General features: G+C 47.9%; 1 protein-coding gene across 1 annotated transcript; it reads right to left on the bottom strand.

Moving 5' to 3' along the window:
- Nucleotides 1-391: 391 nt before the first annotated feature.
- Nucleotides 392-111,534, bottom strand: NPEPPS (aminopeptidase puromycin sensitive). The gene is made up of 23 exons (XM_075350076.1): nucleotides 111,282-111,534; nucleotides 96,632-96,716; nucleotides 66,055-66,132; nucleotides 50,940-51,061; nucleotides 48,327-48,434; nucleotides 39,550-39,750; nucleotides 39,310-39,406; nucleotides 39,192-39,225; nucleotides 37,779-37,893; nucleotides 37,051-37,215; nucleotides 35,270-35,374; nucleotides 24,805-24,865; nucleotides 24,568-24,677; nucleotides 24,400-24,463; nucleotides 23,978-24,117; nucleotides 23,573-23,707; nucleotides 23,234-23,453; nucleotides 17,784-17,926; nucleotides 17,650-17,706; nucleotides 2,907-3,014; nucleotides 2,613-2,768; nucleotides 2,466-2,513; nucleotides 392-1,587 (listed from the first exon to the last, which is right to left on the bottom strand). The coding sequence occupies exons 1-23, from the start codon at nucleotides 111,402-111,404 to the stop codon at nucleotides 1,435-1,437; spliced, it is 2,628 nt and encodes an 875-aa protein (XP_075206191.1). The 5' UTR covers nucleotides 111,405-111,534; the 3' UTR covers nucleotides 392-1,434.
- Between the last annotated feature and the right edge of the window lie 32,645 nt (nucleotides 111,535-144,179).

Raw genomic sequence — 144,179 nt, forward strand, 5'->3', positions numbered from 1 at the left:
TGTATAGCCAGAAGGGGAGGGGCCTTACACTTTTTAGTGTAATGCTTTGTGTGGCCTCCAGAGGCCGTACTATACACCCAATCGTCTGGGTCTCCCAATGGAGCGCCGAAGAAAAAAAAAGTTGTGGTGTACGGACAGCAAAAATGAAAACTCAGACTTTGCTGGGGAAGCAAAGTCATGCAGTTTTGAGCCCAAAACACACCCAAAAAACACGCAAAACGCCACGAAAACCGCACTGAGCTGCAGATTGGTGCAGGTTGCAGCAGACAGACCCCCACTGATTACTAAATTATCACCTCTGCTATACTTTGCTAATAACATTTTCTCCAGTGACATTATCTAATAATATTGGGAACATGAAAAATACATTATTAATATTACCAGAGAAAGTCACAACCACGCATTCATTACACACTCACATTTTGTCTTTATTAAACGCCAACTGTTTTTTTTTTTTATCTTTTGTTTTTTTTTCAATTTTTTATTACTGTTTTTCTTGTTTTAAAAGAACAGCACAAAGAGAACTCAGGTAAGCAAGTCTCAGAACCAAGGCCCATGGCCCTGCCACTATACCATTAGACTGTACAAACCCAGAACGCAAGTGTAACCTAGAAATTAATCAGGAATTTGGAAGGAGAGAAGGGAAGAAAACATCAAGAACATGAGAACAGTGCCTGCACCTTATTCTTTCCAGCACAGGTAAGAAACAAAGTCTACAGTATAGATATGCTTATCAGTACTAGATAGACCTTAAAATGCAGGTCTCTCCTGTACTGGCCCAGGCCAGAGTGGTGGGCAGAGGATTAGTGCGAGTGCACACAACCCTCAATTAAATACTCCTTCCAGAACAAGGGGTATAACGTCTGAACAAAACAGGCAGCCAACATGTACAATTTTCTGATGTGGGAGAATACAAGAGGTAATTAAAGGACCAAACATGAAGTTAAAAGCCTTGACCAGAAAATAAAGGGAAAAAGAATTCCATCTAAACCCAACCACCTTCCATTAAAGGCCTTGGCTAATGCACACTCCGTGATAACTCGTCAAGTTGCGGCCCCCTTACTTAAAGATAACCCTCTATACTGGTGTTTGGTACCTCTATCTCACAGGAGCCAATAGAAACATTCTCCAAGTCTACTTTCAGGCAGAGTTTGCACAGAAAGGTCATCTGGGAGATTCACAGTTAGCAGCTTGACGCTACTTCTATCATATATACAAATTTGACCGAGCAATTGAATAAAATCCCTAAGGAGTTGATTGGGGACTGAGCAGGGATCAGATGGGAGCTTTTCTTTTTTGCACCAGCTTCCCAGTGGGTGTATAGGGTGTTGAGGAATAAGGGAGGACGGGTACACAGCCTCCCATAGCAGGGGGCCTAGGGTTTAGCCTGTTGGGGCGGTGAGAGAGTAGGCGGATGGGAATCTCTGCGCACAATCACACTGTAGAGGAGGGTGACTTGCGCAGCAGTAGATACTGATGCATAGCATCTGCATCTCTCTTCAGCCAGGCAGCATTCAGTAGGATATTTTCACAGCACTGTTGCACTGTACGCTCAGCAGAAGGCGCAGGATGAGCATCGAAGAATGTCTGGTAAGGAAAGGGGGAGAAAAGCATTAGAGAAACATTAAAAACAAAAAGCGCTGTGGAATATGTTGGCACTATATAGATAAAACGATTACTAAAAAGGGGTACATATTTAGGGAGGCGCTGTGCCTCAGTGGTTAGTTAGGCTGTGTACACACATCAGCTTTTGGCCATCAGGCACAATCTGGCAGAAACATGAAAAAACGCATCCGGTGTCTGTTGACGCCGGATGCATTTTTCCCCCCATAGACTTCTATTAGCACCGGATTGCGCCGGATGGCCTTGCGTTCCATCAGGCTTTCGCCGGATCCAGTAAAATTTGCTTGTACGGCGGCCAGATGGAACGTTGAGGTGAACTGTTTTTTTTTTTTGCCGGACACAAAAACGATCGCGCCAGATCCGGCGTGTTTTATAATGGCAACCTATGGACACCGGATCTGGTGTCATCCGTCATATGCCGGAATATGGCGCCGGTTTGTTTTTATAAACTGAGCATGCTCAGTATCAAAATGGATCCGTTAAAAAACGGAAGAAACGGATGGAGAAAACTGATGCAACGGATCTGTTTTTTCGACGGATCTGTTGCATTAGTTTTTTGCCGGATTCTGCCTGATGCCAAAAAACTGAAGTGTGCACATAACACAAACCCATGGCTGCAAGGGTAAGGCTATCAAATCCCATCAAGGACAACATCTGCAAGGAATTTGTATACTTTCCCTGTGTTTGTGTGGGTTTCCTCGAGGTTCTCCGGTTTTCCTCCCACATTCCAAAGACATACAGAATTTACATTGTGAGAACAGTGATAATCTCTGTAATGCACTGCGAAATATGTTGGCACTATATAAGCAATGCATAATAAGTAAATTATACTAACTGCTTACCTTGATTTCAGCAGCCATTTTGTCACTAGCAAATCCATCCACAGAAAGCTGAAGGCCAAAAATAAAAACATTATGTTAGCTGCACAAGACATGATTACATGAGCATGAGAGAAACTTATGTCACAGAAAAAGAAAAAGCCTTCATACTTTAATGAGTCGCGAGATAAGGAAGCCACCTTGGTACCGGTTATACAGTTCCTCCCAATTTTCCTTCACAAAGGTCCATGCCGATTTCCTGCCTTGCTTGCTGGCTCCAGCGACCCCTCCAATTACAGACACTGTGTCCTGAGGACGTACCTCTTCCTAGAAAAGAGATGCTTAACAATCAGTAATGGTGCCACGCACGCCATTCAACCTCTCAATCTCATATACTGTGCAGAAACAATGGCTATGGAGAAGCAGTCACTGTGGGAACATATGGGTGAGAAACAACACACTTACTGAAAGTGAAAAGCTTAACACTTTGTGGATTAGCTCTGGGGAAGAAATGGCTCCAAGGACCCTCTCGATTCGGTTCTTTTCCTCCTGCATGTCAGCCTGTTTGTGGAGCTGGAAGTGGAAAAGTGGAAGATAGTTGTAACATGGGAGATGCCAAGCATGGTTATGTAATGGTGAGACTTTACTTGCATTGGTTTTTTTCTCTATTCATTTGAATGGGTAAAAAAAAACAAACCTTAAAAAATTGACATTCTGCAGATTTAAAATAATGCTTTGAAGGTTCACACCCGCAAGGAAAAATTTAAGGGAACCAGCCACCAGATTTGGAGACTATAACCTGCAGCCACCACCAGTGCACTCATATACAATATTCTAGGAGACTGTGTATAAAAGAGCCCAGGCCGCTCTCTAACGTAAAAAACACTTATACTCACCTAGGGGGCAGTCTGGTACAGGAGTCACTTCTCTCCGGTCCGGTGCCTCCTCTCTGCTGCGTTTGCCGTCCTCCTTCTACCCAGTGCACAGCTCAGTATGGATGACTTGTTTTACGACATCCACACAGGCCGACATTGGGGTCCTGCGCAGGCGCTCTTTGATCTGCCCTGCTCAGGGCAAATCAAAGTACTGTAATGCACAGGCGCGAGAAAAGGGTAAAGACCACCTGAGCATGCGCTTTACAACAGGGCATGGCAGATCAAAATGCGCCAGCGTAGGACCGCAATGCCAGCCTGTGTGGATAACGCAGGACACATCATCCATACTAGGATGGGTAGAAGCATGATGGCAATCGCAGCAGAGAGGCGGTGCTGGACTGGAGATCAACGACACCCATCGGACCGGACCGCCCCCTAGGAGAGTATAATAAAGGTGTTTCTTACGTTCTACAGACTGGCCTGGAGTATTCTAGAATGCTGTATATAAAGGGATCGCTGGAGGTGTCAGCAGCTAATAGTCGTCAAATCTGGTGACAGGTTCCCTTTCAGCAGAACGTGCATGGGATTTCAGAAATCTCATTCACTTTGCTTACACTAATATGCAGCGTTTATTACCTTTGAAAAACAGACAGAAAAATGAAATAAAAACAGTGTGAACAGCCCTCTAGGCAACAAAGTTACATGTGATAAGGTGGCCGCGCTGACAATAATTAGATGTGATATCGCAGTGTGACACTGCAATCTTTAAGGCTATGCAGAAAATTTGGTTGGTGCACATAGTCTATTTCTTCTAGTTTCTCTCATACATTATTCACAATGGGTCTGTTGTAGCAGTACTGAGCGTTGTGCATTATACAGGAAAGTCTTATGTATAAATGACCCTAACAGCATTTCCATTAACTGACCATGGGAATTTTATGGATTAGGATCAATTCTATAAAATGTGGCTTCCTGGGTGTGATACCGGGTGATGGCTGCTGAGGATACTATAAAGCTTCCACAATGATCTGTTAATCCATCATTGTTTCCATTTCCCTTAAAAGGCCATTTGCATCAACAAGATTTTATCCCAATATGTAGTAGGTGTAATAATAATAATAATAATAATAATAATAATAATAAATAAAATATTCACAATTACTTCCAATGTAGTAAAAATTAAAAATCTAGTATAGTTCTTCTGATTCACTGTCGCTTACCTCATGTGCAGGGCATTGCAGGACCTTAGGTATCTGTTGCTAGTGGTCATAACCATAGATACCTAAGGTCCTGCAATGCCCTGCACATGAGGTAAGTGACAGTGAATCAGGGGAACTATACTACATTTCTAATTGGAGGGATTTGCTATTACACCTATTACATATTGGGATAGAATTTTGGAGATTGAAGAAGGGAATTTTGTTTACTTACCGTAAATTCCTTTTCTTCTAGCTCCTATTGGGAGACCCAGCCAATTGGGTGTATAGCTACTGCCTCCGGAGGCCACACAAAGTATTACACTTTAAAAAGTGTAACCCCTCCCCTCTGCCTATACACCCTCTCGTGCATCACGGGCCGATCAGTTTTGGTGCCAAAGCAGGAAGGAGGAAAACTTATAAATTGGTCTAAGGTAAATTCAATCCGAAGGATGTTCGGAGAACTGAAACCATGAACCAAAAGAACAATTCAACATGAACAACATGTGTACACAAAAGAACAACAGCCCGAAGGGAACAGGGGCGGGAGCTGGGTCTCCCAATAGGAGCTAGAAGAAAAGGAATTTACGGTAAGTAAACAAAGAAGGGAATTTTGTTTACTTACCGTAAATTCCTTTTCTTCTAGCTCTAATTGGGAGACCCAGACAATTGGGTTGTATAGGCTATGCCTCCGGAGGCCGCACAAAGTATTACACTTAAAAGTGTTAAGCCCCTCCCCTTCTGCCTATACACCCCCCGTGCTCCCACGGGCTCCTCAGTTTTGGTGCAAAAGCAAGAAGGAGGAAAAAGAATTATAAACTGGTTTAAAGTAACTTCAATCCGAAGGAATATCGGAGAACTGAAACCATTCAACATGAACAACATGTGTACACAAAAAAACAGGGGCGGGTGCTGGGTCTCCCAATAGGAGCTAGAAGAAAAGGAATTTACGGTAAGTAAACAAAATTCCCTTCTTTGTCGCTCTATTGGGAGACCCAGACAATTGGGACGTCCAAAAGCAGTCCCTGGGTGGGTAAAATAATACCTCGTAAGAGAGCCGTAAAACGGCCTCTTCCTACAGGTGGGCAACCGCCGCCTGAAGGACTCGTCTACCTAGGCTGGCATCCGCCGAAGCATAGGTATGCACCTGATAGTGCTTCGTGAAAGTGTGCAGACTCGACCAGTTAGCCGCCTGACACACCTGCTGAGCCGTAGCCTGGTGCCTCAAAGCCCAGGACGCGCCCACGGCTCTGGTAGAATGGGCCTTCAGCCCTGAGGGAACCGGAAGCCCAGCCGAACGGTAAGCTTCGATAATTGGCTCCTTGATCCACCGAGCCAGGGTTGATTTGGAAGCCTGTGACCCTTTACGCTGGCCAGCGACAAGGACAAAGAGTGCATCCGAGCGGCGCAGGGGCGCCGTACGAGAAATGTAGATTCTGAGTGCTCTCACCAGATCTAACAAGTGCAAATCCTTTTCACATTGGTGAACTGGATGAGGACAAAAAGAAGGTAAGGAGATATCCTGATTGAGATGAAAGGGGGATACCACCTTAGGGAGAAATTCCGGAACCGGACGTAGAACCACCTTGTCCTGGTGAAACACCAGGAAAGGGGTTTTGCATGAAAGCGCTGCTAGCTCAGACACTCTCCGAAGTGAAGTGACTGCTACTAGAAAAACCACCTTCTGCGAAAGGCGTGAGAGAGGAATATCCCTCATTGGCTCGAATGGTGGTTTCTGAAGAACCATCAGCACCCTGTTCAGATCCCAGGGTTCTAACGGCCGCTTGTAAGGAGGGACGATGTGACAAACCCCCTGCAGGAACGTGCGTACCTGTGGAAGTCTGGCTAGGCGCTTCTGGAAAAACACAGAGAGCGCTGAGACTTGTCCCTTAAGAGAGCCAAGCGACAAACCCTTTTCCAGTCCAGATTGAAGGAAGGACAGAAAAGTGGGCAAGGCAAAAGGCCAGGGAGAAATACCCTGAGCAGAACACCACGACAGGAAAATTTTCCACGTCCTGTGGTAGATTTTAGCGGACGTTGGTTTCCTAGCTTGTCTCATAGTGGCAATGACGTCTTGAGATAACCCTGAAGACGCTAGGATCCAGGACTCAATGGCCACACAGTCAGGTTGAGGGCCGCAGAATTCAGATGGAAAAACGGCCCTTGAGATAGCAAGTCTGGTCGGTCTGGTAGTGCCCACGGTTGGCCGACCGTGAGATGCCACAGATCCGGGTACCACGACCGCCTCGGCCAGTCTGGAGCGACGAGGATGACGCGGCGGCAGTCGGCCCTGATCTTGCGTAACACTCTGGGCAACAGTGCCAGCGGAGGAAACACATAAGGGAGCTGAAACTGCGACCAATCCTGAACTAAGGCGTCTGCCGCCAGAGCTCTGGGATCTTGAGACCGTGCCATGAACGCCGGTACCTTGTTGTTGTGCCGGGACGCCATGAGGTCGACGTCCGGCACCCCCCAGCGGCAACAGATCTCCTGGAACACGTCCGGGTGAAGGGACCATTCCCCTGCGTCCATGCCCTGGCGACTGAGATAATCTGCTTCCCAGTTTTCCACGCCTGGGATGTGAACTGCGGATATGGTGGAGGCCGTGGCTTCCACCCACATCAAAATCCGCCGGACTTCCTGGAAGGCTTGCCGGCTGCGTGTGCCGCCTTGGTGGTTGATGTATGCCACCGCTGTGGAGTTGTCCGACTGAATTCGGGTCTGCTTGCCCTTCAACCACTGCTGGAACGCTTTCAGGGCAAGATACACTGCCCGTATTTCCAGAACATTGATCTGAAGCGAGGACTCTTGCTGGGTCCACGTACCCTGAGCCCTGTGGTAGAGAAAAACCGCTCCCCACCCTGACAGACTCGCGTCCGTCGTGACTACTTCCCAGGATGGGGGTAGGAAGGATTTCCCCTTCGATAATGAAGTGGGAAGGAGCCACCACCGAAGGGAAGCTTTGGTCGCCTGAGAGAGGGAGACGGTCCTGTCGAGGGACGTCGGCTTCCTGTCCCATTTGCGTAAGATAAGTACAAAAAACAAACAAAACCGCTCACCACTGCAGAGACAAGCCTGAATATATCCTCCTGTTAGTCCCCTTTGGTCCGGCACGGATTACGGCAGCAAGCCGAGAAGATAATAGAAGAAAGCAGTGGAAAAATCCAGCTGGACTCCAAAGGGATAAAGACACCGGCTTGTTCACACTGATGCATGGCAGATGTATACTACTACGCGTTTCGGCGGAACGCCTTCCTCAGGTATACATCTGCCATGCATCAGTGTGAACAAGCCGGTGTCTTTACTTGAGAAATGGATATATATTTTTAATCGAGTTGATATAAATAAAGAAGCATTTTTATTTATCCCTTTGGAGTCCAGCTGGATTTTTCCACTGCTTTCTTCTATTTGCGTAAGATGTCCCATTGAAGGGGACGCAGGTGAAACTGCGCGAAAGGGACTGCCTCCATTGCTGCCACCATCTTCCCCAGGAAGTGCATGAGGCGCCTCAAGCGGTGTGACTGGCCTTGAAGGAGAGATTGTACCCCTTTCTGTAGTGACTGCTGCTTGATCAGCGGAAGCTTCACTATCGCTGAGAGGGTATGAAACTCCATGCCAAGATATGTCAGCGATTGGGCCGGTGTCAGATTTGACTTTGGAAAATTGATGATCCACCCGAAACCCTGGAGAGTCTCCAGGGTAGCGTCGAGGCTGCGTTGGCATGCCTCTTGAGAGGGTGCCTTGATCAGCAGATCGTCCAAATACGGAATCACCGAGTGACCCTGCGAGTGTAGGAGCGCTACTACAGTAGCCATCACCTTGGTAAAAACCCGTGGGGCTGTTGACAGGCCGAACGGCAGTGCCACAAATTGCAGGTGTTCGTTTCCTATGGCGAAGCGCAAGAAGCGCTGGTGCTCTGGAGCAATCGGTACGTGGAGATAAGCATCTTTGATATCGATCGATGCAAGGAAATCTCCTTGGGACATTGAGGCGATGACGGAGCGGAGGGATTCCATCCTGAACCGTCGGGTTTTTACGTGTTTGTTGAGCAGTTTCAGGTCCAGGACCGGGCGGAAAGACCCGTCCTTCTTTGGGACCACAAACAAATTGGAGTAAAAACCGTGGCTCTGTTGCTGAAGAGGAACAGGGACCACCACTCCTTCCGCCTTCAGAGTGCCCAGCGCCTGCAGAAGAGCCTCGGCTCGCTCGGGAGGCGGGGATGACCTGAAGAATCGAGTCGGGGGACGAGAGGTGAACTCTATCTTGTAACCGTGAGACAGAATGTCTCTCACCCAGCGGTCTTTTATTTGTGGCAGCCAGGTGTCGCAAAAGCGGGAGAGCCTGCCACCGACCGAGGATGCTACTAGAGGAGGTCGAAAGTCATGAGGAAGCCGCTTTGTTAGCGGCGCCTCCGGTGGTCTTTTTAGGACGTGACTTAGAAGGAACAAAGGAACTCTGATGCATGGCGGTCTGAGACCCTTTGGACGAGGAGAATTGGGACCTGCCCGCGCCCCGAAAGGACCGAAACCTCGACTGCCCTCTCCTCTGTTGGGGTATGTTCTGTTTGGGCTGGGGTAAGGATGTATCCTTTCCCTTGGATTGTTTGATGATTTCATCCAGACGCTCGCCAAACAGCCTGTCGCCAGAAATTGGCAAACTGGTTAAGCGCTTTTTGGAAGCAGAATTTGCCTTCCATTCCCGTAGCCACAAGGCCCTGCGGAGTACCACCGAATTGGCGGCCGCAACCGCCGTACGGCTCGCAGAGTCCAGGACAGCATTAATAGCGTAAGACGCAATTGCCGAGGTCTGGGTGGTAATGGATGCCACTTGTGGCGCGGCCGCTTCAATTTGCGCCTGACCTGCTGAGATAGCTTGTAGCGCCCATACGGCTGCAAATGCTGGGGCAAAAGAAGCTCCGATAGCTTTATAGATGGATTTCAACCAGAGCTCCATCTGCCTGTCAGTGGCATCTTTGAGCGAGGCCCCATCTTCCACTGCAAGTATGGATCTAGCCGCCAGTCTGGAGATTGGAGGGTCCACTTTGGGACACTTAGTCCAACCTTTAACCACGTCAGGGGGAAAAGGATAACGTGTATCCTTAAGGCGCTTAGAAAAACGCTTATCTGGATAAGCATGGTGATTCTGGACTGCCTCTCTGAAATCAGAGTGGTCTAGAAACATACTCTGTGTACGCTTGGGGAACCTGAAACGGAATTTCTCCTGCTGAGACACTGACTCCTCCGCCGGAGGAGCTGAGGGAGAGATATCCAGCATTTGATTGATGGACGTAATAAGATCGTTCACTATGGCGTCCCCGTCTGGAGTATTAAGATTGAGAGCGCCCTCAGGATCAGAATCCTGATCATCTGTCTCCGCATCATCAACCAGAGATTCCCCCCGCTGAGACCCTAAACCATATGATGTCGAGGGAAATTCTAAGCGAGCCCGCTTATTCGGTCTGGGGCTGGGGTCTAAGTCATAACCCTCAGCCTGGGATGTATGAGATACCCCGGGAGGACAATGTTGTACCAACTGAGGGGGGTCAGGGAACAATGATTCAACAGAGTCCCTTTGCTGAGATACCGGCCTGGACTGCAAGGCTTCTAGTATCTTAGCCATAGTCTCAGAGAGTTTTGCAAACTCAGTCCCCGTCACCTGGACAGTGTCAACAGGTGGCTCCCCCTGGGCCCCTCTTAGCAGAGGCTCCGGCTAAAGAAGTGTCACCGGGGCCGAACATTGCACACAATGAGGGTCAGTGGAACCTGCCGGTAGCGGGGTCGTACATGCGGCGCAGGCAGCATAATAAGCCTGTGTTTTGGCACCCCTGCCTTTTGTGGGCGCCATGCTATTGTTTTCCCTGAGTAACACAATAGGGTATATAGTCAGAATGAACTGTGCTCATACAGTGTAGAGTATATACTATAACAAATAATGTAGCAATACACTACAGCACCATGGGGCTAGCACCACAGGTGCTGCTTACCAGCCGCCTAAAGCGGTTGTGAGGCCACCAGAGACCGTGTCTGGGTCTCCCAGGGTTTGTCCCTCTCTGCAGCGTCGGAGGAGCTGACAGGAATGGCTGCGGCGTCCTGACGAGAGGAGGGAGCCGTGGGCGTGGCCGAGAAAGTGCGGGAACTGGTGCTCACACTGTGCACAGTGAGGGGGGTGGAGTATGCAAATCATACTCCAGCCCTCAGTGCTGCTCGTTCCGTGCAGCGTCCCGCCCTTCCCCTGCCTGTCAGGGCTGGGGGCGGGAGAAGAGGAGACTAGGCCGCAAGAAAGCCTGGGGACTCGAGTATAAGCCTGCCGCCGTAAAAGCGCGGCCGGCGCCGAAGTCCCCGGCGAACTACAAGTCCCAGCCGCGCCGCAGTTTCCCAAGGCAGCGGCGGTTAGCGCGGTAGCCCCTACATGTAAACACACTCAGCGACGCTGAGTGTGTAATGGCACATATTAACCCGGTCAGCGCCGCTGTCCCCGGTGCACTAGCACACCCAGCAAAGCTGAGGTGTTGCCGTGCGCGGTCCCCACAGGGATACAGAGTACCTTCACGTAGCAGGGCCATGTCCCTGAACGATACCCGGCTCCTATCCAGCAGTCTCCACAGGAGTTGTGGATGAAGCACGGTCTCAGTGCCTGGAGACCGATAAGATCCCACTTCCACCAGAGCCCTGAGGGGGATGGGGAAGGAAAGCAGCATGTGGGCTCCAGCCTCCGTACCCGCAATGGATACCTCAACCTTAACAACACCGCCGACAAGAGTGGGGTGAGAAGGGAGCATGCTGGGGGCCCTATATGGGCCCACTTTTCTTCCATCCGACATGGTCAGCAGCTGCTGCTGACCAATCTGTGGAGCTGTGCTGTGCGTGTCTGACCTCCTTCGCACAAAGCAAAAAACTGAGGAGCCCGTGGGAGCACGGGGGGTGTATAGGCAGAAGGGGAGGGGCTTAACACTTTTGAGTGTAGTACTTTGTGCGGCCTCCGGAGGCATAGCCTATACAACCCAATTGTCTGGGTCTCCCAATAGAGCGACAAAGAAATTCCCTTCTTCTTTGTCGCTCCATTGGGAGACCCAGACAATTGGGACGTCCAAAAGCAGTCCCTGGGTGGGTAACAGAATACCTCGATAAAAAGAGCCGTAACACGGCCCCCTCTTACAGGTGGGCAACCGCCGCCTGAAGGACTCGCCTACCTAGGCTGGCATCTGCCGAAGCATAGGCATGCACCTGATAGTGTTTCGTGAAGGTGTGCAGACTCGACCAGGTAGCCGCCTGACACACCTGCTGAGCCGTAGCCTGGTGCCGCAATGCCCAGGATGCACCCACGGCTCTGGTAGAATGGGCTTTCAGCCCTGAAGGAATCGGAAGCCCAGAAGAACGATAGGCTTCAAAAATCGGTTCCTTGATCCACCGAGCCAAGGTAGACTTGGAAGCCTGCGACCCCTTACGCTGGCCAGCGACAAGGACAAAGAGCGCATCAGAGCGGCGCAGGGGCGCCGTGCGAGACACGTAGATCCGGAGTGCTCTCACTAGATCTAACAAATGCAAATCCTTTTCACATTGGTGAACTGGATGAGGGCAAAATGAAGGTAAGGAGATATCCTGATTGAGATGAAAAGTGGACACCACCTTAGGGAGAAAGTCCGGGACCGGACGCAGAACCACCTTATCCTGGTGAAATACCAGGAAAGGGCCTTTGCATGACAGCGCTGCAAGCTCTGACACTCTACGGAGTGAAGTAACCGCCACTAGAAATGCCACCTTCTGCGAAAGACGTGATAGAGAGACATCCCGCAGCGGCTCAAAAGGTGGTTTTTGAAGAGCCCGTAGAACCATGTTGAGATCCCAGGGTTCCAGCGGACGCTTGTAAGGTGGGACTATGTGGCAAACTCACTGCAGGAACGTGCGGACCTGCGGAAGCCTGGCTAGACGCTTTTGAAAAAACACGGAAAGCGCCGAGACTTGACCTTTGAGAGAGCCGAGGGACAAACCCTTGTCCAATCCCGATTGAAGGAAGGAAAGAAACCTGGGTAAGGCAAACGGCCAGGGGATAAACCCCCTCTCAGAGCACCAGGCTAAGAAGTTCCTCCAAGTTCTGTGATAGATCTTGACTGATGTTGGCTTCCTTGCCTGTCTCAGTGGCAATGACATCTTGAGACAACCCTGAGGACGCTAAGAGCCAGGACTCAATGGCCACACAGTCAGGTTGAGGGCCGCAGAATTCAGATGGAAAAATGGCCCTTGAGATAGCAAGTCTGGTCGGTCTGGGAGCGCCCACGGTTGCCCCACCGTGAGATGCCACAGATCCGGGTACCACGACCGCCTCGGCCAATCTGGAGCGACGAGGATGGCGCGGCGGCAGTCGGACCTGATCTTGCGCAACACTCTGGGCAGCATTGCCAGAGGAGGGAATACATAAGGCAGTTGAAACTGCGACCAATCCTGAACTAAGGCGTCTGCCGCCAGAGCTCTGTGGTCCTGAGACCGTGCCATGAATGCCGGGACCTTGTTGTTGTGCCGAGACGCCATGAGATCGACGTCCGGCGTTCCCCAGCGGCAACAGATCTCTTGAAACACGTCCGGGTGGAGAGACCATTCCCCCGCGTCCATGCCCTGGCGACTGAGGAAGTCTGCTTCCCAGTTTTCTACGCCCGGAAAGTGAACCGCGGAGATGGTGGAGGCTGTGGCCTCCGCCCACAGCAGAATCCGCCGGACTTCTTGGAAGGCTTGACGACTGCGCGTGCCGCCCTGGTGGTTGATGTACGCAACCGCCGTGGCGTTGTCCGACTGTATGCGGATCTGCCTGCCCTCGAGCCACCGATGGAACGCCTTGAGGGCTAGATACACCGCCCTTATCTCCAGAACATTGATCTGAAGGGAGGACTCTGTCGGAGTCCAGGTTCCCTGAGCCTTGTGGTGGAGAAAAACCGCTCCCCATCCTGACAGGCTCGCGTCCGTCGTGACCACAGCCCAGGATGGGGGCAGAAAGTATTTTCCTTTCGACAGAGAAGTGGGGAGAAGCCACCACTGAAGAGAGGTCTTGGCTTCCAGAGACAGAGAGACGTTCCTGTCCAAGGACGTCGGCCTCTTGTCCCATTTGCGGAGAATGTCCCATTGGAGTGGACGCAGATGAAATTGCGCAAATGGAACTGCCTCCATTGCTGCCACCATCTTCCCCAGGAAGTGCATGAGGCGCCTCAAGGGGTGCGACTGTGCCTGAAGAAGGGATTGTACCCCTGTCTGCAGCGACCGCTGTTTGTCCAGCGGCAGCTTGACCATCGCTGAGAGAGTATGAAACTCCATTCCGAGGTACGTCAGTGACTGGGTCGGAGACAATTTTGACTTTGGAAAATTGATGATCCACCCAAACCTCTGGAGAGTCTCCAGAGCAACGGTCAGACTGTGTTGACAAGCCACCCGTGAGGGTGCCTTGACTAGGAGATCGTCTAGGTAAGGGATCACCGAGTGGCCCTGAGAGCGTAGGATCGCTACGACGGATGCCATGACCTTGGTGAAGACCCGTGGGGCTGTCGCCAGGCCGAAAGGCAGTGCCACAACTGAAGGTGTTCGTCCCCGATGGCGAAACGCAGGAAGCGTTGATGCTCTTGAGCGATCGGCACATGGAGATAGGCATCTTTGATGTCGATTGATGCTAGGAAGTCTCCTTGGGACATCGAAGCGATGACAGATCGGAGGGATTCCATGCGAAACCTCCTGGTTGTCACATGTCTGTTGAACAATTTTAGGTCCAAAACGGGACGGAATGAGCCGTCCTTTTTGGCACCACGAACAGATTGGAGTAAAAACCGCGACCGCGTTCCTGAAGGGGAACGGGGATCACCACTCCTTCTGTTTTCAGAGTGTCCACCGCCTGAAAAAGCGCAACGGTCCGCTCGGGGGGCGGAGATGTTCTGAAAAAACGAGTCGGAGGACGAGAGCTGAACTCTATCCTGTAACCGTGAGACAGAATGTCCCTCACCCATCGGTCTTGGACATGTGGCCACCAGGCGTCGCAAAAGCGGGAGAGCCTGCCACCGACCGAGGATGCGGTTTGGGGCGGCCGAAAGTCATGAGGAGGCCGCCTTGGAGACGGTGCCTCCAGCGGTCTTTGGAGGACGTGACTTAGACCGCCATGCAGAAGAGTTCCTCTGGCTCTTCTGTGGTCTGTTGGACAAGGAGGGTTGGGATCTGGCTGAGGGCCGAAAGGACCGAAACCTCGCTTGAACTTTCCGTTGCTGAGGTCGGTTTGGCTTGTGGTAAGGACGAGTCCTTTCCCTTGGATTGCTTAATAATTTCATCCAACCGCTCGCCAAACAGTCGGTCGCCAGAAAAAGGCAAACCGGTCAAGAACTTTTTGGAAGCAGAGTCTGCCTTCCATTCGCGTAGCCACATGGCTCTGCGGACTGCCACAGAATTGGCGGATGCTACCCCTGTACGGCTAGCCGAGTCCAGGACAGCATTCATGGCGTAGGATGCAAATACTGACGCCTGAGAAGTCAAAGATGTTACTTGTGGCGCAGCGGTACGGGTGACCGCATTAATCTCAGACAGACAAGCTGAGATAGCCTGGAGTGCCCACACTGCTGCAAAGGCTCGGGCAAAAGACGCGCCTATGGCTTCATAGATGGATTTCAGTAGGAGCTCTATCTGCCTGTCCGTGGCATCCTTGAGCGATGCACCGTCAGCCACTGCTACTACGGATCTAGCCGCCAGTCTAGAGACTGGAGGATCCACCTTGGGACACTGAGCCCAACCCTTAACCACGTCAGCGGGGAAGGGGTAACGTGTGTCATTAAGGCGTTTAGTAAAGCGCTTGTCTGGGAAAGCCCTGTGCTTCTGGACAGCATCTCTGAAGTTAGAGTGATCGAAGAAAGCACGTACGTTTAGAAAACCTAAACTGGTGTTTCTCCTGTTGTGAAGCCGAATCCTCTGTAGGCGGAGTTGGGGGAGACAGATCTAGCACCTGGTTGATGGACGCTATAAGATCATTTACTATGGCGTCCCCTTCAGGTGTATCCAGATTGAGAGCAACGTCAGGATCAGAGTCCTGAGCTGCGACCTCCGCCTCCTCCTCTAGAGAATCCTCAAGCTGAGACCCCGAACTGCGTGAAGAAGTCGGGGAAGATGCTAAGCGAGCCCGCTTAGCTGGTCTGGGACTGCGGTCCGTGCCGGAGTCCTGCACGTAATAAACTAGAGGCCACACCAGGAACACGCTTAGTCGCAGACCGAGAGGGGCCTGGGGGTGATCCCGCAGTGCCCGGGGCCTGTATAAGGGCCGGTCTGGACTGCAAAACCTCTAGAAACTTAACAGACCATTTATCCATAGACTGAGTCATGGAATGAGAAAGCGACTCAGAGAGTTTGTCAGCTAAAACAGCAAACTCTGTCCCTGCCATCTAGACAGGGGGGGCCGGTGGTTCTACCTGGGCCGAGGGACCCCCTAGTGCCTCAGGCTCCGGCTGAGCGAGTGCCACAGGGGCCGAGCATTGCTCACAGTGAGGGTAGGTGGAACCTGCATGTAACAAAGCCGCACAAGAGGTACAGGTAGCAAAATAACCCTGTGCCTTGGCCCCCTTGCTCCCTGTGAACGACATGCTGTTGTCTCCCAGGAGCGTGATCACTGAGGGTATATAGCCACAAGTTAACAATACAGCTGAACCGGAAAAGTATACAAATATAATGCATCTATATACAGGTCAGCACCCCAGGGGGACCAGCACCGGTAACCGATGTGGCTTACCAACCGCTCCAGCGGTGTGTGGCCACCAGATTCCCTTTCTGCCTCGGGTCTCCCAGAGCTGCTGCCAGACGTCCTCCACCGGCAGGATGTGTTAAAACATGGCTGTCGGCGTTCACAGGGGAGGAGGGAGCCGTGGGCGGACTTACAAAAGTGCGGGAATCTGGTGCCCCATAGGGAATAGTGAGGGGGGAGGAGGACAGCTATGTGTGCTCCAGCCCTCACTGTCGGCGTCAGCCCGACCGTCCCGCCCTTGCCCCTGACTGGCAGGCCCGTGGGCGGGCGTTTAATGTACTAGGCCGCAAAAGCCGGGGACTAAAGTAGAAACCGCGGCCGACAAGCAGGCATGGCCGGCGCGGTAGTCCCGGACAAAAAACAAACACTGCAGGCGCTGCAGCGTCTGAGGCCCAGGTGCTCCATGCACCGTCCCAAAGGGGACACAGAGTACCTGTAGTTGCAGGGCCTTGTCCCTGACGATACTCAGTCTCCTGTCCGGCAGATACCACCAGGGGCTGCGGAGGGAGCCCGGTCCCAGTGTCTGGATGACTGGTTAGGATCCCACTTCACCCAGAGCCCCTAAGGGATGGGGAAGGAAAGCGGCATGTGGGCTCCAGCCTCTGTACCCGCAATGGGTACCTCAACCTGAACAACACCGCCGACTCAGTGGGGTGAGCAGGGAGCATGCCGGGGGCCCTGTTAAGGGCCCTCTTTTCTTCCATCCGAAATAGTCAGCAGCTGCTGCTGACTAAAATGTGGAGCATTGTGTGCATGTGTGCCTCCTTCAACACAAAGCTAAAAACTGATGGGCCCGTGATGCACGGGAGGGTGTATAGGCAGAGGGGAGGGGTTACACTTTTTAAAGTGTAATACTTTGTGTGGCCTCCGGAGGCAGTAGCTATACACCCAATTGGCTGGGTCTCCCAATGGAGCGACAAAGAAATAACCCTTTAGGCTTCCTGCTGAATGGCTTCTTGTAGCTTGGCACTTATTACACTACATTTATTTCTACTACTGCTCTTATTTTGTGTATGTTTGAGTGACTATTAGTAAATTAACCATCTTGTAAGAGAAAAAGCTCTCGAGTGCCACTTATTAAAGGTGACCACTCTATAAATCAACAAACCTGTGAACGGTATAAAAAAAGGTTGGCTCAGAGGTTGGTTAGCACTGGTCGTCTAGGGTTCACATCTGACCAAGGATAACTAAAGGCAGTCCCCGACTCTAGAACGCATTTAGTTTATAACCCAGGGACGGCCTGCATCAGTATGGATTAACTGTACATCAATAGATAGAAGGGACACTTCATTTCTTTCTATGTTCATATCATGTAAATAACTATATATGTATAGCAAGAAATGTGATCAACCAGAGTGTTAAGATTATAACATTATAGGCAACACTAACCTTCAGCATGGTATCCAGAGTTGTGGTGTTTCCATGCTTCAGGACAGTCACATAAACCTGAAAACATAGATCTGATTTAGGTAGCTGTTGGAGAAGAAAAAGTGAAGCAATAAAAAGAAGGAAGGATGACTGACCGGACTTCTAAGGTCAGCACTTAGCATGTTCTTTCCTTCTACGTGGTCCTTAAACCTACGACGTGCCTCCTCCAGGGTGGGTTTATGGCCAGCCTTTCCCAACTTCCCCAAAACTAGCCCCCTCAGCAGAGCATCCAAGTGTCCTATAAAGTAAAGGATAAACACCTAAATAAAGCAAATTGCTAAAGTAAAGTTAACAGTCTTTGTTTTATGAAAACAAACCATTTCATATTATACAAGGTTTCCTTTAAAGGGAATGCCTCACAATACACATCCCTCTAATATGGTTTGTCAAAAGTACACCAGCCTCATTAGGTCTAAAGTCTATATAATTATGCATTCAGTTTGTATTGTGAAATCAAGAGACCGACCAAGTTTATCAGCAAAGGGGCTTGTTTTAATGTAAAGTCCTTATATTTCATAACTTGCTCATGATCACATATAGAGCCATGCCAAGTAGATTTGTTTATATGGAAATAGTCAAGATCCTTTGACATCCACAAGTAACCAGCTTATGTTGCTTTATACTGTATAGCCTCCTGAATGTTTATATGATGGGATGTCCTTTCGGCGAGGTTGACATGAAGATCAGGAGAGCAGACTGCTGGTCATTACATGTCTCAGAGTAGTAACACCTCTTTCCATTTAAAATAAGCTCTGAAGGCAGAATCTCAGGGTGATGTATCCAGCCCAAAGATCTCAACAGCTCATTTACATAAGAAAAATGGGGATTTGTCTGTAATGACACATCTTACTAACCTTTCTATGAACTGCATGTCCATATAGATTGCTTAGGAGGGTTAGGCGGGCTTTGCACGTTGCGACATCGCAAGCCAATGCTGCGATGTCGCACGCGATAGTCCCCGCCCCCGTCGCAGGTACGATATCTTGTGATAGCTGGCGTAGCGAAAATTATGGCTATGCCAGCTTCACATGCACTCAGCTGCCCTGCGACCGTCGCTCTGGCCGGCGACCCGCCTCCTTCCTAAGGGGGCGGGTCGTGCGGCGTCATAGCGACGTCACATGGCAGGCGGCAAATAGCAGCGGAGGGGTGGAGATGAGCAGGATGTAAACATCCCGCCCACCTCCTTCCTTCCGCATAGCCGGCGGCGGCAGGTAAGCTGATGTTCCTCGCTCCTGCGGCGTTATACACAGCGATGTGTGCAGCCGCAGGAGCGAGGAACTACATCGTACCTGTCGCTGCAGCATAATTGTGAAAAAGTCGGAGCCTGCAACGATGATACGATAACGACGCTTTTGCGCTCGTTAATCGTATCATCTAGCATTTACACGCTACGATCTCGAAAGTGACGCCGGAAGTGCGTCACTTTCGATTTGACCCCACCGACATCGCATGTGCGATGTTGCAACGTGCAAAGCCGCCCTTAATCCTACTGATAGATTCCCTTTAACCCACTGCCCAATAGTGCTACCAATTCAATTTCAGTGAAAGGTGTAAAAATTAGATTATTTTTTTTGACCTGCAGTGAAGCCTGATTGGCCACTAGATGTCAGCACATGTTAAACCTGCATTTTTTTTTTTTTTTTTTTACATGGCCATACACACATTAGGCTCTTGTTCACATCTACATTGCGGCTTCCAACTTAAAGCAAAAATCACAACATATTGCGTGATGGATACAAATTAACGGCACTGACACTGAATTGAAGTCCGCAAGGTTTGAAAGTGGTGTCCATTGATTTACTCCTTGTGAAAACAAGTTCTGCTAACAGAGTCAACACATGTGAACTCAGTCTTTAAAGGGAACCTGTCACTAGTTTTTTGCCCTGTAAGCTGCGGCCACCACCAGTGTGCTCCTATATACAGCATTCTAACATGCTGTATATAAAAGCCCAGGCTGCTGTGTAGAATGTAAAAAACATTTTATAATACTTACCTAACAGTCGCTGCGGTAGATTTGAGTCAGATGGGTATCTCCGTTATCCGGTACCGGCACCTCCTCTTTCGGCCATCTTCGTCCTTCTTCTGAAGCCTGTGTACATGACGCATCCTATGTCATACACACTCGCCGGTCCTGCGCAGGACCTAAATGCCTGTGAGTGTGGATGACGTACAGCGCGTCATGAACCTCGGCTACAGTAGGACGACAAAGATGGCCGAAAGAGGCGGCACCGGAGACGCCCCCCCTGACTCGGATCCACCGCAGCAATAGTTAGGTAAGTATTAAAGTGCTTTTTACATTCTATGCAGCAGCCTGGGCTCTTATATACAACACTAGAAGGTGGCCCGATTTTCTACGCATCGGGTATTCTAGAATTTACGTATTGTGTAGTTAATGTATGATTTTTGTTAGATAGATATATATATATATATATATATATATATATATCTATATATATATATATATATATATATATAGATATATATATATATCTATCTCTCTCATATATATATATATATATATATATATATCTATATCTATATCTATATATCTATATATCTATATATCTATATATCTATATATCTCTATATCTCTATATCTCTATATCTCTATATCTCTATATCTCTATATCTCTATATCTCTATATCTCTATATCTCTATATCTCTATATCTCTATATCTCTATATCTCTATATCTCTATATCTCTATATCTCTATATCTCTATATCTCTATATCTATATATCTATATATCTATGTTGTGTGTAGTTACCAAGTGTTTGTGTAGGGGCTGTACATGTTGTGGGTGTTGTCTGGGTGTGGGGGGGTGAGAGCGGTGTTGTGTGTGTGTTGCGTTGTTTGTGGAGCGCTGTGTGTCTGTAGCGTTGTGTGTGTATGTGTTGCGCGGTTTGTGTGGGTGTGGTGTGTTTTGGGGGGAGGTATGTTTTGTGCAATGTGTGTGTTGCATGATATGTGCGTATATTTATGTATGCCGCGGTGTTTGTGTGTTGGGTGTTGTGTGTGTGCAGCGTTGTCTGTGTGTGTGGGTGTCTGTGTAGGGCGGTGTTTGTGGTTCCCAGTGTGTGTGTGGTGTGTTGTGTGTGTTGGGGGAGGTGTGCACCTCACATCGTGCTCCATCCGCCATGCTGCGCAACCCCCATCGTGCTCCATCCGCCATGCTGCGCACTCCCAAACGTGCTCCATCCGCCATGCTGCGCACTCCCAAACGTGCTCCATCCGCCATGCTGCGCACTCCCAAACGTGCTCCATCCGCCATGCTGCGCACTCCCAAACGTGCTCCATCCGCCATGCTGCGCACTCCCAAACGTGCTCCATCCGCCATGCTGCGCACTCCCAAACGTGCTCCATCCGCCATACTGCGCACTCCCAAACGTGGTCCATCCGCCATGCTGCGCACTCCCAAACGTGGTCCATCCGCCATGCTGCGCACTCCCAAACGTGGTCCATCCGCCATGCTGCGCACTCCTCATTGTGCTCCATCCCCCATGCTGCGCACCCCCCATCGTGCACCATCCCCCATGCTGCACCAGCATCAGCCTCTCTCCTCCCAGCATCAGCCTCTCTCCTCCCAGCATCAGCCTCTCTCCCCCCAGCATCAGCCTCCCCCAGCATCAGCCTCCCTCTCCCAGCCTTCTCCAGGATCAGCCTCTCTCCTCCCAGCCTCCGTCCTCCCAGCCTTCCCCAGCATCAGCTTTCCCCTCCCAGCCTCCCTCAGCATCAGTCTTCCCCAGCATCAGCCTCTCTCCTCCCAGCCTCAGCCTCTCTCCTTCCAGCCTCCCTCAGCATCAGCCTCCCCTTCCCTTCCCAGCCTTCCCCAGGATCAGCCTCTCTCTCCTCCCAGCCTCCTTCCTCCCAGCCTCCCCCTCCCAGCCTCCCTCAGCATCAGCCTTCCCCCTCCCAGTCTCCCCCAGCATCAGCCTCCCCAAGCATCAGCCTCCACCAGCATCAGCCTCCACCAGCATCAGCCTCCACCAGCATCAGCCTCTCTCCTTCCAGCCTCCCCCAGCATCAACCTCCCCAAGCATCAACCTCCCCAAGCATCAACCTCCCTCGTCCCAGCCTCCCCCAGCATCAGCCTCCCCCAGCATCAGCCTCTCTCCTCCCAGCATCAGCCTCTCCTCTCTGTCCCCAGCATCAGCCTCTCTCCTCCCAGCATCAGCCTCTCTCCTCCCAGCATCAGCCTCTCTCCTCCCAGCCTCCCCCAGCATCAGCCTCTCTCCTCCCAGCCTCCCCCAGCATCAGCTTCCCCCAGCATCAGCCTCTCTTCTTCCAGCCTCCCCCAGCATCAGCCTCTCTCCTTCCAGCCTCCCCCAGCATCAGCCTCCCTCTCCCAGCCTTCCCCAGGATCAGCCTCTCTCCTCCCAGCCTCCGTCCTCCCAGCCTTCCCCAGCATCAGCTTTCCCCTCCCAGCCTCCCACAGCATCAGCCTTCCCCAGCATCAGCCTCTCTCCTCCCAGCCTCCCGCAGCATCAGCCTCTCTCCTTCCAGCCTCCCTCAGCATCAGCCTCCCGTTCCCAGCCTTCCCCAGGATCAGCCTCTCTCCTCCCAGCCTCCTTCCTCCCAGCCTCCTTCAGCATCAGCCTTCCCCTCCCAGTCTCCCCCAGCATCAGCCTCCCCCTCCCAGCCTTCCCCAAGATCAGCCTCTCTGCTCCCAGCCCCCTCCAGCACGCCGTGCTCCTCTGCCGACACTCACACACCCGATCGCATACACTCACACACATCCGATCGCATACACTCACACACACCCGATCACATACACTCACACACACAGACACTGACGATATTGCACATACGCGCTGACAACATCCGGAGATACCACATGCTTCTGGCCATGTGATCCTCCGTCAGGTCCTGGAAGGTCACAACAGCACAGTATCGAGGCCGAGAAGCAAGCGATATCGCCGGATGCTGTGAGTGTGTGGATGCGATGTGATGTGTGTGTGAGGTGGTTACCAACGTATCCACACCACTCCCGTGCGAGCGGGGGACGGGGGGGGGGGGCGGGGCCAGAGCTAGCGTGCATTGCGTGAGGGGGGCGGGGCCGAATTGCCAATGCCTGCAGGGTGCCGGGGCGAGAGGCCAATCTGTGGGGGGGCGGAGCGGCTGGCCAATCAGTGTGGGGGGGCGGGGCCATGGCGAGCCCAGCGGCCAATCAGCTTTGTGTCACCGTAAGGACACAATTTTGGAGACAGACAGACAGACAGACAGACAGACAGACAGACAGACAGACAGACAGACAGACAGACAGACAGACAGACAGACAGACAGACAGACAGACAGACAGACAGACAGACAGACAGACAGACAGACAATTATATATATAGATGTTAGAATGCTGTATATAAGAGTCCACTGGTGGTGGCTGCAGCTTATAAAGCAAAAAACTGGTGACAGGTTCCCTTTAATATACTGTACATCTTCATCTTAATCTTCCATCACCTGGGATGTTCATGAATATTTATATCCAGCCATAAGAAAAGATAAGTAAACATTGGCATTGTTGGACAAAACACATTTACGATCTCCTACCCTCGCCAGGTTTGGGGTCCCAGCCTAAGCGCTGTCCAATCGGTGAGAAGACATCTCTGATGAATCCTTGAATCTCCTCGTGGAACTCTGTGTGAGATAAGAGTGTGGACAGGATCCCTAGATTACAGCTCAAGTCGCTCCATACAGTGTAATTAGGTTCATTCACAAAGGCCTCCATGACTTTAAGGACTTCAACCGTGCTGATGATGCCTGCTCGCGCCTGAAGGAGGGACACACATTAGTAATACTGGGAGAGTTCAAAGCTTTCACCATTTGTAGTAAAATAGATTGAGGGCAAATCTTGCATAAGCTGTATTTTTATTTCACTTTCATACTCACCAAGGAGAACAGGTCATTTTGCAGGCCGAGCCTGTCCACTGGCTGAAGGGAGAGATCTCTAATGCCAGGCAGTAAACTTTCCAGCATAGAAGGGCTGTACTGGGTGCGGTAGAAACCAACTGTCCCCGGATTTAGCTATGTTGGATGAGAGCAGAATTCAGCATGTAAAGGAGACTTGACAAATTCTGCAGGGACTCGAAACATTAGCCAGTTGGCATACATGAGCTACAACAATTCCAGGACACATTTACTTTCCTTTTCTGTTAGGTGGTCTATAAAGAGTGCATAAAGTGTGAAAGTCGTACCATCAGTGAGCAGTGGTCGGGCGACATCACTGGCAGCTTTCATGACCTGGAGCTTAGACATATATACACTGATCCAGTTACGCAGGACATTCAGGCTCACCTTAACCCACTGGTCTGAGGCCACACCTTCTAGAACAACAGTCGTCTCTGGCTTGTCCATAAGTAATCTCAATTTAGCGGAGGCTGGGGATTCACTGGTGCAGATGCTGATCGGTACCATCCAAAGGGGGCTCTCCTCACCTGAGCGAGGGCAATAGGAGGATGTTATATGGAGAGAGGGGCTGGAGGCTTACCAGCCAACCTATCATCGGGAGAATAAAGGAGATAAGAGAAATAGGAAGAAAGAAGAGTAGGATAGCTTTGTGCAGCTCCAGAAAAGCACAAGTGAGACTACAAAGACCACACTGTACAGGTAAGCAGCATTGTCTGAAAAATGGGATTGGGTGAGTCTGCTACCGTAGCCATGTTTTGGGTTGCTTAAGGGTTAAAAGGGGCAAGAAAATGCAGCTGGGCAAGTCTTACCATTATGTGGCCCACTGGCACAGAACTTCCTTTGTGACAGCGTTAATATCCGTGTGTCGTCTTTCTGAAAAATAGTACAAAATAATGGTGATGTAGTCTTACTTGCCCCATTACAATCATTACATTGTGTGACCATGAATGCCATGTAACAGAGCTTCATGAAGGTACCTGCTCGGACTCCACATAGATCAATGGGAAACCCATCTGCTTGGTCCATGTACTCATTACAGCAGCAATTGGCTTCCCACTGGCTTGCTCAAGAGACTCCCATAGGTCCTCTGCAGAAAAGAGCACTCATTTTACAGCTGTGCGAGGGGAGCTGAGTGGAAAAGGGAAGGTAGGTTTGGGTGGAGGCATTATTATAATGTTAGTAATGGTCAGCAACATGACAGGGCCATGGAATACCTGTGGCAGCATTCTTCTCCTGGAATTTGGTGAGGTATTGGTTCATGCCTTTACGGAAGTCCTATATGAGTAGAACAACAATGTGTGTCAATCGTAAAGTAAATGAAATAAGTGGTTGACTTCATATATTATAAGTCCCTATAGATCTGCAGTCAAAAGTTAATAGGCGATTGCAAATAGAACAAAGAAACCAATACATGCAATTGTTGAAAACGTAGCGACCGTGTAGTGCACAGATCATAAAACATGGTGACACTGATTTGAGGACAGGATGACAAACTAAGCTGGAAAGGGTTATCTGATGACCTCCAGTGATGTCCAGTGAAGACACTTCAGGTCTTAATAAATGGCTGACAATCATCTTTACAATTGGATTATTCATTGACATTGTCGTGCTACACTAGAACATCCATTAGTCATTTGTGGATTTCTTAAGCCCCCATCACATTTAGCGACTTACCAGCGATCCCGAAAACGATGCGACCTGATAAGGATCGCTGGTGAGATATCACAGAATCAGACCTTACCAACGACTCAGTAACGATACAGGACGCAGTAGCGACCTGTATAACGATCTCTGCTGTCATTGGGACCCTGTCACACAGTGTCAAACATAGCGATGCGTCCTGCCCAGCAAGACATCGCCTTTGAAGAAAATGGGCCAGGCCATTCAGCAACGACCGGCGACCTCACAGCAGGGGCCAGGTCGTTGCTGGATGTCACACACAGCGTCATCGCTAGCAAGATCGCTGTTGCATCACCAAAGCCGTGACTCAGCAGCGATGTCGCTAGCGATGTCGCTTAGTGAGACGTGGCCTTTAGTCATTAGTAGCACCTCCTGAGCAGTGGCAACTTAAGAAACATCTTGCTACAAGACGTCTCACATGATGACAGCCAGCTAGCAGTCTTTCCTTTATCATGTATACAACAGGAGAGCATTCATATAATGACTACATAAGGGTCCTCCCTCAAAAAGTTGGCGGTATGCTATGATTATGAGAGTGTACATTTGATTTAACCCCTTCAGCCCTCGGGTATTTTCCGTTTTTTTGCTCCCCTTCTTCCTAGAGCTGCAACTTATTTTTCTGTCAATCTTGCCATGTAAGGGTGTGTTTTTTGTGGGACAAATTGTAGTTTTAAATGAAACTAAGTTTTACCATATAGTGTTCTGGAAAACAGCAAAAAAATTTCAAGTGTGGAAAAACTGCAAAGAAAGTGTGATGGCACAATAGGTTTTTGGGATATTTTATTCAGCATGTTCACTATATGGTAAAACTGTTGTGTCAGTATGATGCCTGAGGTTGGTGCGAGTTTGGAGACACCAAACATGAATAGGTTTACTTGTATCTAAGGGGTTAAAAAAATTCACAAGTTTATAAAAAAAAAAGTGGCGCACGTTTTGCCCCATTTTCCGAAACCCGTAGAGTTCTCATTTTTCGGGATCTGAGGCTCAGTGACTGCTTATTTTTTGCATCTCAGGCTGACATTTTTAATGGCACCATTTTTGTGCAGATGCTACGTTTTGATCGCCTGTTACTGCATTTTGCGGCGATCAAGAAACGTAATTTCGGCGTTTGGAATTTTTTTGCCGCTACGTCGTTTAACGAACAGATTAATTGATTTTATATTTTGATAGATCGGGCATTTCTGAATGCGGCTATACCAAATGTTTATTTTTTAACCCTTTAATTTTCAATGGAGCGAAAGAGGGGTGATTTCAACTTTTTTATAATTTTTTTTTTTTATTTTACTAGGTCCCTTACAAGGCTATATGGATCAGCAGTCTGATAGCTCTTCCATATATACAGATCATAGCTACACCACTGAAATCTGAAGATATGGTGCTTTACTTCCAATGCCGACACTAATCAGGCATTGAGAGGAAAAGACTCATGTTAGCTACAGGCATCATCACATGACTGCTACCATGGCTGCTACCGGAAGTCACGTGATCATGTCACGTGACTTCCGATGGGGGCAGGGTACGTGATCATAATGGCAGCACACATACATCTCACTGCCAGATTTTGGCAGCGAGATGTAATGGGTTAATAATCACAGGTGGAACAATTCCACTGGCGACTAGCAGGCACATATTTCAGCTGTTGAAATCAGCTGATGTGTACGGATCGCCGCGGCCTGCCCACGGGAGCCCCCGGGGGATTAACCTCAAGCGATCCATGACGTACCCAGTACGTCGTGGGTCGCTAAGGGGTTAAAAAACAAAAACAAAAAAAATGTTATAAGTTTAATATGCCCAATTCCAGCCTTGCTGAAGCATCACCAGATCATCACCGATACTCCACCAAATTTCTCAGTGGGTGCAAGACACTGACTTGTACGCCTCTCCAGGTCTCGATCTAACCATTAAATGACCAGGTGTTGAGCAAAGCTGAAAATTAGACTCAGAGAAAATTACCTTACTCTATAAAGCGGGCAGATTAAACTTTGCGAAGGATGTATAAATCAAGCCACATACAAGGTAATCCTGGAAAAAAACGTTGCTTCCTTCTGCACAGGCAATGTTCCCCAACTGAGGACTGGTTTTTCCAGCAGGACAATGTGCCATGCCACACAGCTAGGTCAATCAATGTGTGGATGAAGGACCACCACATCAAAACCCTGTTATGGCCAGCCCAATCTCCAGACATGAACCCCATTAAACATGTCTGGAATGTAATCAAGAGGAAGATGGATAGTCAGAAGCCAAACAAAGAAGAACTGCCTAATTTTTTGCACCAGGAGTGGCATAAGGTCACCCAAAAGCAGTGTGAAAGACTGGTGGAAAGCATGCCAAGGGGGGCGTGGCCTGGACGGCAATGTGAAGAGACGTGTTTGTGGAGCTCTCCTGCAAACACCCTTGATAAATCCCTGAATACCGCTGTTATCACTGCCTCAGCCGGCTGTCAGGAAGATAAGGTGGTGAGGACTTGTCTGGGGTGAGTCTGGTGGATGCAGAGTGCCATGGTCCGTCACAGGCAAAAAGATAATGGAGGTGGGAAAGTCCCCAGCTCTCAAGATGGTGCCATGATAAGGCAGGAAGCTGAGAAAGTTAGGGTACCTTCACACTTAGCGATGCAGCAGCGATCCGACCAGCGATCTGACCTGGTCAGGATCGCTGCTGCATCGCTACATGGTCGCTGGTGAGCTGTCAAACAGGCAGATCTCACCAGCGACCAGTGAACAGCCCCCAGCCAGCAGCGACGTGCAAGCGACGCTGCGCTTGCACGGAGCCGCCGTCTGGAAGCTGCGGAGACTGGTAACTAAGGTAAACATCGGGTATGGTTACCCGATGTTTACATTAGTTACCAGTGTGAGCAGGGAGCCGCGCACACTGAGCGCTGGCTCCTTGCTCTCCTAGCTACAGTACACATCGGGTTAATTAACCCGATGTGTAATGCAGCTACATGTGCAGAGAGCAGGGAGCAGCGCACACTGCTTAGCGCTGGCTCCTTGCTCTCCTAGCTGCTGTACACATCGGGTTAATTAACCCGATGTGTACAGCAGCTACATGTGCAGAGAGCCGGAGCCGGCAGCACAGGCAGCGTGAGAGCTGCGGAGGCTGGTAACTAAGGTAAATATCGGGTAACCACCTTGGTTACCCGATGTTTATCTTGGATACAGCTTACCTCAGCTGTCAGACGCCGGCTCCTGCTCTCTGCTCGCTTCATTTGTCGCTCTCTTGCTGTCACACACAGCGATCTGTGTGTCACAGCAGGAGAGCGGCTTTGAAGAAAACGAACCAGGGCTGTGTGTAACGAGCAGCGATCTCGCAGCAGGGGCCAGATCGCTGCTCAGTGTCACACACAGCGAGCTCGCTAATGAGGTCACTGCTGCTTCACAAAAAGCGTGACTCAGCAGCGATCTCGGCAGTGAGCTCGCTGTGTGTGAAGCACCCCTTAATGCAGCCTGTCAGAAGAGGATGCAGATTGCTGCAAAGCTGGAGAAATTTGCCTGGACTTCAGAGAAATCACATCAGCATATAGATAACAGAGGTGAGATAGAGGAGGGAGAAGACAATGCCAGCTCTGATGATATGGGGGATGGTGAAAAGCAGCAAGATCAGACAGGAGAAGTGGAGGAAGCACATAGTGCAGAGGAGGCTCCAGAAAACCCCACTTTAAAGGACATTTTTGCAGTGGTGTCTTTTTGTAAAGAAGCTCTGACTTCCCTGACAAAGCAAGTTAAGGGATTACAGGCAGAGGTTGCTGACATTAAGAAAGACCTCAAGAAAGCCGATCTGAGAACAGGAGCTGTGGAGGAGAGAGTGGGGATAATAGAGGATCATATTACAAAACTACAAAAGTCTGAAAAAACATTTGCACAGCAGATAGCTGAAATCATGGCAAAAAATGATGATTTAGAGAACCGCTCTAGAAGAAATAACATCCAAATTGTCGGCATCCCTGAGAAAGCGGAAGGAAGAAACCCCACTGAATATGTAGAACACTGGCTCAGGGGGAAAATGGGTGCTAATGTCTTATCCAAGCTCTATGCTGTGGAACGTGCACACAGAGTCCCGATGCAGCCACAACCAGCAGGCAGGGGCCCTCGCACTATGCTAGCCAAGCTCCTCAACTACAGAGACAGGGACACTATACTGCGAAAGGCAAGAGACATGGAGGATCTTATGATTGACGGCCAGAGAATTTCCATATACCCGGACTACTCCATTTCTGTTCAAAAGCTACGTATGACTTTTACAGGAGTAAAGAGGCGCCTGCGAGAGATGGGGGTGCAATACTCAATGATGTTCCCGGCAAAGCTAAGAGTGATGGCGTTGGAGCGGGTGCACTTTTTTACAACTCCAGAGGAAGCCATGCAGTGGTTGGACGCAAACGAAAAGCGGATCCGTTTGAAGGAATGAGCTGACTGTCTGAATCTGCAGTGTGTTGGAGAAGGCCGGCTGAGGCTCTACAACATCCTTAGGAGCTTACAGGGGACCCTTCTTGTTTTTTCATTTTTTTCTCCCCCTTTTTTTTTTTTTCCTCCTTCCCTTTGGGATTGAGGTAGTATGCAGGGGGAATGCGAAGGGTTTGATGTGAGCTTCGCAGGACATGGGGACTGCCTAATTAGGCGCGGTGGTGGTATTTACAATTTGAGATTCCAGTTTAATTACTGTTCGCCATTTTACTGTTATATTGTTTGAGTGGAATATGATTATACATAGACAGGGTGGGAGTGGAGAATTGTTGGAAAAGGGACGAGTTTTAAAATGTGTCTAAGAGGGGAGGGCGAGGGAGGTAGGGGGGAATTTAGTAGGGATTATGGACCAGGCTTGGAAAACCCGATGCTTCACGGGAGTACTCAAAAACATGAAGTGGTAGGAAGCAGGAGGGGAGGGGAGCAGGGGGGGAGGGGGGAAAGGGGTAGGGTGGAGGCAGCATGGGGAGATACTACAAGGTTTGATGGTTTTACTGGGTGGGATAATGGGGGATAGAATTAAGGTGTTGAGTTGGAATATTAGAGGGTTATCAGATAGGACTAGGAGAGCGGCAATAATTAAATATGTTCAAGACCAGAACCCGTCAGTAATATGTCTACTAGAAACGCATCTCACAAAGGAGACAACACATGTTTTAAATAGGAGATGGGTGCAGAAGGCCTATCATTCCACCTTTTCCAACTATGCAAGGGGTGTATCACTGCTGATCCATAACTCTGTGCAATATGAAGAGATAGACGTGTATGTGGATAAAGAGGGACAGTGTGTAGCCGTCAAGTGTAAAATATTTGGCAGACTCATGTGTATAGCTGCAATATATATACCACCTCCATATAAGTGCACCAAACTAAGGGAGATAAGGGAGTTCTCTGAGAAGGGGGGAGTAATCCCTTTTTTACTGGTGGGGGACTTCAATTATGTGATAGACCTGTACTGGGATAGGAGTAGTAGACCTTCAAGTATTCAGGATAGTTGGATGACTTCGTTTGGCACTCTTATTGGGGAACTTGGAATGGTGGATGCCTGGCGAGTGAGGAATGGGAGGGTATCCTGCTTCTCTTGTTATTCGGCTTCGCATAACACTCTGTCCCGCATTGACATGGCTCTAGCTAGTGATCTGATGGATGCAATAAGCGACGTGCAATATCTGACAAGAGTGATTTCAGATCATAGCCCAATTCTAGTGTCCATACGACGGGGGACCCTGACAGGGGGAAGGAGGGGAGAGTGGAAGCTTCATCCAGCATGGATCCGTCATATTAATATGGGGAATATAGAACGGGATCTTGGGGATTTCTTTATCCACAACGAGGGTAGCACTGGTCCGCTGGTGGTATGGGATGCGATGAAGGCATACCTCAGGGGGCTCCTGTTCAGGGATATCTGTAGACGTAAAACACAGACGAGGCAGGATGAGAAAGATAGCCTGGAGGCCTTAGATAAGGCAGAGCTGGAAGCAATCCGGAGTACTACTACGGACGCGAAGCAAAATCTTAGGCAGGCGCATGAACAGGTTAATAAGATGCTTTTGGAGAAGGCGGTAAGGAAGCAGGCATTCCAAAAATTGCATTTTTATGAGGAGGGGGAAAAAGTTGGTCATCTATTATCGGTCATAGCTGCAGCTCAAAGGAGTAGCTCATTTGTGCATGGTATGGACACGGTGGAGGGGACACAGGTCACTGAGGTTGAGGAGATCCTTGGGGTCTTTAAAGATTTCTTTCGCACGCTATATTCTTCTAGCGGAGAGATGAGGGTGGAAGAGGTGGACTCGTTTCTTGAGCGAGGTGAGCTTCCGGTGTTGTCTGTGGTGGATAGAGATAAACTGGAGTCACCTATTACTATTGATGAACTGGAGGACGCTCTGCATGGCATGAGCAATGACAAGGCACCGGGAGCAGACGGGCTACCAGTTGAAATTTATAAACAGTTAGAAGAAATCCTATTACCCAAACTATTGAAAGTTTTTGAGGTGGCGGAGGGGGAAGGTGTATTGCCTGAATCTATGAGAGAAGCAATAATAGTAGTAATTCCTAAGGAGGATAAAAATCCGAGGCTTCCAGACTCATATAGACCCATCTCGTTATTAACAGCGGACGTGAAGCTTCTGGCTAAGGTGTTGTCAAACCGGCTGACTGGAGTTATATCTAACCTAATACATATGGACCAATCAGGGTTCATGGCCAATAGGTCAACAGCTGCTAATATCAGGAGATTATATCTTAATCTACAGTTGCCGCCTGACAACCCTGGCCGGAGGGTGATCGCTTCGCTAGATGCCCAGAAAGCGTTCGATAGTGTTGAGTGGGGATATCTGTGGAAAGTGTTGCAGCATATGGGTTTTGGCCCACGGTTTGTAAAGTGGGTGCAGCTGTTGTATAATAGGCCTACTGCTAAAGTTAGAGTTAACGGTATGACCTCCACAGCGTTTGAGTTGCACCGGGGAACGAGACAGGGCTGCCCACTATCGCCGCTCCTATTTGCTATTGCAATAGAGCCTCTGGCGGCGGCCATTAGGAAATCAAAGGAGATTCATGGATTTAAGTATGGGCATTTAGAGGAGAAAATAGCTCTTTATGCTGACGATTTATTACTTTTCTTGGGGGATCCATCAGCCTCATTGGATCATGCCATGCGGATAATAGAGAGATTTTGAGAAGTTGCGGGACTGACCATTAATTGGTCTAAATCAAGCCTCTTTAAAGTGGATGGGGAAGTAGCCTGGACAAATGAGGATACTGTGGCTAACAAATTGAAGAGTGTGGACGAATTTAAATATCTAGGTATCCAGATATCTCTGCCTGTAGAAAAATACATACAGGTGAACTTATGGCCTCTCCTTAAAAAATTGAGAGTCAAGGTGGATGCCTGGAACAAGCTACATGTCAGTTGTTGGAAGGGTTAATTTGCTAAAGATGGTAGTAATGCCTAAACTCCTATACATACTGCACAATGCCCCTGTTTGTATTTCAAGGAAAAGATTTAAAGGGATAAACTCGCTGTTTAGGGACCTGGTGTGGGGTAAAAAGCAGCCTAGGGTGCGATTAGAGACTTTACAAAGGCCGAAGGGTGAGGGGGGTCTAGCAATCCCAAATCCGGAATTGTATTATATAGCGGCGCAATGTCAACACCTCAGGGGTTGGTCTGATCGAGAGAAAGATGGGGGCATTAAAGAAGTACTGGAATACATAGTGGGTAGAAGTCCATTGGTAATGGGACTAGAGGATGGTGCGGTGGGGCTCCTGGGTAGAACATCTCCTACAATGACACTTATAAATAAGACCTGGGATAGGCTGAAAAGGGTGAGAGGGGTGACCCGGTTAACTAAGTTTACACCTATCTGGGATAACAGTAATCTCCCGGAGATTCAGAAAATGGGGAATATTGAGGAGTGGAGACGCAAGGGTGTAGTATACATGCATCAGATATTGGACGGAGGAATTGTGAAATCATTCCCGCAGTTACAGAGTGAGTTTCAGTTACCGGCGTCCGGCTGGCTCCACTACAATCAATTAAAACATGCGATTGCAGCCCAAGCGGCTAAACAAAGTGTGGCCATACAGACTGACCTGGTACTGGAGTATGTGTGTAAGGGCGGAGGAAGCACTAAAGGGATCATTTCTGGCACATATAAAGATATACTACATATTTTTCTTTTAGACTACTCAATTAAAGCTAAATCTAAATGGGAGGAGGAAGTTGGGCCGATAACGGAGGAGGTGTGGGAGAGTATCCTGGAGTATGTCCCTAAACTTTCCATGAGCGAACCGGCCAGACTGTCTCACCTATATGTGATTCACCGGGTATATAGGTCTCCCTTACTGATGTTTAAAATGGGGTTGAAAAGGAATTCGGAGTGTCCAAGGTGTCAGGGATCTGACGCAGGTATTTTTCACATGATGTGGTCTTGTCCGAGACTGGTCTCCTTTTGGACTAAGGTTATCCACAAGATAGGAAGAACATATGGGTGTGTCCTCCCCAGGGAACCAGTGATATGCCTATTGGGATTTGTTGAGGAGCTTGGGGTGGAAAATACTATGAAAATTGTCATTGCTAGGCTGCTATATGCGGCAAGAAAGCTAATCGCCAGGTCCTGGAATAAAAAAGACCCCCCGACCAGGGGAGAGTACATTAAAAGGGTGAAATGTATTCTTCAGCTGGAACAGGGAGTGTATGAAAGAAGGGGGAATGTTAAAATGTTTGAGAAGCTATGGTCTCCTTGGCTGCAATGCGGATAGGACGAGTGTTGGACCAGTAAACTGATATGGGACGGGGATAGTCGTCTGAGACCTCTGATGTGTGGGTTTTGTTTTATTTGTGTTACTAGTTGTTCCTCCTGCACAACGGGATGGTTGCTATACTACAGTTGAAGGGTATCCTAAGTGTGTACTAAATGGGATGTAGTATCGGGGAGAAGTGTTGCTGCCGGGGTGGGGGAGGGGGCGGGAGGGGGAGTTAAAGGGGTAATAGATGTGATAAATTTAATTTGGATGCCGATTTGTTATTCTGTTGTATGTATTCTGTTTTAATAAAAAAAGTATCTGATTTAAAAAAAGGAAAGCATGCCAAGATGCATGAAAGCTGTGATTAAAAATCATGGTTATTCCACACAATATTGATTTCTGAACTCTTCCTGAGATAAAACATTGGTATTGTGGTTTCTGATTATGAACTTGTTTTCTTTGCATTATTTGAGGTGTCTGAAAGCAATGCAGTTTTGATATTTTGACAGTTTCTCATTTTCAGAAAATAGAAAATTTATTGCTTGGAAATAAAGATGTACACATTTATTTTGATTAGCGAACAATGAGGTAATTGAGGAAAAGGGGGTCATTTCAGCACGACAGAAAAAAATTGCACGTGCGCAGGAGTGCAATGGAAACCTCTGTATGGATGATGTAGGGCACGTTATCCACAAGGAGCTGGGAAGGAAGAGGGCGATTGAAGAAAGAGGAGGCACTGGACAGAGACCTGCGACACTCATCGGACCAGACCCCCCCAGGTGAGTATAATAAAGGATGTTTACGTTATACAGAGCGGCCTGGGCTCTTATACAAGAGCTTACTGGAGGTGGGAGGAGACAAATCTGGTGACAGATTTCCTTTAATTTGAGATCATAATATAAAGGTAGAGACCCAGAATCCAGCGATGTGTCACTTACTGGGCTGCTTGCAGAAGATTAGTAAACATGTTGCCCTGTAGTCCTCCATATTCGTGAGCTCTGTATAATCACAGATTGACAGCTTTCTGTATACAACAGCAGTTTTCTGCCTATGCACAAACTGTGGTATGGGCAGGGTTATACAGAGCTTAGCATTCAGAGAACTGGTAAATTTGCTGTAGTTAACAGTGAATTTTCAAAATTACAGCAAAAAGCCCAATAAGTGATAAATCACTGGAATTAAGAGTCTGCCTTGTACATTAATTTACTCTCCGATGGGGTGTCAGTTTCCCTTTAATGTGTAAGGCCAGCTTTAATGCACTCTGGCGAGTAAACAAGGAGTTAACTTATACCATATTTACCTCATCGCCAATATAATCGTGCAGCATACGAATAACAGATGCTCCTTTGCTGTAAGATATGGCATCAAATATTTCGTCCACTTCAGAGGGATGGCCCACATCCACCTACATTGAGAAGTGTAATAAAAACCATGTACATTTTTTTAAATTAAAACACAGCAAAATGTTCAGAACGTGGGAGACATGGACTGAAGACGAGGAGATAGCTGAGACAATGTTACAAGGGTGGGAACGGGTGAGAAAGGCCATCCTGTGCGAGAGATGGAGACTCATGCACACAGCGCTGTGTGGCTTTAACATCCACCTTCCCACAGCTCTCCTGGTCAGATTACAGCGTGTCCTAAGTGTGGGGTGCCCTTTACGAATCTGTGGCATGGGGTGTGGGAATGCACAGAAGTAGTGACATATTGGAAGAGAGTAAGGGACCAGATTCAAGCATGTTGGGGAACAAAACTTTCACAAACGCCACAGGCCCTGCTCTTCCACCAATTATAGCCCCCCTGAATCTGAATCTCAAGGGGTGTTAGACAAAGTAAAGATTCCTAGAAACCTCTACATTTCTAGTAGAGGCTCTTCGGGCTTTCTTTAGAGAGTGGCTTAAACCAAACACTCCATTAACGGGAACGATAATATCTCAAATGAAACATCTATTGGGACTAGAACTGATCGAAGCGGAAAGGAGTAAAGAAAAATCAGCAAGAAAAGTTTTTCCGCTGTGGAAAAAGTTTATTGGATTTCATTACAGTCCTCAGGAAATCCTGAAAATAATTAGCCCTTTCCGCCATACAGAATGGTATTGCCTGGAAGACCTGGGAGGGACGTTGGGGGTCTTAAGACCGTCATTAGACACTTAAGCAGGCTTTACACGCTACGACATCCCTAGCAATTGCTAGCGATATCGAGCATGTAAGCACCCGCCCCCGTCGTGTGTGTGCGATATCGTGTGATTGCTGCCGCAGCGAACATTATCGCTACGGCAGCGTCACACATACATACCTGGACGGCGGCGTCGCTGTGACTGCTGAACAATCCCTCTCTCAAGGGGGAGGGATGTTCGGCGTCATAGCGACGTCACTAAGCAGCCCGCCAATCAAAGTGGAGGGGTGGAGATGAGCGAGACGTAACATCCCGCCCACTTCCTTCCTTCCGCATTGTGGCCGGCGGCAGGTAAGGAGACATTCCTCGCTCCTGTGGTGTCACACACAGCGATGTGTGCTGCCGCAGGAGCGACAAACATCGATAATCAACCATTACAGATTTTTGGTTTTGGGACGACCTCTCCATGGTGAACGATTTTCACCATTTTTGAGGTCGCTTAAGGTCACTGGCAAGTGTCACACGCTGCGATATCGTTAATGACGCCGGATGTGCGTCACTAACAACGTGACCCCGACGATAAAACATTAACGATATCGTAGCGTGTAAAGCGCCCTTTTGTGTGTATCATATGGAAATGGTAGTCGACACCATAGCATGAACATAATTGTGGAAGGGTTCACACTCACAATCTTATTCTTTGTTTGTGATACTATCTTTTGTTTCTTTCCTTGCAAGGTTTACAGATGCACTGACGAACAAATCAATCTGATGTATGCTGATTATTACTATTTGACCATGCAATTGATTTTTTTTTTTTTTTTTTTAAAATAAAGCAAAGATTTAAAAAAACAAACAAAAAAAAAAACAAACCATGTACTCTTTAAAATGAGTAAAAATATAATATAAGCAAATTATTACCTAAATCAAAAGACAAAAACCATGAATGATGTGAAAGACAGTACCTCAATTGGATGGCTATTATCCAGTGCATCCAGTTCTTGAGCACGAGTGTAATCGGCAGAAACAAATTGTGTCCATATATCATATTCTGGGAAACAATGATCCACACAGAGGTATTCAATCCAGGAGGCAAATCCTTCATTCAGCCACAAATGGGTCCACCATTCCTGGTAGAGACAAGACATTTCAATCCACAAATTCAGACCTCTATGAGATGTAACAGGATTTACATGCTGACGACCTTTATTGGTGCAGCTCCGAAAAAATAGGACGATCTATTGCAAAAGTAGTGCAGCCAAGAATTTGACTAGCGGTGACATAGAGGTGTTATTTTTCAAACCTCAAATGCCTGTGATAAATTCATACTTTCCCTCTTGCTGCCAGCTACATTAACAGGCTGTTTAATGTGTTCCCATCACTCTAATCAGTGCGCAGTACATAAGGCCGTTTTCACATTGACATTCAGAGTATGGACTTCAATGTTCAGACCTGCCGAGGGTCTCCTGACCAAAGTCGATAGCCTCAACTATCAGTCTGATGAATTCTGGTCAGGGGTCCCACGGTTGGTTTAGACATTGTGGTCAGTAGAACTTGTGAAACCAGACTTAGAGGGATGTCTTTAAGGACGCAATGTCCCTGAACTCAGATACAAATTCAGAATGTTTTGTCCTATATGGAAATGAACAGGATAAAAACTACTGAAAAGCCAGAGAGCGATAATAGCACCTACCATCGTAACTAGGTTCCCAAACCATTGGTGTGCCAGTTCATGTCCCACAACTAGTGCCACCCACTGGCGAGAGGAAGAGCATGAGTTCTTGGGATCGATGAGCAGAGCAGTCTCCCTAAGAATTAATAAAAAGTAACATACTTTACAAAGGAATCAGAGTCTAAGTAAGACCTCTTTCACACATCAGATTTTTGCCATCAGTCACAATCCGTTTTGTGACTGATGCGACGGATTTGTTGCAGATAGTGGTAAAACTGATGTGACTGATCCTGTAAAAAAACGCATTCGTTGTACCATTTTTTTTTCATGGCAAAGGTTATTTGTTATTGAAAACCTATTTGAACCCATCCACGGATGAGACAGAGACCAGAGAGACCAAAAATGATTTTACATCTCATCTGAGCATGCTCTGTTAGTAAAAGATGGATCCTTTGCCGGAATATGTCATTTGACGGATTGCTACGGATCCTACACCCATAGGCTTCCATTATAACAAATGACAGACGCCGACGGATCCGTTGCTGTCCGTTTTTTAAACGTACCCAAAAACCGTTCCTGTGGACGCAAACTCTGTCAGTCGGCCAAACATTTTGACGGATCCGTCGCACAACAGATGAAACGTGAGGCCATCCGTCGCAATTCGTCACCAATACAAGTCAATGAGAAAAAACTGATCCAGTGCTGGATCTGTTTTTTTTTTTTTTTCACAAAACGACGGATTGCGACTGATGACAAAAAACTGATGTGTAAGAGGCCTAAGCCAACCTTACTAGTCGGTCACCAGATACAATATATTGGGCAGCTTTTGTTGCAGATTTTTTTTTTTTTTTTAAATTTAGTTATCTTTGTGATCCCCTGGCACTGCAGTAGCTATGCTTGCCTTGTGCCCAGACCTCCAGCGATGACGTGCCAACATATGACTAGTATAGCTGGAGGCCTATAATATGAGACTAGCAGGGACAGGGCTAGTGTCAGTTTTGCCAAGGTGACTATACATTTTTTCCTCTCATTTCACACCTTTTTCTCCAGCTGCAGATTTTGCTGTAAAGTAAAAGGTAATCAACAGCAAAATCGATAACACTAGATTATGACTTGATTTCTTCCCTATTAAATTTAATTATATACTGCACTAAAGAGCACTGAGTGCCGTGCAGCATTATACATCATCATAGCCACAAAAATAATAAAACCAATAATTAAACTGTAGAAGAGGAAAAAAGAAGGACTTTATTCTTGCAGATGGAAAACAGCATTCCTCCAAGCTGTAAGGGGATCTTAAGATAATAAAGAAGCTTAATATGGCTTAGATCATGAGCAGATGTTCAGTCCCTTAACACTACCACGATGTAATGGAGATCCCTTGACCTATGACCAGATTATCAACAAAGGGGGGCATAGAATCAACGTTCGTACCTGTACGTAACCAGGCCCCAGTTTTCCATGGCTCCTGTGAAACAAATAAAAAGGTGAGTGAAGAGGTACACCAATGCCAGCATCACCAGTACAGCAGGCCAGTCAGTGCAAACATTACCAGCTGCAAAGTCTGCAATTGCGATGAGGTCAATCTTGGGAAGAGGGTACGGAACATTGAAGTAATCCTTATAGAAAGGCAGAGTTTTAGCAGCAACCTAAAATGAGAGACAAAAATGGTTGGTGGGAGGGAAATTACCAGGTTTTAGAATATACATACACACACACACACACACACACACACACACACACACACACACACACACACACACACACACACACACACACACACCAAATCTACCTCCAAGGCGAATTTTCCTTGCTCTGCTTTTCCAACTGGTGTGTAAACCCGGACCAGCACTCCATCAGCAGATCGTGTCTCCACAAAGTCATACTCCCCCACCACGAAGGCCACAAGATAGGTAGACATGACAGGGGTGCGTGCAAATTTCACTTCCACCAGGTTCTCATCATCTGGGTATGGCTTACGCTCAATCAGGTTCTGAACATTGTAATATAAAGAAAAGGAAAAAAAGAGAATTTTGTTACTTACCGTAAATTCTTTTTCTTATAGTTCCGTCATGGGAGACCCAGACCATGGGTGTATAGCTACTGCCCCCGGAGGACACACAAAGTTACTACACTCAAAACGTGTAGCTCCTCCCTCCTAGCATATACACCCCCTGCTAGCCAGTCCTAGCCAGTTTAGTGCAAAAGCTGAAGGAGGACATCCACCCACAAGAAGAGAGAGTAAAATCCGGAAGAACCGGAACCTCTGTCTACAACAATAACAGCCGGTGAAGACACATGGAACAAGAAACCTGCCAACAGGCAATAGGGAGGGTGCTGGGTCTCCCATGACGGAACTATAAGAAAAAGAATTTACGGTAAGTAACAAAATTCTCTTTTTCTTTATCGTTCCTATGGGAGACCCAGACCATGGGACGTTCAAAAGCAGTCCATGGGTGGGAATAAACAGACAACTGAGAAGCAGGCAAAACCTAACTTCACAAATGGGCGACAGACGCCGGAAAGATGCGTCTGCCCAAGCCCGCGTCTGCCAAAGCATGAGCATGCCTTGGGTAGTGCTTCGAAAAAGTATGCAGACTAATTCGAGCTGCAGTCTGACAGACCTACTGAGCCGTAGCCTGGTGCCTGAAAGCCCAAAAGGCGCCGACAGGTCTGATCAAATGTGCTCTGATCCCCAGCGGGGAAGGCACTTGAGTACACTTGTAGGTCTCGGAAAAGGCCGACCTAAGCCAACGAACCAGGGTCGGCTTAGATGCCGAGAGACCGCTACGCTGACTAGCAGTCAGCACCAGAGAGAGGTGCACCGCCTAATAACGGCGGTGCGAGACACATAGATCCGGAGCGCCCGCACCAGATCCAGGATATGAAACGCTTCCTCAAAGCGATGAACAGGAGCCGGACAAAAGGAAGGCAGGAAAATTGCCCCGGATAAGGTGGAAGCAGTAACCACCTTAGGAAAAAAGTCCGGAGTCGGACGGAGACCACCTTGTCTTGATGCAAAAGACCAAAAAGGGGGGTGACTCCGAGAGAGTGCAGCCAGAACTCTCTGATGGGAAATTATAGCCACTAGAAAGACTACTTTCTGTGAAAGATGAAACAAAGAAACCTCCCTAAGAGGCGCAAAGGAGGGTTTCCGGGAACCGGGAGGACCGGATGAAGGTCCCAGGGCTCCATAGGCCGCCGGAAAGGCGGAATGATGTGAGATGCGCCCTTAAAGGAGCGCACCGGAGCCCGCCGGACGATACGCCGCTGGCACATACTGACAGAGCCGAGACCTGTCCCGTAATGAGGGATAGTCCTAGCTGTAGACCGGACTGTGGAAGGGACAGGAGGGTCGGCAAGGCCAAAAAGGTCAAAGGACACTTTGGAGCTCGAGTCATAGCGGAGATGACTTCAGGAAGGATACCAGAAGTCGTCAAGATCCAGGACTCAAGAGCTACGCCGTCAATCTGAGAATCCAGAATTCTGACGGAAAAAACGGACCTTTTGAGAAAAGGTCTGGACGGTCCGGAAGATGCCATGGCAACCCAACGGACAGAAGGAGCAGGTCAGAGTACCAAGCCTGCCTGGGTCAGTCTGGGAGTATGAGAATGACCCGACGGCCCCCTTTACTGATCTTGCGCAGGACTCTGGACAAGAGGTAGAGGGTGAAATACGTAAAGAGACGAAGCTGGGATCAAACATGAACCAGTGCGTCTACCGCAAAACCTGAGGATTGTGGACCACGGTTGGACAGCTGAAATAGTCTGCCTCGCAGTTTTCACATCTAGGATGTGGGCTGCGGATACGGTGGACTAGGAGTCCCTTGTCCACTGAAAAATGTTGAGCCGCCAAGATTGCCAGGCGGCTGAGTGTCCCGCCCTGGAAGCTGATGTAGGAAAACGCTGTCACGTTGTCCGACTGGACTCGAATGTGCCTAGCCGCCACCAGATGGTGAAGGCTTAGAGAGCTAGAAATACAGCTCTGATTTCCAGCACATTGATCCAGAGGGCTGATTCGGACAGAGTCCAAGCGCCCTGCGCTCCACGGTGGAGATATACTGCTCCCAAGGCGGATAGACTAGCATCCTGGTGAGGATCACCCGGGACGGGGCCAGGAGGGAGCGTCCCTGAGACAGAGTGGCCGAAGCCACTACTGAAACGAGCCCCTGGTCAGTGGCGAAGCCACCACCCCGTGGAAGGAGGGAGTTCGCTTGTACAGCGGAAAACATCCAGTCTCAGAGGACGCAGGAGAAACTGGGCAAGGAATCGCTTCCATTGACGCCACCGTCTGACCAGCACCTGTATATGGTGTCTGGTAGAACGACGTCGACCGCCAGCGGAGGGACTACTGATCGACTAAGAGCAGCTTCACAAGTGCCGACAGAGTCTCGAATTGCGTCCCTGAGAACCTCTGGTTCGAAGTCAGAGTGGACTTGGACAGAATGACAAGCCACCCGAATAGGCTAGAGTGGCGAGAGTGAGCGAAGCACTCTGCTAAGAGTCAGCACTGGATGAAGCCCCGACAAGAAGGCCGTCCAGGGCAAAAGATCACTGCCAATCCCTAGGGGTGCAGGACCCTAATCACAGCTGCCCCAATGAGAATACTCAAGGGGCCGTGGCTAACCCCAAGGGAAGAGCCACGAATTGGACCACTCCGATTGTCAAAACGTAGTCAACGCTGGTGTGAAACTGCGATTGACCCCTGCAGATAGGCATCTCTGATGCCGACGGCTGCTAGGGAATCTCCTTTGGTTCTTGATTGATCCGGTGAAAAACACACGGAACAAGACCGAGACTCCATGTGAGAACGCCACACCTGACTATGCTTGAAAAGCTAAAGATCCAGGTCGGAAGGCACCGCCCTCTTCGGGGACTAGGAATAGATTTAAGCAAAAATCTCAGAACCGTTCCCAGTCGGGAACCGGTACAATTACTCTATTGGCCTGCAAGAAATGCCACGGCCTGTGAGAAGGCGGCAGCCTTGGAGCCGGGAGGAGTTGACAGAAAAAATCTGTTTGGCGGGTGGACAGAATTCCATCCTGTAGCCATGGGAGATATAATCCCGCCCCAACTGAACGGAGACGTGTTAGAACCATACGTCGCCAAGTGGAGAGAGCCTGCCACCGACCAAGGAGGCTGTTGGCGTGGCTAGATAGCTCGGAGGAAGCTGACTCAGTGGCAGCATCTCCTGCGGTCTTCTGAAGACGCAGCTTCGAGCCATTTGGTTCTATGAACCTAGGCCGAGCTAGAGGACGATCAGATGGAGGAACGGAAACCACCGAAACCTCAACTGATTCCTGCCTTGGACAGGTTCCCTGGTTTAGGTTTGTGGCAAGGAAGAACACTCCCCGCCAAGAGCTTCCTTAATTTCATCCAGTTGGTTCCGAAGAAACTGGTCCCACCAAAGGGGAGCCCAGCAAGGAACCTCTATAGAGGCATCTGCCTTTCATTTCCGAAGCCACAGGAGCCTGCGGATAGCGAGGAAAGTAGCCAAGACCACCGCCGTGCGGTGTCCAGCATGGCAGACCTGGCATAGGATGAAAAGACTGAAGTCTGGAAGTTCAGGCAACCGTTTTGGGCATAGAGTCCCTGTGAGGGAATGCATCTCCTCCAGAGAAGCAGAGAAGGTACAAAAAAAAACGCACTGCTGTAAAGCTGAGGAGAACGAAGCTCCTGCCGCCCCCATACCGACTTGGCCAAAAGGACAACCGGGCGGACCGCAAAACCTTAAGTGAGGAGCCATCAGCCACTGACATAACGGTCCGGGCTGAGCCACCTGAGGTGAATGAGCCCACTTCTTGACCACCATTGGTGGACAGGGGAAACACAGTCCGCAGAATCACGCTTCATGGGAAGCGACTGTCAGAGCGGACCCTGGGCTTGGTCACAGGGGCTTGAAAACTGGAGTGGTTAAGGAACACACGCTGTGTTCTCCTAGGTAAGGTAACTCCGGCGGATTGAGGTCCAGTACAAAATTAATGTACCGTGGGATCCTTATAGAGGTGCCGTCAGCCACTGATACAACTATCCGGGCTGAAAGTCTAGACACCGGAGTGGCCACCCTTGGCGAATGAGTACACTCCTTGACCACCTCTGATGGGAGGGGGAAACAGGCAGCAGAACCCCGCTGTGGGGTCTGCAGGACAGGCTGTGGGCTTGGACGCAGCGGGGCTGAAAACTGGAGTGGTTAAGGAACACACTCCTCGTCCTGTTAAAGGTATACTGACGCCTTTCTGCCAGCGGGGAATACTCCCCTGATACAGGCGGATGGAGGTCCAGTACAAGTATAATGGACGCAATCCAATCATTCGCATCTGCGTCACCTACGGACGGATCAATGTACATAAAGTAGCGTCCGAGCCCCTGGTAGAGACATCCTCCTCGTCCAGTGAGTCAGCTCGTAATCGGAGCTGCGGGACGGGGAGGACAGGGGACCCTGCGTCTCCCTGTCAGGAGGACGGGGTCTGAGCCCAGAAGGAGAGTCCCTTGTGAGCTTTGCTGAGCGAGCTGAAGCAGAAAACGCCCTGAGAAGGGGGCTGCATGCTCAGCAGATGCCGGGACAGCCGACCCCTGGAATAGGATTGCCCCAGGGGTCAGCCACCGAAACCGGAGCAGCTGGAGGGACCACTAATGAGCCTCCAAGCTGAGGGGCCACAGTGGTTATGAGCTCGGTACAGCCGTACGAGACTACCTGCAGTATAATAAAAACAGTCTGCAGCCTCGCTCTGTGAGACATGCTGCAGAGGTGGGGGCTCAGTCTAGAATGGCCCCCAGCATATATAAACGGATAAAATAAGCAGCTGCACAAACCGGAGGTCGTGGCTGCAGATCGTTTAAACATACATGTCTGTGCCCTCTAGTCCCTCAGCCCCGGCCCCCACTTGTCACAATGTGGAATCTCTGTGCCTCTGCAGGCACAGAGAACGCTGAGAAAATGGCGACCGGAGCGAGGAGAGGGGGCGGGGCCTACTCTGAGAGCGGAAAATGAGGTAGCCAGGGGAGGGAATCCTTCCTTAGTGAGGAGTGTCCCTTCCCTTGTGCTGCACAGCCGCTGGGCGGAGCCACACTGTCCCTCTGCCTGACTGACGTGCAGAGACAGTGGAAACCGAAACTAGGCCTCAGGCGAAGCCGGGGCCTAGAGTAAAACATGCGGCCGGCGTGCAGGCACCATCGTCGCGGTTCTCCAGTGAAAACTGGAGAACCGGCCGGAAACGTTAACACCAAACATAAAACACACTCCCCCAATAATAAACATAAAGGACCCCTGGAAAGACCACTTTCTGTGGTAATAACGCCTCATATACTTAGCTTGTGAGACGCAGGTTGCCAGGTTCCTGGGGGGTGATAGCTCCGTCCAGCAGGATCCTGCAAAAGGGCTGCGGATGGAGACCGGTCTCCTGCAAAGCAGTGAGAACCGTGTTGGCTCCCACTTCAAGCCAGAGCCCCAGCATGGGATGGTGAAGGAGCGCGGCATGAGAAGGCTCCAGCCTTGGAAAATCAACCTTAACAGCACCGCCGACACAGTGGGGTGAGAAGGGACATGCCGGGAGTCCAGCTGGACCCGCTTTTCTTCCAAATCTTTGATCCAGAAGGAAAAATCAAAAATCAAAATCAGAGATGCATGTGTGTGATCCTCCTGAAACACAAAGCATTGAACTGGCTAGGACTGGCTAGCAGGGGGTGTATATGCTAGGAGGGAGGAGCTACACGTTTTGAGTGTAGTAACTTTGTGTGTCCTCCGGGGGCAGTAGCTATACACCCATGGTCTGGGTCTCCCATAGGAACGATAAAGAAATTTACACAACCTTTTAAAAAAGTGTGGAAAAAAAACGCAACTCAATCACAGGGAGATATACCGTATTTTTCGGACTATAAGACGCATTTTTTTTCCCCCAAATGTTGGCGGAAAGTGGGGGGTGCGTCTTATGGTCTGAGTGTAGGGCTGCGGGAAATGAGGGTGCTGCGGTGGAGCGGGTCATCTGGGGCACGAGCAGGCTGTAGCAGCCTGCCGTGACCACGTGGACCCGCTCATTTAATATGCACGCCCATCATCCCGCCCATCTCAGCGCTGAAGCCAGCACTGACAGGTAGGTGGGGTGATGGGCGAGGGATAAACAGCCGGCCCGCATGATCACCCCTGGCAACTGCAGCCTGGAGTGATCATGTGCGGCTGTATTCACTGCCCCCCACGCACCATCATCAGTGCGGGGGGCAGTGAATCAGTACACATTACTCACCGTTCCCCTGCAGCATCACGATCTCCTCCAGTCTGTGCCGGTCAGTTGACTTGCGTGGAGACTAGCGGCGCGCACAGCGATAACGTCATCGCTGTGCGCACGTGTCCACACGCAGCCGCCGGCACAGATCGGAGGACATCGCGATGCAGGGGAACGGGGACAGCTCCACTCAGCGGCGCTGCCGCTGACAGACAGTAAGAGGAGCGGTGCTGCAGGGAGTGAGGTGAGGTAAGGTGAGTGTGAACGTTTATTTTTTTTATGTGCCGCAGGATAGGTATATAGCAGGACGGGGCGCATATGAGCAGGACGGGGCGCATATGAGCAGGACGGGGCGCATATGAGCAGGACGGGGCGCATATGAGCAGGACGGGGCGCATATGAGCAGGACGGGGCGCATATGAGCAGGACGGGGCGCATATGAGCAGGACGGGGCGCATATGAGCAGGACGGGGCGCATATGAGCAGGACGGGGCGCATATGAGCAGGACGGGGCGCATATGAGCAGGACGGGGCGCATATGAGCAGGACGGGGCGCATATGAGCAGGACGGGGCGCATATGAGCAGGACGGGGCGCATATGAGCAGGACGGGGCGCATATGAGCAGGACGGGGCGCATATGAGCAGGACGGGGCGCATATGAGCAGGACGGGGCGCATATGAGCAGGACGGGGCGCATATGAGCAGGACGGGGCGCATATGAGCAGGACGGGGCGCATATGAGCAGGACGGGGCGCATATGAGCAGGACATTACCCCATAACAGCGTCAGAAGCAGATCCTTGCCCCATAAGTGTGTCATGACTACATTTTTTGCTTAAAATTTTATTTTCCTATTTTCCTCCTCTAAAACCAGGGTGCGTCTTATGGTCAGGTGCGTCTTATAGTCCGAAAAATACGGTACACACACCCCAGTTATATCTCCCATTGCTTCAGCACCGCTGCTCCGGTGGCCCCAAACAGCACTGCACTAGACCTTCAGGAGAACATTACTACAGGACTAATGGGGACCACCAGAGAGGTGGCACTGAGCAGCTGCATATTAACATGGGAAGTGGTGCTTAAATATTTTAGAATATTTCCTATTTATCTGAAATTGAGTGAATTCCCCGAAAATCGCCCCCCGGAAGGCAAACCACAGAAAACAATGCCCTCAGATGTTTCATTTCACAGCTCCTTATGTTGGCGCCCTCACACTGTGAATAGTCTATGAAGAGCAGCATTCTCAGGAGGACATACGGTAGTGTCAGGGGAGTACTGTCACATAATTTTTTGTTGTCTTCCTAATCCAGAGTCATCAGGTAAGGGTGGAGGTCACAATTTCACAGTACAGATAAAGCCATGAGTAACCCACTGATTTGTGTGTTGGAAGGGTGAGGGGTTGTGTTAACACGAACTACTGGACTCCTGACACCTATATAGAAATACATAGTGCAAAGTAGTCAAAATAACTACCTCAGTAGTTCTAGTGTTAAAGCTCTTGATTATTGTGATATATATATGTGTAATTAAAGTAAAAAATAGTCAATTAAAGTGATCAGATGTAACAAAAAAAACACACGAGTAAAGTCTAATACAGCAAAGCAAAATTTCCCATAGGAAATCATTGCAATGCAGACAATTCGTTCCACAACTTGTTAAATGTCCCATCCTGGTCCCCTATTGTGCCATTCCATACACACACACACACACACTGCTCACCTCACCTTCCGTTCCATCGCCGACCTCCTGGAACTTGTAGTTCGCCGGTACAGGAGGTGTATCGGGTAACCATCGCGACGAGGGAGGAACTTCCTCTGCCAGAGCGCTGACGTCAAAGGCAGGAGACGCTTGCCTCTGATTGGCCAGTGCGCTGCCTTTGAGTAGCGGCTGACAGTGGAAGTCCCTCACTCATCACAATGGTTACCCGATGCACATCCTGTAGCGGCGAACTACAAGGACCATGAGGCCGGCGATGGAACGGAAGGTAAGGTGAGCATAATGTGTGTGTGCGCGCGTGCGTGTTTGTGTGGACTGCAAGAGCGGGTTAGAGCACAGTGCATGTACGGAACCGGAAGTGTGTGCGGTGAGTATTTTACTCGTTCAGCAAAGCTTGCTCGTAAACTGAGTTACAAATTTACAGCAAGCTTTGCTTGTTAAGCGAAATACCTGCTAACTGGGTTACTCGTTAAGTGCGGATCCATTGTGTGTGTATATATATATATATATATATATATATATATATATATATATATATATATATATATATATATATATATATATATATATATATATATATATATATATATATGTTCCTAATTGCATACAATTTAGCAGTAAATGTAAAAATTTACCATATTTGACAAAGCTACACGATCCTTGGGGACAATCAGGATAACGTCAAAGGTTGCTTTGATAGCCGGTTCATCCCAGCAGGGAAAAGCTCTGCGTGCATCTGTGGCCTGGGGAACAAACAAGATTTCATGTCACTAAGAGAAGGAAGAGGGCAGGATTAATAGAATAAATGAAGCATCTACAAAAAGTGCCAATACACAGGAAGGTTTCTAATTCGCAAAAGGGGTTGTCTTTTTCCTAAAGACAGCCATACTAGCAGGGAACATTGTAGGTTTGGCTTCTAAAACCACCAAATACATCCAATGTTAAGGGATCCTGGAGCCAGACACGATGATACGGCTGAAGGTTCACAAGTGTCAAAGGGAAGACTAAATATTTCGTGCCTGTAATCATCCTCTTTGAAAAGAGTAATATCTCACTGAACACAAGAACAAGCTTTGAAACTTGAGGGAACTAAATTTCACAGAAAATTATTTTAACCCATAACATGAAAATAAAGTTAATAATGTAACTTTCATTACACAATATTCAATTTTATTTAAATTAGTTAACGAGAAGTTGTCAACAGATTTTTGCTCTGTAATCTGAGGACAGCATGCTGTAAGGGTTAAACAATCTCTATTGAGTCTGGTGTGGGCAGGACAGCTCTCAGCTGTGTTGCTTAATGTAAAAGCTCTGATTGTGTCAGAACCCCTACACCCAATAATCTAAGTGATTCATCCTTGGATTCCGAGTCTCTGACTAAATCATGCTATTGTCAGATGCTGAAGCAAAATCCTGCTGACAGATTCCCTTTAATACAAAAATGAATACACCTCACATCAAAATCTATATCTGGTATTTGAACGACCACCATTATTTTTAAAGAGCACTAATTCTTCTAGGCCTGAAATGAACAAGTTGGCGACATGATTAACATTATCTTTCCCATGCTTTGTTAACAATTTCTTTTAGAGCCTGGAAGCTGGATGGAGAGTGAAGCTTAACTTGTCTCATCAAAATTCCCCATAGGTGTTCACTGGGGTTCAGATCAGGAGACCTACTTGTCCACTGAATCAATTAGTGTCGCCAACTGCACTTTCATAAAAATGCTGACACACATCACCTTGATGGAGACCAAATGGACATTCTTTTAGGCCTAGGACTGACCCCATTAAACATTAATATTTCTATCCAAATGTACAGCTTTAATCAGCATCTAGTCCATTGCTAGATTTAATTTCTTTGTTATGGCTATGTTAATGCGTTCACTGAACACTGTGTGGCCACTGCCTTACATTATCCTTTAAGACTACTAATTCACATCTGTTAGATATGTTACAAGTTGCTATTACATTCTGCAATTCATACAAATCGACTTTTAGGCCCTGTGCGCACTGGAAAACGGAATTTTCTTAAGAAAATTACGCAGGGTCTGAAAAGATTACCGCACCCGCGGTAAAAAACCACGGCAAACCGCACCCGAAAACAGCATGCGGATGGGCTAGAGAGAGGGCTGGAGAGAGGACAGATCACTTCATTTCTCCCGAGCGGTGGTGTGTTGTTCATATTAACGGGCGTGGGAAATGCCCTATAATTACCTCTGCAGTCTGTCTCGTTGCGAGGCTGCATTCAGCGCTGTGTGTCAGCCGCGGCTGGATGCAAGCATCGCAGGACGTGGATTACGCCGGAGCTGTGTGTTTCGGGGTGGTGGTGGTGGGGGGGGGGTTAATAAAGGGGTGAAACAGGGGCTTTTTTGTGTTTTATATTTAAAATAAAAGGATTTTTCGGTGTGTGTGTTTTCTTCACTTTACTTACGGGTTGATCATGTCAGCTGTCTCAGACGCTGCCATGATCAAGCCTGTACTTAAATGGCAGCGATCCGCTGCCATTTAACTCGTTATTACCTAGATTGCCAACGCATCACGGCATCTGGAAGAGCCAGGGACACTCCGGTACTGCCGCATAATGGATGCGACAGTCCCGGGGCAGCTGTTCTATGTCTGTGTGTGAGTGTGATATGTGTGCGTTTACTCTCTGCTCCGCTTCCTCTTCCTGTCATAATGACATCACTGCTCTCCAAACCGCAGGCAGTGATGAACATTATGTCCCGAAACCACGAAATATCGGAGGGAATAACGCAGGAAAACGCAATGAACCGCACAGAATTTGCTGCCTGCGTTATTCCCTGCGGGATTTCATGATTACATTGCAGTCAATGCAGTGAAATGCCGCAGCGACGTGCGGAAAAGAAGTGACATGCAATTGTTTTTGCTGCGGGAATCCCGCAGCAAAACATGCAGCTGTCAAAATCCGCATAGTGCGCACAGCATTTTTTTTTTCCCATAGGTTTTGCTGGTGAATCACTGCAGTGATGTTATGAACATAACATGCAGCGAAACATGCAGCAAAACCGCAGGAAATCCGCGGCAAAAACCAGCAAGTGCGCACAGGGCCTTAAGGGGTATTCTGTCTCCACTTGTTTCCGCATCAGGATAGGAGGGCCAACGATGTCACATGTAGGTGATGTAACCGCCCTCCTCACCTTCCAATACAGAAGTGAGCTTAACTGTAATACCCCTTCAAGCTGAACCATCCTGTGACTCCAGTAGCATGGGTACACATCTCCTTACCTCAAACTGAGTGACTGCAGCATAACGCACTTCTCCAGATGCTGTGGAATATTTACTGCGATAGAAACCTTTCATCTTATCATTCAACTCCCCGACAAAATCAATCTTCAGCATCCCTGTACCTACAGATACACAGAAGAAAGCATAAACCAAAGGCAAGGGGGATTCCCTACACAGCTTAATACTAAATTAAAGCCAAAATAAATAGAATACAATATCTAGTTGATACTATATAAAAAGGTTTCAAGAACAAAGTACACATATGGCAGCAAAAAAAAAAATTGATATGGACTTTTTGAAAATCCCAAGGCACTTTATATCCCACCATCAATGTGATCCCACTTTATGACGTGTACGGGGTACTAAGGTTATTCTCACTGGGATACGTGGGGGCAATATCTCACAAAGGCTTTCAGTGGGAAAGAAGATACTGTTCAACCAATGGGACTCCATGAAGACCTTATTCTTTTTCTATAAGGATGGTGAAAAACTATACCTGATATTTCTCAGACCGCCTGTTCTCATTTTAGCTTTGTGTCTTTAATTATTCTTTTATGGGTTTTACATTATTTTCTTCATTTATAGGCATGGATTAACCTAACTTTTAGCAATGAGTTATGTGGGGGCAATCAGTACATTAGCTTACTAAGCTGCGGATATTAGGATATACTTATTCGTTTAATAGAGTATAGTGATGTAACAATGTGTTTGTAGTGTTTATGTCTGGGGGATGAATTTGCATGCGGAGATATGGACATTATAGGACATTAATATAGTACTGTGGAGATCTACATATTCAAACTTATTTAGGTAGGAACTTTTATTTAAAAAATATTTAAATATGTTTATCCTAATATTTATTATTTAGGATTAATTTATGTACTATTTTTTTTTCTCATGTTGCTAAGCAATAATGGTCACATTAACACTGCACTTTATATTTATGCCAATTTTGTAAAAATTTCATATTTATTTAGTGATAGTTATATACATTTGTTAATAGTGGTTTATTTTAATCGTATTAGAATAACTGTACCTCTTAAATATTTATTTTATGTGCATCTGAAATATATTTTTTATGTATACTCCACTCAAATACTCAGGGTTTTTTTTATTTGTATCCACTGTCACTTTCATATTGCACGGTCGCTTTTACAATGGTATTGGAAAGGATCCACATTATCTTCATTATATGTCCAGTTTCCTCATGAAATGTGTGCCATTTGTATTTGCTCTTTGGCTGAGACTTCTCCGCTCATCCTTTAGTCCTGTCCCACTGTATAATATACATTGAATTAGATCCTAGCCCATGGGTCCCCAATTCCAGTCCTCAAGGGCCGCCAACAGTGCATGTTTTCAGGATTTCCTTAGTATTGCACATGTGATCATTTAATCACCTGCACAGTTGATGATTCCAACACCCATGCAATGCTAAGGAAATCCTGAAAACATGCACTGTTGGTGGCCCTCGAGGACTGGAGTTGGGGAACCCTGTCCTAGCCTGTGCGGCTCCTGGCTGCCGGGTCCGTATCGCGTCGTGTCTATATCCTTCCCAGGCCAGACCATGTGAATGTCATCCGCTCCGACCCTCTGGCTGACGTGCCTCATTTTTACAGGATTCGGTGCATGCGCTGCCATAGTCCTCGGGTTCCTATTGGTTCATGCTACTTTAAAAAGGTGCCTCCTGTTGCTATTATGCCATGCCCCTGACGAAGGCTCGTGCTGAAACACTCATCGGGACTGGTCGCCAGTCCAACACTAGGAGAGGAATACAGGTTTGACTATATGATTTACCGTATTTTTCGCTTTATAAGACGCACCCCCAAATTTGGTGAAGGAAAAGAGAATTATTTTTTTTTAATAAATTGGGTCTGTCTTATGCCAGTATCAGTGTAAAAAATCATATAGGGTATATGTCCCTAATAGCCCCCCCATCCTAAAATAAGCCCCCTTAATCTGAATATGGCCCCCTTATATTGAATATAGCCCTCTTTTGCTGGCAAATGTCCCCCAGTGATGCCACATGCCCCCTGTGTCTAGCACACGGCCCCCTGTTGCTGCCAATGGCCCCCTGTGGCTAGCACACGGCCCCTATTGCTGCCCATGGCCCCCTGTGGCAGGCACACGGCCCCTATTGCTGCCCATGGCCCCCTGTGTCAGGCACACGGCCCCTATTGCTGCCCATGGCCCCCTGTGGCAGGCACACGGCCCCTATTGCTGCCCATGGCCCCCTGTGGATGGCACACATCACCCTGTGTTTGATATGGCCCCCATGCTGCTGCTTATAGTAAAATAAACTCTTTCCTTAGCTTCTCCAGTGCTGTCCTCCCTAGTGTCTCCCTCCGTGCTGCTGAGCTCCTGCACTTCTTGGTTCTCGGTGCCGGTCATGTGATCGGTACAGCAGTGTGACATCTCTGCTTGCTTGATCACAGCGGCAGCAGGGAGACCGGGGAGACAGGCTCGAGGAGGTAAGTAAAGAGTTTTTATTTTACTATGGGCAGCAGCATGGGGTCATATCTAACACAGGGGGGCATGTGCCATCAAAAGGGAGCACTGGCACATATATGCGCCGCTCTCCCAGCCAGTCACCGCGGTGCGGTTTCAGCACCACGGTGATGGACAGCGGCAGTGCATATTAATGAGTGGGAGCAGGAGATCTCCCGCTGCAGCCTTCACCAGCTCTGCTCCAAAGCTGCCCCCACCTCCCCTGGACTCTGAAGTATATAATCCGTATATTCGGATTATAAAACACACTCCCTACTTTCCCCCAAAATTTGGGGGAACAAAAGTGCGTCTTATAAAGCGAAAAATACGGTACATTTGACTAATTACATGGATCTGTGTGTTCTAACACATTATTATAGGATTATTTAAAGAGGACCAACCACCAGGATTTTGCAATATGAACTAAAGCCAGTGCCATACTGACACCAAGATGCTGAATCCAGGCATACCTGTTGTAGAAAGATTCGATGGTCAGTTGCAGAAATATCTTTAGTAAAGTTGCAGAAATGCACTGAACTTTGACAGGTGCAACGGGGAAAACCTTTGCGGGTCGGGTCCGCACTGTAAAGTCCTCCTCCAGTGTCCTCTGACGTCCCCCCTTTTCTTTGTTTGAATCTCGCGCTATGCCACCACTGATTATGATGGCGGCGTATGCCCATTGACACAGTAATTCGGTCTTCATTAAAATGGCAACAGAGTCCGCGCATGCACAAACCAAGATCTCCGGCGCCATTTTATTGAAGACATGGTGGTGAATATTATGAGATACATCGGCACATGCGCAGATTCTTTTCTTACATCTGCGCATGTGCCCCTGTGGCCCATAGTATTCACCGCAGTGTCTTCAATAAAATGGCGCCGGAGTTCGCGATTTGAGCATGTGCGCACTCTGCCATTTTAATAAAGACAAAATTACTGTGTTAATACGCATGTGCCGTCGCCAACAGAAATGGCGACATAAAGCGATATTCAAATAAAGAAAAAGGGGGCACATCATAGAGGACACTTCAGTAGGATTTTACAGCGAGACCCGGACCAACAAAGGCCCAGCCCCCATTGCACTCATGAAAGTGCAGTGCATTTCTGCAACTTTTAGAGATTTCTGCAACCAAGCATCCAATCTTTCTACAATAGGTATGTCTGGATTCAGCATCTTAGAGCCAGTCTAGCACTGGCTTTAGTTCATATTGCAAAAACCTGCTGGTTGGTCCTCTTGTGATAACCTTCGGCACAGCTGGATCATGTATTCACTCAATCTCCTCCTGTTTTTGCTGCCATTTGTGTGTACTGTTTTTGTCCTTGAAACCTTTTATATGTTATCAAATAAAGATATTGTATTATAACTATCATATTAGAGTTATTATTACAACACTGACTAAAATGTCGTTTCCATATTATACTGTACAAGTTGATTATAAAAGATTCATTGGGTCTTGCGGTATATTTTAAAATGTATTACATGCACAATAGTGAATGGTACATGATAAAGAATATAAACTACTTCTCACATAACGAAATCGCTAGCGAGATCACTGCTGAGTCACAGGTTTTGTGACGCAATAGGGGTCTCACCTGCGATCTAGTTATGTGTGACACTAAGCAGCGACCTGGCCCCTGAGGTGAAATCGCTGATCGTTATACACTATTCTGGTTTATTTTCATCAAAGCCGATGCGTCCTGCTGGGCAGGACGCATCGCTGTGTTTGACACCTACCAACAGCCTCCAATACAGGTCGCTCATCGTTATACAGGTCGCTGATAGTTACTGCGTTGTTGGTAAGGTCTGACCGTGTGACATCTCACCAGCGACCTCTCTGCGACTTACCAGCGATTCTTATCAGGTCTCATCGTTTTTGGGATCGCTAGTAAGTCGTTAAATGTAACGGGGGGGGGGGGGGGGGGTCTTTACAACCACACATAATAGTACCATCTAATCAGGTCAGTCTTGAGTTGTGCAGGAACATCCACATGGCTGCTGATGTCTATGCTAGCTCTCTTAGGTCCAGAATGGATTGGGGCAGTGCTCCTCAACTCCAGTCCTTGAAGCCACCAACAGTGCCTGTTTTTAGGAATTCCTTAGTATTGCACTGGTGATCATTTAATTACCTGCACAGGGGATGATTCCGAAACCTCAATGCTATGGAAATCCTGAAAACATGCGCTGTTGGTGGCTCTCAAGGACTGGAGTTGGGGGAACACTGGATTAGAGGGTCAAGAGTCTTGACAAACATAGGTGCAATGGTTTTCATTTTCATATGGATGGCGTCCTGGCATATAGGAATGGTCTTTATATCAAAAGGTCTGAGGTCAGGTTTACACTCCATATGGGCTGTGGAGACTTGATGGCCATCTCAAGAACAAACACTTATCTTCCAAATGCCTCGGGGGTTATGTACAGATGTAGATTACTTCAGCCACAGGGAAGGTGTTCAATTCATATGTAGATCCACTCTTCGCTCTGTCAATAGAGCCAAGTGCAATAAACCACAGTACACACAATTGCCTTCCTGCCTCACAGGTTCCCAACCCCCCTCACAGGGCATGGTTTTCCTCTGATGTAAACCTTTGAGCTCTGGTAGAATTTAGAGCTCATGGATCCAATTGTGAGTTCAGTGGTTTATATATTAGGCTAGTTTCACACTTGCGTTGGACGGGATCCGTAGCATTGCGTTGTGTGACGCATGCAACGGATGCGTTGCATATAGTGGCCCAATGCATGCTACAGATCGTACAAAATAACGCAATCCGTTGTCGTTTTTTTTCCTTGACTTTACACATCTGAGCATGCGCAGTTGTGTAAAGACTGCTGCGTTAACGGAATCAGTCAAATGACGCAATCTAACGGAATCCGCCACCATAGGCGTCCATTATAAAAACAACGGACGCCTAACTGATTCCTGCAGGTTGCCTTTTTTTTGACACTCCGCCAAGCGCAGAAAAACGCTACATGCAGCGTTCCATCCGCCCGACGCAGCGTCAAAATAACGACGCTGCGTCGTCCAGCGGATGAAACGCAGACACTTGCGTTTCAGTGCGTCGTCCATACAACTCTATGGAGAATAGCGCAGTCCGTTAACGGACTGCGCTATTCTCCTTAGTGACAGAATGCGCTGAACGCAAGTGTGAAACTAGCCTTACACATTGTCCATGTTGGCTTCCAACAAACTCCAAGTTTAGCACAATGTTTACAAATGTGTCCTTTGTCACAGACATACATGTAATCAAACATGCTGCAGCATGTCCCCATCAATGGTGATTAGAGTGGCAATAGTGCGGTCCTGGAGCTCATCCAGTGTTGCTGGCAGTGATATCTATCATACTCCCAAAGGAAGAAGACACACTATTTAGTCTGAATGATCTGGGAAGGGAGGTGGGGGGGGGGGGGGGTTAAGAGCCATCTGAAGAGTGCCAAGACAACACCAGAACGGCGGCAAATCCACCAGTTTAGGAGTGCCTTGTGGAGTAGCGATGCACATCTGATTACCAGCGGGGCAGAGCCGTCTTGTTTGGAAAATTATTTTTCTGGAATCCATTGTCAGTTGTGGAAACAACCATAACTAACATATTGAGGAGTAATGTACCCATCAGTCTTTTCAGCGAGAAAGAAAAAAAAAATTTATTTTTTTTTGAAGATTGAAGAGAAAACATTTACTTTTGGAATCTCTCTTTCGAAATCTACAGTGGCATTGGGATTTTCCGCTCCCTATGTTCGGGCATTATGATGTTTCGCCTTTCCACTTAAATGGAAGGTTGCCTCGTCACTCAACACTAGCCGGGAAGCAAGTCACCTTCCAATGCTGCCTTAAAGTGCACAGAATTTGTATTGGTTGCCGTGGTCAGCTGAGCGGAAATGTTGCAATAGCTGTATACAATATGGCTTCTCCCACAGACGCAGAATCTCCTAAACAGTCGGCTGAGGAATGCCAAGTTTACGAATTGTGTGACATGCTGATTTCTTTGGGCAACGTGCAAAGGCCTCTCGAATCCTCTTCACTGTTTCACCTGTAGCAAGCACTCGGTCGTCCGGGGCTTTTAAGTTTACACCAGTATCCAGTGTCCTTCAAGTGAACCTGTCAGGTGCAATGTGCACCCAGAATCTCGAGCCGGTCTGGGTGCATATTGCTAATCCCTGCCTAACCGTCCCCCATTTAGTAGCATAGATAAAGAAACAGCATAGATAAAATGCCAGGACTTCTGATCAGCAGTGACAGCGGCCACAGGTGTGCCTTTTTTGCATATGGGTGGGTCATTCTTTGTCCCCCCATTTTTTAATTTTTCTGCTTTTGTCTAATAAATTCTTTACACTTTTGCATTATGGATTTTTCCATTGCATAGATGGTTTAGCAATGCCCGTATTCCCCTCTTTCTTGGTGTTTTTCATTATATATTACGGGTTGGAGCACGCTACCGTTACTCTAAAATTATTTATGGTGGTGCCTTCTCTATTCTGTTTAGTGAGCGGCCACTGGTACACACGTCACTGCTGGTGATGCTTCATTGAATTGCAAGTTAGTACACCCACAGGGGCATGCTAACATATGCTAAAGCGGTGTAATGAGCGCAGGAGCTAACACCTTTGCGACTAGTCCCTGCACTCATTAGCATATCATAAAAAAGATCTTTAAAAATAGAGATCTTTAGAAAAAGTATTTCTAAAGATCTTTTATCATATGCTAATGAGCACAGGGACTTGTCGCAAAAGTGTTAGTTCCTGCGCTCATTACGCCGCTTTAGCATGTTAGTACACCCACAGGGGCGTGCTAACCTGCAATTCAATGAAGCATCACCAGCAGTGACGTGAGTACAGGTGGCCGCTGTCACTGCTGAGCAGAGGTCCCTGCACTTAATCTATGCTACTAGATGGGGGACGGTTAGGCAGGGACAGGAATATGCACCCAGATCTGCTTGTGGTTCTGGGTGCATATTGCACCTGACAGGTTTCCTTTAAGTTGTGGATACCCCTGCAGAATGCTCTGGTGACCAGGTGGGTCACTTTCAATGTCTTCGAACCCCTGATGCACAGTAACAATTGTTGACACTTCTCATACTCTAAAACACAGCACACTTTCTCTTTCATAGTCGCCATTTTGGAGTCTCGTGCCGTCCTGCCACATGGAGAGCCACCAGCGAGCCTGCAGGAGCGGATACACTCCAAGAGATGGAGTGTTTTTTTTAACTTCGTTTTATTAACAATTTCAAACATGGTACAACTGACATTTGCCATATAAAGATAGCTCAGTATATAGATAGTAATATTTAAATATAACAATAAACAGTCATATAAAGTCCATAATATCTTTAGCAGTTAGGGGTGCTTCACACATAGCGAGATCGCTACCGAAATCGCTGCTACGGCACGGTTTTGGTGACGCAACAGTGACCTCATTAGCGATCTCGCTGTGTGACACTGAGCAGCGATCTGGCCCCTGCTGCGAGATCGCTGCTCGTTACACACAGCCCTGGTTCGTTTTCTTCAAAGGCGCTCTCCCGCTGTGAGACACAGATCGCTGTGTGTGACAGCGAGAGAGAGCGACGAAACGAAGCGAGCAGGGAGCAGGAGCCGGCGTCTGGCAGCTGCGGTAAGCTGTAACCAGGGTAAACATCCCCGATATTTACTTTAGTTACCAGCCTCCGCAGCTCTCACGCTGCCTGTGCTGCCGGCTCCGGCTCTCTGCACATGTAGCTGCAGTACACATCGGGTTAATTAACCCGATGTGTACTGTAGCTAGGAGAGCAAGGAGCCAGCGCTAAGCAGTGTGCGCGTCTCCCTGCTCTCGCGGTTATGATCGCTGCTGCGTCGCTGTGTTTGACAGCTAAGCAGCGATCATAACAGCGACTTACAAGGTCGCTGTTACGTCACAGAAAATGGTGACGTAACAGCAACCTCGTTGTCGCTGTCGCTTAGTGTGAACCAGCCCTTAAGATAGAACAATGTTATTATCCATACTACTTATCATTTGCATATATATCTAATTTTATATTGAGCATAAGAACAGCTCTAACTATCAGCATGACCATATTTTGAAAACAAGATAGAAAGAGGAATAGAAAAAGGAAGAAAAAAAGAACAACAGCCACATTGCATTATTATATCTTAATATACCATTGGACAGTGTTTCATATCCCAACATCTAACGGGAACCACCATTATCCGCATAATCTCCCTCAAACCTCCGCAAGTGTGTCTGGAGAAGAATTCCACAAACCCCAGATTTTGTTAAATTTTCCCGGGCACCCCCTATTATAATATACCACCCGCTCATAGACTATGGTTGCATTGACTAGTGTAACCCAGGACCGCACAGTTGGATTCGAATCTCCCATCCACCTCAGAGCTATTAATTTCCTAGCCAGAAACAATGCCTCTCTGAGGAATATTGTCATGTAATGATCCCAGGACTCTTCCTCCACCACCCCAAACAGGCATATCAAAGGGTCACACAAAACAGGAATCGACACAATCGATGTCAGCAGAGATGTCAGTCCCCGCCAGTACGAAGATATATTGGGACAGCTCCAGATCATATGTATGAAATTTGCCCTTGAGAGATGACACCTCGGGCACTCCGATGTACGAGAACGGCCCATACTAAATAATCGAGTTGGAGTAAGGTATGCCTGGTGGACAATGTAGCATTGAATCAACTTATTATTAACCGAAGGGGATACCGCAGTCGGAGATTCCAATATCTCTTCCCATTCCTCTCCCTGTAGAGAGGGAATTAGAGATTTCCATCTATCCTGGGCTGGCAAGGGGTCCGACTCAACCCCCACCGACAACAGGTAAGTATATTGCATTGCTGCAAATCAGTCAAGTGTGTGGCCGAATGTTGTCCCCCTCCATCCATCCGAAACCTGTCCTGCTCCTCATTCATCACAAGATTAAAATCCCCCATACATAACACATACGCATCTGGATAATTGAGGGCAAAGCTCATTGCTTGTTTAAGAATGGAGATGCGAGCTGGCGGGGGGTTGTAAATACATAACAGCACATAATCTCTAGAGTTTATAGACGCATATATAAACACAAATCGCCCCTCCGGGTCACGCCTCACCACCTTCACTTCCCAACGGATATGTCTATGGACCAATAGAGAGACACCCCTGGAGTAGCTGGTGTGGAACGCATGTGCCGACCATTGTATCCACGGTTTGTTTACTAGTCTGGCTGTGTCCCGTGTGAGGTGAGTCTCTCTACCAGTACCACCAGTTGGGTCTTGACTTGCTTAATTTGGGAGAATACCTTAATACGTTTTTTGGGCGATTTAAGGCCTCTGACATTCCAGGTCATAAATATTAGCTCTGACCCCATATCACAGATCTTTTTATAGAACCAGGATCCCAGGTATAAGACGCTTTCTGCCCTGCAATTAAGTGTGGTTAACCCTGTCCCTGCAAAGAAAAAGTTAATGCAATTGCAGCTGTAAACATATAGAACCAATATCGAACTTCAGGACCTTTCCGATAAGTCCTGTAAAACATTTCAAACATCAATGGGGATACCACCACTGAATACAGTGTCCTGGTATAGGTGGTATAAGGGTGCACAAGATAGGGCTCCCATTTCACAAGAACCAATTCCTGGCAAATTCCTCCATCACTCGAGGCACGGGGAAGTCCCATCTGTCTCCAAAGGGGGCTTCAAGCAACCATGGAAGAAGAGGGTCGCCAGGGGGCACAGAAAATGTCACTTAGGAAAGTAATCTCATGGCTTCTGCCCCTTAGGTTTCGGGTGTACCTGTAGCCAGTCCTCAGCTTCAGCAGGTGTAGTAAAAAACAGAGGCGACCCTTCATGCACTATGCGGAGCCGGGCAGGGTACAGCATAGAGTAGATGATGTTCCGCTCCCTTAATTTCTTCTTCACCTCCATGAAGTGGGCCCTCTGTTTCTGGAGGTCCACCGAAAAGTCCGGAAAGATCGAGAGGGCAGCATTATTGAACTTGAGTGGGCTCTTCTGTCGGGCCAGATGGAGTGCTGTGTCTCTATCTCTGTAGTTGAGCATCTTTGCTAAAAAGGGACGTGGTGGCGCGCCTGGAATAGGAGGCCTTGTTGGAACTCTGTGCGCCCTCTCCACCGCAAATGTCGAGGAGAACTCATCTCCGAGATTACATTTCAGCCACTCCTCCAGGAATTGTTCCGGATGCTGACCTTCCGAGCGCTCTGGCAGTCCTATGATTCGTATATTGTTTCGACGCATGCGGTTCTCCAGATCGTCTGCTTTCTGGCGCCATGCATTTGCCGATCCGGCCATTGTGGTCATTTTTGTTTTGAGTGTTACAGTTTGATCCTCAAGTTCAGACACTCGCGTCTCGACTTCCGCTGTTCGGGCCCTCAAGGATTGCATGTCCTGACGCAGGAGGCCCACCTCTGAATGTCCCTGCTCAATTTTCCCTGTGAGGGAGCTGTTGCTTGTAGAAATTGCTTGCAGAAGCTGTTCATACACCTGCCTCAGGGTTAAATCATCTTTATCCTCTGACCCGTCATCCAATAGTGCCTGACCTTTTGGGGTGGCATTTCTCTTGGCTTTAGGGGCATCTGCCTGACCACCCCTTGCGAACTCCTTAAGTTTGTCAATAGCTCCACTTTGTTTAGGGGGACTCATATTGATACACTGGGGATTTGCTGATTCTGCACCCCTCTCTTATCGTGCCCCCGTGCGTCTGAATCTGTGCCTTTATAATGTATATTTAGTAATATGTCTGTCTCCACTTCCTCACCACGTCCATTGAGCCGGAAAACAGCCACTTATATGGTGGATAATAAGAATGAAGGGAGTCCCAGGGCAGCACAGCACTCAGGGTGTATTTACCAGGATGATGCAGGCCTGTGCAGCGTGGGGACTTCAATATGTGTCACTTATTTGTTTTCATGTGTCAGGAAAAATCTGCAGGGCCCGTTTTTCAAGGCACACACTCCAGACCCTCCAGCACTCTATGGGTTAAAGTCTTCCACACTGCAGCCGGCCCCCCTAATGTGCTGCACACTGACTGCCAGTAAGGCTATGTGCGCACTAGGCGTTTTTTTCACGCTGCGTTTTTATGTGCGTTTTTGTCTAAAAAACGCACCCGCGGTTAAAAAACGCGGCAAAAACGCATGCGTTTTTGCCGCGATTTGGTGCGTTTTTTGCTGCGTTTTTGCTCACTGCGTTTTTAATCAGTGCACAATGCCATTAAAGATTGTTGATGAAAAAAAAAAAAAAAAAAAAGGTCTGATGTCATTTCCTTCTTCAAAATGTTCATTGTATGCAGGAGAGCAGACAGCTGCAGAACTAGTGTATGCAGGAGAGCAGACAGCAGCTGCAGAACTACAAGTCTCAGCATCCTCCATTCACTAGTGTATGCAGGAGAGCAGACAGCAGCTGCAGAACTACAAGTCTCAGCATCCTCCATTCACTAGTGTATGCAGGAGAGCAGACAGCAGCTGCAGAACTACAAGTCTCAGCATCCTCCATTCACTAGTGTATGCAGGAGAGCAGACAGCAGCTGCAGAACTACAAGTCTCAGCATCCTCCATTCACTAGTGTATGCAGGAGAGCAGACAGCAGCTGCAGAACTACAAGTCTCAGCATCCTCCATTCACTAGTGTATGCAGGAGAGCAGACAGCAGCTGCAGAACTACAAGTCTCAGCATCCTCCATCCAGGACTGTATGCAGTTTTTTGCCCAAAAAGAAAAAAAAAAATGACATGGGCTTCGCCATATTTTTGTATGCTAGCCGGGTACAGCAGGCAGGTACGGGCTGCCCCCAACCCCCAGCTGCCTATTTGTACCCGGCTGGGAACCAAAAATATAGAGAAGCCCTTTTTTTTTAATTATTTCATGAAATAATTAAAAAAAAAAAATGACGTGGGCTTCGCCTAATTTTTGAGTCCAGCCGGGTACAACTAGGCAGCTGGGGATTGGAATCCACAGTGCAGGGTGCCCATGCTTTCTGGGCACCCCCACTGCGAATTGCAGTCCGCAGCCACCCCAGAAAATGGCGCTTTCATAGAAGCGCCATCTTCTGGCGCTGTATCCAACTCTTCTAGCTGCCCTGAAGCCGGGTGGCGAGCTAGGTAATAATGGGGTTAGGGCTAGCTGTATAGCTGGCCCTAAGCCCGAAATTCATGGTGTCACGCCAATATTAGACATGGCCACCATGAATTTCTAGTAATGATAAAAAAAAAACACAACACAGAGAAAAATATTTTTATTAGAAATAAAACACAACACAATTAGTGACTCCATCTTTATTGAAATAAACCCCCCTCCGCAGTAATCCTGGGTCAGGGTCCCGCGCCGTCCAATCAGGATCCAATATCATCTGATCGGTTTGCTGGAAGGCAGAGCGATCAGATGATGTGTCAGGATCAAGTGCCTGAATCACATCACACATCAGCTGATTGTATAAAAGCCGATTATACAATCAGCTGATGCATCAGTAGAAAAAAAAAAAAAAAAATACTCACTTATGTGCTGTGCTGATTACCGGCAGCTCCTGGAGCGATCGATTGGACAGGAGTCTGATCCCGTCCGATCGCTGCCGGAGCTGCCGGTAATCAGCTGATGAAGTCCCCTGACGGCAGGATCAGCTGATAGCCGGCCGGGCGCGAAAAAGCCGGCGACACCGCGATCAGCTGATGCGTCAGGTGACTGCATCAGGTGATCAGCGCCAGGTCCTGCAAGCAAGGTCCTGCCCCGGGGAGACTGCACACAGCCAGAGCGGCGGGACCGGGAGGAGCTGGGAGCGGGCATGGCACCGGGACCCTGCGGACAGGTGAGTATATATGACATTTTTTTATTTTTCTACTGTTCACTTTTGTTTTCGCCGCTGCCTCCACCTCCCGCCCAGACATGGCGCCGCACGGAGCTGACATGCACAGGACGGGAGGTGGAGGCAGCGGTGACGGTACCGGGAGGATTCATGCTTCTGTGTTTACCAACAGAAGGAATCCTCTTCCTGTACACGTCACTGTAGTGCCCACCCCTTGCGTTTATAGCTGCGTTTTTAGTCATAGAAACGCGGCTATATGCGTTATTCATTGCGTTTTTAACATCTCATTGAATTCAATGAGTGAAAAACGCAGTGGAAAACGCAGAAATAATTGACATGCTGCGTTTTTGTGGTCACCACAAAAACGCAGCTAAAAAAAAACGCTGTGTGAGGACAGCACTTCTGAAAACCCATTGACATTGCTGGGGAAGCAATGTCACTGCGTTTTCAGCACAAAAACGCGGTAAAAAACGCCGCTAAAAACGCGGCAAAAACGCCTAGTGCGCACATAGCCTTACACAGCTAAGGGAGAATTAACTTCCCTGTGCTCACCACTCCTGGGTCTTCACCTCTGACCATAAATCTGTCACTCCTCACTGCTCTCTGGAGTCATGCTCTGCTGCTCACTGTGGAAATGCATGCTGTAGGGAAGATGGATGCTGCTCCACACTCTCCAGCCTCAGGAGATCCAGCAACGCCATGCAGGAGTCAGGGAATAGCTCCAGTGGGAATCAGCAGCCTCCAGATGGTGTCTCCTGTCACAGCAGCAGGTCAGTGAGTAAATGGATCAGGTAACCGGGTGTAAATTGCCAGGATAAGATCAGGATTATAGGAGCTCTCTTCCCATGCGTCCTCTCTGGTCGGCTACATCGCCCCGCCCCCCGTGAAATTTATATCTTGCAATAATATGAATGCAAAATGCGGTGAATCTTTTATAATCACTCTGTAGATCTTTTGATATAGGGTAATTCTCCTCTATAGCCCCCTTTTGTAGGCTGATCATTTGTTTATACAGCCTAATACTATTAGATGGTGAATAACAGGATACTCAATAACTCGAGTAAAGAAGAGCACATACATGGAAAGACTAAATGTTAGAGCCGTAAAGAGGTGTCTGGGAATTTGGAAAATAGAACTACAAATCTAACAGCGATTAAAGGGAACCTGTCACCAGAAGTTTCGCTCTGGAACTAAAAGAATCCCCTTCTGCAGCTCCTGGGCTGCATTCTAGAAAGGTTCATCTTGCTACTGGCCCCCCCTTTTCAGACCTAAACAAACACTTTATAAAATCTTACCTTTTGGTATGCTAATGAGCTTTTGCTGGCCACGGGAGGGAGGGGGGGTAGGCTGAGGAGCTTCAGGAGCACTGAGTAACATGAGGGCGGCAGCCTCACCTATGTCAATCAACACTGGGGGACGGCGAACAGCGGCAGGAGGGGGAATAACAAACGCAATACAGCCCGCCCCCGTGGCCAGCAAAGCTCATTAGCATACCAAAAGGTAAGATTTTATAAAGTGTTTATTTAGGTCTGAAAGGAGGCCCAGTAGCAAGATGAACCTTTCTAGAATGCAGCCCAGGAGCTGCAGAAGGGGATTATTTTAGTTTCATAGCGAAAATTCTAGTGACAGGTTCCCTTTAAGTCTGACCAAAAGGCATGTGATCCCAGGAGAGGGCTAACACATATCTGACACCTATGGAAGGAATAAAGCGAGCAATGTATCCTAAGTAGGCACCTCTGAGCAGGATTAGGGGCCGCACAGAGGAGACTCCTAGAGGGGACTCAGTTATTCACACAAGGCACCAGAATTACAATCCAGCAGTGACCAGATTGGATGCATTTTTCCTTTTCACTTACCCTTTTGCAGAGTGCTGGGGAAGGACAGAGTCACTTTTTCATCTTCATTCTGGTAGTTAAAACCTGTGGCGTGGATCTCTAAAATACAGAGAGCGAGAGAAATCAGGTTATATGAACAGACTGACATTATGGGACAACTTTATGATTACCTTTCTTTAAAAAAAAAAAAAAAAATATCAATATTGTTTTAATGTTTTTACATGTACAAAAGGAAATTATTTGTAACTTACGACCTATCAGAGCTATGCCCACATTTGGGATGATAAATTGTCAGTGTTTTCACCATGCCGCAGAATAGCTGGTCAGGAATCATACCAATGTGACCCACCATACATAACTGCTGTGTGCTCCTGTACAAAGTGCCCTGGCTTCTCCACTCTAAACCCTTCCCAACTTCTACAGTTGATTGACGTTGCTTTACGTCTCCACCAAGTTAAAACATCTTCTCCAAGTTATAAACATTCACCACCGCTGCAGGGACCCAAAATCTACTGCAGTGGATAGGGATTTGGGAGTATTTAAAAGAAATAGTCAGCGGTTTTTGCTATGTAACCTGAAAGCAGCATTATGAAGGGGCAGAAACCCTGATTCCAGTGATATGCCACTTACCAGGCTGTGTGTTTTCCTAAATTTAGTGTTTTATTAGCAGGAGATCATCACTACAGGACTAGAGTCTCATGCTAGGTAGTCGTCCTGCTCTGTGTAATCACAGATTGCCAGGCTTGATCATGGCAGCGTCTATGAGACAGCTGACATGATCAACGCGTAAGTAAAGTGAAAAAACACACACTGAAAAATCCTTTATTTTAAATAAAAGACAAAAAAGCCTCCTCGTTGACCCTTTTATTAACCCCTCCCAAACACACAGCTCCGGCGTAATCCACGTCCTGCAATGCTTGCATCCAGCCGCGACTGACACTGACACAGGCTGAATGCAGCCTCGCAGCGAGACAGCAGAGGTAACCACAGGGCATTTCCCACGGCCGGTAATGTGTACTCACTACCGCGAAATGCAGCGATCTATTCTTCTAATCTGTCTATTTATCCATCTACTATCTATCTTAGAAGGAAATTATTTTTTTTTTCAATGTGCTTTATTGCATTAAATGCAATAAAACACATGTACCAACCCGCACGCGGCAAAACCGCGGCAATACCGCGGTAAAACCGCATGCGGTTTTCGAGTGCGGTTAGTCACTTTTTTTAGCGCGAGTGCGGTAATCTTTCAGTGCCTGCGGAATTTTGAGAAAATTCCGTTTTCCAGTGCGCACAGGGCCTAAAGGGTCTACCTCAAACCCAATTTATATTGGGGAGGTGGGGGGGGGGGAGACAAGAGAGAGTTTAGCTTTCTGTAAAAAGGAGGAGGCGGCAAAATAGACAGGAGAAAAGAATTTTGCTATACATGTGGCTATCGTGTCCCTGTACATATGTAGCGTTCTCCTAACCTATTCTACGGGAAAAGCATGATATTAGCATGTCATTTAATACTGCTGCTCGGGAAGAGAAATTGTACTAATAATACTGCTGGCGGAGGCCTCACACCTTATTATTTAGCAAAACTGGGAGTAGAGCTCCTCTATTATCAGCCTCTAAGGCAATCTCCACAGCCCAAATCCCCAGACACCAATTGCATCACAAAAAGAGAAACAAATACCATGAAAACATAGCACCCATGGACTAAATGGATTCATTCTCTGCAATAGGGGCATTGTCAGACTGGCACTGAGCCTGCTGATGACTGTAGAGTAAGCTGGCATCAAGAGCAGCGCTGAGCTCATACCTGGCACATTAGGAAATACTATATAGAGACTCATGTCAGCACAAAACAGCAGACATCCTGCGAGACAGCTCCCATTATACACAGCCACATTGTAATCTAAGCTACAGTGCCGCCAAGACAACTGTGCGGTGGACAGGATCCCATACAGAAACATTCAGCACTACATGCAGAAGCAAAGGGGACAAGAAGGGGAGCAACTATCCCAAATATGATAGGAAAATTCCAATTATATCAGCTTCTTTTACACACTTAGGCTATGTGCGCACGTTGCGTAAATTAATGCAGTTACGCTGCGCTTTGTAGCGCAGCGTAACTGCATGCGTCCTGCGTCCCCTGCACAGTCTATGGAGATTGTGCAGGGGCCGTGCGCACGTGGCGTTTTAGAGCGCAGCGCTTCGGCTACTGCCGAAGCGCTGCGCAAAAAGAAGTGACATGTCACTTCTTCCGTGCGCTTTGCCGGCAGCTCCTGCTCTGTCTATGGCAGGAGCTGCAGGCAGAGCGCACGTTCTCGCCGGCACCATGCGCTTCAGAACGGAGCTTTTCAGCTGGGCTCTGAAGCGCACCTTTTACGGTGCTGGGCTAGTACGCAACGTGCGCACATACCCTTAAAGCTGGGTTCACACATAGCGACATCGCTGTTACGTCACCATTTTCTGTGATGTAACAGCGACCTTGTAAGTCGCTGTTATGATCGCTGCTTAGCTGTCAAACACAGCGACGCAGCAGCGATCATAACGTCGCTACATGTGCAGAGAGCCGCGCACACCGTTTAGCGCTGGCTCCTTGCTCTCCTAGCTACAGTACACATAGGGTTAATTACCCGATGTGTACTGCAGCTACATGTGCAGAGAGCAGGAGCCGGCACTAGCAGCAAGAGCGGCGGAGGCTGGTAACGAAGGTAAATATCGGGTATCCAGGGAAAGGTCTTCTCTTGGTTACCCGATGTTTACAGTGGTTACAGCTTTCCGCAGCTGCCAGACACCGGCTCCTGCTCTCTGCTCGCTTCATTTCGTCGCTCTCTCGCTGTCACACACAGCGATGTGTCCTTCACAGCGGGAGAGCGACGACCAAAAAATGAAGCAGGACATTCAGCAACGAGCGGCGACCTCACAGCAGGGGCCAGCTCGTTGCTGGATGTCACACACAGCGACAGCGACATGACGTCGCTGCAAGATCACAGAAAATTGTGACGTAGCAGCGACGTCGTTGTCGTCGTCACTGTGTGTGACACCACCTTTACTGTGCATTGATTGTCCCTTCTTAGGGCATATCTTCTATATCAGAGGTCCCAGCCCGTGATGTGTGGCTCATGGCTGTCTTCCAGCTTGGTGCACAGGCACCGGGTCTAGCAAACCGCTATGAAGAGCAGGTCTCAAGATGGTGACTTGTGAGTACCCCACATAGAAGAGCAGACCTGGATGGGGGCAAGATAGGAAACCCAGAATTTTGGTATACTGCCTCTGTGTGATTTCTGTGGAAAAGCTTTTGCTGTAATTATACTAGTAATGGGGGGGTCAGGGTGTCACTTCTGTGAGGAGGGCAGGAGCTGGAAGTGACTGGAGACCCTTTCAGAGCTCAATGTGGCTCTCAAGGTTAGAAGGGTTGGGAACCTCTGTTCTATATAATAGCTGCTATTTCCATGACACAGATGTTTCCAGGCCACAAGAGGACCTGTACTTCTCTTCAGAAAAGAATTCCCTCAACCACAGACTCATGGCTTCTGTCAATGGACAGGTGTCTTTACATGTGCGGTTCTCTTCATTCACCTAAATGAAAGTATCTGAGGCGGTCTGTGTGATGGAGCAAGTTGGGCAACCGGCAACACTGGCACAAGGCAAAATGCAGTCTGGAGATAAGTGAGGGACCCTCATCTATTAGACAGTTTGATCACATGCACACGTGCATTTGATGAGGGGTTTTTTACCGCCGTATTTGTAGGTAAAACCAGGAGTGGGTGAAAATGCAGACGTGTTTCTATTAGGGTACGCTCCCACGATCAGGACACGCAGTGTTCTAGATGCAGCGAGTTTTCTCTTCAGGAGAACGCAGCATCTGTGCCCACGATCAGGATTCTGGGCGCAGTGGATCTTCACTTTGTGTTCCCCTCAGAACACGAGTCTCCGCAAGCATAAAATTGACATGCTGCGGCTCGGAAAGCTGCACCACAGGTCTGTTTATGCTGCGGAAAAAGATGCACAATGTGTAGGAGATTTCTTTAAATTCCATCCTATGTGCTGGTACTGTACAATGCAGTGTTTTAGACAAAGGAAAATACGGCTATTCCTAATCGTGGTCATATTTTATATTATATATTATATTTTTCCTCTGACTGATCCATTCTTGATTTTGGCTTACAAATACAGAGATAAAAAAAAAAAAACCCCACAACAACAACAACTCACCACATACTCACCATGTGAACATTGACTTCTTGTGCATTCTGTGGTTATCTGAACTGTTGGATAAAAACAGTTCTTCCTTCCATTGTCATCTAATGTGTGGCCAAGCTATTACTTTAATATTCACCTCGCCTTCCTTTTAAAATTTGAGATCCACTGTTATGGCACCAGCATGACAATTTGAGCCATCCAAAACTTTAGTTGTAACAAGTTTTAGGATTTTTTTTTTCCTTTTAGAATACTCTTTTCCATGCCAGAGAAGAAATAGTAGGTGGGTCGTCTGCGCTGCTGGTGGAGATCCAAAAGAATCTTCCAGTATACAAAATAGACTATGCAGTTGTCTTATGTATGGGTTTTGAAGTCTTCAGACTGCATCAGGATATAACCAGATGGAAATGATACTCATATAGTGAACCTTTAAGTTCACTATGCACCTAGAACCATGAGCAGTTCTAGGTGCATATTGCTAATCCCTCCCTAACCGTCCCCGTATATAGTAGCATACATAAACAGATCTTCAGAAAAAAGTATTTCTAAAGATACTTTATAATATGCTATTGAGGTCAGGGACTAATCGCAAGGGTGTTAGGTTATTTTGGCTGGTATGCCTCCTTAGCATGTAATCACGCCCACAGGGGTGTGCTAACATGCAAATGGATGCACAGCATCTAGGTATGGTCGCTGTCACCTCTGGTTTTCTGCTCAGTGCACACAATCAGCACGTCCCCAGCCTTCTGGTCATTCGCAGTATACCAATTTAAAGCGGAGACATGTACACCTGGCTTAATCGTACGCATGATTGTAAATCTGGGACTTCTGAACATGCGCACTGGGCCAAAACCCAGCGTTATACGCGGTTGCAGCAGAGTGGTGAAATAGAGCATGCTAATGAATGTACAGCGTCACAAGCATTTTGGCACGCCCACAGGGGCGTGCTTACATGCTAAGGGGGTCGACTAGCCAAGGGAAATAAAACCCTTGCAACTAGTCCCTGGCCTCATTAGCATATTATAAAGGATCTTAATTACTTTTTTCTAACGATCTATCTATGCTACTAGATACAGAGACGGTTAGGCAGGGATTAGAAATATGCACCCAGAACTGCTCGTGGTTATTGGTGCACATTGCACCTGAAAGGTTCACTTTAAATAGGAAGCTCCTTAGTAGGAAATGAAAAGTAGCATTAAAAATACCCAACCTTTAAAATGCCACTTAATGCTTGTAACAAATGGGAATTTGTCAGTATGATCCACCCCATGGTCATGACGCTCTCAGAAAGATACGGACATTCACACCTGCACTTCTGGAATCCGTTGCTCCCTGACTGAATAATATCAGTTTTAAGCAAACAGTTGGAGGAGGATAATTCTGATTCCTATTAAAACTTGACATTTTTTTACAGGCTTTTTAAAGTGCTCAAAAACGGTTTCAAAGGCCTTGCACATAAAACCTTGCTCCTGGCTGTGACTGCAGGAGACGACAGATGGCATTTTGACACTGAGTCAGAGAGCGATGACAGCAGCGCGCAGCGGGCAGCAGTGTGTATGATGTGATCCACAGCCAGGCTCTATGGAGGCTTCTCTGCTCACCTTCACATGGTGCCAGTCTGTTCCCACTAGGCAGATGTATCAGGGACTTTAATCCTCATGTCAATGAACAGGCCACTGGCAGGGGAATTTGCACACCATTTCTATAATGATATTCTCTGAGACTGAGCCAACAATGCCCACTATGGATATAAAGGTATCAGGCGCTCCGCAGGTGGCAGCAGCATGGAATCCGGTACTAGAAGGCTGATCTGGATGTGACAGCACACATCTGATGGCTTTACTGTGCCAAGTCCATGCCAGGGTGCCCACTGCAATGCAGTTTATGGTATAACAGGGGTTAGCACGTCTTTCAGGTTAGTATAGTATGCTGGAAATTTTACACTCACACATCCAAGCCATTTGGCAGCCGACCAAGGAATGTCCATGGCAAGACTAGACTTGTGATGTGCTGGTAGGAGAGGAGCATGAAGGACTGTGGGGGAACAGCCATTTTTACGTGATGCTTATTAACCAGAATGATTGGTCATTGACAGGCAGATGTAAGGATATCCACAGACTCCAGACCCTTAGGATTTGTGACCCCCTAGGGTTGCTGTGCAGGGCATGATTGTATGCTGCGGATTGCAGGCACACAGCACTGCACCCTCCTCCCCCAGCAATGACAGTATAAATCCAGCTTAGCTCTGCTCTCTGGCACGGCCAGAAAGCTCCATTAGTGCATTTGTCTCCTTAATAACCCGATACACTAATGGCTTGTAAATTACAGCATCCCAGCCCAAAATAATCAACCTCCGAAATGGTAACCTCGCGATCATAGAAAATGGTAGATTAGTTTTCATGTTGAAACCATCATATATCTAATCTCAAGCTACTAAATACCTGCAACCATTTTTATTATTAATAGAAAGGGGATGCAACCTGCAGCCCAGAGGCCACAATGCAGTGCACAGTAGCCCAACCATCAAGGCACATGATTGTGACCCAAAAGGTGCTGAAGAAGATGGCTCCTCCCATAATCTGGTCTCTGGCAGTTGCGGTCTCTGTTCTCCCTGCGGAGGACGCTTGTGGTTCTGCAGCAAATAATTGACATGACAGGGCTTGGAGAGCTGCACCACAAGTCAGTTTGCCCACTGTGCATGTACAGCCCACAGCGTATAGTATTTCTAGAAATCTCATCCACTGTGCTTGTACTGTACATCGCAGCATTTTGGACGCAGCTGAAGCATGCTACATCCAGAACGTTGTGAACACTGGGCACTTACCCTAAAAGTGCAGGACTCTGAGGACACATGAGGACCCTCTAATAGACATTCACAAGCACCTCTCATTAGAGACACTAAAAGTAGCACTGGAACATGGATAATCCGCAGCAGGAAAGTGGCAGAAATGTTACAAATGTTCCCGCAACATTCACAATTGCAAATATTACATCAATCATCTGCTTTTCATCTTCAGCAAAAAAAAGCCATAAAGGCAGATTTATAAAACTTGGAGCAGAAAGGACTTGATAATTACCAAGTAGATTTTTGAACATTTTCTTGCAGAAATAATCCCTAGGATAATTTACACTTGCTGGTTTCCCATTATCATTATGGAGGAATTTGTGGATAGTATGATCTTTTTAATGGCCGTTCAGAAAGGTTCAATATTGGGATGCTCATTGAAAGGAGAGGTCTCCCTAGGCACAGCCTCTTACAGAATGTTGCCCCCAGGGGCAATCCGCTGATTATGCCGGGGGAAGCGGCAGTTAGCCAGACATAATCCCGGCAGCTCTATGAACTGGCGGCCATTCAATTATATGCCCATCCTTGTAATATTAGGAACGGGAGCCACTACAGCAGATAAAGCATTATGGATGGACAGGGTAGTCTTCAGGAGAGAACCCCTAGGGATTTTAATAGTATAATCTGAAAGAAAAAAAAAAAATGGTGGTGCACATGTGATATAATCTCATAGCCCTGGAGTTGGCACAATGAATGAATCATTCAGCATTGCAGGGATAACAAGTGCAGCAATGAATAGCTGTAGTCACACACAGCCATGATATCTCCGCTCTTTATCTATTTGTATGCTTTGTATTCAATGACCCGTTCTCAAAGTCATTCAACTCCCTCATAGGACCTGTCAGATTTCCCGGGGCAGCAGTATTTGGCTGACATTCTGTATGCCATATATTCTCAATCTAATACATAAAGCTCAGTGTATGTATGTCCACTAAACGAATCCGCACCGTCGCATTTACAATCACGAAATTTTGCACAGACACCCCATGTGACTCAGGGAACGTCAGACTATGTTTTGAGGGGAAAATTTAACCCTGCGCTTTACAGTTACTCTCCAAAATCCTGCCTACATTAAACTGAATGGAGGTGGGAGCTACAGGCTATTAATAGCAACTGTCAGTGGTTGCTATAGGAACAAAATAAACTGTTAGTATAAGACGCTTATGTGTGAGGTAATATGATGTCGGTGGAGAGTTGTATAGAGACAGAAAGAGACAGCCCGGGCAAAGAGACCGCCAAAGACAGGCGGGGAAAGAGACAGGCGGGGAAAGAGACAGAGACAGACACAGAGAGAGAGAGAGAGAAGCAGACAGACACAGAGATGGAGACAGGTAGACTGATACAAATACAGACAGAGAGATAGAAACAGACAGACAAGGAAAGACAGAGACAGAAAGCGACACACTGACAGAGACTAGGAGAGAGACAAAGACAGTTACCATCCCGGGTACTACAGCCAGTTTGGAATAAAGTGAAAGAGTGTGTGTGTGTGTGTGTGTGTGTGTGTGTGTGTGTGTGTGTGTGTGTGTGTGTGTGTGTGTGTGTGTGTGTGTGTGTGTGTGTGTGTGTGTGTGTGTGTGTGTGTGTGTGTGTGTGTGTTGGAGTAGGCAGATAGAATTAGATATCTCGGGTGGGTGTGCCCGTTTAAATGGGATAAACTATCATTCTGGGTATACACAATGATGGCACAGACATCAATAAAAAATAACTGAGTCCAAGGATATTCAGTCTCCATCTACCCAGCCTGAATGACAGCTGCAGTCTGTACTAAGCGGAGTGAGAGCTCAGCAGCAGCCGCAGGGGAGAGGGACACAGATGTCAAACAAACAAGATGGGGGATAGAGAGTTAAACTTTATGAAGGATTAAAAATCCAAACTGACAGCTTTTTACAGTAAGTACACTAGTCTCTTCAGGTATATTTATCAATGTATGTAGCTTGCATTGTGAAATCAGGTAACAGCCAGTTTAATACAAAGGGCAATGAATGAATGAGTCGGTGGGTAAAGGGCACCTGGAGGAAATCTGCATCATGTAGACATCTCCGCCTGCCATTTCTTGTGCAACGTGTGCTTGTCTTGTCAGTGTGAAGATATTACACCTCAGAAGGAATGAATAAAGTGCTATAAAAATTCTAACAGCTTGTTGAAAATTAACAGTTTTGCTTCTGTGTTAGATTTGTACAGTACAGGTCTGTATGGGAATTACTGAGAAGGATCATCCCCATCCCCCTCCATTGCTTGTAACTGCAGGAGGTCGCACTGCTCAGATCTGATTGTTATTTAGCAAGTTTACTCCATTTATATACAGTGACAATCATGGTTGGCAGCTTCTCTCTACAGCAGAAAAGTTATTATCCGCAGAAAAAAACTGCAATCCAATGTACTGAATGCTAGTAATGCAATATGAAGGCTGACAGTACAAGCAACCAGAAACTCAATGTCTCAGGAGGATTGACTTGCCCTCTCCATTCGCATTCCAGAAAGGCAAAAATCGTGCATTTAGTTCTCTCCAGTATAGTTAAAGGGGTTGTCTGGTGTTAACACGGTCGCATCTACAGCAGGGGTCTCAAACTCGGCTGGGTATAAGGGTCTCACAGAAAAAAAATAATAATTTGAGGGGCCGCATTCTTTTCAGGACAAAGTGACATTTTTATTGGTGCCCTATTGTTTTTCTATACACCTTTCCAGCACTATTTTTGAACATTTTTTGTTTATTATGACAAATGTACAGTTTTTTTGTAATATATATTATGCACACACACACAAACATTTTTGCTGGTACAAAAAAAAATAAAAAAAATCATGCTTTGTTTTATTTTTTATCCCCTTTTTGTAAGTAATATAGTTTTACAATTAGCACTATATAGTAATTTTGGACAACATCGTGTAGTAATGTGCTCCATCCTGCTCCCCATTCTGTAGTAATGTGCCCATCCTTGTCCCCTTGTAGTAATGTGCCCATCCTTGTCCTCATCCTGTAATAATGTGCCCCATCCTTTTCCCCATCCTGTAGTAATGTGCCATCCTGGTCCCCTGTTGTGCCTTTCTTCACTTACACACACACACACACCAAAACTTTGAGCTTGATTCCACATTGCAGGCAAAATGTTCAGATGAATAAAAGCTCTGACGACTGCGGGCCCTGCACCGGCCGCGATTGTTACCAGGTTCACAGGCCTACGGGCCACATGAAGCAGCCTGGAGGGGCCGCATTCGGCCCGCGTGTTTGAGACCTCTGATCTACAGGATAGGTGCCAACGTGTTTTCTCCACACAACCCCTTTATTGAAAGGATAGGCAATAACTTGGGCTTGATGGCAGCTGACCGCTGGGTCCCTCAAAGTTCTAGAGAACTGTCAATTTTTATCCACATTTTATCCCCCAACATGGAGTGATAGTGCACATGCTTGATCGCTGGTTCATTCATTCCCTATGGGGTTGCGGAGTGCTGTGATCAGCTTTTTCTGGCACCCTCGTGGAGAATGAAGGAAGCCACGGTCCAGCTCCATTTAGTAACAGGAATAGTATATATATAAAAAAAAAAAAAAAAAGAACACTTGCTTTTAATCTGTGTTTTCACCCCTCTTGTGGATGGATGATAAAAGGTATTCTCTGTCTAAAACAAGTTATTTCAGATGCTTAAACAGTCAAATGTTTCCCTTCTTCCATAACCCTCAATGAATGCAGCAGCACTCATCACTCATGCATGGCACAGTCATTCATTTAATCCTTTCCATGCTATGTGGGGGTCTCAGAGCTGGGCACACAGTGCACCATTAGTCCTTGTCCTTTTGAAGCCACCTAGCACTTCTCTGCTTCCTGCCATACAAAATACATGTGAGCTGCCAACAGACACTGAAGCCTGTCTGTGACCAGATGGCTTAGGGCAGCACAGAAGAGGCCGCATGTGGCTGGCAGACCAGAGGTTGTGCACTCCTGGTCTAATGTGTATGGCCAAGTGTGATGCACACAACCATATGATGGCTTCTTTTTGGGTTAGAGTTGCACAGGCCTGTAAAAGGCACCCATATAAATGTATGCCTTTATACAGAATGTCTAATGAGGTTTTTATTCTCACAGATTCATAAGGAATATATAATAATATTTATTCATTTATATAGTGCTATTAATTCCACAGCGCTTTACATACATTGGCAACACTGTCCCCATTGGGGCTCACAATCTAGAGTCCCTATCTATATGTCTTTGGAGTGTGGGAGGAAACCAGAGTACCAGGAGGAAACCCACGCAAACATGGGGAGAACATACAAACTCCTTGCAGATGGTGTCCTTGGTGGGATTTGAACCCAGGACCCCAGCGCTGCAAGGCTGCAGTGCTAACCACTGAGTCACCGTGCCGCCCATATATATCAGAAAAAAAATGTGCCACAGTAGAAGGATGCAGTGTTATGCATGAACCAGGTAGGGATCCACCATCAGGGTTGCCAATTACCCAAAAATTCCAGCACAAGCCATAAAATAAGAATTATTCTTACCGATAATTCGCTTTCTAGGACCTTCCACGACAGCATAGGAGGTTGTCTCTCCACGCCCTAATTGGGACAGGAAGTTCAAGAGGTTTAAAAGGACCCTCCCACCTCCCACAGCCAGTGTCTTACAAAGAATCCATAGCATATGAGAAGTACTACACATTCAGGAATACATGAATACATAGGGGAGGGAATTACCTGCTGTCGTGGAAGGTCCTAGAAAGCGAATTATCGGTAAGAATAATTCTTATTTCTCTAGTCCCTTCCACGACAGCATAGGAGGAATACCAAAGAATTGATACCTAGGGGGGGACCACAGCCTGCAGGACTTTCCTGCCAAAGGCCAAATCCCTGTTGGAATCCAGATCCAGACGATAATGCTTCGTGAAGGTATGGAGCGAAGACCACGTAGCCGCCTTGCAGATCTGCTCAGGGGAGGCCCCTGCCCGTTCGGCCCAGGAGGCAGAGGTAGCCCTGGTGGAGTGCGCCGTGAATCCAGTAGGCGGAGAGAGATGCTGAGCGAGGTATGCATCTCTAATTGCTCGCACAATCCAGTTGGCGACTGTACTCTTAGCCACCTTCTTGCCCTTATTGCGGCCAAAGGGCTGGATGAACAGGTTAGAATCAAGGCGCCAAGAAGCAGTAACCTCTAGGTAGTGCAACACTATCCGACGGACATCCAAAGAATGAAACACTTCCTCACCCGGAGTCCGAGGATTCTGACAGAATGAAGGCAGGACGATGGACTGCGAACGGTGAAAATCCGAAACCACCTTGGGAAGGAAGGAAGGGTCCAGCTGAAAAACAATGCTGTCATCTCTGATGGTCAGATAAGGTTCCCTAACAGACAAAGCCTGAAGTTCGCCGACTCTGCGAGCAGATGTAATAGCCACAAGAAAAGCAGTCTTGTGAGAAAGGGAACGAATGTTACAAGAGCACAGAGGTTCAAACGGAGATTGAGATAGTCCTGTAAGGACCACATTGAGATCCCAGCGAGGCGTCAGGACCCTCCGACGTGGACAGAGTCTACTAGCGGACACAAAGAACCGACGGATCCAACGAAGATCTGCCAGAGCCGTGTCAAAGACTGCACTGAGTGCTGACACCTGAACTTTCAGGGAGCTGGGCCTAAGACCTAAGTCTAAACCACTTTGGAGAAAGTCCAGAATCTGCGCAATATTAGGCCGAAAAGGGTCAGGAGGCCGAGAACCACACCAGGAGGAAAATCTCTTCCAGATTTTGTTGTATATACTATTAGTCACAGGTTTACGGTTCTTCTGCAGCGTAGCCACAACTTTGTCAGAAAGCCCTTGAGCCTTCAGTGCCCGGGCCTCAGAAGCCAGGCAGCCAAGTTGAGTTTCTGAGGAGCCGGATGGAAAATCGGACCCTGTGACAGTAAGCTGGGGTCCGAACCTAAGAGGACTGGGCCGTCGATTCCTAGCGTCATGACCAGGCTGTACCAACTCCTCCGGGGCCACAGAGGGGCTACCAGTATAGTTGGGACCCCCTCGTCTCTGATCTTCCTCAGGGCCCGTGCGAGAAGAGGAAGAGGGGGGAACGCGTAAGCGAGGCGAAAGGACCAACTGTGGCAGAAAGCGTCTACCCCTAAAGCCTCGTCCCTTGGGTTCAGGGAGAAATATGTTGCGACCTTGCGCGATTCTCTGCTGAGGCAAAGAGGTCCACCTCTGGTGCACCCCACCTTGCCACTAGAGAGCAGAACACTGCCTGATCCAGGCTCCATTCCCCTGGATGAACATCCCGACGACTCAGGAAATCCGCCTGAAGATTGAGGGAGCCCTTCAGATGGACCGCAGAAAGGGAGAGCAGAGATTGTTCTGCCCATTGAAAGATTCAGGAGGATACCGACTTCAGGGCGCCTGAGCGTGTACTGCCCTGATGGCGGAGATGTGCCACTGTTGTGACATTGTCTGAATATACCAGGACGTGAGAGTCCCGGACGAGGTCCTGAGCCGCAAGGAGGGCTTCCCTGACTGCCCTGAGCTCCCGGTAGTTGGAGGATTGGGAGCTGACATAAGGACTCCAGACCCCTTGAAATGGGGAACTTGCCACCATTGCCCCCCATCCACGCAGGCTGGCATCTGTGGTCAGTGTAACCAGGGGTTTCTGAGTCCAGGCAACCCCCACCTGCAGGTTGGCGGGACTCAGCCACCAGAGAAGGGATGAGGAGACGGACTCCGAGAGGCGAAACCTTCTGTTTAGGGATGACGGGAGTCTGTCCCAGTGTGCCAGGATATGATCCTGGAGACACCGAGAATGGGCCTGAGCCCACCTGACCGAGGGGATGCAGGATGTCATGGAACCCAGGGCTGACATAGCCGCTCGAAGCGTTGGGCGAGCCTGCCTGCGGAGCTTCGAGATTTTGGAGAACAGAGCTATCCTGTGGCCCTCTGGGAGAAAAGATGCCTGTCTGTCGGAGTCCAGCAGCACTCCGAGAAACTGCCGTGTGGAGGAGGGGGTTAACTGTGACTTTTTGAGATTGGGAATCCATCCCAGAGACCGAAGGATTCCCAAAGACCTCTCCACATGGCTCCGGAGGGTTGGAGCAGACGGAGCCATGAGAAGAAAGTCGTCCAGATACGGAACTAGACAGATACCCTGCAATCTTATGAAGGCGACCACCTCTGCCATGATCTTGGAAAAGATCCTTGGAGCTGAGGAGATCCCGAAGGGAAGTACATTGAATTGGAAATGAAGTACTTCTTCCCCGTGAAGCACCGCAAACCTGAGGTATTGTCTGTGTCCCGGATGGACGGGTACATGGAAGTAGGCATCTTTCAGATCGATAGAGGCCATCTGGTGGTGTAGACCTATCAGGGGAATAGCTGATCTCACCGACTCCATCTTGAACCGCCGGTACCTGACCTGACGGTTTAGACTTTTTAAATTGATAATTATACGGACGTCGCCGGATGGCTTCTTGACCAGGAAGAGACGGGAGTAGTGTCCTATCCCTTCTTCCCGACTCGGGACTGGGGAAACGACCCCCGAGTGTACTAACTCTAAAATCTTTGTGTACAACAGAGTCTGTGAACCCGGCGATGCCAGCGCAGTGACTCGGAGACCCGGAAGAGGGGGGGAAAGGAATTCTATGAGAAGACCGTCCGAGATGATCTTCAGAACCCATTGGCAAGAGGTTATGGACTGCCACTGGGTAAGAAACGCTGAGAGTCTTCCCCCCACCCGGGCCGAGTCACTGCTTGTCCTGCTGAGGACGTTGCTGATGTGGAGGGATGAGGATGTTTCTCCCTCTACCTTTGGGATAGCTCCACCTGCCTGCCTTCCCTTTCCCTCTGGGCTGGGAGGCCTGAGGCATCGAGGGACGAAAGGACCGCTTCCTGGTAGGTCTAGGATCGGGCAAGGCCTTACGATCAGTCGCCTTGTCCAGGATATCATCCAGGGCAGGTCCAAACACCAAATCCCCTTTAAAAGGAAGGGAACAAAGCCTCATTTTAGAGGTGGAGTCTCCACTCCAGGCCTTAAGCCAGAGGGCACGTCGGGCAGAGTTAGAAAGCACCGAGGTCCTGGCTGCCAGGCGGACAGATTCCACCGAGGTATCTGCCAGAAAACAGGTAGCCTTCCTAAGCAAGGGAAGGGATTCCAGTAATTCCTCCCTAGGGGTCCCTTGGGAAATATGAGCCTCCAACTGGTCCAACCACCTAATTAGGGACCTGGATACGCAGGTGGAGGCAATGTTGGCTTGAATAGAGGAAGACGATGCCTCCCAGGACCGCTTCATCAGGCCCTCTACCTTCCTATCCATTTGATCCTTCAGTTGGGAAGTATCCTCAAAGGGAAGAGCCGTTTGCTTAGCTACCCTAGCCACCTGAACGTCTACTCTTGGGATCTCCCAATGTAGTCCCGAAGGTTCCAGAGGAAACCGGCGTCTAAGGTCACTCCGTACCCGCCTCTCAGGACATTCCCATTCCTGAGAAACAATATCCAATATATTGGCATGAACTGGGAATCCCAACTGTTTGACTGACTTCAGGCCAGCAAACATTTCGTCCTGGATTGAAGGAAGAGACTGCACTTCCTCTAAACCCATAGTGCTCCGAACTGCCTCAATAAGATCCCCCAACTCTTCTGAGTGAAAAAGAAAGGACTGGTCAGACCCCCCAGATGGAAATCCTTCATCAGGACCCTCAGAGGTGGAATCAGCGTCCTCCTGATCAGAAGGGGTCGACTGGAGTCTCCTCTTTTTTGGAGGAGAGGGTCCAGGAGCAGGGCCAGGAGCAGGGCCAGGAGCAGGGCCAGGAACAGGGCCAGGCACAGGGCCAGGAACAGGGCCAGGAACAGGGCCAGGCACAGGGAGAGAAGCCAGTGAGGCCCTAATCTCCTGTTTCATCATGGACCGCAACTCATCTATCAGAGATGGTTGTTCGGCCCTAATAACCTGGTCCGTACATTGCTGGCAAAGCTTTTTATCCCATACTGCAGGGAGCTTCTTTATACAGATGGGACATTTTTTAATTTTGTCCACTCTGTCAGGTCTATCAGGCTTATCGGACTTGTCAGTTTTTTCTGACTTCTCAGGCTTCTCTGATTTCTCATTTCTGTCAGTTTTCTTGGTGGCCTTGTCCTCCTAGAAAACACAGAGCAGAGAGCCATAATCACTGATGAGACCTATGTCCGAGGGACCAATCCCCTCCATACTCACAGTAGCAGGGGGCACACTGGGTTCTGCAGAGGCAGCTGCAGCGGAAGACATGACAGGGAGCACGGTCTTACCATGATCTGATGTCTTCGTGGCAGCCCTTATGGACAAGGGCCTGCCTCCCCAGTGACGGTGTATGTTTCCCCGCCTCCCGCATCCGGTCCTGGGCAGGTCGAGTCGCAGTCGGCGTGCCTCCATGCTGCCTCCGCAAACCGGAAGCGCTCGACCGGAAGTCCGCAAGACCAGAAGTCCCGCCTCCGGGAGCACTTCCGGATCGCTCCGGCAGCGTGCATGCGGGAGGCGGCCGGCGGCTCAGGGAGGACGCCGGCCGGGGAGCTCAACAGCCTGCATCACCCCTCAGGAGGATCCGGAAGGCTGGAGCAGCGGTCCCCCACAGCGTGAGGGAACAGCAAGGGAGGAGCGGTGAAGGCCCGACCGATGCCGTCCGGCTGAAGGTAATAGGGGGAAAAAAAAAAAAATATACTGCAGTTCGCCGGCCACCACAGCATAGCAGAAAAAACAAAACCTCTCCATGCCCCATGGGGACAGGAAAGACACTGGCTGTGGGAGGTGGGAGGGTCCTTTTAAACCTCTTGAACTTCCTGTCCCAATTAGGGCGTGGAGAGACAACCTCCTATGCTGTCGTGGAAGGGACTAGAGAAAATAGCATTGAGTCTTTAGCAGTTTACAGTGAATACAGCTAAAGTCTTCAAAGCAGAATTGCAGGCTGAAGAGGTACAAGGCATCATTTTATTGATTAGGATTTTCAAATTTGCCTATAAAATATGTTGTCTGGTAGAGAGTTATTGATAATCTGTTCAGAAAACAAAAAAAAAATAAATAAATAAAATAATCAAAGTTGGCAACCTTCTGCCCCATGTAGCAGCACAGGATGTCTGCACTTCCATACTAGAGCCATCTGCTGGTATCGGCTCTCGATGTCCCTCTACGGCTTAGGCTACTTTCACACATCCGGTTTGAGCAGTGCGGCTCAATCCAGCTGTGAACCCTATGCAACGGATGCGGCGAAAACAACGTATACTTTGCATAAGTTTTTACATGCGGCCCGTCCGTTTTTTTCTGGTTGCGGCACGCTACTGAGCATGTGCAGTGGAAGAAACCGCATGCGGCGGCCGGATGTAGTTTTTGTCGCATCGCGCGTCCATAGGCATGCAATGAAAAATGTGCCGCAGCGGCTGGATGCGTTTTTTTTGCCGGAGCAAAAAAACGTGCCAGGGAACATTCCATCCGACCGCCGCATCGGCTAAATCTGCCACATGCAGCAAAAAACGGACGGAACGCAAGCCCATGCGGCACAATGCAGCGCCAATGCAAGTCACTGCTAAAAAAAACGAAACCTGCAGCAAAAAAAAAAAAAAAAAAAAAAGGTTGTTATTTCAGCAGAGAGCCGGATTGTGCCGTACTGCTACAGCCGGATGTGTGAAAGTAGCCTTACAGAGGCTGTGAAGAGGTTGTGCAGGTTTGGGAGTGACTGAAGACTATGTGGAGACTTCTGAATCATGACCGCATGTGGTGCCAGCAGGCCGTAACATGCCCACATGTATGCAAATCATGTGCAGACTAGCCTCATTCAGCTTCTCTCAATAGGAGTGTCTTAGTCGCACGTCACAGCATGTGTCCAAACCACTTGCAAGCACAGTACCAGGAAATATGACAACGTACAAGTCTGTAGTCACGGAGTAACTGCACACTTTCATTTAGAAGCCAAAGAAAATGAAAAAAGAAAAAAAAGGAAAGGAATTTCCACAGGTTTTGTCTACCGAGTTTCCATCAAAATAAGACCTACCCCAAAATAAGCCCTAGGAAGAATTTTTCTCGTAAGGCTCAAATATAAGCCCTAGTTACAGTTCAATAATGGAAAGCATCGAGGACCTGTGGTGGAACACACAATGAAACTATACTGCTCTGGTGACCTGGGTCTAAGTAGAGCGAGAGGACCTGCGATGGAACACATCGATGCGTCTCACTGCAGGTCCTCAATGCGCTCCATCGCAGGTCTTCATGTTCACAGTATTCCAGGGCCCCATCTGCCAGAAGCAGTCAGTTATCACCAGATGTGTCCCCCAATGAGTGTGTGTGCGAGCACCCCCCCTCAGTGTGTGCCCCCCACCCAAATATATGTGTCCTCCCCCACCTACCCCTCACAATGTGTCCTCTCCACCCCCCCTCAATGTGTGTGTACTGCAGGAGGAAAGAGACAGAGACCTGTACACACTTGTAATCTGTCTGTCTCTGCTACTACAGACAGATTACACTTAAGGAGTTTTCGCAAGAACAAGGTTCATTATAAAGTTGATTTTTAATCAACAGACCTTGAAATAATAATTTCCACAACTGGATGGGTTTATTGAAGAAAAAAAAAAAAAAAAAAAAAAAAAAATATAAAATTATGTTCTTGTGCCGAGAATCTCATATGTATCTCTGCTATTTACTGTGTAACGGCTGTGTGACTGCACAGGGACATGGTCTATCATACCACAGCACCTGGACAGAGAAGGACGTAAAATAAAGTATCACAGCTGATTCTTTCTATGAGGGAAAGCATTTCCCTGCCGTTTTTTTTTTATAAAAATGACTTGGTTCAAAGCAGGAATTACTTGCGATCCCGTAATGTAATACTGCCCAGATGTGATGTGGTATGATCAGACCATGCCTCTGTACGGTCAGACACGGCCATTACACAGTACATAGCAGGGGCACATATATAAGATCTCAGCACAGGAAAGAAGGGAATTTTGTTACTTACCGTAAATTCCTTTTCTTCTAGCTCTTATTGGGAGACCCAGACGATTGGGTGTATAGCACTGCCTCCGGAGGTCACACAAAGCAATTACACTAAAAAGTGTAAGGCCCCTCCCCTTCTGGCTATACACCCCCAGTGGGATCACTGGCTCACCAGTTTTAGTGCAAAAGCAAGAAGGAGGAAAGCCAATAACTGGTTTAAACAAATTCTCTCCGAGTAACATCGGAGAACTGCAAACCGTTCAACATGAACAACATGTGTACCCGCAAACAAACCAACAATCCCGAAGGACAACAGGGCGGGTGCTGGGTCTCCCAATAAGAGCTAGAAGAAAAGGAATTTACGGTAAGTAACAAAATTCCCTTCTTCTTCGTCGCTCTATTGCAGGGGTGGGCAATTAATTTTCCCATGGGGCCGCATGGGAAATTGGGATTGGTTTAGAGGGCCGGACTAATATAATTACCTCAGTTCTACCCAATATACTACATCACTACACCCCCTCCATATACTACACCTGTAATAAACTACACCCCTATATACTATACCTGTATTATACTACACTCCCTCCATATACCTGTAATATACTACACCCCCGTATACACCTGTATTATACTACACCACTATATAATACACCTCCGATATACTACATCATTACACCCCATATACTACACCTGTAATATACTACATCACTACACCCCATATACTACACCTGTAATATACTACACCTCCATATAGCACACCTGTAATATACTACATCACTACATCCCATATAGCACACCTGTAATATACTACAACTCCATATAGTACACCTGTAATATACTACATCACTACACCCCTATATACACCTGTAATATACTACATCACTACACCCCTATATACACCTGTAATATACTACATCACTACACCCCATATACTACACCTGTAATATACTACACCTCAATATAGCACACCTGTAATATACTACACCTCCATATAGCATACCTGTAATATACTACACCTCCATATAGCACACCTGTAATATACTACCCCTCCATATAGCACACCTGTAATATACTACCCCTCCATATAGCACACCTGTAATATACTACGCCTCCATATAGCACACCTGTAATATAGTACACCTCCATATAGCACACCTGTAATATACTACGCCTCCATATAGCACACCTGTAATATAGTACACCTCCATATAGCACACCTGTAATATACTACACCTCCATATAGCACACCTGTAATATACTACACCTCCATATAGCACACCTGTAATATAGTACACCTCCATATAGCACACCTGTAATATACTACCCCTCCATATAGCACACCTGTAATATACTACACCTCCATATAGCACACCTGTAATATACTACACCTCCATATAGCACACCTGTAATATACTACACCTCCATATAGCACACCTGTAATATACTACCCCTCCATATAGCACACCTGTAATATACTACCCCTCCATATAGCACACCTGTAATATACTACACCTCCATATAGCACACCTGTAATATACTACCCCTCCATATAGCACACCTGTAATATACTACCCCTCCATATAGCACACCTGTAATATACTACACCTCCATATAGCACACCTGTAATATACTACCCCTCCATATAGCACACCTGTAATATACTACACCTCCATATAGCACACCTGTAATATACTACACCTCCATATAGCACACCTGTAATATAGTACACCTCCATATAGCACACCTGTAATATACTACCCCTCCATATAGCACACCTGTAATATACTACACCTCCATATAGCACACCTGTAATATACTACACCTCCATATAGCACACCTGTAATATACTACACCTCCATATAGCACACCTGTAATATACTACCCCTCCATATAGCACACCTGTAATATACTACACCTCCATATAGCACACCTGTAATATACTACCCCTCCATATAGCACACCTGTAATATACTACACCTCCATATAGCACACCTGTAATATACTACCCCTCCATATAGCACACCTGTAATATACTACACCTCCATATAGCACACCTGTAATATACTACACCTCCATATAGTACACCTGTAATATACTACATCACTACACCCCTATATAGCACACCTGTAATATACTACACCTCCATATAGTACACCTGTAATATACTACATCACTATACCCCCCATATACTACACCACTATATACACCTCCATATAGTACACCTGTAATATACTACATCACTACACCCCTATATAGCACACCTGTAATATACTACACCTCCATATGTCACACACCCTGCTAACCCATACAGCCTGCACCCCCATATCACACACACTACACCCCCATATGTCACACACCCTGCCCACATATCTCACCCTGCCTGTACCCCAACTTACCCCTCTCAAACACTCTGCACCCCTTCACATCCTTCTGTCAGTCTGCAGCCCTCATATGCCCCTCACCCTGCAACTCCATCTTCCCTCATATGCCCCTCACCCTGCAGCCCCCCTCCCCCTCATGTCCCCTCTTTTCTTATTACCAGTCATCATGTGTCCACATCTCCTTCAGGATTCACTATCTTTGCTTTCTGCCCGGCATCCTGTGTCTCCTCCCACACAGTCACATGGGCGTGACATCATCGCAGGTCCTGCAAGATGAATTATTCCGTCTGCTCTGCTGTGCTGCTTCTTCTCCTGCACTGACTGTGTGGACCTGCACAGGATCTCTCCCTACTCGGCACGCTGCAGCCCGGCTCCACTGCACCGGCTGAAGACGGGCGGGCCGGTCACAGAGAGCAGGCGGGCCGGATGTGGCCCGCGGGCCGCCCCTTGCCCAGGTCTGCTCTATTGGGAGACCCAGACGATTGGGACGTCCAAAAGCTGTCCCTGGGTGGGTAAAGAAATACCTCATGTTAGAGCTGCAAGACAGCCCTCCCCTACGGGGAGGCAACTGCCGCCTGCAGGACTCTTCTACCTAGGCTGGCGTCCGCCGAAGCATAGGTATGCACCTGATAATGTTTGGTGAAAGTGTGCAGACTCGACCAGGTAGCTGCCTGGCACACCTGTTGAGCCGTAGCCTGGTGTCGTAATGCCCAGGATGCACCCACGGCTCTGGTAGAATGGGCCTTCAGCCCTGATGGAACCGGAAGCCCAGCAGAACGGTAGGCTTCAAGAATTGGTTCTTTGATCCATCGAGCCAGGGTGGCTTTAGAAGCCTGCGACCCTTTGCGCTTACCAGCGACAAGGACAAAGAGTGCATCCGAACGGCGCAAGGGCGCCGTGCGGGAAATGTAGATTCTGAGTGCTCTCACCAGATCTAACAAATGTAAATCCTTCTCATACCGATGAACTGCATGAGGACAAAACGAAGGCAAAGAGATATCCTGATTAAGATGAAAAGAGGATACCACCTTCGGGAGAAACTCCTGAATAGGACGCAGCACAACCTTGTCCTGGTGGAAGACCAGGAAGGGAGCCTTGGATGATAGTGCTGCCAGCTCAGACACTCTCCGAAGAGATGTGATCGCTACCAGAAAAGCCACTTTCTGTGATAGTCTAGAAAGTGAAACCTCCTTCAGAGGCTCGAAGGGCGGCTTCTGGAGGGCAACTAGTACCCTGTTCAGATCCCATGGATCTAACGGCCGCTTGTACGGGGGTACGATATGGCAAACCCCCTGTAGGAACGTGCGCACCTTAGGAAGGCGTGCCAAACGCCTCTGAAAAAAGACGGATAGCGCCGAGACCTGACCTTTAAGGGAGCCGAGCGACAAACCTTTTTCTAACCCAGATTGCAGGAAAGAAAGAAAGGTAGGCAATGCAAATGGCCAGGGAGACACTCCCTGAGCAGAGCACCAGGATAAAAATATCCTCCACGTTCTGTGGTAGATCTTAGCGGACGTGGGCTTCCTAGCCTGTCTCATGGTGGCAACGACACCTTGGGACAATCCTGAAGACGTTAGGATCCAGGACTCAATGGCCACACAGTCAGGTTCAGGGCCGCAGAATTCCGATGGAAAAACGGCCCTTGGGACAGTAAGTCTGGTCGGTGTGGGAGTGCCCACGGTTGGCCGACCGTGAGCTGCCACAGATCCGGATACCACGCCCTCCTCGGCCAGTCTGGGGCGACAAGTATGACGCGGCTGCAATCGGATCTGATCTTGCGTAGCACTCTGGGCAAGAGTGCCAGAGGTGGAAACACATAAGGGAGCCGGAACTGCGACCAATCTTGCACTAGGGCGTCTGCCGCCAGCGCTCTTTGATCGCGAGACCGTGCCATGAAGGTTGGGACCTTGTTGTTGTGCCGTGACGCCATTAGGTCGACGTCCGGCACCCCCCAGCGGCGACAGATTTCCTGAAACACGTCTGGGTGAAGGGACCATTCCCCTGCGTCCATGCCCTGGCGACTGAGGAAGTCTGCTTCCCAGTTTTCTACGCCGGGGATGTGAACCGCGGATATGGTGGAGACTGTGGCTTCCACCCACATCAGAATCCGCCGGACTTCCTGGAAGGCTTGCCGACTGCGTGTCCCCCCTTGGTGGTTGATGTATGCCACCGCTGTGGAGTTGTCCGACTGAATTCGGATCTGCCTTCCTTCCAGCCACTGCTGGAAGGCTAGTAGGGCAAGATACACTGCTCTGATTTCCAGAACATTGATCTGAAGGGTGGACTCCTGCTGAGACCACGTACCCTGAGCCCTGTGGTGGAGAAAGACTGCTCCCCACCCTGAGAGACTCGCATCTGTCGTGACCACCGCCCAAGACGGTGGTAGGAAGGATCTTCCCTGTGATAATGAGGTGGGAAGAAGCCACCACTGCAGAGAGTCTTTGGCCGTCTGGGAAAGGGAGACTTTCCTGTCCAGGGATGTCGACTTCCCGCCCCATTGGCAGAGAATGTCCCATTGAAGTGGACGCAGATGAAACTGCGCAAACGGAACCGCCTCTATTGCCGCCACCATCTTCCCGAGGAAGTGCATGAGGCGTCTTAAGGAGTGCGGCTGACTTTGAAGGAGAGCCTGCACCCCAGTCTGTAGAGACCGCTGCTTGTCCAGCGGAAGCTTCACTATCGCTGAGAGAGTATGAAACTCCATGCCAAGATACGTTAGTGATTGGGTCGGTGACAGATTTGACTTTGGGAAGTTGATGATCCACCCGAACGCCTGGAGAGTCTCCAGTGCAACATTCAGGCTGAGTTGGCATGCCTCTTGAGAGGGTGCCTTGACCAGTAGATCGTCCAAGTAAGGGATCACAGAGTGTCCCTGAGAGTGCAAGACTGCTACCACTGCCGCCATGATCTTGGTGAACACCCGAGGGGCTGTCGCCAGACCAAATGGCAGAGCTACGAACTGAAGATGGTCGTCTCCTATCACGAAGCGTAGAAAGCATTGGTGCTCTGTAGCAATCGGCACGTGGAGATAAGCATCTTTGATGTCTATTGATGCTAGGAAATCTCCTTGAGACATTGAGGCAATGACTGAGCGGAGGGATTCCATCCGGAACCGCCTGGCGTTCACATGCTTGTTGAGCAGTTTTAGGTCCAGAACAGGACGGAAGGAACCACAAAGAGATTGGAGTAAAATCCTCGCCCCCGTTCGTGAGGGGGGACAGGGATCACGACTCCTTCTTCTCTTAGAGAGTCCACCGCCTGCAGCAGGGCATCTGCTCGGTTGGGGTGTGGGGAGGTTCTGAAGAACCGAAGTGGAGGCCGAGAACTGAACTCGATTCTGTACCCGCGAGACAGAATGTCTGTTACCCACCGGTCTTTGACCTGTGACAGCCAAATGTCGCAAAAGCGGGAGAGCCTGCCACCGACTGAGGATGCGGAGGGAGGAGGCCGAAAGTCATGAGGTAGCCGCTTTGGAAGCGGTTCCTCCATTTGTTTTCCTGGGGCGTGAGTGAGCCCGCCAGGAATCTGAGCTCCCTTGTTCTTTCTGAGTCCTTTTGGACGAGGAGAATTGGGCCTTGCCCGAGCCTCGAAAGGACCGAAACCTCGACTGCCACTTTTTCTGTTGAGGTTTACTTGCTCTGGGCTGTGGTAAGGAAGAGTCCTTACCCTTGGACTGTTTTATGATTTCAGCCAATGGCTCACCAAACAGTCTGTCTCTAGATAATGGCAAGCTGGTTAAGCATTTTTTGGAACCAGCATCTGCTTTCCAGTCCTTTAACCACAAGGCTCTGCGCAAAACCACAGAATTGGCGGACGCCATAGCGGTACGGCTCGTAGATTCTAGGACAGCATTGATAGCATAGGTCGCAAACGCAGACATTTGCGAAGTTAGGGACGCCACTTGCGGCACTGCTGGATGTATGAAAGCATCCACCTGTGCTAAACCAGCTGAAATAGCTTGGAGTGCCCACACGGCCGCGAATGCTGGAGCAAACGACGCGCCGACAGATTCATAGACAGATTTCAACCAAAGGTCCATCTGTCTGTCGTTGGCATCTTTAAGTGAAGCGCCATCCTCTACTGCGACTATGGATCTAGCCGCAAGCTTGGAAATTGGGGGATCCACCTTTGGACACTGGGTCCAGCGTTTGGCCACCTCAGAGGGAAAAGGATAACGGGTATCCTTAGAACGTTTAGAGAAACGCTTGTCTGGATGAGCGTCGTGTTTCTGGATCGATTCTCTGAAGTCAGAGTGGTCCAAAAAAGCACTTAATTTACGCTTGGGATATAGGAAATGGAACTTCTCCTGCTGTGCAGCTGCCTCCTCTGCAGAAGGGGCTGGGGGAGAAATATCCAACAGCCTATTAATTGCCGATATAAGGTCATTAACCATGGCGTCACCATCAGGGGCATCCAGATTGAGAGGGGCCTCAGGATTAGAATCCTGGTCACCGTCCTCAGTCTCATCACAGAGAGACTCTTGTCGCTGAGACCCTGAACAGTGTGAAGACGTGGAGGGTCTTTCCCAGCGAGCTCGCTTAGGCTGCCTGGGACTGTCATCTGAGTCAGAGACTTCAGCCTGTGATGCTTGAGACCCCCTTGAAGTACGGATTAGTTCCAACTGAGGGGGACCGGCGAGCATAGACACAGCAGTGTCCATGGTCTGAGTAACTGGCCTGGACTGCAAGGTCTCCAGTATTTTTAACATAGTCACAGACATTTTGTCAGCAAAAACTGCAAAGTCTGTCCCCGTCACCGGGGCAGGGTTCACAGGCGTCTCTGCCTGGGCTACCACCACATTAGGCTCTGGCTGACGGAGTGCCACTGGGACTGAACATTGCATACAATGTGAGTCTTTGGAGCCTGCCGGTAGATCAGCCCCACATGCTGTACAAACAGTGTACACAGCCTGTGCCTTGGCACCCTTGCGTTTTGCGGATGACATGTTGCTGCCTCCTCAGAGCAGTACAGGGTGTTCAGCCAAGAAGCGACCTTACAGTGCACTATATAAATATATATATATATATATATATATATATATATATATATATATGGTACCAAGAAAAAAGTACACTAATATAACACTGAGGCACTAGAGGGGCCAGCACTACTGTGCTGCTTACCACCCGCTTAGGAGCGGTGTGTGGACGCCAGAAATCCCTCTAGTCTGGGTCTCCCAGAGCCTGCTGCCTTTCCCCAGCCAGCCGCATGTGTAATGGCTGCCGGCGTCCTTGTGGAGAGGGGGGGCGGGCCCTGGGCGTACACCGACGAAGAGCGGGAAGTCTGCTTCCCCCTGTGCCTAGTGAGAGGGCTGGAGCATGTAAATAAAGCTCCAGCCCTCGGCGCTGTTAATTGAGCAGCGTCTCTCCCCTACCCTGATTGACAGGGTGGGGGCGGGAACGAAGCGGCACTAGGCCGCAGAAGCCGGGGGCTAAAGTTAGAAGCGCCGCCGCCGTAAAAGCGCGGTCGGCACCAAGTCCCCGGCGCACTACAAGTCGCAGCTGCGTCGCCGCTCCAGGAGCGGTCGGCGCAGTAGTTCCCAACATGAAACGTCACTCAGCAAAGCTGCAGTGACCTAACCCCAGCGCACAGCGCTACTGTCCCCGGCGCACTATAACGCTCAGCAAGCCTGAGAGTGTCCGTGCCTGCCGGGGACAGAGTACCTGAAAGTTGCAGGGCCTTGTCCCTGAACGGCACTCCCGCTCCAAATCCAGCAGGTTCTATGGGTCTGTGGATGGAGCCCGGCCCCAGGGCTTGGGGGCCGGCAAGATCCCACTTCCACAGAGCCCTCCAGGGGATGTGGAAGGAAAACAGCATGTGGGCTCCAGCCTCTGTACCAGCAATAGGTACCTCAACCTTACAAGCACCAACCGCGGGTGAGAAGGGAGCATGCTGGGGGCCCCACATGGGCCCTCTTTTCTTCCATCCGATATAGCCAGCAGCTACTGCTGACTACAAACAGTGGAGCTATGCGTGGATGTCTGACCTCCTTCGCACAAAGCAGAAAACTGGTGAGCCAGTGATCCCACTGGGGGTGTATAGCCAGAAGGGGAGGGGCCTTACACTTTTTAGTGTAATTGCTTTGTGTGGCCTCCGGAGGCAGTGCTATACACCCAATCGTCTGGGTCTCCCAATAGAGCGACGAAGAAACATTTTATTTATTTTTTAAACACATAATTGTGGAAATTATTCCAAGATCTATTGAATAAAATGAACAAAAGGCAGTTGTCAGGAAGTCATACAGAAGAGACTCCTCCTGGCTGGCACTTTGGGTCTGTTTATACGGGGTAACACAACATACTCTTGACTAGTAAACTGCCAAGTTATATCACACTCAAAGTACAATGCCCATTCCATCAAGTACAGCTTTATAACAGGACCACGAACATTACATACTAGGTGTACTCTCTATCCTACACTACTCCTCTGATAAAACTTACCAAATAAAAATAAAGCACAAATGGTGCACAGATGATAGATAACCATTCAGGAATGGGTTCAATATGCCAACACAGTAAGTAACTGAAAGGGGATCCGAACACTAACAATGTTTACTAGAACTTCCTACTTCACCATCTTCATACTTTGAATTCCCTCCTATTAGATCCGTCACAGACCATGATTTATCCTCCCTTATACAAGACCTCCCGGTCCATGTACACAAGTCAGATGTATAACTCCCATTTTATCACACAGGAGTTATCTTCAGGCCAATGCGCCTTAATGCACTGCACTATTAATAAATGATAGGCTTTATTCTTGATGGGGTCTCCTTCTGCCGCATTCATTCCCCATCTTCTTCATAAGCACAGTACCATCAGCTGTCTCGCCCATTGTGAAGCAGCTCTCTTTCCTCCAGAACATTTCAAAGCTAAGTCATCAGGCGCTGTAGTCACTTGATTTGCTTCCTCTTCACGTCTTCCCCTGCTTGACCCTCTGCAATCTCATCTGTCATTTGCTGTACTCAACCAAAGACATGTATGTCACGATCAACCCTGCGCTTCCTTCTGAAACTACATTAAATGGATCAGTGGACTTCCCCTATGCAACAAATATTTATAGAAAGAAAGAGAAAGGAAAAAAAAAATCCATAATACTAGGACTTTTTTTAGATCTACAATTAGTAAATCATTTAATTTGAGAGGATTTTTTTATGACCACCTTTATAATTCTCTCACCACACTCCACTGGACCCTTTTTTTGGTGACTAATACAAAATGCGTGCCAAGCTCTGCAAGGCTTGTAATGCCCTGGCACCTGTATAATCAAGTATTAGCTGTGCAGAATATGTTATATACCGGGATCAGGTCTCAGATTAGAAAGAGTGTGGGTATCTACCGGCCAAAAACTGCACCTCGCCCCTCAGAATGGGAGAGCATTATTTAGCTGCCGTTACAGGACCACTGCACTTATTTCCAAGGTGCCACACCATCAGTTTATCCAGGGTTCCCCAACTCCAGTCCTCGAGGGCCGCCAACAGTGCATGTTTTCAGGATTTCCTTAGAATTGCATGGGTGTTGGAATCATCAACTGTGCAGGTGATTAAATTATCACATGTGCAATACTAAGGAAATCCTGAAAACATGTACTGTTGGCGGCCCTTGAATTGGGGACCCATGGCTTATACAATACAAAGACCATAGTTACTTCCTTCCTTACCCAAAGGTGATTACCAAGTCCATAGAAGTTAACAGTTGTAAGGAATGCTAACACATAGTGATTATGGTTAGGCTCAGTGGTTAGCACTACAGTCTTGCAGCGCTGGGGTCCGGAGTTCAAATCCCACCAAGGACACTATCTGCAAGGAGTTTGTATGTTCTCCCCGTGTTTGTGTGGGTTTCCTCCGGGTTTTCCAGTTTCCACCCACACTCCAAAGACATACAGATAGGGACCTTAGATTGTGAGCCCCAATGGGGACAGTGTACCTAATGTATGTAAAGCGCTGTGGAATTAATAGCGCTACATGAATAAGAATAATAATAATAATAATAATAATAATAATAATAATAATAATATACTGCATATCTCGCATATGGTTTTGAGGGGAAAAAAACTCCAATTTACTACAGTAGACAAAAAGTGGATAAGATTGTACCAAATTAACACTGCAGGGAGAAAAAAAAAAAAGCAGTGGATATTATCCTGTGGCTTGATTTTAAGTCTGCAAAATGTCAATTTGTGCTGAAAATGTTCCCTTCTGAGACAGATTACGATGCAGATTTACTGCTAATATCCCCAGATTAAAATTCACAATAGAATATTTGCATGTGTTATCTTGCCGTTATATGAAAAGTCACATTTGTCTACTCCACAAAATGTGTCAGCAAGAGAACGGCACTATCTTCAAAAATGAACTAATGATCATGTGGTTTTGTGGGTACAACTACAATTCCCCAGTAAACTTCAGAGATTAAAAGGGACTGTCAGCACAGAATGACTGTTTAATCCAAGCACAGGTGCTCGGCGCAGCATGGAGTGACCAAACATTTAGGTGCACCTTCCCACCTACTTGTTTTCCATCTATCTCCACTCTCCTTCAGCTCAAAAAACCAAAGCGGTCAATAAGAGGGGGGTGGGGTGTGAATACAGGGAAAACAAGTAGGTGGAAAGGGGGAAGATGCACCAAGCATCTATACTTCAATAATCATTTTGACAATTAAGTCGATTTGTCGTAAAATCATGTTGCCACCGTTCTGGCTCCGCAGCAGTGTTTCATATAACTAAACTAGTAACGACTAAATATTAAAGAGGAGAATCCTAAAAGGCGTTGTCCGGTCACAACATATTGTATAGAATAACTTCTCAATATCAGATTGTGAGGGACGGACACTCAGCACCTCCAACAATCAGCTGTTATGTGCTTCAGCAGCAGCAGTTCCATGCATGGGCAGCATGGTGGCTCAGTGGTTAGCAGTACAGTCTTGCAGCGCTGGGGTTCTGGGTTCAAATCCCACCAAGGACACCATCTACAAGGAGTTTGTATGTTCTCCCAGTGTTTGCGTGGGTTTCCTCCCACACTCCAAAGACATACAGATAGGGACTCTAGATTGTGAGTCCCAATGGGGACAGTGTTCCTGATGTATGTAAAGCGCTGTGGAATTAATAGCGCTATATAAAATGAATAAATTATTTATTATTATTAGGTTTATATCTGGAGGTGGCTGGAGAACATAACAGCTGATCAGTGGTGGTACCGAGTGATGGACCCCCAACGATGTGATATGGTCAGCTCATCAATCTGTTGGGATCGAGTGACCCCTTAGGTGGTAACGTACCTTCATCTCCTTCAGGGGCATATGAGGCAGTGATGATGTCAATGTCCGCACAGTTCATAACAATCTGATTTGTGGCATTCTTCACCTGCACAGAAAAATACATATACTATTACTTACTACACATAGCAGTGTGTTGTCACTTAAAAGGGTTTTCCAACAAAGTTCATTTTAAAGTGGATTTTCTTAATCAATAGATCTTGGAATTATAATAAGGCTAGGTTCGCACACTGCGTCTTTTTGACGCTGCGTTTTTATGCGTTTTTGTCCGCTAAAAACGCACCTGCGTCGAAAAAAACGCATCAAAAAAACGCATGCGTTTTTGCCGCGATTTTGGCTGCGTTTTGCTGCGTTTTTCCAATGCATTGCATGGGGGAAAAACGCAGAAAAACGCAGGAAAGAACTGACATGTCCATTTTTTTTTTTTTTTTTAAGTCAAAAACGCAGGTAAAAAAAACAGATGTGTGTGGACAGCAAAAACGAAAACTCAGACTTTCCTGGGGAAGCAAAGTCCTGCAGTTTTGAGGCCAAAAACGCACCCGAAAAAACGCGCAAAAACGCCGCGAAAAAACACACTGTGCGCACATAGCCTAAGTTCTACGATTGGATGGGTCTCAAAAAACTTCCTGTGCTGAGAATCTATATGTGTCCCTGCTATGTACTGTGTAATGGCCGTACAGGGACATGGTCTGATCATACCACATCTCCAGGACCGGGGAGGAAGCAAAAAGTATACAGACAAAACAGCATGGGATCAAATCAGATTCTTTTTGTGAGGTAAAACATTTCCCTGCCTGTTTCTAAAAAATGTTTTACCTCAAAGAATTATTTGCGAGATGAGGTATGATCAGACCATGTCCCTGTACGGTCAGACACGGCCATTACATAGTACATAGCAGGGGCACATATCAGATTACCTCAGAACAGGAACTTTTTTTTTTATTATTTTTTTTTAAACACATCCAATTGTGGAACTTATTATTCCAAGATCTATTGATTAAAATTAACTTTGTTCGTGGGGAAAAGACCTAATTCATTGCAGGTTAAACACTTCAGTGGCATATCTGCCTAGTCATGCACAGGAACCTTCCCACTCTACAGATGTCCCATCCAGCACCATAGGAAAACTACAATCCATTGTATGATCAGTAATGGAGAATCTCACTCCACCCAGTCTGACTAACACATGGTTAAAAAGACATAAGACAAGGGTGATTTTTTTTTTCCCATGGGAAGATACTATTAGCAATTTTTGATGCGGTGCCTGCCCTCCAATGCTGTAGCATGAACTACAGGGCGAGCGTTCCACTGTTTCTTCTGGTTATTAGAGGGCTGGGTAAAGACCTATCATCTCCATGATGAAGTGCCTAGGCTGACTAGGAAGCAGAGTTCAAAGGACACAGGCAATTGATCCAGCGGATTTGCTGCGGCTTCAGAGGGCAGGCCCGGCCAGCATGTCATCTTATAATATTTAAGTGAGCCATTAATTAGATTCAGTCACAGAGACTAGGCCATGTCATTAAGGCTGGCTGGATACTCGATATTTATGTTGGTTACGAGTGTGTGCAGCTGCTAGGTGCCTGCATGCGTAACCAACGTAAACATCGAGAGAGAGAGAGAGAGAGAGAGAGAGAGAGAGAGAGAGAGAGAGAGAGAGAGAGAGAGAGAGAGAGAGAGAGAGAGAGAGAGAGAGAGAGAGAGAGAGAGGAGAGAGAGAGAGAGAGAGAGAGAGAGAGAGAGAGAGAGACAGAGACACTGGTTATGGGCATGCTCAGTCCAAAAGCAGGATCCTGTCTATCAGCATGCAACGTTCACCTGCGTTTGCGTGCGTTATAGTCAGGATCCAGCAATTTGCAGTATTTGGACGGAGCTCAAAAACGCAACATGTTGCGTTTTTGAAACATGTTAAAATAACGCAAAAGGGACGGATCCTGCGTCAAACGCACGCAAACGCAGGTGGACGCAAGTCCATTGAAAATGCATTGACATCAAAACGGATTTGCACAGGATCCGTACTTCCGTTAAAAAAACGTTTTTGACGGATGTTAAAAAGACGTAGTGTGAAACCAGCCTAAGAAAATGTCCAGGCAGCTATAGGGCTCTTTGAACAGGAAACCCTCAGCAAGATCATGACTTATCCATGGAAAGATCACTCAGTAACCTTACAGAGTGCACCAAGCTGGCGGTATTTCCAGTCAGGCTTTATTCATGTTTCTGGGCAAAAAATGTTTACATATGGGTTTTTTTCAGTGGCTTTTGACTTTTTTGAAGTCCATCGCGTCGCTCTGCGCACACGCCACGGCCATTTTCTTGAAGTCGATCTCATCAACTACAGGAGATTCAAAGCAGCCCACCGGCATATCAATGGTGCCCACTGCTGTGACACCCCAGGAGCCCACAGCAGTATCGCCGCCCCTCCGCACACTGACACTCTTGAGGCACGACACCCCCTCCTCCGTGCCCGCAGCATCGCCTACCCTGCCTCCTGGGACCTTCTGAGCCGCTCCACCACCGCCGCTCCCCCCTGGTGAGTATGGCTCTCATGGAATTACCCCTGGAAGGTCTGTATAAGACATTAGCAAACGGGTTTTTCTATGTGTCGGCTGAGAAGATTAATGGATATACATTTACAAAGAGGTTTTCAGAATATACAAACCGGATGGCTACCTTCCTATAGTGGCATGACTTGGTGACCACTAAATCCGTGTGTCATACACTTCTTCCAGGTTCATCATTGGGCATGAATTGTTTTGATGGCCAGGCCTGACTAGAGGTGGCCACAGACCTTAGATAGCAGCTGGCAGAGCACGGGCATTCTTCCTGCCTTCCTCATACCCGCTCATGCTCAATTTGGCAGAGTGGGCACATGTTCACAATAGGAAGGAAAAATAAAACGTTGCCAGAAAACTGTGGCATGGAGTAGAAAAAAAAAAAAAAAAGAAAAAAAAAAAAAGGGATGGACATGCTGAATTTAGAGGACGTGTCAAGGCCAAAAATGGCATCTTCCCTGATTATTCATTCTCTGTTTTCTAGTGAATTGGGTCTTATGTTCTTTACAAGGAGTTGGTGCTCACAGGGTAATCATGCATCAGAGAGCAATAGAGAAGGGTGCTCAATTGCCGCGCCAACAGATCACTCATTCAGATGATGAAGACCAATGTCACTTTATTTTCATACAGGTCTACGCGTTTCTGGAGCACCTGCTCCCTTCCTCAGGACCATCAGGTTAAAAATAACATCAAATCTCATAATTTGATGTTATTTTTAACCTGATGGTCCTGAGGAAGGGAGCAGGTGCTCCAGAAACGCGTAGACCTGTATGAAAATAAAGTGACATTGGTCTTCATCATCTGAATGAGTGATCTGTTGGCGCGGCAATTGAACACCCTTCTCTATTGCTCTCTGATGTCTGCCACTGGGTAGCTGCAGCCGTGGATCTTGTTTTACATGCACTTATAGTAGTTGTGACTGTCACAACTACATCAGGTGAGTGAGTTTACTTCCCCTTCCCCACCCCACATATATCGGGGTAAGACCCTATTTGCGCTTTTTTGTCCACAGCCTCCTTCTATAGGGTAATCATGCATGGAAGGGGAACCAAATGCCCCCAGAGAAACCTGTAAGCACCACCACCTTGGTAAAGAGCAGAGAAGAGCAGAGAAGTTAGCACCAAGGCTGTGTGCACATACTGCGTTTTTGATGCAGTTGTCACAAATATGTCAGTAATGAGCAGTCTGAAGTGTTGAGCACATGTTGCTTATTTTTCCTTGCAGATTAGGTGCAGAAAGTAATCGCAGCATGTCAATTCTTGGTGTTTTTGCCTGCGTTTTTCAGCCTTTCCAACCACTGACTTAATCATCAAAAATGCGTGAAAAAAAAAAAACCCACACCAAAAAGAGCACTGCATTTTTCTGCCAGAAGATGCATATTTGGTGTAGAAATTTACTGCACCAAATAGTGTATGTGCGCACATAGTCTTAGGCTAAGGACACAGTGAGTGAAACAGAGCGAGTGGAATGCAATTAAAAAAAAATTGCATTCCACTCAGACCCATGTTACTCTATGGGGTCGCTCCCATGAGTGACTTTCTCAGCCCTAATCGGACTGAGAAAACAATTGCAGCATGCTGCGGGTGGAATCTGATTAGTTTTCACTTGCACCCATACAAGTCTATGGGTGCAAGAGAAACCTCGTAGAGCACTTGGATGACACCGGAGTGCAGTGTGATATACACACAGGCTGACAATGTAGGAGATAGGGAGATTAGTCCTTCCAACTCCTCCGCAGTACCCGCCCTCCGCGGATGTGCTGTGATTGCAGGATCGCATCACAGTGGCATGACACTTAGCTTCTACTCGCAGCAGAGCGGGAGCCGAGGGTCAAGCGATGCACTCGCAGTAATGCTCATGTTGTTGAGGATAAAGAATTGAGTATCCAAAAATACTTAATTCAGCCATTTCATAGACTCAGTTATATAGTTCAGTAGATGTGAACTAACTCACATATTTGTGAATGCTTTTGTTTCTTACTAACATGTATATATGTATATTGCATATTCAGTGTATTTTCCTTAGACTCAGTATATACTATATGTATAGCTTGAAGATGGCCACCATTTCCTGTTCTCCACCCAAGACAGATCGACAAAGAAATTCCTGAAGCCTAGACTGTCCAATCCAAGAAGGATGTGTAGATCTCTCTACGTCATGAAGCCCTGACCTACGATACTTGATTGGACTAAAACTTTTGTTCACACCCCCTTACTGTTTGGTCTAGAGTCTCTTTCAAACAATAAAGAACACACTTGGTTGAGAGCCAGTCATGGAGATAGACATAACTGACTTTGCTGTGCAGTTATTTATTCTCGTGTGCACACATGACATTTTTAATTAGAAGCAGCAGCCAGATATCAAGAGATCCTTTGAGTCTCATCATCATCGTCATTCTGACCTTGACAATGTGACCACAGCAAAAAGGTTACTATCCCTGGAACTGACTGACAGATTTAAGAGGAAAAAAAAAAAACAAAAACAAATAAATACTCAAGGTGCCAGTGGGAATATCAGTAAAAACTGCCCACTTTTCACCTAGTGACAGGTCTTTTTATGCACATGGTACCAGCAAAGCTAATATCCGCAGGAATCCTCTTATACCATCCTCTGTATAACCTGTCGCCGTACAGCTATGATAACTTGGTGGTATAATAACACTGGCAGAACGGGTCAGAAAGCCATGCGTCTGAAGTAACCAGGAAGGAGTTACATAATCTTATAATGCTTTACAGGCTTAATTAGATGTGATTTCTATTTTTCACCTAGAAAGCGAAATCTTGGGCAAGTCCGTGACGGTCATGTCTGGCACCTTTCAAACCACAATATGGGCTTATAGAGGGGGAACAAATGGCGAAAGCTTCCTTTTTTGGGGCAGGTGAGACCTTTGCATAAAACCGTATGTCTCCACATTACTGCATGATCTCCATATTGAGAACCCTTGCTCAATAATGCCCCCATAAACTAATGTTTACTAACATTTGTGACAGATTTAAAATGATCTTGAAGAAAGTGGTAACTAGAAAATAGCATCTACTCCAAGACAGAAGTGCTAATGAAATGCTCACGGTACCAAACATGAAAGTAAAGTTCAGCGCTACATCTGCCCATCCCACCAATACAACGTCACAAACTTTGGCACCTACCCAATGCTCCCTGTAAATAAGTGATTACTAGGATATAAAATGGAAAGGTTCAACTCTCACGAGTGAAATATCTGCTTAATTATAGCCTGGATACCTGAAAGACAGGAAGCGCTCGCTGCACAGGGCATACGTCCAAAAAGCGCACCCAGTGCTATCAAACGCTACCTCTGAGTGCAAGGGAAGGAATCTTTATGTAAGGGGGTAAAGTCAGGGTACAAGGCCAGAAAACAAGGCGGCAGCTGTGCGCTAAACATGTACGCAGAGCCGTGTACTTTACACTCTGGAAGGAGATCAATGGACTCGCGCAACTCAGGAAGGAAAAAGCTTATTAGACAAAAGGGAAAAGCTTGCACGTGACAGCCGGACAATGATCTTTTAGGATAACACTAGCTACAATCCTCTGGGTTAAGCTGCCAATGGACTTTTCATTTTTCATAGTGAACAGAGCCAGTTTGATATAGTCTCTAGGGACTGGTTGATAATCTCTCCAAACGTCACCAGTAAGCAAGGCACTTCCAGTTAAAGTGGATCTGTCATACATTTGCAAGCAGTAAGGTTCATGAACTACTTGATATATGGATTTAAGGCCCAGCTCGCCCTAGAGGAGAGGTTTATTCAATGACTGACAGTCGTAGAATGAGGACCGTCAGAGGGAGACCACTCTCGCGACCAGGCCCGTCTCTGCAGATAGGACAGCTTAACTTGATAAATCGGCTACAAGGGTATGCTAACATGTGACAGATTTTCTATGACTGCGGCATAGATTGGTGGAATCAATAGGGTTTGTAAAAATGCCTACATACTGCAGAAACAACCAGCAACATGTAGGAAACAAAAGTAACCGCAACGACGTATGACTATGCCCAGCAGACACTCTGTAGGAATATATGGATACCTTACAAGTGCCTTTACCAAACGGTAGAGATCACACTTGATATCTGACTATACATATTCTAATAAGTCACCTCTTGCCGTCCTAAAAGGGAACCTGTCAGGTGTAATATGCACCCAGCACCACGAGCAGTTCTGGGTGCATATTCCTGGGATTAATGATTGATTGCTCTCAGTGAGAGAAACAAAATTAGCAATGTGCACTCAGAACTGCTCGTGGTGCTGGGTGCATATTACACCTGACAGGTTCCCTTTAAGATCTCTATCAGTTTTGTTCTTTTTAACCAAAAACAACTACAACCTTTTCCCAGATCTTTTTCCTAAACTCCACAGAGCCATGGCTACAGCAAAGGAGAGAAGACGGACCCATGGGAACACATTATAGGCACATCTAACCAATGTCATGATGTAAATGACCATGTGACTATAGATAGGTCCCCCAGAGAGGTGTTGTCCACTACTTGGCCAACCCCTTGTAAACACAATAGTGCCCAGCGTAAAATAAAAACATATTCCCTCCTCCAGCAACACTCTTGTTCCAGCGATGTCAGCAAAGGGTCTCTCGTGACACGGTTATGTCATGTCAGCGCTGCAGCCAATCAGCGGCCATCGACGTGCTGCAGTGCTTTCACGAATTGATCGCTGCGACCGACTGCTACACCACATGAGCACTGCTGGCAGATACACACAAGCCTCGGGAGCCCTGACATTATGGAACGAGTACCTGTTATCTTTATTTTACACTGGGGATTATAGTAATTAAGTAGCGGATGTGAAAGTGGTGGAAAATTCCTGAATATCATTAAAAGCAAGTTTATACCGTTTTAAAATTGGGTTACTACATATTGACCTCCCATGCCCATCCATGTAGGAACATATGCCAGGGCAATTCATCTTCTGGCCACACACAAGTGATCAGTACACAGGCCTCATGTACTACATGCACTTTTGGCTCAGCTTTTTGGCACCCACAGTGCATTTAATCTCGACTTTGCTTCAGTAAGGCCCTGTTACCGTGATCCTGAGATTTTTGCAACTTGGAACTTCTCACAAACAAAACCTCATTTCATATGATTTAAAGATGTTCTCCATGATTATAAAACACTGCCTTGAAGCAGGGAAAATAGTAACAAGAACTATTACTCACCTGGTAAATTCCCTTAATTGTACTGCAGCAAAGACGTGCCAACCATGTGCCCGCGACATTCAATCACTGGCCTCAGCAGTTCTGTGCCGAACATGCAGACATCGCTGCTGACAACAGTAATTAGCTGCAGGGGTCACGTGGATGTGCTGGTGGACAGCTAAACACCAGCAGGGCCCACCGAGGCGTGGTGCTGGAGCCGAAAGGGGATCAGGTGACTGAGTAGTAGTTATTTCATCAAATTCCCCATTTTTAGGCAATATTCCAATGTCCTGGATGCAATTTTCATCAGTGCTTAGTCAGTGTGTAACGTTATTCTTGTATACAAACAAAAAATATTCTAAGGCTCTCCCATCCATAAGGCCTCATTCAGACGTCTGTTCTGTGGTTTACACGTACCAGTTATTGTCTATGGCTATTTGTAGACCGGGAGTATGCAAAAAAAAAAAAAAAATCAGAGACAGGAGTCAAAAATCAAAATTACCCATAAAAAAGTCTTTAAGTCCATGAAAATCATGGTGAGCACACAAATGCTATCAGTGTACAGCCCGTCATTAACACTGAAGATAAGAGGTTGTGTAAGCACACTAAAGGTCCAGTCACACTAAGCAACTTACCAGCGATCCCAACAACGATAGGGATCGCTGGTAAGTTGCTAGCAGGTTGCTGGGGAGATGTCACACTGCGACGCTCCAGCGATCCCACCAGCAACCTGACCTGGCAGGGATCGCTGGAGCGTCGCTACACAAGTTGCTGGTGAGCTCACCAGCAACCAGTGACCAGCCCCCAGCGCCGCGTGGAAGATGCTGCGCTCGGTAACTAAGGTAAATATCGGGTAACCAACCCGATATTTACCTTGGTTACCAGCGCACGGAGCTACACGTGCAGAGAGCAGGGAGCAGCGCACACTGAGCGCTGGCTCCCTGCTCTCCTAGTTACAGCACACATCGGGTTAATTACCCGATGTGTGCTGCGGCTACATGTGCACAGAGCAGGGAGCAGCGCACAATGCTTAGCGCTGGCTCCTTGCTCTCCTAGCTACAGCACACATCGGGTTAATTACCCGATGTGTGCTGCAGCTACATGTGCACAGAGCAGGGAGCAGCGCACACTGAGCGCTGGCTCCCTGCTCTCCTAGTTACAGCACACATCGGGTTAATTACCCGATGTGTGCTGCAGCTACACGTGCAGAGAGCAGGGAGCAGCGCACAATGCTTAGCGCTTCCTTGCTCTCCTAGCTACAGCACACATCGGGTTAATTAACCCGATGTGTCCTGCAGCTACATGTGCACAGAGCAGGGAGCAGCGCACAATGCTTAGCGCTGGCTCCTTGCTCTCCTAGCTACAGCACACATCGGGTTAATTAACCCGATGTGTCCTGCGGCTACATGTGCACAGAGCAGGGAGCAGCGCACAATGCTTAGCGCTGGCTCCTTGCTCTCCTAGCTACAGCACACATCGGGTTAATTACCCGATGTGTGCAGCAGCTACATGTGCACAGAGCAGGGAGCAGCGCACAATGCTTAGCGCTGGCTCCTTGCTCTCCTAGCTACAGCACACATCGGGTTAATTAACCCGATGTGTCCTGCAGCTACATGTGCACAGAGCAGGAGCCGGCACTGGCAGCGAGAGCGGAGGAGGCTGGTAACGAAGGTAAATATCGGGTAACCAAGGACAGGGCTTCTTGGTTACCCGATGTTTACTGTGGTTACCAGCCTCCGCAGAAGCCGGCTCCTGCTGCCTGCACATTTAGTTGTTGCTGTCTCGCTGTCACACACAGCGATCTGTGCTTCACAGCAGGACAGCAACAACTAAAAAATGGCCCAGGACATTCAGCAACAACCAACGACCTCACAGCAGGGGCCAGGTTGTTCCTGGATGTCACACACAGCAACATCGCTAGCAACGTCACAAAAGTTGTTCGTTAGCAGCGATGTTGCTAGCGATGTTGCTTAGTGTGACGGGGCCTTAATGGTACAAACCTGACACACGAACCAAATACTGACAACACTCACTGTTTTGTTTTTTTTGCGTACAAAAAGAAAAAAAAAAAAATCCATTGACATCTGAATGAGCCCTTAAAATAGTAAAAAATGGACGTGCCCAACATGACAAAGAGCATCTGCGTGCTGTTTTTTTTTTTTTCCAGTTCCTCTGACTTCCATCAAGAACATATACCGTATAGGTCTCAGATTTTAGAGTTTGGTTGTGGACCCCAACACCCTAAGGCGGGCTTTACAAGCTGCGACATCGCTAGCATCGGCTAGCGATGTCCAGCGCGATAGCACCCGCCCCCATCGTACATGCGATATGTGGTGATTGCTGCCGTAGCAAACATTATCGTTATGGCAGCCTCACATGCACATACCTGGTCAGCGACATCGCTGTGGCCACCGAACAATCCCTCCTTCAGGGGGGAGGTGCGTTCAGCGTCACCAAACGGCCGGGAAATAGCAGTGGAGGGGCGGAGATGAGCGGGACATAACATCCCGCCCACCTTCTCCCTTCCGCATAGCCGGTGGAGGCAGGTAAGGAGATGTTTGTCGTTCCTACGGCTTCACACACAGCGATGTGTGGTGCTGCAGGAACAACGAACAACATCGTACCGGCAGCAGTAACGACATTATGAAAATGAACGACATGACACAAATCAGCGATTTTTGTCACTTTTGCGCTCGTTCATCGTCGCACCTAGGCTTTACACATTGCGATGTCACTACCGGCGCCGGATGTGCGTCACTAATGACGTGACCCCGACGATATATCAGTAGCAATGTCGCAACGTGTAAAGCCCCCCTAAGTGCTCACGATCAATTTTTGCAGCGCTTTGGATGTAGCATGCTTCAGCTGTGTCCAAAACGCTGCGTTGTACAGTACAAGTATAGTGGATAGAATTTCTAGAAGTCCCACACCCACTGTGCTTGTTTTTTCCTCAGCAAACACTGACCTGCGGTGCAGCTTTCCAGACCGTAGCATGTCAATTGTTTTCTGCGGATTCGCATGCGTCCTCCGTAGGGAGAACACAGGGAGGAGAGCGCACTAAAGCCTGATTGTGGGTGCAAGCAGCTACGGTCTCCTGCGGAGGAGAATCATGGCCAGGATACGCTGCGTCCAGGATGCAGCGAGTCCTGATCGTGGACACATACCCTTAGACCCCAATTCATCAAAGTAAACACACCGGAAATCTGGCGTAGAACACTGAAGAGTTGCAACATTTTTGTGCAACAGATTTGTATAAAAACTTTGCAACATTTGCCATTTTGACACCAGATTTGGCCAGCTCCGACAAAATGGGCGAATCTGGGTGGGTATAGCAACACTGGCCACTATCAGTTGACTGGGCAGCTCCGGAACTGAGCATTTCCACCCACCTGCCGCCGCTGGCACAGAAAGCAGGCTGGTCACTGTAGGTTGGGATTGATGTTACCTTTGTTTGATCATTACGTCTTATGTAAAACTACACAGAATAAAACAGAAATCAGTCAGGGTCCACAGATATTACTAAGAGGAAACTATGCCACGGGGTGTATGACTATAGAGACACACCTATGACTGGCTGGTACAAGGTGAACCTTAATTATACTTTTGGACAACAGCAGACACTGTCAGGTTGCCCATGCCACATTTCCAGTACGCCAACATCTATGAGTTTCCTAACGCATTCTCCTATTACGAGCACATGGACAAAAATGTACGCCCTGAGCCTCAATCATCCAAAGTATAAAAACGTGTGACATCTGGACATGAAACAATGGAACAGAAGTGTCTCCACTGGAAAGAAACGCCCAAGTCATGCTGGCCCTGTACAAAACACACCGCTAGGTACAGTACTATCACTTATATGTAGGGCTCCTGCACAAGGGCATATTCTAGGGCATCACTCCTACAGGGGAACCTAGTTCCCTCCTACGGGGGTCATACTTCACAATCCCTGAAAGATATTGTCGTGAGTTACATGGAGGCTTATACAATACAATGAAGTAGCAAAACAGAGGTAGAGAAAGCTGAGCTTCTCACACCACGGTATCTTTTAGAACAACCCATATAAATTAATGGTGGGTAGCGGGCATGTGTAACCACCTCTATTCCAGACAATATGGGACTGGTGGACCAAACTAATTCAGATGGAAGTCCCAGAGACGGACCCCCAAGTATCAGGCAATTATGGTATACACTGTAGACATGTCACAATTGTCTGAAATGGAGACTATTACATCTGGTCATACAAATTAGATAATGTCAGTGGGATCTAAATCAACAGTCATTAGACACAAGACTTCGGTATGATGGATTTTATTAGACCCAATACTGTGCTTCTCTGGTATGATCAGAGGTGGATGGAGATAGGAGGACAGAGAAATCCAAGTACGAGTGAGCGTGATGTATGAATAGGTAGGTAAATGTTGAATGGGATTTCCAAAATAAAACTGATTTGGGAAAAGGCGCATATATATATATATATATATATATATATATATATATATATATATATATATATATATATATATATATATATATATATATATATATATATATATATATATATATATATATATATATATATATATATATATATATATATATATATACATATACACATACACACACACACACATACATACAGTGCTGGACACAGGGAGGTTAATTAAAGGGGTTGTCCAATTTCAGAAGATGTTTGTCCCTGTCTGGGGGTTTGATATAACAAGCCAGTCTTTACTGAGCGTTCTGGGTCTAGGACAGAGCCCGGCGTCTGGCTGCCTCTCTGATGTCACATCTCCAGTGCAGCAGCCCAATCAGCGAGTTCAGCGGCTCGATCTGTGTACGCGAAATGCCACCTTCAGAACTGCAGAGCTTATCGATTGGCTGCAGACATGTCATCAGCACTGCAACCAATACTAGACATCGGGAGCTGCGTCAGAGACTCACCGCTGGATCCAAGGACAGTGAGTAAAGAACTGCAACCAGGGATTAACATTTTCTGAAAGGGGACAACCCCTTTAACAGCTATTTATTATCTTATACCTTTACAAGCCTTTGCTGAAGTTTACCCTGGAAAAACCCTTTAAAGCAGGTGTGCACAAGCAGTTTTGGTCCAAGGGCCACACTAAAAATTAAAGGGGCATTACCTTCTGCGACATTTATAGTATATCGAAAGAATATACCATGAATGTCTGATGGTACAAATCCTACGTACAAGACTCTTCCCTCCACCAATCAGCACTCTGATGGTAGGCTTACAGGTTTCTGATGAGAAATTAAACCGCATTTGCTCCTAAATCCACATAAAATGCTCTTTAAATAAGTTTCCTACTGATTTTAATGGCGCTGGTGTTCCACGTTATTTAACATTTCCCAGTAAAACCTGCAGTAAGCATATTCAAAGAGTATTTGAAGCATGTGGATTTATAGTGAAATCTGCTTCTAAATCTTTGTAAAAAAAAAACAAAACAAAACTAAACCTGTTAAACAGGCACTAGAGAGGAAGAGCTGAAGAATGCACATGGCTCTACAATAGTCCATAGGTTCTGTGCTTGGTGCCTAATGTTTTACCTATAGACTACAGCGGAGAGAGCCGCAGACATGGAGGGCCACCTGTCTAATTCATATACTGATGTCTGCAGTGCTGAGCATTCTCCTGCTGTATGAGGCGTCCAAGGAGGTCTACACCGTGCACCACTAGTACTTGCCAGTCGCAGCCCTGCAGCGGCTTGCCACTACTCATGTATGGCTTACCGATAATCCGTCAGACAAGCATTGTCCTATCCATGTGGTTGGGAACTGCACAGGATGGCATTGCCTGCTGCATGCAGCCCACAGCTTGTGCACCCCCAATTCATAGGAAACTGGAGCCTTGCTGTATGATTGCAGCCAGCAATGTTTTAATCTAGAACGCTTGCTTTTCAGAGAAAGCAGATCAAAGAGCCGACAGGGACCATATGGAGAGAAGTGGTCCAATGTGATCCCCAGCCGGATTCTCCCCGCACTGCTCCAGGTGATTGACAGATCTCGTGTGTATGTAGACCTGTCAATCACTTGGAGCAGGGTTGAACTAGTATCGTCTCTTCCTATGGTCCTCAGTGGGTCTCTCAAACTGAATTTTCATTGCAACGCTGCAGCTTTTCAGAACAGAACCTACCTTCCAGGCATCATGAATCTAATACTAGACCTGTATGTCACCGGCTACAAATGAAAGATCCTAAAATTGAGAAAAAGAAACTGCCTACAATAAGATAATCAAATCTCTGCCGACTGTGTGATTGGTCCAGTTCTGGGTCATCAGTCGGCCAGGGAAGCCAGAAATCACATACGACCCTCTAAAGACACAGGAGAAAGCGAAGTGTAAGGAGAGGACCCGGACAAATTACAGATGGCCGGTTATACATAACCCCATGTGGAGACACTCCCTGTCCTACAGCACAAACCTCAGTGTAAAGTTCAGGATTAACCCATGATTCACTGACCAAGGAGGAGAATAACAGCACAGGACATGTCACACCGGGTGTATAGTGGGATCAGGGTCCTGGGTTGGGGGTGGCTGATAACAGAGAACAGACTGATAAACCAGACAAGAAATACTGACACTGATATAGGTGTGGCTGATAAAGTTACTAATTATATATACACACACTAACACATTTTTATATATATATATTATACACACGTGTAGAGACACACACACACACACATATATATATAAAAATAAGTATATATGTTACACACATACACATTATTTATATATATATATATATATATATATATATATATATATATATATATATATATACACACACACACACACACACACGTGTAGAAACACATGTACACACACAAGTCCACCCATACAGATTGACACATCCATCTGTACCTATCACCACCACGTGTGTCCAGCCCCGGTGTCAGCCCACAGCCCCGGCGGGTTTTACCTCCACAGAGGCCTCCAGTTTCCCCTCGAAGGTGAAGTCTATGAGGTCGGGCTTCAGACACAGCCCGTAGTTGACGGGCCTCACGTCTGCAGGGAGCCGCTCGAAGGGTCTGCGGTCCGGCATGATAGGAGCAGAAGCCGTGTGGCCTGTCACAAAGGGAGAAAAAGAAACCTGCTGCCCGGACCGCGCACTAGACTGAACCGAGCCAGACGAGCTTCTACCGACTGACAGACTGAAAAGGGGCGGAGCCGCGCAAAAAGACGACGTAACCGCGTCAAGTGTCGCGGCTCCAACCGCAGAGTGCCCCGCCCACCGTGCCAGACACTCCCCGAGATGTTCAGACCCGCCCTGGGAAAGCCATGAGAGTAGGCGAAGCAACCACGCCCACTGCGCTATCACACCCCGCCCATTAGCCGGGCCCCGCCCTGGCTCGCTCTCTGTAGACACGTGCCACGCCCTTGCATTACGTTCTGTCACGTGCTGGATGCACAGTGCTCCCGCTTTTATCCCTGCAGTCACTGGGTTCTGGGGTTTAGTTGTTATCGCCACCATTGCAGGCACACGGGCTGGGACCGTACAGGAGCTGCGTCTTCCTACACTGAGCTTTTATGGCTTCGTGATTTTTTTACTTTATATTCTGTTTAGTTATGAATGATTGGTGGAGAATCAATAAAATGTTCTGCAGGGAAGGCGAGCGACAAACCCAGGCTGTGCCCCCCATTACCGGTTACGTTGGGGGCTCCCATATCCACGAAGAAGGAATTCAGATGAAAACCCAGGCAGAGTCAGGGATGTGGGCCCAGACTGGTCTCACCACTGCCATAGGGGGCCCAGACTGGTCTCACCACTGCCATAGGGGGCCCAGACTGATCTGAACACTGCCATAGGGGGCCCAGACTGATCTGAACACTGCCATAGGGGGCCCAGACTGGTCTCACCACTGCCATAGGGGGCCCAGACTAGTCTCAGCAGTGCCATAGGGGGACCAGACTGGTCTGAACACTGCCATAGGGGGCCCAGACTGGTCTGAACTCTGCCAGAGGGGGCCCAGACTGGTCTGAACTCTGCCAGAGGGGGCCCAGACTGATCTGAACACTGCCATAGGGGGCCCAGACTGGTCTGAACTCTGCCAGAGGGGGCCCAGACTGATCTGAACACTGCCATAGGGGGCCCAGACTAGTCTCAGCAGTGCCATAGGGGGACCAGACTAGTCTCAGCAGTGCCATAGGGGGACCAGACTGGTCTGAACACTGCCATAGGGGGCCCAGACTGGTCTGAACTCTGCCAGAGGGGGCCCAGACTGATCTGAACACTGCCATAGGGGGCCCAGACTGGTCTCACCACTGCCATAGGGGGCCCAGACTAGTCTCAGCAGTGCCATAGGGGGACCAGACTGGTCTGAACACTGCCATAGGGGGCCCAGACTGGTCTGAACTCTGCCAGAGGGGGCCCAGACTGGTCTGAACTCTGCCAGAGGGGGCCCAGACTGATCTGAACACTGCCATAGGGGGCCCAGACTGGTCTGAACTCTGCCAGAGGGGGCCCAGACTGATCTGAACACTGCCATAGGGGGCCCAGACTAGTCTCAGCAGTGCCATAGGGGGACCAGACTAGTCTCAGCAGTGCCATAGGGGGACCAGACTGGTCTGAACACTGCCATAGGGGGCCCAGACTGGTCTGAACTCTGCCAGAGGGGGCCCAGACTGATCTGAACACTGCCATAGGGGGCCCAGACTAGTCTCAGCAGTGCCATAGGGGGACCAGACTGGTCTGAACACTGCCATAGGGGGCCCAGACTGATCTGAACACTGCCATAGGGGGCCTAGACTTGTCTGAGCACTGCCATAGGGGGACCAGACTGATCTGAACTCTGCCATAGGGGGACCAGACTGATCTGAACACTGCCATAGGGGGACCAGACTGGTCTCAGCAGTGCCATAGGGGGACCAGACTGGTCTGAACACTGCCATAGGGGGCCCAGACTGGTCTGAACTCTGCCAGAGGGGGACCAGACTGATCTGAACACTGCCATAGGGGGCCTAGACTGGTCTGAGCACTGCCATAGGGGGACCAGACTGATCTGAACGCTGCCATAGGGGGGCCAGACTGGTCTGAGCACTGCCATAGGGGGACCAGACTGATCTGAACTCTGCCATAGGGGGACCAGACTGATCTGAACACTGCCATAGGGGGACCAGACTGGTCTGAACACTGCCATAGGGGGCCCAGACTGGTCTGAACTCTGCCAGAGGGGGCACCAGACTGATCTGAACACTGCCATAGGGGGACCAGACTGGTCTCAGCAGTGCCATAGGGGGACCAGACTGGTCTGAACACTGCCATAGGGGGCCCAGACTGGTCTGAACTCTGCCATAGGGGGGACCAGACTGGTCTGAGCACTGCCGTAGGGCTGAACCGATGTTTCTCTTCTCTTTTGGTACTTAGGCGCCGGGAGCGGGGACCGGGCCGCCTGGGGACCGCAGGTGATGGGGCCTGGAGGCTGTGGAGCGGGGGACGCCTGGCAGAGGAGCCGGGGAGCGAGGCAGGGGAGCCGGGGAGCGAGGCAGGGGAGCCGGGGGGCGTGGCAGAGGAGCCGGGGAGCGAGGCAGGGGAGCCGGAGAGTGTGGCAGGGGACCCGGGGAGTGTGACAATACCGTTTAGAATTATCACCAAAAAGTTCTATCTTCGTCTCATCAGACCTGAGAATATTATTTCTCATAGTCTGGGAGTCAGTCCTTCATGTGTTTTGTTAGGAGCTGTGGTGTGATCAGACCATGTTCCTGTACGGTCAGACACAGCCATTACACATCAGCAGTGCAGTATCATCATGACGCTGCCGCACTTCAGGGCCCGGTCACCGCGCTGCATTGATCAGGGAAGCAGGGAGCAGCATTGGCGCCCACATCTCGCGGGCCGGATGGAGGCTCGATCTACTGTCACTGTCTAATCAGCAGGAGCAGGGGCCGGCACAGAGCACACCACCCCTCCTCCTGCTCCTGCGGATTTTAACTGTGCAGCAAGTGCAGCATAATCGTGCAGCTCAAGGCAAATGCTGCCTGCCGTTCATGCTGCAAAGGAGAGAGTGGCCGCAGATCGAGCGGCCCACTACAGGGACTGGCCCATCTATGGCCAATCCGACCCTGATATTACATATTATACGGTCAGCTACCAGCAGCATTGAAAATTGGCGGCGGGGGCCGCTCACCGGACCCCGCCGCTATAGTGGCGGCCGGCGGGTGGCGGCAGCCACAAAATAATTTTAAACAGCAGGCAGTGCGGGAGAGGCGGGGGGCGGCCCCCCCACCCCTCCACCGGCCAGCCCCTCCCGCCTGTCAGTCCGGGCCTGACGGTATCCCCCAGTGGGCCCCCGTGATGGACACTTGAGCACTGTGCGCGACATCTCATCATGGTGTCTTTATTTCATGGAGACACAAGGCACGGGAACAACTCTGATTTGAGATTACATCACCTATAAGGTACCTGCATGTAAATCATTTTGATATTGCCTGAATCTCATCAGTACTGTGGTTCCTCTATGCTCCACAATCTGATGATACCTGATAACAACTCCCAACTCACAGCATCTCCTTATCATTTTTCAGGACAACCTGGGAGTTGGTTTGTACAATGCAATTGTACATGGGGCTAAAGGCCCCGTCACACTAAGCAACATCGCTAGCAACATTGCTGCTAACGAACAACTTTTGTGACGTTGCTAGCGATGTTGCTGTGTGTGACATCCAGCAACAACCTGGCCCCTGCTGTGAGGTCGTTGGTTGTTGCTGAATGTCCTGGACCATTTTTTAGTTGTTGCTGTCCCGCTGTGCAGCACAGATCGCTGTGTGTGACAGCGAGACAGCAACAACTAAATGTGCAGGCAGCAGGAGCCGGCTTCTGCGGAGGCTGGTAACCAATGTAAACATCGGGTAACCAAGAAGCCCTGTCCTTGGTTACCCAATATTTACCTTTGATACCAGCCTCCTCCGCTCTCACTGTCAGTGCCGGCTCCTGCTCTGTGCACATGTAGCTGCAGCACACATCGGGTTAATTAACCCGATGTGTGCTGTAAGTAGGAGAGCAAGGAGCCAGCGCTAAGCATTGTGCGCTGCTCCCTGCTCTGTGCACATTTAGCTGCAGCACACATCGGGTTAATTAACCCGATGTGTGCTGTAACTAGGAGAGCAGGGAGCCAGCGCTCAGTGTGCGCTGCTCCCTGCTGTCTGCACGTGTAGCTCCGTGCAGTGGTAACCAAGGTAAATATCGGGTTGGTTACCCGATATTTACCTTAGTTACCAAGCGCAGCATCTTCCACGCGGCGCGGGGGGCTGGTCACTGGTTGCTGGTGAGCTCACCAGCAACTTGTGTAGCGACGCTCCAGCGATCCCTGCCAGGTCAGGTTGCTGGTGGGATCGCTGGAGCGTCGCAGTGTGACATCTCACCAGCAACCTCCTAGCAACTTACCAGCGATCCCTATCGTTGTTGGGATCGCTGGTAAGTTGCTTAGTGTGACTGGACCTTAAGGTTGGCTATTTATTCATGTACTGATGGTAATTTTGACTCTGCATTCATGTGCTGATGGTGGTTCTGGTGCTACATTTATGTGCTGACGGTGGTTTTGGCTTTGCATTCAGGTGCTAACGGTGGTTACGGCGTTGCATTCACGTGCTGACCTTGGTTCTAGCTTTGTATTCATGTGCTGAAGGTGGTTCTGGCTGTGCATTCATGTGCTGAGCTTGGTTCTGATGCTGCATTCATGTGCTAATGGTTCTTGCACTGCATTTATGTACTGATGGTGATTATTGAGATGCATTCATGTACTGACGCTGATTCTGGTGTTGCATTTATGTACAGATGGTGGTTCTGGTGCTGCACTTCTGTAATGACAGTGGATCTGATCTTGTACACATTTAACAATCCAAAACAAGCTTCATGGCTTCAAGTTAAAATCTAAAAAAAATCTTCAAAACTGTTTTGAGATTGAGGAGAATTTGGCGAGATCCAAAAACAGTGTAAATTAGCTTATGTTCATATTGATTTTTTGAGCTGAAACTGAGAAAAATCTCACCAAATCCTCATTAAATCCTTACAAACTTTATTCCAGGGATGCATTAATGTACTCATGGTGGTTCTAGTGATATATTCATGTAAGTGCCCCTAACATGATACTAACTGCTCACATCCTCTTGATGTCTGATGCTTCCTTTTTGTTATAAAAATTATAAACTGCTGTTGTGTCTGCTGTCTATAATTGATTGGTTTCAGCGCCGTCATTGTGACGTGACATCAGCGTTGCAGACAATAGCAGGCCTGGGAGAGACAATAAAGCAGTTTGTTTTCAAACAAACAATCCAGGGAATAGGTTTCCAAAACCGGAAAACCACTTTCAGGGCATTTTTTCTGCTTTTTGACCATCTTTTTTTTTCCGTGTTTTCTCATTGTTTTTGTCACATTTTTTACTGCGCTTCTAAGAAAAAGCAATGGTAAAACGCAACAAAAAAAACGTCCGGGCATCTTCCGAGCCTTCCTATTGACCTGCATAGTAAAGTACAGAGTGTCTTCCGAGTGGTAAACACCAGAAGAATGGAGCAGTCACTGCTTTTAATCACTGGGTGGTTTTAGAAACCTGAACTGGTTAAAAGATGCTGAAAATCCTGAACCTGTGCACAGCGAGTAGATGCATATGGTCATTCCAGTATTTTTCATAGTGGTGTCCATGGTGGGATCTGCCCCCAAAAAATGGCATTGCACCTTCCCTAAGTGATATGTGTCCAAAATTATCACCAGTGAAAACTACAGCTTCCTTCCATTCCCCCTTTCCAAAAAAAGCAAAGTTATGGGTCTCAGAAATTGGTGGAAAAAAAATCTGATTTTGTATCCCTGCCCATCAGCAATATGAAGAAGCCACATCACTATAGAGGGCAGCATCCTCTTCATTATCTATGAGCTCTGTAGGGAAAATAGCAGCAAATAAAGCAATAAATAGGACTGTAAGCTGGTCACAGCTGTGACTACATGTTATATGGTTGTGTTACACAATCTACAAGTGCACAAAGATATCACACATTCACCACGCGACAAGTGGGCCTGTGTACCCCCAAATGCCAGGGCTGAATGCGAGTCCCAGTCCGGCCCTGGATACCGTGCTGTCCCGCCAGGCTAGTCAGACCCTGGTTGTGAGGGGCCCCCTTTCCCCTCTGGGCCCCAATGCGGCTTCATCAGCTATATGTACGCTACTGGTTGTGATAGAGTAATATATACAGTATGTATAATATAGGATGTGATAGTGCAAGATATAATATGTACAGTGCCTACAAGTAGTATTCAACCCCCTGCAGATTTAGCAGGTTTACACATTCGGAATTAACTTGGCATTGTGACATTTGGACTGTAGATCAGCCTGGAAGTGTGAAATGCACTGCAGCAAAAAGAATGTTATTTCTTTCTTTTTTTTTTAAATTGTGAAAAGTTTATTCAGAGGGTCATTTATTATTCAACCCCTCAAACCACCAGAATTCTGTTTAGTTCCCCTAAAGTATTAAGAAGTATTTCAGGCACAAAGAACAATGAGCTTCACATGTTTGGATTAATTATCACTTTTTCCAGCCTTTTCTGACTAATTAAGACCCTCCCCAAACTTGTGAACAGCACTCATACTTGGTCAACATGGGAAAGACAAAGGAGCATTCCAAGGCCATCAGAGACAAGATCGTGGAGGGCCACAAGGCTGGCAAGGGGTACAAAACCCTTTCCAATGAGTTGGGCCTACCTGTCTCCACTGTTGGGAGCATCATCCGGAAGTGGAAGGCTTATGGAACTACTGTAACCCTTCCACGGCCTGGACAGTCTTTGAAAGTTCCAACCGGGCCGAGGCCAGGCTTGTCCGAAGAGTCAAGGCTAACCCAAGGACAACAAGGAAGGAGCTCCGGGAAGATCTCATGGCAGTGGGGACATTGGTTTCAGTCAATACCATAAGTAACGTACTCCACCGCAATGGTCTCCGTTCCAGACGAGCCCGTAAGGTACCTTTTACTTTCAAAGCGTCATGTCAAGGCTCGTCTACAGTTTGCTCATGATCACTTGGAGGACTCTGAGACAGACTGGTTCAAGGTTCTCTGGTCTGATGAGACCAAGATCGAGATCTCTGGTGCCAACCACACACGTGACGTTTGGAGACTGGATGGCACTGCATACGACCCCAAGAATACCATCCCTACAGTCAAGCATGGTGGTGGCAGCATCATGCTGTGGGGCTGTTTCTCAGCCAAGGGGCCTGGCCATCTGGTCCGCATCCATGGGAAGATGGATAGCACGGCCTACCTGGAGATTTTGGCCAAGAACCTCCGCTCCTCCATCAAGGATCTTAAGATGGGTCGTCATTTCATCTTCCAACAAGACAACGACCCAAAGTACACAGCCAAGAAAACCAAGGCCTGGTTCAAGAGGGAAAAAATCAAGGTGTTGCAGTGGCCTAGTCAGTCTCCTGACCTTAACCCAATTGAAAACTTGTGGAAGGAGCTCAAGATTAAAGTCCACATGATACACCCATAGAACCTAGATAACTTGGAGAAGATCTGCATGGAGGAGTGGGCCAAGATAACACCAGAGACCTATGCCGGGATGATCAGGTCTTGTAAAAGACGATTATTAGCTGTAATTGCAAACAAGGGTTATTCCACAAAATATTAAACCTAGGGGTTGAATAATAATTGACCCACACTTTTATGTTGAAAATTTATTAAAATTTAACTGAGCAACATAACTTGTTGGTTTGTAAGATTTATGCATCTGTTAATAAATCCTGCTCTTGTTTGAAGTTTGCAGGCTCTAACTTATTTGCATCTTATCAAACCTGCTAAATCTGCAGGGGGTTGAATACTACTTGTAGGCACTGTATATGATATAGCTGTGTTGGTAATGTGGAAGGTATTATAACGTTAAAGGCTACCTGTCACCAGATTTGGCGACTATAAGCTGCGGCCACCACCAGTGAGCCCTTATATACAGCATTCTAGAATACTGTATATAAGAGCCCAGGCCACTCTGTAGAATGTAAAAATCATTTTTATAATACTCACTCACATAGGGGGCGATCCGGTCTGATGGGTGTCGCTGCTGTCCGGTCCGGCACCTCCTTTCTGCGGCGATCGCCGTTCTTCTTCTACCCAGCCGAGTATGGATAACGTGTCCTGCGCAGGCACTCTTTGATCTGCCCAACTGCGGGCTGATCAAGGTATTGTACTGCGTAAGTGGTCTTTAACCTTTCCTCGCGCCTGTGCATTACGGTACTTTGATTTTGCCTGAGCAGGGCAGGACCGCAATGCCGGCCTGTGTGCATGACGTTAGACGTGTCATCCATACTCTGCTGGGTAGAAGGAGGACGGAGATTGCAGCAGAGAGGAGGCACCGGACCGAGAGCAGCAACACCCATCGGACCTAACTGCCTCCTAGGGAAGTGTTACAAAAGTGTTTTTTACATTCTACAGCACGGCCTGAGCTCTTATATACAGTACTAGCTGTAGTACCTGGGCGTTGCCCTGGATAGTAACTGTCTCTCTGTCTCTCTCCCAGTCTCTGTCTGTCTCGTTCCCCGTCGGTCTGTCTCGTTTCCCGTCGGTCTGTCTCGTTACCCGTCGGTCTGTCTCGTTCCCTGTCGGCCTGTCTCGTTCCCCGTCGGTCTGTCTCGTTCCCCGTCGGTCTGTCTTGCTCCCCGTCGGTCTGTCTTGCTCCCCGTCGGTCTGTCTCGCTCCCCGTCGGCCGACCTCGCTCCCCGTCGGCCAGCCTCGCTCCCCGTCTCACTCCCCGTCGGCCGGCCTCGCTCCCCGTCGGCCGGCCTCGCTCCCCGTCGGCCGGCCTCGCTCCCTGTCGGCCGGCCTTGCTCCCCGTCGGCCGGCCTTGCTCCCCATCGGCCGGCCTCGCTCCCCGTCTCGCTCCCTGTTGGCTGGCCTCGCTCCCCGTCTCGCTCCCCGTCGGCCTGTCTCGCTCCACATCGGCCGGCCTCGCTCCCCGTCTTGCTCCCCGTCGGCCGGCCTCGCTCCCCGTCTCGCTCCCCGTCGGCCCGTCTCGCTCCCCATCGGCCGGCCTCGCTCCCCGTCAGCCTGCTCGCTCCCAGTCTCGCTCCCCGTCGGCCGGCCTCGCTCCCCGTCGGCCGGCCTCGCTCCCCGTCTCGCTCCCCGTCGGCTGGCCTCGCTCCCCGTCTCGCTCCTCGTCGGCCGGCCTCGCTCCCCGTCTCGCTCCCCGTCGGCCGGCCTTGCTCTCCGTCTCGCTCCCCGTCGGCTGGCCTCGCTCCCCGTCAGCTGCCCTCGCTCCCCGTCGGCCGGCCTCGCTCCCCGTCTCACTCCCCGTCAGCCGGCCTCACTCCCCGTCTCGCTCCCCGTCGGCTGGCCTCGCTCCCCGTCGGCCAGCCTCGCTCCCCGTCTCGCTCCCCGTGGGCTGGCCTCGCTCCCAGTTTCACTCCACATCGGCCGGCCTTGCTCCCCGTCTTGTTCCCCGTCGGCCGGTGTCGCTCCCCGTCGGCCTGTCTCGCTCCTCGTCGGGCGGCCTCGCTCCCCGTCGGCCGGCCTTGCTCCCAGTCTCGCACCCCGTCGGCCGGCCTCACCCCCCATCTCGCTTCCCGTCGGCCGGCCTCGCTCCCCGTCTCGCTTCCCGTCTCGCTCCCCATCGGTCGGCCTCGCTCCCCGTCAGCCGGCCTCGCTCCCCGTCTCGCTCCCCGTCGGCAGGCCTCGCTCCCCGTTGGCCGGCCTCGCTCCCCGTCTCGCTCCCCATCGGCCGGCCTCGCTCCCCGTCGGCCGGCCTCGCTCCCCGTCTCGCTCCCCGTCGGCCGGCCTCGCTCCCCGTCTCGCTCCCCGTCGGCCGGCCTCGCTCCCTGTCGGCCGACCTCGCTCCCCGTCTCGCTCCCCGTCGGCCGGCCTTGCTCTTTCTGTTTTTCTTTATCCGTCTCCCCACCGACATCCTATTACCTTACACATAAGCTTCTTATTCTAACAATTTATTTTGTTCCTATAGCAACCAATTACAGCTCCTACTAATAACCTGTAGCTCGCAGGTCCATTGACTTTAATGGAGGCAGGTTTTTTGGAGAGTAACTGTACAGTGCGAGGTTTAATTTTCCCATCAACACATAGTCTATGACGTTCCCTGAGTCACATGGGGTGTCTGTGCAAAATTTTGTGATTGTAAATGCGAAGCTCATCAAGAGAATGCCAAGAGTGTGCAAGGCAGTAATCAAAGCAAAAGGTAGCTACTTTGAAGACCCTAGAATATAAGACATATTATCAGTTGTTTCACACTTTTTTCTAAAGTATTTCATTCCACATGTGTCAATTCATAGTTTTGATGCCTTCAATGTGAATCTACAATTTTCAGAGTCATGAAAATAAAGAAAACTCTGAATGAGAAGGTGTGTCCAAACTTTTGGTCTGTACTCTGCATCTCGCCCGGATGTTGGGCTGCGGCTCCTCTTTTCATGGTAGATGCTAGAGTGTATGGGCTCTTTCCAGGTACCTTCTCTTCATCTGTGGGATGGGAGTTCAGCACACTACTTGCTAGCTCCAATGACAGATGAATTTCGATGCCCCTGCACACAACGTTCAGCAAGGACACGCTGCGTGCAGGAAAGTGCCGCTGCACTGCAGTCTTCAGAACTCGGCCTGGGGGCCACAGGATACATCACCTCCCCTGCCGATGGCGAGTGGACCCTTTCTGGAGGTCCAGGACCTCGGCACTTGCCCAGGTGTACCGGGTGCTGCACCACCATGCCACACAGCTAGGTCAATCAATGTGTGGATGAAGGACCACCACATCAAAACCCTGTCATGGCCAGCCCAATCTCCAGACCTGAACCCCATTGAAAACCTCTGGAATGTAATCAAGAGAAAGATGGATAGTCACAAGCCATCAAACAAAGAAGAACTGCTTACATTTTTGCACCAGGAGTAGCATAAAATTACCCAAACGCAGCAACCCAGCAGCAGGACTGCTACCTTCACCTTTGTGCAAGGAGGAACAGGAGGATCACTGCCAGAGCCCTGCAAAATGACTTCCAGCACCCACAAATGTGCACGTGTCTGCACAAACGGTTAGAAACTGGAAGGTTGGCATGAGGGCCTGACATCCACAGATGGGGGTTGTGCTCACTGCCCAACACCCTGCAGGACGCTTGGCATTTGCCACAGAACACCAGGATTGGCAAATTCACCACTGGTGCCCTGTGCTCTACACAGATGAAAGCAGGTTCACACAGCACATGTGACAGACGTGACAGAGTCTGGAAGCGCTGTGGAGAGCGATTTGCTGCCTGCAACATCCTTCAGCTTGACCGGTTTTGCAGTGGGTCAGTAATGGTGTGGGAAGACGTTTCTTTGCAGGGTCACACAGCCCTCCATGTGCTCGCCAGAGGTAGCCTGACTGCCATTAGGTACCGAAATGAGATCCTCAGACCCCTTGTGAGACCATATGCTGGTGCAGTTGGCCCTGGGTTCCTCCTAATGCAGGACAATGCCAGACCTAATGTGGTTGTAGTGTGTCAGCAGTTCCTACAAGATGAAGGCATTGAAGCTATGGACTGGCTCGCCCTCTCCCCAGACCATCCGCAACCTCATCAGTAGCATGCCCACGCGTTGTAGGGCAGTCATACAGGCACGTGGAGGCCACACACAATACTGAGCCTCATTTGACTGGTTTCCACTTTCATTTTGTCTTGTTTTGATTTTCATTTTAATTTGTTTCCACTTTCACTTTGTGTGTGTTTTCAAATCCAGGCTTCCATTGGTTAAAACATTTCATTTCCATTCATGATTTTTGTGTGATTTTGTTGTCAGCACATTCAACTTTGTACAGAACAAAGTATTCAATGAGAATATTTCATTCATTCAGATCTAGGATGTGTTATTTGTGTGTTCCCTTTAATTTTTTAGTTATATATCTATATATATATACACACAGTGCCTTACGAAAGTATTGGACACCCTTGAATTTTTAAAACTTTTCCCACATTTCAGGCTTCAAACATAAAGATAAAAATTTTAATGTTCTGGTGAAGAATCAACAACAAGTGGGACACAATTGTGAAGTTGAACGATATTTATTGCTTATTTTAAGCTTTTTTTAAACAATAAATAACTGAAAATTGTGGCGTCCAATATTATTCATCCCCTTAAAGCTAATACTTTGTAGCACCACCTTTTGCTGCGATTATAGCTGCAAGTCTCTTGGGGTATGTCTCTATCAGTTTTGCACATCGAGAGACTGAAATTCTTGCCCATTCTTCCTTTGCAAACAGCTGGAGCTGAGTGAGGATGGATGGAGAGCGTTTGTGAACAGCGGTTTTCAGCTCTTTCCACAGATTCTCGATTGGATTCAGGTCTGGACTGTTAATTGGCCATTCTAACACCTGGATACATTTATTTGTGAACCATTCCATTGTAGATTTTGCTTTATGTTTTGGATCATTGTTTTGTTGGAAGACAAATCTCCGTCCCAGTCTCAGGTCTTTTGCAGACTCCAACAGGTTTTCTTCAAGAATGGTCCTGTATTTGGCTCTATCTATCTTCCCATCAATTTTAACCATCTTCCCTGTCCCTGCTGAAGAAAAGCAGGCCCAAACCATGATGCTGCCACCACCATGTTTGACAGTGGGGATGGTGTGTTCAGGGTGATGAGCTGTGTTGCTTTTACGTCAAACATATCGTTTGGCATTGTGCCCAAATAGTTCGATTTTGGTTTCATCTGACCAGAGCACCTTCTTCCACATGTTTGGTGTGTCTCCCAGGTGGCTTGTGGCAAACGTTAAACGACACTTTTTATGGATATGTTTGAGAAATGGCTTTTTCTTGCCACTCTTCCATAAAGGCCAGATTTGTGCAGTGTATGACTGATTGTTGTTCTATGGACAGACTCTCCCACCTCAGCTGTAGATCTCTGCAGTTCATCCAGAGTGATCATGGGTCTCTTGACTGCATCTCCGATCAGTCTTCTGCTTGTTGGGATGAAATTTTTGAGGAAAAGCCAGGTCTTGGTAGATTTGCAGTGGTATGATACTCCTTCCATTTCAATATGATCACTTACACAGTGCTTCTTGTGATGTTTAAAGTTCTGGAAATCTTTTTGTATCCAAATCCGGCTTCAAACTTCTCCACAAAGTATCATGGACCTGCCTGTTGTGTTCCTTGGTCTTCATGATGCTATCTATACTTGAAACAGAACACTGAGACTATCACAGAGCAGGTGCCTTTACACGGAGACTTCATTACACACAGGTGGCTTATATTTATCATCATCAGTCATTTAGGACAACATTGGACCATTCAGAGATCCTCAATGAACATCTGGAGCGAGCTTGCTGCACTGAAAGTAAAAGGGATGAATAATATTGCACGCCCCAATTTTCAGTTTATTTATTTTTTAAAAAAGTTTAAAATAAGCAATAAATTTCGTTCAACTTCACAATTGTGTCCCACTTGTTGTTGATTCTTCACCATAACATTAAAATTTTCATCTTTATGTTTGAAGCCTGAAATGTGGGAAAGGGTTGAAAAATTCAAGGATTCAAGGTTGGTGAATACTTTTGCAAGGCACTGTATGTGTATATATATATATATATATATATATATATATATATATATATATATATTAGCTGTAGTACCCGGTGTTGTCCCTGTGTCTACCTCTATGCTTGCCTTCTTCCATGTGTCTCTTTCCTTGTCTGTCTCTTTCCTTGTCTGTCTCTTTCCCTGGCTGCATTGTGACATGCCAACATTCTTCTGAAGTTCTGGCTGCAGTGCGGCTCCCAGCTCCATTGACTTTAATGTAAGCAGGTTTTTTGGTGAATAACTTTAAAGCGCGGAGTTAAAAGTTCCACTCAAAACATAGTTTATGACGTTCCCTGAGTTTGTGCACAATTTTATGATAGTACATGCGACGGTGCGGATTCCTGTAGCGGACACACACACACACACACTGTCTCTTTCCAGGTCTGTCTCTTTCCCCGTCTGTCTCTGTCTGTTTTTTTCACTGTCTGTCTCTGTCTGTCTCTTTCACAGTTTGTCTCTGTCTGTCTCTTTCCCTGTCTCTCTCTCTGTTTGACTCTCTCTGTCTCTCTATCCGTCTCCCCACCGACATCTTATTACCTCACATTGTCAGGTTTCCAGGTTTTCCAGTTCTCTTTTGAATGAGCTTGCCCTCGGTTAACATGGAGTTTACTGTTCTGTTGCCCTACTTCCTGTCCAGCTGCTTAAAAGGCCGCCTCTAAGCCTAGTCCAGTGCCTGAGCATACTGCTTGCTGTGTGCTCCTGCTTTGCTGTTGCTAATCCTGATTACCTTTGGATCCTCCTAAAGACTACCGACCGACCGACTCTGGACCTTACCCGGTTTCTCAAAGCTGTGCCCGGATTCCTTCTGCCATCTTCGGTCAGCACTCTGCCCGGTTCTCTCTGGTTCGTAACCACTCTGGACAATCATCCCGTACGGACACTCCTGGACTTTTACCGCTTGCCCCTTGTGTCCCGGCTGCTGTGCATTTAGGCCTTCCGGGGTGATTGCCGGACAGTCCCTGTATAGGGGTTCGCTCTGGTGGTCTCCCTGGGGGAGTCCGGTGCGTGGCCCCGGGAATTCCCTTCGCTCCGTTTCGGGAAGGTATTTGTGTATTTGTACCGCTGTGTTTTCCGTTGTGTATCTACCGTGGTTACATATTATAAAATATCTTGTACCAAGAACTCGTCTCTGATTGTCATTGCCCTACGCTATCGAAATCCTCAGAACATATAATGTAATACTTATATATGTTCTGAGGATTTTGATAGCGTAGGGCAATGACAATCAGAGACGAGTTCTTGGTACAAGATATTTTATAATATGTAACCACGGTAGATACACAACGGAAAACACAGCGGTACAAATACACAAATACCTTCCCGAAACGGAGCGAAGGGAATTCCCGGGGCCACGCACCGGACTCCCCCAGGGAGACCACCAGAGCGAACCCCTATACAGGGACTGTCCGGCAATCACCCCGGAAGGCCTAAATGCACAGCAGCCGGGACACAAGGGGCAAGCGGTAAAAGTCCAGGAGTGTCCGTACGGGATGATTGTCCAGAGTGGTTACGAACCAGAGAGAACCGGGCAGAGTGCTGACCGAAGATGGCAGAAGGAATCCGGGCACAGCTTTGAGAAACCGGGTAAGGTCCAGAGTCGGTCGGTCGGTAGTCTTTAGGAGGATCCAAAGGTAATCAGGATTAGCAACAGCAAAGCAGGAGCACACAGCAAGCAGTATACTCAGGCACTGGACTAGGCTTAGAGGCGGCCTTTTAAGCAGCTGGACAGGAAGTAGGGCAACAGAACAGTAAACTCCATGTTAACCGAGGGCAAGCTCATTCAAAAGAGAACTGGAAAACCTGGAAACCTGACACACATATAAGCTTCTTATACTATGAATGTCTTTTGTTCCTATAGCAACCAATCACAGCTCCTACTAATAACCTGTAGTTCCAGGCTCCATTTACTTCAATGAAGGCATATTTTTTGGAGAGTAACTGTAAAGCGCGGGGTTAAATTTTCCTGTCAAAACATAGTCTACGACGTTCCCTGGGTCACATGAGGTGTCTGTGCAAACTATTGTGATTGTAAATGCGACGGTGCGGATACACTTTTCGTTTCACTTTTTCCCCATTATGTAGATAAGGGCAAAATTGATTGGTAAATTGGAATGCGCGGGGTTAAAATTTCGCCTCACAACATAGCCTATGACGCTCTCGAGGTCCAGACGTGTGAGTGTGCAAAATTTTGTGATTGTAAATGCGACGGTGCGGATACACTTTTCGTTTCACTTTTTCCCCATTATGTAGATAGGGGCAAAATTGATTGGTAAATTGGAACGCGCGGGGTTAAAATTTCGCCTCACAACATAGCCTATGATGCTCTCGGGGTCCAGACGTGTGAGTGTGCAAAATTTTGTGGCTGTAGCTGCGATGGTGCAGATGCCAATCCCGGACATACACATACACACACATACACACACACACATACATACACACACACACATTCAGCTTTATATATTAGATTAGTACAGACCAAACGTTTGGACACACCTTCTCATTCAAAGAGTTTTCTTTATTTTCATGGCTCTGAAAATTGTAGATTTACATTGAAGGCATCAAAACTATAAATTAACACATGTGGAATGAAATACTTAACAAAAAAGTGTGAAACAACTGAAAATATGTCTTATATTCTAGGTTCTTCAAAGTAGCCACCTTTTGCTTTGATTACTGCTTTGCACACTCTTGGCAGTCTGTTGAGGAGTTTCAAGAGGTAGTCACCGGAAATGGTATTCACTTCACAGGTGTGCCCTGTCAGGTTTAATAAGTGGGATTTCTTGCCTTATAAATGGGGTTGGGACCATCAGTTGTGTTGTGCAGAAGTTTGGTGGATACATAGCTGATAGTCCTACTAAATAGACTGTTAGAATTTTTAGTATGGCAAGAAAAAAGCAGCTAAGTAAAGAACAATGAGTGGCCATCATTACTTTAAGAAAGGAAGGTCAGTCAGTCCGAAAAATTGGGAAAACTTTGAAAGTGTCCCCAAGTGCAGTGGCAAAAACCATCAAACGCTACGAAGAAACTGGCTCACATGAGGACCGCCCCAGGAAAGGAAGACCAAAAGTCACCTCTGCTGCGGAGGATAAGTTTATCTGAGTCACCAGCCTCAGAAATCGCAGGTTAACAGCAGCTCAGATTAGAAACCAGGTCAATGCCACACAGAGGTCTAGCAGCAGACACATCTCTAGAACAACTGTTAAGAGGATTGAAGGCATTCATTTTGATGCCTTCAATGTGAACCTACAATTTTGAGTCATGAAAATAAAGAAAACTCTTTGAATGAGAAGGTGTGTCCAAACTTTTGGTCTTGTATTTTTATATATATATATATATATATATATATAAAAATACATTTGCCCATGTGAGTTGCAATGTTTCGGTTCCATGACAGTTAAATGTTCGCAGTCTCTGTATTAGGCCTCGCTCATATTGCACACGGCAAAATGTTAGTCAATGAGCCAGAGTAGATCTGCGAGCGCCTCCACAAATCGAATTACACACGCCCATAGAAACCTTATGGGTGCATGTGAAACATCAGACTGCTCTCGGATGACATCCAAGTGCAGTGTAATGTATGCACAGATGTATTATTATATATAATATCTGTATTATTCTGTATATATACACTGCACATTACCACTTGTCCTGTCCTGTATACTGGGTGTAATTCTCAGTATCTGTGTTAATCTATATACACTGCATAGTACCACTTCTTCCGTCCTGTATACTGGGTGTAATCCTCAGTATCTGTATTTTCTGTGTATATATACCCTGCACAGTACCACTTGTCCTGTATACTGGGTGTAATTCTCAGTATCTCTATTATTCTGTGTGTATATATACACAGCACAGTACCACTTCTCTTGTCCTGTATACTGGGTGTTTGTGACCTGGAAGTCCCTTTTACAATGTAAGTGTATGGAACCTTGTTTGGATGTTCCATAGGCTTGCATTGTAAAAAGCTCTTGTAGGTCACGCAGAGTGCAGCATGACCCAGAGAGTCTGCAGAGCAGGGATGTCACTGAGAAGAGGAGCAGATCACAGTGCGACGCAGAGAGTCTGCAGAACGGTGATGTCACTGAGAAGAGGAGCAGATCACAGTGCAACCCAGAGAGTCTGCAGAGCAGTGATGTCACTGAGAAGAGGAGCAGATCACAGTGCAACCCAGAGAGCCTGCAGAGCGATGATGTCACTGAGAAGAGGAGCAGAGCACAGTGCAACCCAGAGAGTCTACAGAGCAGTGATGTCACTGAGAAGAGGAGCAGAGTGGTGCTGCATACAGGAAAAGGTTGTGGCAGGTGAGTATATTAACACACTGACAGTACACTACAGTAACATTTACACATAGAAAGAGAAAAAAGTTCATATGAGGCTTCTTTAGGTGGACTGTTTTATAATGGAAGCCGAGTATATATAAATCAACTCTGTGGACAAAATGCATTTTTTTTTCTTCCCAACACTGTGCACACTGTTAGGATTCCCCTGTATTCCCAGTGTAGTGATCGGATGGATGCATTTTGCACAGTTATGGTCACGTGCTGATTAGAGTCCTGGACACCTCCTTAGTAGGACACTGATAGACGTGGATGAGAATTTAGTCGCCATTTCACCACAACAATATCATAATTACTTTGGTTTTATCTTTTTAAAGCCTTGTTACCTCTACTCCTTATATTAAGCAGCCGGAGATAAATACAATAAGGATGGGTCGCTGCTCATGGGCCACTGCTGTGTGCTTGCCCCCCAGGCTAAAATTTGCCAGCCAGCCCCTGCCTGGATGGATCCTCTACACCTGCTACCACAACTGTTTGTCAGAGACTGTTGCTCCCATGCTCCCGTGATTGTCTAAAAAATGAAGGTAGTCTCATACTCAAAACTGTAGTGGATTGAGAGATATGGAGCTTGAAAGTCAAAAGTTCAAAACATTGTTACCATTTTGCTTGTCACTGTATATCTTTATTTGGTATGTGTACAGTGTGTGCACTTTTTCATTGTCTGTCATACTTGAGAATGGCTAGTCTTGTAGCAGGGACGTTGCATGTTAAACTAAAGCACTTGTTTGCATATACTGCCTTCTTCCACTATTTTGAAACCCGCTTGTGACGTCAGAGCACCTACCTATACAGTAGTGATGGCTCTTTCTTCTTCAGGAGGAAATCACAGATGTACACCTGTGATTTTCCTGAAGAAGGAGCTTTCCTGCTCCGAAACGCGTAGAATGAAAATCACTTTTGATCTTCTATGAACATTTGAAGTTTTGTTCCTGGATGGCTGCGCGGTGTTAACCCTTTAATTTCTATAAGTGATCTTGTTCATCTGCTATAGGGACTGCTGGAGCCGGAATCTCTCCATCCATGTGCATATAGTAGTTGTGACTCTCACAACTAATTCAGGTGAGTGACACTCGCCCTAACTTCATTCACCCCCACCCAGATAAGACTCTATCTGCGCCTTTTGTCTTTACAGTTCCCACAATCTATACAGTAGTGATGTCATAGCAGCTATTTACCCAGTTGTGTTTCCAGGTTCCCAGGCATGCGTGTATAAGCAGAGGTTGTTTGGTAAAATAGTCCAAATACTGGGATGGCTGGGGATGAATCAGTTGCCCTATTCGGTTTTCTCACCTAAGGCAATGGAGAATCTCTACTGATCTTCAGAACCTTAAGGCTATGTGTCCACGGTAGAATGTACCTGCGGATTTTTCTGCATGAAAATCCGCGACTTTCGCGGCAAATCCGCACCCGCGGATTTGCCGCGGATTTACCGCGGAATTGCCGCGGATTTTGATGCGGATTTCTTTTTTTTTTTTTCCCCCATTCTATACCCAAAATCCGCACCAAAATCCGCAACAAAGAATTGACATGCTGCAGATTTTTCCGCATCAAAATCCGCGGCAAATCCGCAGCGGAAAAATCCGCAGCATGGACACAGCATTTCCAAAATGCCATTGAAATGGCTTGGAAGTGCCGCTGCTGCAGATTTTCGGTAAATCCGCTGCAAAATCCGCGGTAAATCCGCAGCGTGGGCACATAGCCCTAGCCTGCAGGGAGCCTAACCTTACTCTGGTGGTGAAGAACATTGACCTGTGTTGTAGTACATGGTGCGTTCCCCACACCTGTCATTGCACACACCCCAAGACTGGCTCAGCTGCTAAGTTGACTCTGCCGAGGGCCACCTGGCACCATCATGACAGGAGTGTAACATACAATAAGCCCTGTACTCCCATCATCCCCCCCGAAAAAATGAGCAACTGCAGACATTGTCTGGAGTGACAAGTATCTCCTAGTTGGCCAAATATTCACTTACCCACTGATCTGTACTATCCCCAGAGAGCATCAACATTTAACCTTTTATTTTCCTACATTAAATCCTCAGACCCTTGGTTCCCATCTAGAAATAATAATAGCCAGCATCACTAGGTGGGAGAAGAACGTGTGTTGGTGTGTGTACGTGCAATGGGGAGTTGGTAGATAAAATGGATTTTACTAGGTTTGTGTGTGTATTATAGTTATATGCTGATTTTACATTGATAATTATGTGTATTGAAGTATAATCATATTATACCAGACATACAGTATATGCTCTGTAGCAATAAGCTTGTTTTTGTTTGTTTTTTTTTGTTTTTTTTATATAATACAGCCACTGGTGAGGTATAGAAGATCAACAGACCAAATACAGCAATAATACCTAAAAAATAACTTTTATTGATTCCTCTAAAAAAGGAAAGGATCACCTTGCCTCTATTTAAAAACAATGTCTGCCGCAGAGAATAACATGCTGTATAGCCCTTATATAGCAAAAGAGGGCCTATACACCCTGCCAAATGACATCACCAAAATAACACAAAGTCTATTTTGCTGTACTAACAAGTGTCACAACTGACCCAAGAGAGGCAAGGTGATCCTTCCTTTTTTAGAGGAACAAATAAAAGTTATTTTTTAGGTATTATTGCTGTATTTGGTCTGGTTTTTTTTTTATACCAATACCAAGTGTCGCCAATCACCCCTCACATTATATTACATAAGGGAACAGGGAGCTTAATGCAAAAGAACATGAGGGAAGACTAGCAAAAATAGGTTACCCTTACCAACCCTTTTACAGAAGCACATTTGTGATGTTGCAGCACTTCATGTGATTAAAACCCAGCAGTAATTGGCTGTTGCGGTCATGCACTGTAGTCATGATGTCACCGATGCAGTCAGTGAGCAAAGAGCGGGGATGTCAGTAGAAGGCCGGCGCTGGAGCAGTGGTTGGTGAGTAATGGTTAATTTGTTATTTTTAACCTTTGTAAACCTTTGTAATAAAAAAGTATTTGCTTGGAAAACCTTTTTAAATGGAATATCTACTCTTCTTTCTTCAGGAGCACACAGCTCACCTGCCTCCTGGCTTCATACTTGACATGGGCGGTGCTCTCCTGAAGATTGATGGTTTAGACCAGCACCATGACAGCACCGCTGGTCAGAACCATGCTCCCTCCCAGGCTTCAAGCAGACGCAGCTTTCCTTCTGCAGCATCCAAGGAGCATAGGGGCACTGAAGCTGTCTGGATCCGCCCGGCCTCAGCACTGCATCTGCAAACTGTAAAGCAAATATCTTGCAAGCACATGCTCCTTGCCTAGGAAAATGGCCACCTTTAATAGACAGCAGAGGAGACCGGTAATGTAAGCAATGAGCCATAAACTAAAAATCCCTACATTCTTTAGAAGAGGTAGATTTCAAAGTTGCTTGTTTTTACAACCACACTGCAATTTTACCCATGTAATAATGGAGACTGTATCTTGAACCCTTCAATTTTCTATCTGATGAGCCAACATAACTGACATGGTGACATAGTTATTAGTTACCATTAATGGACCAAACTCAATATACCCAAGATGGCTGCCCTCAACTAATACAAACAAATTCAAGACCCCCAATAAATACCAACATAGTTTCACTGCTGTCAGCAAGTGCCAACCTTAAAGGTGTTCTCCAGTAATATAAAAAAAACTGAATTACATCTAATTATAAATAAATTCCTAAATACATTTAATTAGAAAATCACAATCATTTTGTCTATAGACGCGATTGAATTAAAATGGCTGTCATTGAATGTTAAAACAGATGCCTGTGAGCATGTGCAGTAAGAAGCTCTCTTGTTGTGACCTGGTTTCTGTTTTTTCCTCTCCTTCTTCAAAGAGCCATAAATTTATTTTTCATAATCTTGCCAAATCAGACAAGGTGATTTTCCGGATTTGTTTTCTCATTTTGTTTCTCATAGTTGTGGTCTACCTATGATGTCAATTACAGGCCTCTCTCATCTTTTTACGTGGGAGAACTTGCACAATTGATGGCTGACTAAAAATACTTTTTTTCCCCACTGTATATTGCTAGGATAAATCATCACAATAGGATCAGGGGGGCTTCTGACTTCTGGGACCTCCACGATCCTAAGAATGAAGACAGTACAGCACTGATGGATTTCATTTACCGGAACGTGGCTAAATTAAAGATCCCTGGAAAGTTGCCAGGAGTGCTGAGCAGCCATCTCAGGCCGGGGCCACACGGGGATCTACTGCGATCCTCACATGACACTCTGCTCACGCTGGCAGCACAGCAGGACTCGAGTGTCATGCGAGTGTCACTGCGACTGTGCGATCGGACCTCAGCTGCAGGGGGCAGGCCGGCACTCTGGAGGGGAGGGCCGGCTCTGAGGAGGAGAAGGCCAGTGCTGAGGAGGGGTGGGCCAGCGCTGAGGAGGAGAGGGAGGAATTTATCTCCCTCTCTCCTCCGTAGCCGGCTATTGCCATTCACGCCCTGCACTCCCGCCACACCGGTGTACTGCGAGTGCAGTGCAATTTTTTTCTCACCCCATAGACTTGAATGGGTGCGAGAGAAACCTGGATCGCATTACAGTCGCAGCATGCTGCAATTGTTTTCTCAGTCCGATTAGGGCTGAGAAAATAATCGCTCATGGGTGCTGACACATAGGGTAATATTGGTCCGAGGGGAATGCAATGTTTTATAGCATCCTACTCGCTCCGATTTTCACGCCGTATGTCTTAGGTCTCAATCCTATGATTGGTGGGGTTCCCACATGTTCGACCTACCATGACCATAAAGTATCAATATATCCTAGCAATATAATAACCCTTTGATAATGAACACTGCAGTAAAATGGCCCCAGCTGACGGTAAATATGTTCTTGTGGAGTGATGATTGGCCCTGTAGTGAGCTTCTTATCGAACTGCGGCTGCTGGAAGTAGTCGTACAAACTCTACAAGACCAGAACCTATTTAGAAATCGGACTAACCCCTTTACCCTGGTCTCTGTCACAATGAATTTCAATGACATTGTTCCAGCCGGCCCTGTTCAGAGTCAGGCATTGTATGTCGTGCTTAGCTCCGGCTTGGCGGTCTCTCGGGGGTGTATGTATTTTAGTCAGAGGTGGCATCTCACTGTGTAAATTACATGTTATTCTTGGAGAGAGTGAGAAAAGGCAGACAGCATGGAGATCTGATTAAAATCAGCAACTTGTGACGACTGATATTTTTTCTTTTGGTATATAAAAAGAAAATAGGTTAGAATCTTTGATCTGGTTTGTGTTGTACAGAGAAGAATTTCTTCAGCTCACCTGCTGCCCGGGCTGCTGATCCTTGCGGGTGCCAGGAATCCACCGGTGAGTCCCAACCGGTCAGGAACAATGGAAAGGAAAGGAAAGGATCCGGCACAACCTCTTCTTAGAATAAAACCATCATAAATTTTATTTATGGATTAACATCTCTTTTGGTTTTCACGGATGGCATTTTTTTTTTTTTTTTAAACTTTGAATTTTTATTGAGATTTTCAATTTACGTTTTTCATACATAAAATAAAACATAAAATTCACAATTCTTATCGAACCTAGACAAACAATGACAGGACAGGTGAGGAGGGTTAGGGGAGAGGAGAAATAGGAGGGAAGAGGGAAGGGTTTCAAGAGTCCATGCTCCTTCCATAGGACCCATAGGCCTCAGTCTCACAGATCCTCCTGTCCCGCAAAGTAGTCCCATGGTGCCCACACGGCCTGGAAACGGTCAACTGTGTCATGCAATAGTGCTGTGAGATGTTCCATGCGTCTAACGTCCAGTAATCTATACTTGAGGCTCTGGAGTGAGGGTGTCCCTGGCTGCCTCCAATTCTTTGCAATTAAGCATCTGGCCGCCGTAAGGATGTGGGACAAAAGCTTAGAGGCCGTTTTTCCCAATCCCCCATTCCCAAGACCCAGAACATAGATCAGGGGATCAAAATCAACCTCTATATATAGTACTTTATGGATCAACCCTCTAACCCGCTCCCAGAAGGGGACTATCCCTGGACAGGACCAGAATATGTGCAGAATGGTGCCCCTGCCTCCCCCGCATCTCCAGCAACAAGCCGGTATGGAGGGGTCTATGCCATGAAGGAAATCTGGAGTGTGGTACCAAAATAGCAAAATTTTATAGATATTTTCCTTATATAGTGTGCATATTGACGTCTTGGCGGCGTTTCCCCAGATTGCTGCCCATTCCTGAGGAAGTATCCGCCTTCCCAATAGAGACTCCCATTTCCGCATGTATGGAAAAGACCCCTCAGGCCCCTCCCGTGACTCAGAAAGCAAAATGTAAATTTCTGAAATCAGCCCCTTAGTATCAGTGCCCCTTCTGCAAATTTTCTCAAAATCTGTGGGAATCGAGGCCCCTGCCCTGCCAAACAAGGAGCCAGCCAAGTCTCTGATCTGCAGATATTGGAAAAACTCTCGATTAGAGAGAGAGAATTTATCTCTAAGGTACTCAAAGGAATGGATCTGCATTGTACTTCCAGCTATAATGTCTGCAAATCTGAATAGACCTGCCTTGAGCCAGGGGTGCACCATGTCCGACTCCAGACTGCTTGGGAGCAAGGGTTGGTATATGAAGGACACCAGAGGGGAGCAGGGGGATGCCAAAGGAAATCTTCTAATGCAAAATGCCCAGAGGTCCCTAGTGAACTGCATCGGTCCAAGAAGAGGGGGGGGCGAATCACACTGGGCCGGGGGCCACAGGAGCGCGTTTGGATGTATAGGCGCCAGCCAAAGTTTTTCAATCTCAGTCCACCTGTTGTATGCCCAAAGGGACACCCAACAGGGGATCCTCCTAAGATGGGCCGCCCAATAGTATTTTAGGATGTCCGGGACAGAAAGCCCCCCCTTGTTTCTCCGAGCCATCAACACCTCCCTGGCCACCCTATGACGTTTGTTACACCAAATAAATCTAAGGATAGCCGCCTGAAGGGACTTCAGCTCCTTCATTGGTACCTTAACTGGGAGGGTTTCAAAGAAATATAATAATTTTGGGAGCAAGCTCATTTTAACCGCCGCAATGCGCCCCATCCACGAAAGAGGGAGGGGCAACCACTTGCTCAAAAGAGTTCTCAGCTCTCGGAAAAGGGGGGGGAAGTTAAGGTTATAGAGGGAATCATAAGTAGATGTGAGGTTAACCCCCAGGTACTTGACCGCATCTGTCTTCCAACGAAACTTAAAATTCAAACGCAGGTAATCCAGGGCCACCGGGTCGAGATTCAAGGGCATTGCCTCCGTTTTGCTAGAGTTGATCTTATACCCCGAAAGGCTCCCATACCTACCCAAGGTGCACATTAAAATTGGAAGGGACACATGGATGTTAGTAAGTGTAATGAGCACATCGTCGGCAAAAAGTGAGATTTTAAATGGTTTATTCCTGACCAGGACCCCCGAGATGTCTGGATTGCTCCTGACCGAGGCCGCGAGGGGCTCTATGCATAGCGCAAAAAGGAGGGGGGACAGGGGGCACCCCTGCCTGGTGCCATTGGAGATGAGAAAAGGCTTAGAGATGTGGAGGGGGAGTTTGATAGAGGCCGTAGGAGCGCTATATAGGGACTTCAAGGCCCGCATAAAGCCACCCGAGATCCCAAAGACCTCCATTGTCTTGAAGAGAAAAGGCCACGCAAGGCGGTCAAAAGCCTTCTCTGCATCTAGACTCAACACCAACGCCTGTTGCTTCGTCCGATTTGCCACATCCACCAGGTCTATGACCTTCCTGGTGTTGTCCCCCCCCTGACGGCAAGGGACAAAACCCACCTGGTCTTTATACACGAGTTGGGGCAACCATCGATTAAGCCTGGCCGCCAAGAGCTTGGTGAACATCTTCAAATCGGAGTTCAAAAGGGCTATTGGTCTATAATTAGCACAGTCCAATGGGTCCCTGGGTGGCTTGGGCAGGAGGATTAAATGGGAGTGTAGCATGGATGGAGGGATAGGGTCACCCTGAAGGAAAGAGTTAAACAAGGCGGCCATGTGTGGGAGGAGCTCCGCCGCAAACACCTTGTAATAAAAATAAGTAAAGCCGTCCGGGCCCGGTGACTTCCCGCCAGGCAGGGCTTCCAGAACTTGCTCCAGTTCCTCTGTAGTAATCTCTTCATTCAAAGCCGCGGCTGCTCCGCAAGGCAGTGAAGGGAGCTCAAGGACCGAAAAATAGTCCCCAAGTGCCTCAGCCCCGCGCGAAGCCATGCCCGGAGGAACCGGAAGGTTATAAAGCTTGTTGTAGTAATTGAAAAAAATGTCAGCTATTGAAGCGGGGTGATAGTGGATAGTGCCCTTTTCGTCGCGCAGAGCCTGAGGGCATGAGGATGTAGCGCGCTCCTTAAGCTGCCTGGCGAGTAAGGTATGAGCCTTATTACTCCTTTCATAGTATCTTTGTTTGGAAAAGGTTAGCAATTTTTCTGCTCTGCCAATTGCCAAGTCTCTCAACTTTTCCCTAAGGCTGATGACTCTCCTAAGAATAGTCAGTGATGGGGCAGCCGCCAGTCTCCCCTCCTGTAGCTTAAGATGGGCCGTTATAGAGTCCCGCTGGCTTGTGGCATTCTTTTTAGCCCTGGCGCCCTCTCTAATGCATAGTCCCCTCATCACTGCCTTGTGAGCTTCCCAGAGTGTTGCCGGCGACGTGACCGTGCCCGTGTTCAACTGAAAGAATTCGACCAGTTGCTTATTTAAAAAGGCCCTAGTGTCGGGATTTTTGATCAGAGATTCATTAAGGCGCCAATGCTGAGGCCTAGGTCGAGGACCATCTTTCTTGAAGTCCATTATGAGTGGGGAATGGTCTGACCACGTAATGGATCCCATTTCCACCCTCTCAAGACGCCCCAGCAGCTGTGAGTCAATGAAAAAATAGTCTATTCTGGTGTGCGTCTGATGCGGATGCGAGTAGAAGGAAAAGGCCTTCTCTCCCGGGTGGTCCACCCTCCAAGCGTCGTATAAAGCCCCTGATCTAATGAGCCTACGAAAGTCCCGGGACAAATTTTTCAAGGCACCCGATGGAGGGTGTCCACCCACAGAGAGTCTGTCGGCCACCTCCGAAAAAGGGATGTTAAAGTCTCCCCCCAACACCGTAGAGGCCGGTGCCAGTCCGCCTATCAGATCGAGTATTTTCTTAAGAAAGCGTATCTGCCCTTCATTAGGTGCATAAATGTTGGCCAGTATGTGCGGGGATCCCCCCAGTTGGCCCTCCAGAATCACATATCTACCCTCTGGATCGCAGTGAGAACCCGTAATTTGTAGAGGACAACTGGAGGATATTAAAATAGCAACTCCCCCCCTCTTGGAGCCCGAGTAAGCCGAGTAATGGATGGGAAAGCGGTGGGACGCAAATTTGAAAGTGTTTGATTCCACAAAATGTGTTTCTTGGATAAAGGCTATGTCTGCACCTGATGTTTTCAGTTCCTGTAGCAGCAATTTCCTCTTACGGGGTGAATTCAGACCTTTTACGTTAAGAGAGATAATGCGGGTCATATCTAAAACTTAGAAGTAAGAAAAAGCTAATGGCACACCTATACCGTCGGGGGCATGACTTCCCCTGTGAAGCCGGCCAGAGGAGACGGTCCATACGACAAAGGGCCGCAGCTCCCAGGGACTCTAGAAGGGGTGGTACCTGAAAGGACACATAAGGAAAAAACATCGGGGAGGGGGGAAGACAAGGACAAACATAGAAATGAACATGAATTAAGAACATTAACCAAAATGCATAAACCTTAGGCATAGATTCCCGGGGGGTCAATCCGGAAGGGAGAGACCTAGAGGGAGGTTCCCCAACCCGTCTGGGCTAAGAGAGCCACCCACCTCACTCCCCAGTAGCCCTCCCACGGGGGTCAGTCCAGTGGGCACGGGCCCGTGCCAAAAGGAAACAAGGGAAAAAAAACCCAAAAAACCTCAACCACTAACTCCAAGTAAGGGGACTGGGCTCCCGCCAACCCCCCTACCCCCCACGGCATCATTGTGGCTACAGCCCCCCCCTTATGCAGCTCAACAGACCCAGAGGGCCGCAGATGACACAATGGACAGTCAGAGGCTTGCTGTAGAGAGAGTCACAGTATCACAAAGCATGCTCAGCCACTGGAACTCAGAGGGTATAAGAAATAGGCACCAACCAGGTTAAGAAGTGTCCTCAACGGTGACACGGGGAGGGGAGCGACCCGCGGCCCCTACCTCCTCTCCCCCCCAAAGCCCCACGCCCTCCACCCCTCACCTTGGACCACACGGGAGGGGGCGGCCCTTCCAACCTTTGCAAGTCCCAATCTGGGATACAGACCGCTGGAATGGCCAGTGCTTCACAGAACAGAGTGGTATCTGCTGGAGTGCGAAGGGTCGCCGATTTACCCCCTCTGCGCGCTGTTAGTGCAAACGGGTAACCCCAGCGGTATGGAACCTGGTGCTCCTTCAGGCTCGTGAGGAGGGGTTTGAGGTGCCGCCTTTTCTGGAGTGTGATGCGGGAAAGATCCGGGAAAAGCTGGATTTCCTTGCCATTGAACACAGGTGCCGTGCGCCTCATTCTAGCCTTAGCCATGATCAGTTCTTTGGTGGAGAAGTCATGAATGCAACAAATGATGTCCCGGGGTTGGGTGGATAAATTCTTCGGCTGTAAAGCCCTGTGTGCCCTGTCCAGCTTGATGATGTTAGAAGGGGAAGCGTCCAACACTTCATTAAAGATGGATTGTAGTATGGAGTTTGTGTCCTCGGGCCCATCTGACTCTGGGACCCCCCTCACACGGACATTGCAACGGCGTCCTCTGTTGTCGAGATCCTCTATGTGAGACTGCATATCCTCCATAATTTTTTGTTGCGATGTTGCCAGTTTGTGTAATTCTGATACATGGGATCTGGTGATGTCATGCTCTTCCTCCAGGGATTCAATTCTGCCAGACAATTGCTGCAAATCTCTCCTCACTTCAGCTATTTCTGACCTGCAAGTTGCTTTAACCTCATGTATGAGGCATTGAAAGTCCTCTTTAGAAGGAAGTTTACTTATGAAATCATGCATGTCCTTATAGGAGGTGTCTGGCCCTTTAAGGTGAGCACCTGCAGTAATAGACACTGGAGTTTTAGTCTGGTGCTGGGGAGGTTGATCTCCACACCGAGGCCCAGAGGGGGGAAGCAGGCTGCTCTGTTCCCTGATATTACCAGCTGTGGCTGCAGTCCCTTCTTCTCCTGGCAGTGGGGAGGGCTGCCCCCCGACCTCCACCTTATCTCCCACCGCCACTATGTGCTCCTGAGCCTGCTGCTGCTGTGCCTGAGGATCCGATGCAGTGCAGGGCTGCTGAGCCAAGGCATCCCCTGTTGCAACTGCTGCAGGGACTCCTCCATTCCCCCCGTGTCCCCGCTCACCCACTCCTCCTTCTCTTGCTGCTTAGCAGGCCGGGCCGGTGCCTCCATTTCCCCTCCATGCTCCTGGGAAGATGGCGTCCGGGCCTCCCCTGGACCCTGTTCCAGGCCCAAGAAAGTATCCAGCGCCGTGGTGTGCAGCGGGGGGGCCACCGATGCCTGCTGCGATGGTTTAATCCTCCGTGGTCCCATCCTGAGAGCCGGTGAGTAGGTTTGTGCTTATGATAAGTGCTGATTTAGCTGAGGGTCAACAGGAGCTCCTCTTCCCCACGTCCACTCAGCTCAGCATCCTGGACACGCCCCCCGGATGGCATTTTTAATACTTTGAAATAAAAATTATGATGGTTTTATTCTAAGAAGAGGTTGTGCCGGATCCTTTCCTTTCCTTTCCATTGTGTTGTATAGACCACAAGTTTGTCACAAGCCGCCCTGAGGACGTGTTCACATATGGGCATGAGGGCTTTATTATGCATTTTAAATTAGGATAAAAATCCCTTTGACTGGTGATCACTGTATCAGAGTTTTTTTGTTTGTTTGTTTTTTTAATTAAAGACATAGTCCAACAGCTATATCTATAACAAAATATATGTAGGTTGATACACATTCAATATATACAATAAGAGTGGTCATTAATGGAAAATCATTGTCTTTACCACTCTCAGCTATTTTTTTTGCATTTTTTCAAATTGCTCACAGCAAGTTGGGCTGCAGTGTGTACATCGCCCTGGCCAAAAACTGATGCTCTAGCAGGATACAGCTAAACCCCCACTAAGTGGAGGCTTCACAGGTGCAGGAGAAGCAGATCACACACACACCTTCATGGAATGGAGGGGAGGTGACTGCTAGATGATAAAACTGCACACAAGTGGCTTGCATAGAGCGCTGTTCACATGCAGATGACACAGTCACAAACCCGCAGCCTATTAGGTAACGCCCTTCTATTAGATCAGGCGGGCTGCCAAGCCGTACTCCACTGTATATCATGCACGGACAGACACTCTACAATGCAAGGCCCAACAGAAAGGGGCCTGGCTGTATCCTGTACAAACAAAAAAATATGAGGTTTTTGTTGGTATTTATGGCCATAAAACGTAAGCCTACACCCTCGTCAAGGGACCTCATGTCTGTAGGTCCCTACACTAAATATAAAAAAAGCAACAATAAGAGGATAATGTCCTCCAAAAATCAAGTATTACTCACAGCAAGTTGGGCTGCAGTGTGTACATCGCCCTGGCCAAAAACTGATGCTCTAGCAGGATACAGCTAAACCCCCACTAAGTGGAGGCTTCACAGGTGCAGGAGAAGCAGATCACACACACACCTTCATGGAATGGAGGGGAGGTGACTGCTAGATGATAAAACTGCACACAAGTGGCTTGCATAGAGCGCTGTTCACATGCAGATGACACAGTCACAAACCCGCAGCCTATTAGGTAACGCCCTTCTATTAGATCAGGCGGGCTGCCAAGCCGTACTCCACTGTATATCATGCACGGACAGACACTCTACAATGCAAGGCCCAACAGAAAGGGGCCTGGCTGTATCCTGTACAAACAAAAAAATATGAGGTTTTTGTTGGTATTTATGGCCATAAAACGTAAGCCTACACCCTCGTCAAGGGACCTCATGTCTGTAGGTCCCTACACTAAATATAAAAAAAGCAACAATAAGAGGATAATGTCCTCCAAAAATCAAGTATTACTCACAGCAAGTTGGGCTGCAGTGTGTACATCGCCCTGGCCAAAAACTGATGCTCTAGCAGGATACAGCTAAACCCCCACTAAGTGGAGGCTTCACAGGTGCAGGAGAAGCAGATCACACACACACCTTCATGGAATGGAGGGGAGGTGACTGCTAGATGATAAAACTGCACACAAGTGGCTTGCATAGAGCGCTGTTCACATGCAGATGACACAGTCACAAACCCGCAGCCTATTAGGTAACGCCCTTCTATTAGATCAGGCGGGCTGCCAAGCCGTACTCCACTGTATATCATGCACGGACAGACACTCTACAATGCAAGGCCCAACAGAAAGGGGCCTGGCTGTATCCTGTACAAACAAAAAAATATGAGGTTTTTGTTGGTATTTATGGCCATAAAACGTAAGCCTACACCCTCGTCAAGGGACCTCATGTCTGTAGGTCCCTACACTAAATATAAAAAAAGCAACAATAAGAGGATAATGTCCTCCAAAAATCAAGTATTACTCACAGCAAGTTGGGCTGCAGTGTGTACATCGCCCTGGCCAAAAACTGATGCTCTAGCAGGATACAGCTAAACCCCCACTAAGTGGAGGCTTCACAGGTGCAGGAGAAGCAGATCACACACACACCTTCATGGAATGGAGGGGAGGTGACTGCTAGATGATAAAACTGCACACAAGTGGCTTGCATAGAGCGCTGTTCACATGCAGATGACACAGTCACAAACCCGCAGCCTATTAGGTAACGCCCTTCTATTAGATCAGGCGGGCTGCCAAGCCGTACTCCACTGTATATCATGCACGGACAGACACTCTACAATGCAAGGCCCAACAGAAAGGGGCCTGGCTGTATCCTGTACAAACAAAAAAATATGAGGTTTTTGTTGGTATTTATGGCCATAAAACGTAAGCCTACACCCTCGTCAAGGGACCTCATGTCTGTAGGTCCCTACACTAAATATAAAAAAAGCAACAATAAGAGGATAATGTCCTCCAAAAATCAAGTATTACTCACAGCAAGTTGGGCTGCAGTGTGTACATCGCCCTGGCCAAAAACTGATGCTCTAGCAGGATACAGCTAAACCCCCACTAAGTGAAGGCATCACAGGTGCAGGAGAAGCAGATCACACACACACCTTCATGGAATGGAGGGGAGGTGACTGCTAGATGATAAAACTGCACACAAGTGGCTTGCATAGAGCGCTGTTCACATGCAGATGACACAGTCACAAACCCGCAGCCTATTAGGTAACGCCCTTCTATTAGATCAGGCGGGCTGCCAAGCCGTACTCCACTGTATATCATGCACGGACAGACACTCTACAATGCAAGGCCCAACAGAAAGGGGCCTGGCTGTATCCTGTACAAACAAAAAAATATGAGGTTTTTGTTGGTATTTATGGCCATAAAACGTAAGCCTACACCCTCGTCAAGGGACCTCATGTCTGTAGGTCCCTACACTAAATATAAAAAAAGCAACAATAAGAGGATAATGTCCTCCAAAAATCAAGTATTACTCACAGCAAGTTGGGCTGCAGTGTGTACATCGCCCTGGCCAAAAACTGATGCTCTAGCAGGATACAGCTAAACCCCCACTAAGTGGAGGCTTCACAGGTGCAGGAGAAGCAGATCACACACACACCTTCATGGAATGGAGGGGAGGTGACTGCTAGATGATAAAACTGCACACAAGTGGCTTGCATAGAGCGCTGTTCACATGCAGATGACACAGTCACAAACCCGCAGCCTATTAGGTAACGCCCTTCTATTAGATCAGGCGGGCTGCCAAGCCGTACTCCACTGTATATCATGCACGGACAGACACTCTACAATGCAAGGCCCAACAGAAAGGGGCCTGGCTGTATCCTGTACAAACAAAAAAATATGAGGTTTTTGTTGGTATTTATGGCCATAAAACGTAAGCCTACACCCTCGTCAAG

Source organism: Anomaloglossus baeobatrachus, chromosome 5 (genome assembly GCF_048569485.1).
Source record: "Anomaloglossus baeobatrachus isolate aAnoBae1 chromosome 5, aAnoBae1.hap1, whole genome shotgun sequence".
Lineage (NCBI taxonomy): Eukaryota > Metazoa > Chordata > Amphibia > Anura > Aromobatidae > Anomaloglossus > Anomaloglossus baeobatrachus.

Bases quoted from the DNA above. Each gene is read 5' to 3' on its own strand.
- NPEPPS (XM_075350076.1), bottom strand. From the start codon at position 111,404: ATGCCGGACCGCAGACCCTTCGAGCGGCTCCCTGCAGACGTGAGGCCC. The intron at 17,927-23,233 runs GTAGGAGATCGT...TTTACTTTATAG, and splicing joins GGACCCCAAACCTGGCGAGG to GACACTTGGATGCTCTGCTG. The intron at 3,015-17,649 runs GTTAGTGTTGCC...TTCCACTTCCAG, and splicing joins CTCTGGATACCATGCTGAAG to CTCCACAAACAGGCTGACAT.